The 118,950-nt window shown below is 36.3% G+C and overlaps 5 protein-coding genes and 3 long non-coding RNA genes across 8 annotated transcripts; 5 read left to right on the forward strand and 3 right to left on the reverse strand.

The window, feature by feature from the left end:
- The first annotated feature begins 3,126 nt into the window (after window positions 1-3,126).
- Window positions 3,127-8,867, forward strand: LOC126830594 (QRFP-like peptide receptor). Its single transcript, XM_056102799.1, has 3 exons — window positions 3,127-3,267; window positions 3,514-3,599; window positions 8,864-8,867. The coding sequence occupies exons 1-3, from the start codon at window positions 3,127-3,129 to the stop codon at window positions 8,865-8,867; spliced, it is 231 nt and encodes a 76-aa protein (XP_055958774.1).
- Window positions 8,868-12,802: 3,935 nt separating this feature from the next.
- Window positions 12,803-17,146, reverse strand: LOC126829473 (mucin-5AC-like). The gene is made up of 5 exons (XM_050559382.2): window positions 16,902-17,146; window positions 16,282-16,665; window positions 15,788-16,063; window positions 15,441-15,519; window positions 12,803-14,789 (listed from the first exon to the last, which is right to left on the reverse strand). Exons 1-5 carry the CDS (start codon window positions 17,101-17,103, stop codon window positions 14,456-14,458), a joined length of 1,275 nt encoding a protein of 424 aa, XP_050415339.1. The 5' UTR covers window positions 17,104-17,146; the 3' UTR covers window positions 12,803-14,455.
- A 6,908-nt stretch (window positions 17,147-24,054) lies between these two features.
- Window positions 24,055-61,605, forward strand: LOC126829478 (uncharacterized). Its single transcript, XR_008788945.1, has 3 exons — window positions 24,055-24,171; window positions 24,820-25,098; window positions 61,386-61,605. It is a non-coding gene; the product is annotated as an uncharacterized LOC126829478 (long non-coding RNA).
- LOC126829476 (uncharacterized) lies at window positions 32,519-38,050 on the forward strand. The gene is made up of 4 exons (XR_008788944.1): window positions 32,519-32,673; window positions 32,903-33,262; window positions 33,864-33,942; window positions 34,528-38,050. It is a non-coding gene; the product is annotated as an uncharacterized LOC126829476 (long non-coding RNA).
- LOC126829477 (uncharacterized) lies at window positions 42,386-50,422 on the reverse strand. The gene is made up of 4 exons (XR_007683418.2): window positions 50,273-50,422; window positions 46,453-46,531; window positions 43,065-45,366; window positions 42,386-42,536 (listed from the first exon to the last, which is right to left on the reverse strand). It is a non-coding gene; the product is annotated as an uncharacterized LOC126829477 (long non-coding RNA).
- A 14,054-nt stretch (window positions 61,606-75,659) lies between the features above and the next one.
- LOC126830593 (uncharacterized) lies at window positions 75,660-86,170 on the forward strand. Its single transcript, XM_056102640.1, has 6 exons — window positions 75,660-75,702; window positions 76,632-76,868; window positions 77,308-77,537; window positions 78,616-78,767; window positions 79,562-79,681; window positions 85,942-86,170. The coding sequence occupies exons 2-6, from the start codon at window positions 76,652-76,654 to the stop codon at window positions 86,168-86,170; spliced, it is 948 nt and encodes a 315-aa protein (XP_055958615.1). The 5' UTR covers window positions 75,660-75,702; window positions 76,632-76,651.
- A 4,024-nt stretch (window positions 86,171-90,194) lies between these two features.
- Window positions 90,195-98,562, forward strand: LOC126829472 (uncharacterized). Its single transcript, XM_050559381.1, has 6 exons — window positions 90,195-90,529; window positions 93,329-93,565; window positions 94,099-94,328; window positions 95,867-96,018; window positions 97,001-97,120; window positions 98,252-98,562. Exons 1-6 carry the CDS (start codon window positions 90,220-90,222, stop codon window positions 98,478-98,480), a joined length of 1,278 nt encoding a protein of 425 aa, XP_050415338.1. The 5' UTR covers window positions 90,195-90,219; the 3' UTR covers window positions 98,481-98,562.
- A 10,055-nt stretch (window positions 98,563-108,617) lies between these two features.
- On the reverse strand, window positions 108,618-115,962 carry LOC126830592 (integrator complex subunit 10). Its single transcript, XM_056102800.1, has 8 exons — window positions 115,813-115,962; window positions 114,517-114,584; window positions 113,549-113,658; window positions 112,133-112,272; window positions 111,059-111,140; window positions 110,474-110,620; window positions 109,126-109,294; window positions 108,618-108,696 (listed from the first exon to the last, which is right to left on the reverse strand). The coding sequence occupies exons 1-8, from the start codon at window positions 115,957-115,959 to the stop codon at window positions 108,618-108,620; spliced, it is 942 nt and encodes a 313-aa protein (XP_055958775.1). The 5' UTR covers window positions 115,960-115,962.
- Between the last annotated feature and the right edge of the window lie 2,988 nt (window positions 115,963-118,950).

Genomic DNA, 118,950 nt, shown 5'->3' on the forward strand with positions numbered 1-118,950 from the left:
TCAATGACAGACTTTATGATACAGCACGCACGTGCTAACCATTCGGCCATCCAACCTCCCTTGCGGTTCGGACTACTGTAAAACCGAAATTTCAATGTTGGAATTTGTCCACAGAAAACGACCTGGAAACCTATATATAGGACCTGGGAAATACAAATACAAATACAAATCTCTGTAGTCATCAAATAATAACATTTATGTAATTGACGTTCCGTGTCCTGATGTATATGTAGGAAATATTAAATCACAAATGAATGTTATTATTTGATGTCCACAGATATAACAACAGAATGCAAATTTCAAACACATAATTCACAATACTTAAATATATCAGATTCGTCGGTTCGCCAGAAGACTAAACAAGAAAATAACCTTGTTTTAGGTCACTTGACGAACCTATTTTTTTAAAACTCAAATTGCCAACACAAAACTATTTTCCCTGTATTTCCCAGATGCTATAACCCTAACTCTAACCCACAATCCACACATGACGTCATATGTACTAAAATGTGCGGGGGGTTGGATGGCCGAATGGTTAGCATGCGCGCGCGCTGTTTCATACGGTCTGTCATTGAGTCAACTGGCGGGGTTTCGATTCCCAGGTTCTACGTGACAAGGAGTAGGGTCGCCTGTCCAACCTCGTGGGAGTTTTCCGGGTCCTCCGGTTTCCTCCCACTGCTAAAGACCCCTACGTGAAGGCGAATTAATGAAATAAAATTAAACCATATGTTAGTTCCGAAATGACCTAGGTTGTGTCGAGTGGACGTTAAACCTCATCTATCTCTCTCTCTCCCTCTCTCTCTCTCACTCTCTCTCTCTCTAAAATGTGCGGGACCGTCCCCGATCTAGCGTTTTCCTACCTAGTCAAAATGCGGTGCTGGACAAATCTAGAAGTAAGCTTTTAATCAATGACCACTCAAATGTGTGTTCTAGCACGCCGACCACGCTAGAGCTGTGATTAATGGTTGACTGTCCATATATATTGAAATGTTGAAGAAGAACGGTGACACCATTAGGACGATATACCATTAATCATGTTCTCTGCAGCGAACAACTGAATATATTTTGAATTTTCTATTTTCAGAGTTGAAGCGGAATTAGAAACCACTGGAGGTGAAATAATATATACATAATTCGGTGGAGCTGAATGACGATAGAAATGGTGTCTTGTGGAAATTAACAACCTACCAAATTGAAATAAAAACGAGTTGAAAAGCTTTCTGAATAAACGACCTGCGTTTATAACGAGAAACGAAACTTACAGAAAGTCATGAGACGATGCGTATTATTTTTTTTTTAAAACGAATGTGAGTTAAATTAGATAAGAAATTTACAGAAGTTCACAAAAAGGCTTTATAAAGGAATGTGAGTTACTCGAGTTTAAATTATATTAAATTAGAAAATTACAGTAGGTCATAAAAAGGGATTTTGTAGAGGATTGTGAATTACTCGAGTTTCAATTACCGGTTTTCTCTCACTAATTTCACTATGTAACATTAATAAAAGAAGAGAAAAAAGATTGGAATGTTTTGATAGCAAACAAAAACTGATTTGTATGAACTCGCTGTTCATTAGATGTGAGATCTATTTCCTGTCTTTTATGTTGAAAATGAATTGGAGTGTTCCGTCCGCTGGTTAAAGTAATTTGTATCCGATTCATAAAAATATCATCTAACAAAGAAAAAACTGTGTTCTACCAAAAACAAACGTGTGATATATTAACTCAATTTACGATTTAAACTTATCCAGAAAATATAAACTAAAAGCTGAAGGGGTTTTTTTTACCAGAATAAAACGCAACAAGTAAACTAGGTTTATAGGCATACAGTCAAATGAAGTGAAATCAACAGTGAAAACGTCTGTAATTAGAATTGAAGATATATTATATATCCGGAAAACTTTTTTCCATCTCTGTAAAAGATGTGCGCAGTTGTTATTTATAATTGTGTTGGGAGATTCGTTATTGCTAACTAGGTTGTGGAGCGACTCCAGTAACAAGGTATTGCTGTCTTTTCATTTTTGTACATTCAAATATAATATTCGTTCCTTTTTTCTTTTTTTTTTTAACTTACTCTGAAAGCTGAACGAACACAATCTACTCAATGACTATTTATAAATCGTTTCTTTGTTTTGAAGAAAGTTAATTAAATTGTCAAGTCGTTTTGGGAATTTGTGACAAAGGAAAGGAAAAAAAACACAGATCAAGATTTCGATCATTTCTTTTTTCAAACGCCGTATGAAGTAATTGCGAATATAAAGCGCAAAGGGGAATTTCAAGCTGTTCTTTTTTCCTTGGTTTTTAATTTAGACCCATCTTGAAGCAAAACCGCCATTACTAGACAATGACGCAGATCGTTTTGCGATAGCTTCGCCGCTTGTATCAGGACGTGACTGCGCTCGTTTTGCGATAGCTTTGACATTCATATCAAACCTTTTATATCGAATCGTGACGCAGATCATACCAGGAAGTGAAAACGCTTAGAACAGATAGTGGCGACTTTTATATCAGGAGGTGACGTCATTCATTTCAGAAAGTGACGACGCTCATATCCGAAAGTGACGACTCTCATTTCGGAAAGTGACAACGCTCATTTCAGAAAGTGGCGACGCTCATATCAGAAAGTGACGACGCACATTTCAGGAAGTGACTACACTCGTATCAGGAAGTGACGACACTCATATCAGGAAGTGACATTGCCAACAAACATGGAGGTTAACGAAGACTTAATAAAGTTCCTGTGGAACATGTCTGATACGACCATAAACAAGGACCAATATAACGATTATCCCTTTAATCCGGACCTTCTGTTGGACGATCTACGTAGTAATTTATATCGCCACAAAGAGCCCTTTAACATTGTTTTAATGGTGGTATACGCCATCACCATGTTGGCGGGACTTGTGGGGAATGCCTTTGTTATATTGGTCGTAGTAAGACAACGTCACATGAGGACATTAACCAACGTGTTTTTTCTCAATCTAACAATTGGTGACCTGCTGGTGTTGGTCATCTGCATTCCAATAACATTGGGTAACTATTTATACCGAGACTGGGTCTATGGAGAGATTATGTGTAAAGTGACGCCATTTTTACAGGGAACGGCGGTCAGTGTAAGTGTTTTTAGTATGTTAGCTATCAGTATAAATCGTTATTTCGCTATTCATATTCCTCTCAGAGCTAAACTTATATTCTCGCGCCAGAACGTCGCCATTATTATCGTGCTAATCTGGATTGCATCATTTGGCGCCATTTCGCCATTGCTTTATGTGAATAACGTCACGACCTATGGCGTGCCGGGCATATTTGAAGCGAGGGCGTGTGAGGAGAAATGGGGTACACCACAATTGAAACAGATCTATAGCTTGGTGATGTTGGGTATTTTGTTTGTATCGCCTCTCTCTGGTATGGCCACCATGTATTCCATCATCTCAACAACGTTATGGAACGCAGACGGACAGCTTTACTCAAACGGAACAAAAACGGCCAAAGTTCAAACAGACAGAGTAATAAGACAGAGACGTAAAACTGTTCGTACTTTAATATCTTTAGTCATAATATTTGGCGTGTGTTGGCTGCCATATTATGTCGTTAATATTTGGTTAGACTTCAACATCCAGTCGCCGTCGGCTAATGACGTAATAAATTACTTGTATCCGCTCGTGCAGCTGTTGGCTTTATCAAACTCTACCGTCAACCCAATATGTTACTGTTTCTTAACCAACGGTTTCAGACGAGCGTTTATCAACATCTGTTGTCGTAAAAAGCGACGAACAAATCACGGTACCATTGTGACTGTACGTTACAAGTGTCCATTAAGCGATGATAGTGCTTTTGAGAGTGTCGAGACAGTGTTATCATAATTTTGAAGCCAGGCGGGGAGTGAGGCAGGGTCTCCTTTATGTTTTTTCCTGAGTAGGTCTTTGGAAGGGGGATAATCATTGAGCAGAGATATTAATATTTGTTATGACATTTGAAACTTTTTCTCTAGGCTTTAAGTGTTTGTTGGTTTGTTTTTGTTTTTGTTTTATTTAAGACATATGTTATAGATACATTATGTAAGATTTAGATACAGGGATAATTCAAAATGAATATATTGAAAATTTCATTTGAATTATTTTATTCTGAACAAAGATATTAGCCTTGGAATGTTTGAAAAGATGTGCGCACTGATTGTAACCACCGTACTGGTTGTTCGAGGCCTAGCCTCGCTTCGCCATTTTTACGGTAAATCATTAAATGGCTGAAACGTTCTAATCTGTTTAAAATCGAAGCCATCCGATGGCATCGAGAGTTGATTATGGTCATGTAATTAATAGTTTATATAATATTTCAGGTCTAAAGAAAGACCTGCAATAGGCAGATTTAGCTCTTGCATAATGTATGTTTAAGTAACTTCAAAATATATATTCTTAAGATGGATATTAAGTAAGGTATAAACATGAATATATCGATTGTTATATAGTTTATATCAATACTTGTCGATCAATTAGAATACTTGACAAAACCTTAGTATGTTATCGACTTGAGGCCCTGTTCACGAAATTAGATCAATTAGAATTCTTGACAAAGCCTTGGTATCTTATCGACTTGAGGCCCTGTTCATGAAAGTTCATTGACTGAACATTGACATCCTTACACAAATCTTGAGTTTTAACAATGCCGTCTTCCACAATTCTATGGAATACAATTACTGCCTATTAATGAGCGACGTTTCCACTAGGCGTCTGTTATTTTTATCAAGCAACGATAAGCCTAGTCGAAACGTCACGCATTAATAAACAGTGATTAAATTCCATAGAACTGTGACCTGTCTTTTCTAGTTCAATTACTAAATGCCAGTGGGGTTGGGGGCCGAATGGTTAGCACGTGCGTACTGTATCACAAGGCCTGTCATTGAGTCAACTGGCGTGGTTTCGAAGCCCCGGTTGTACGTGACAAGGAGTAGGGTCGCCTGTCCAACCTCGTGGGTTTTCTCCGGGTCCTCCGGTTTCCTCCCACTGCTAAAGACCCCTACGCGTAAGCGAATTATTGAAATAAAATTAAACCATATGTTAGTCCCGAAATGACCTAGTTTGTGTCGAGTGGACGTTAAACCCCATTTCTCTCTCTATCTCACTAAATGCCATTGAAGCAATTCATTAGCCCAGTCGGAGCAGAGCAGTAGGAGGTTAAACCCCATTTTAATTCCTTTCTTTTGCCAATGAACCGGCTGCATTCTTCATAGTGTTAGAAAGTTTTCCAGAATATGACACTGTCTTTAAGACGTTACAAATATTGTCTATGTATTTAGTTTATAGCTATTTAATAATTCTATATATTGTAACCCTTGTCTGTAGATCATTCCGCCATTCCGTCATTCCGTCCTTCTGGGTTCAGTTTTCCGGATTTTGTTTCCGCATAGCTTTGAAATATATGTGTTGTATTTTAAGATGATAGCGTTATCGCCCTTAATAAAAAAAAAGAGGTGTGCATTAATGATCAATCGACGACACAAACAAGGTCATTTGGGAACTAAAACTACCATTTCTCAAACATTTAGTATCAAAATGAACTATATTTAGCCGCTTGTTTAGATTAAACAGTCAACTGTGACTTACAGAGGTGGATATCAACATGTCTAGATTGCCTATTATTATTGTGTCGTTTATGGTTATTATTGAAATATCATAAATATTATATTATTGTTATGTTTTGCGTGGGTTATTTTTGGTTTTTTTAATATTATTAATTTTACATGCGAGCTGTGTTCTAAATACTGAAATATTCCACATGAATATCATCATGCTCACGCGAATATTATCATACTTACGTGAATATTATCATACTCACGTGAATATTATCATACTCACGTGAATATTATCATACTCACGTGAATATTATCATACTCACGTGAATATCACCATACTCACGTGAATATCATCATACTCACGTGAATATCATAATAAATATCATCATACCCGCGTGAATAAAATCATACTCGCGTGAATATCTCCATACTCGCGTGAATATCCCCATACTCGCGTGAATATCATCATACTCACATTGCATGGTGTATGCTAGTCTCCATCAGCCCAGTAGGTACACAATGAAACGACGTTAATTCCCATTTTATATGTTATTGAGCTATATGGGATTTACGTCCTTCATTGCCCCCCATGTTGTAAACTAATAAAATTCCTTGGTTAGGGTTAGATGTTGATCATTCTGCCAATCATAAGAATTCTAAAAATACACGAAAACGAAATATAAACGAATGCGGCAGTTTGGAGATAAGATTTAGCCTATCTAGCCTAATGTAATAATATGTTTTATTGAATCGAAAAATTGCTCAGTAATAATATAGATGACTTTTTATAATTGTATCAATGTTGATGAGAACCCTCGTAGAAACGTCTCCCAGTATTTCTCTGTATAATTAAACGTCAATCTGTGTTCAATCGGATTAAAACACAGATCCTATTTCGTTTCGTTTTTTTATAGTTCAAAATTTCGTTTTATTTGTCTTCCCAACACTAGGACCTGGAAGAGTTGGTATATAACCTGCGTTCTGATTGAAGTGAGGGCTCAGCCAATGAGACGGTCTGTTACGGCGAGTTCTTGGCGTGCGATGCACGGAACAGTAGGTTCAAAAACCACTCGTACGATCTTCCAACGCAACTGGTCAGATCTTCACGTATTGAAGACCATCGAAAGTATAAATTAACGAAACGAAATATAGATCTGGTCTGTGTTGTGGTGTAGATGTATAATCAATTTATACTTTCAAAATTAAAAATGTATTTATCCTCTTATACAATGTTTATAGCGGATGTTTCATAGATGCATTATGTAAGATTTGGATAAAGAACTGAAACCGAGTTTACAAAGCATTCTCTGACTTAAGTTAATAATTTACTCAACTTTCAGTCACTGTTTATGAGAAATATGTTTGATCCTGAAACACAAGAATATGCACATAGTTTCTTATTGATGTATTTGATACATTAAAACAACAAAAGTTTTATACAGGGCTATATTATTATTTTAGTTAAAATAATGCGAATAATTTTGAGTAAATGACAGATTTAGCTCTTACATAATGCATCTTTAAACGATTTAGAGTCATGTTTTATTATTTATAATAAATTTACCATATCAACCAGTTTATCATAATTGTTTTATTATTTATAATTATGTTACCATATCAACCAGTTTATCATAATTCTTTTATTATTTATAATTATGTTACCATATCAACCAGTTTATATTTATGTTACCACATCAACCAGTTTATCATACTTATTTTTATTATTTATAACTATGTTACCATATCAACCAATTTATCATAATTCTTTTATTATTTATAATTTTGTTACCATATCAACCAGTTTATCATAATTCTTTTATTATTTATATTTATGTTACCATATCAACCAGTTTATCATACTTCTTTTATTATCTATAATTAGGTTACCATGTAAACCATATTATCCCAATTCTTTTATTATTTATAATTATGTTACCATGTAAACCAGTTTATCATAATTCTTTTATTATCTATAATTATGTTACCATGTAAACCATATTATCACAATTCTTTTATTATTTATAATTATGTTACCATGTAAACCATATTATCATTAATTATTTAAAATTATGTTACCGTGTCAACCATAATTAATATTATTATTAAGATCACATTATCATGATTCTGTTATTATTTAAAATTATGTTGCCATGTCAATCATATGATCATAATTATGTTACCATGTAAACCATATTATTATAATGTTTGTATAATTTATAATTATGTTACCATGTAAACTATATTATCATAAGATTATGTTACAATGTCAGCCAGTTTATCATAGTTCTGTTATTATGTTACCATATCAACCATAGTATTATTATCGTAATTCTGTTATTATTTAAAATCATGTTACCATGTAAACCAGTTTATCATATTTCTGTTATTATTTAAGATTGTGTTACGATGTAATCCATAATATGATAATTGTGTTATTATTTAAGATGATGTTGCCATGTCAACCATATGATCATGGTTTTGTTATTATTTATTTTACCATGTAAGCCATATTTTTTTTATATTTCTGTTACGTGCTTGTTTTTTTATGTGACATCCATATTCAGTTGAATGTTTCAATAAATATTGTATTTTTAAAAACAAAACATCTTAGCTTGTATTATTGTTTAGCCCTCGGTCAGGGTTTTTAACAGTGACGAGAATCCGGGTTACTCAGATCATACACAGCAACCCTACGCTTAGGATCGAAATGAAATCAACGTCCTTCTATCTGCTCCGATTGGGCTAGTGAAGACGGGCATATGTCATACAGTGTGCTATGGGGAAAATTCTGCCCGGACAGTGGCACAACGACCTACTCTTATATCGAATTCCAACTATCAAGGGATCTTTTACGTGTACACTAATGTGTACACGGGACCTCGGTTTGTCGTCCAATCCGAACGACTAGACAGTTGTCCTTGTCAGGCTTCTCCATTCTCCACCACTGACAAGGGGAAACCACGTTGGAAAACCCCGGTGAACTTTCTCGGCCAACACCAGCTACCTCAAGGCTAGCGAGCCAGCGGCCTAGGAACGAAACCCTAACATTTAAAGGCATGTATATGAATGCGACTAAGACAGGTTAATTAGACCATCGTTTTAAACCTCGATGGAAAAGTGATTGTGTATTTCTTTGTTTTCAGGGGGGGGGGCTAGCGCGTGTGCGTTGTATCACAAGGTCTGTCATTGAGTCAACTGGTGTGGTTTCGATTTTGGTTTCATTTCAGAAATGGAGATAACAATTAATAATATTTAAATAAAAGAAATGCAATCCGTAACTCTGTTGGTTATTCCAGCTGATAGATATTAAGTTATCCGTGAGAATGTGACGTTCATGTGATTGATTCTATTTATAAGACCATTGATTGACAGGCTTTCATTCTTACATGACGTCACAATGCCGTTTTTATTCCTATAGCAAACCCATAAAGAAACATAATGTCTCTTTTATATGTATAGATGTAGGGATAGTCCAACTCCAACAAACATTTAAAAATAGATACATTTATGTAATATTAAGTCTTCCTGATCGCCACTGATTGGCGCCCACAATATACATAGTTGGAAAATTGATGATATCTTTGCTTCATGAATCCATATTAAATGGGACGTAATTACACGATTTCTGTTAAACATTAATACAATATGACTTTACTTCCGCTATTCTTGTACTCGGTACTATCATATGGTTTCAGTATTACTTTAATAGGAATACTAATACAACTGGAATAGAACTACAGCGTTTATCTATAAAATATCTATTTTCATAATATTCGCAAGGATGTATTATTCAAAAGCTAAATCTTAAATCTACCTATTACAGGTCTTTCTTTATAAACGAATTATTAAAAAGACATTAATTAACTTGCCAATACCACAATTAACTCTCGACGCCATCGGACGCTTTAGATTTTCAACAGATCTAAACACGATTTGTGGTTAATGATTTAATTTAAAAATGGATAATCGAGACTTTGTTTATTATCGTTACAACGGTAGTAATGACAATCATGACTACACCGTGATCCCCACGATGCCTTAAATGGATGCCTTAAATGGTGGGGAGCTTGTGCATCACGATTCTACTGCAATTGTTATAGGTTAAAATTTAATTTCGAAAATTTAGAAAATTAAAATTTAATTTAGAAAATTTAGAAAATTTAAATTTAATTTAGAAGATTAAAATTTAATTTAGAAGATTAAAATTTAATTTAGAAAATTAAAATTTAATTTAGAAAATTAGGCCAGTCGGAGCAGAACAGTAGGACGTTAAATCCCATTTTATTTCATCTCATAAATGTCGCCCGTTCATCCTGACTTTTTAACATACTATACCCCATTGTGTTAGCGAAAACAATGCAGCGTTATTCTAAGGATAAAAAAACCCTATTGAAATGGAAATATATAACGATTACTAAAATAACTATTGGATTCTAAGAATAATCCGCTTCATCAATCTTATTGTCTTTCTTTATTGAATTTGTTCTATTTACATATATATATATACACCCATCCCATCCGGTGCATTGTAGTGAACACGTCTTTACCGAGACACATGTGCGTGAAAAAGCTTAAGTGAACGTCCGGTTCCACCGAAGTGACATCCTCGACAGCTAGGGTTTATAGTAGGTCTGTGGTTGACGTCTGGTGGCATACTTCCGGTTACGAGACGTACGATCGACATTAGTGTAATCAACAGTATATCAACATTTCTTTTCGTTTCCACCATAAGATTTCGTTTCGTCTGGTTCTATTTTACGCCTGTTCGCTCCAATACATTTCGTTTCGTTTAGTTGATTTTATTAAAAGTAATGAATCATTTAATCGCACAGCAATGTTTTCACAGTCAATCACAATAAACTTAAATTCAATAAGTAGAAAATTATATCAACTCCATTTGCTTTATTATAAACGGTGTCCATGGTAATGTTGAAATGAAATGAATGGGGTTTAACGTCCTACTGTTCTGCTCCTATACTGGGCTAATGAAGACGGGCATACGTCATACAGTGTGCTATGAGGGAAATTTTTGCCCGGGCAGTGGCACTATCGCCTACTCTTATATCGAATTCCAACTGCCAAGGGATCTTTTACGTGCATTCCAATGTTTACACAGGACCTCGGTTTTTCGTCTCATCCGAAGGACTAGACAGCTGCCCTTGTCAGGCCCACCGTCCTGCATCACTGACAAGGGGAAACCACGTCGGAAAATCGGGATGAACTTTCTCGGCCAATGCCCATGGTAATGTTATATTACCCATTCCTAATCCATTCCAACATTCCCATATGCACAAGCGAATTATTGAAAAAATAATTATGTTAAACCATAAATGACGTAGTTTGGCGTATAACATTTCGCGGAATTATCTTTATTAGGGGTTTTGATTGGTCTTGTAAAAGTCAAGACGAAATCAATCTACCAATCAAAACCCCTAATAAAGATAATTCCGCGAAATGTTTTGAAGGGCTTTAATTATGAAGACATCTGATTGGCTATCTAATTAAGGTTGCCAGAACATGAGGAGACCGTCAGGATGAAATGAGAAGAAAATAATATCTGATTAATCTAATTAAGATGAATATCTAAAAATAATCTTTTCTTGGAAAGTTTGATTGACGAGCTGTGACCAATATATCTATATTTATACTTAATTTACATGAACAAGATGTCATTATTGACGTCATATCCGGTTCATGGTACTCGACGCATCTTTGGTCGTGTTCGATTGATTATAAGTTATTTTATTGATTTTCAAGAATTGATGAAGTAGAGTTTTGGTATTTTTCATGCCGTGTTTGGATTTCATGGGTTATAAACATGTAGTGGACAGTATAGATTTAGCAGACATTATATGAATATATATTTGTTTCACCATCCATTTTACTTCTGTGGTTACTTGTGTAATGCGATGGGGGTGGGTGGAGTGGGGGTGTCCGGACGCCGAAATATCTGCCTATTCTAACTGAACACCGTCTTTTCGTCTTATCCAGACGACACGGCACACTTTTATTGTCAGCCCTGAGGGCGCCACCACTCACGAGTGAATGCCGGAATTCGAACGGAGGTGCCCTCGGTTTAATTTGAGATAATATGGGGATTTAAGTAAGACCCGAAAAAACACGATCGATGTAATTTCTATTTTAAGAAAACATTCTCGCACCACTCCGCTCTTCATACCATTTATACATATAAACACGGCATGCATCAAATAAGTTGAATTGTGCTTTTATATATTATATTGAATATGCAGGTTTCGTACCTTTTAAAATCTTATAAAACTCAAAAAGACATAGTCAGTATAATATTCTTTATTATATGGGTCGGGGCGGGGGAAGCCGCGGTGACTCAGAGAGTAAGGCGCTGACTCGCTGTCCAGGAGGTTTTCCATCTTTTTTCAAACTTCTGTATCCGCCCTTGAAAATATCACGATTACCTCGGTCATTAACCGAGTAAGACTCATCAATATTGTTGACTCCTGATTCTAGCGTGGACTAATATTTATTAATTGATTAACTGTGGTAGGAGAGATTAGTATAATGATGATATATGGTTCTGTATAGCGTGTTGACGTGCAGATGGTGCCATGTAAAACTAAAATTAAGTGAGATCTGTTTATACCGAATGACGGGGGTAGATAAACTATTATTATTAATTAAGTTTATATACAGCTATATCTATATTAGGATAATAGAAAGCCAATTAGTATTATACTAATAAGATCATATTAAGATAATGACCAATATTTAATCCTCACACAATTAAATATTTGATGAGACACACGGCAGCAACTCGCAAACGCTTACACATATATCTCATTGAATAAAGTTTTAATATTAAAAGTGAGATACACATTAACCGCAGAAACCCTCAAACGCCTACACGCATATATCTCATTGAATAAAGTTTTAATACTAAAAGTGAGAGACGCATTAACCGCAGCAACTCTCAAACACCTACACGCATATATCTCATTGAATAAAGTTTTAATACTAAAAGTGAGAGACGCATTAACCGCAGCAACTCTCAAACGCCAAAACATGGGGAGTTGATTAACCACTCAACACCAACAGGTTATTTTGGGACTAACATATATTATAATTTAATGCCCCTAGTACAATATCGAGATTTTTTGCTTGAAGAAAGAGAGGGGGAGGGGGAGAGAGAGAGGGAGAGAGAGAGAGAGGAGGGGGGGGCACCCACCCACCCACATGTACAATATGTTAACTAGTTTCTTTTCGGATTTACATTTTATTTTAATACTTCGCTTGCTCACAGGGTGTTTAAGTATCTGGAAAACAAACGACGACCCGAGTCCTTGTCACACACAGGCGCTGGATCGACCCCATGACTTGTATAAATAGGTCATTTCGGGACTAACATACGGTTCAATTTTATTTTAATAATTCGCTTGGCGTAGGGGTCTGTAGTAGTGGAATGGTTTAACGCATGCGCTTTAGATCGTTAGGTCTGTCAATAAGTCAAGTGTATGTGACATGAAGTAGGGTTCGTCGGTCCAAGTCCAACCTAGGTTATTTCCTCCAAGCTCTTCGGTTTCCTCCCACTGGAACTGTTATAGCAACTCTCCCACTATATAAACCATACATAATGCATCTTTAATTAAACATATAATTATATTAGGTGACAAATTAAATGTTGGCATGGTAACACTTTAGATCACTCGGTACTAAGTCTGTCTTCCAAGCAATCAAAGATGAGATCAAAGTGTTGAAAAACGTAACAATTTCTTTCTTCTTTAAATTGTTCGTTTTTTAAAAATCAACTTTGGTTGTTTCCATTCTTAAATAACGACAAATAGTTACATCTTATTCGTATCATATAACAATAAATAGTTACATCTTATTCGTATTATATAACAATAAACAGTTACATCTTATTCGTATTATATAACAATAAACAGTTACATATTCGTATTATATAACAATAAACAGTTACATCGTATTCGTATCATATAACAATAAACAGTTACATCTTATTCGTATTATATAACAATAAACAGTTACATCTTATTAAATAACGATAAACAGTTATATCTTGTTAGTATAATGTTTATTTTAGTGAATGTATATATAAATGTATATATAAATTAGTACATGTATGATAATTATAGATTCAACCTACATTATGCAAGAGCTAAATCTGCCAATTGCAGGTCTTTCTTTGGGCATGAAATGTTATCTAAATTATTAATTAAACATTAAAAAAAATTATCCAGACCATAATAAACTCTCGATGTCATCGCTAGCCTGCGATATTTATTGGATTGGAATCCGATCTGCTGCTCAACGCTCATTGATGATTAAATCAGAAAATGGATAATTGAGACTATGTTTTATCGTACCGACTTTAGTAATGATGATCGCGGCTATGCCTAAAATTCAATCGCTAGATTCTTGGTTCAGAGTGGATCAATTTGACTGAAATTTTTAGCAAATTCCCTTTACATTATCTAGTTTTTAACTGCCAGCTCTTTATCTAATCTCCCATAATGTATCTTTACATTATCTAGTTTTTAACTGCCAGCTCTTTATCTAATCTCCCACAATGTATCTTTACATTATCTAGTTTTTAACTGCCAGCTCTTTATCTAATCTCCCACAATGTATCTTTACATTATCTAGTTTTTAACTGCCAGCTCTTTATCTAATCTCCCACAATGTATCTTTACATTATCTTGTTTTTAACTGCCAGCTCTTTATCTAATCTCCCCTAATGTATGTTTAATATATGTATGATGTTCACTAGTATATATATATGATAAATATTGATATATGTATGATATTCACTAGTATATATATATGATAAATATTGATTGGTATATGTATGATGATTCACTAGTATGTGGGGTGGGGGGGTATAAATGCGATAATTAATGATTATTATATGTATAGGGGAGATTGTTATAAGGTGACGAAGGAGTTCTTGTTTGTAATTCTAGGTAATTATTATTATCTGTACCACGCCTGTTACCATCAGATAGACTACTATAGTTACCACTTGGTTCTACCTCACTTCTACCAGAATATGGAAGATTATTATAAGGATAATTTGAATTCCTGGTTTGTAATTCCTGGTAATCACTATTATGTCTGCCTGTATTAGATAGATTACTGTAAGTAGTCCAAGGTTCTGACGGAGTTGTCGTTCTTGAATTCTCCGTTTCAGGATTACCTGGTTGATTTAGACAACTTAATTTACCTTTTCTGTAACAAGAAAAATACGAAAACGTATTATAACACTTGTAGTTGTAAACTGTGTTGAAGGACTACAGAAATGAAACGGAGCTTAGCGTCCTAATTTTCTAAACCAATCGTGCTAATAGAAGACTACCATAAGTCACACCGTGTGCCTAATCCTTTGCGATTTCTTTTAAAGCTACAATTTCATATTTTTAAGTTATATTTTTAAAATGTATTTAAATAAAGCCTTAAAATCGATGCTTTGTATAAACAGTCCTACCTTGATAAAGAATAATCCTATTAATTCTATAATTCACTATTGCCCGTTGAGAAATTGACAAAAATATCATTTTCAACTTCAAATTCAAAGGTTTGAAGATAGCTATTCCATGGTAGGGAATAGAAAAGCAAGGGAGGTTAGGAGGTAATTGTGTTATTATTTCCGGTGTGAAACATTTTTGAGTGTGAGAATGATAACTATGATCGTATAATAGTGAGTTGACAACCTATTGAGCAACAGACATAGAAATAATTATGTTTTGACTTTCTTAGAAAAAGAAATTCTCGCTTTAAGTACGCGCTAAAGTGTGTGTACACGGGATCCAGGTTTATCGTACCATCCGAACGACTAGAAGCTGTGAATATTAAACGAAAGCTAAACAATAATAATCTTACCTGTACATGAGATATAAAACTATGACCAGTATCAATGAAAAAGATAATATAGCCAAAACAATGATGGCGATATCTTTATCTGAAATAAATAGTAATACATTCAAACTTTGATAAAATTACAATAGTTTCCTTTAATTTACAAGGCGAGCGGCGCGAGGCACAAACACGTTGAAAACATTAGTTATCAGGGGCTATCTCACATTGTCCGTATATTGAAACATTATTAATTGCTGAATAAAATTAAATGTTACTGTTATTACCGTGTACTTTCTATCATTTGTAGAAAAGACACAGAAGCGATTTTAATCGTACTCTTATTTAGTTTTAGGATTTCCATTTAAACCTACCGTTGTCGGTGTGTTGTTCTTCACTGTCTGATGGATTGGTTCCTGTTTGTGGGATGTCTGATGTGTCAGTTGATGTTTCAGATGGAGTGCTGGAATAGGTTGCAGTGCCGGGGGAACGGTTATTTACTGTAGTGGGATGAGTAGCTGTACTGGTAGACATCTCAGTCTCTGTAGAAGATGAAACTGGAGTAGCCGTACTGTCTGGTCTTGGTGGGGTGGGTGTGGGTGAAATAGTTGTTGTGGATATATTATTACAGAACCATGCCAAAGCAATACCTGAAAACGTGGAGGAGAACAAACTTACAACAACACAAGGTATGGATCGTTCATCTACTTTTACTTTATCGTATATCTGTGGAGGACGATAGACGACATCATCCAACTTTTAATGTTTCTATCTGGTACGATACGTTACAGAACTGAGCCAAATAAAAAAGAAAGGACTGTCGATCAATCATAATTACTTGTTAGTAGTTGTTAGACACTGAATTTACCTTGTATCTCAATCCAGAGTTTTTGTCCAGTTATTTGTTGTTGGGTAAATGTGATATCAGCTGTTGATGTTGGTGTTGTTGGTTGTAGTCTGTAATTATAAATTTGTAGAGAGAATCCGTTGTTTTCTCTACTAGTTTTATTATACGTTATATCACCATATTGTATAAATACGTCAGATCGTACTCCATTACTATCTGTTTTTAATCTAAGATCTAATATAGTTATAGATGTTATACTTGTACCACGTATATCACATTCACAACTCATTTCATTTAGTTTAAAACTACCTGTAGCATTTGGATAATTTGGTGAAAATAGAAATATCCTGGCTGAATTATATAATGAAATTGTTTTGCTTTGACAAATATCTTGACCGTTGTCTCCTGTAATAGAAAAAACATAATATAGTGGCAACTCCAGTTTCAACATAATTTTCCACGCAAAAGTATCGAAAGACCCCATTGGAATAATAATGCTATTGTTTGATCCGATCGATATGCCAGCTATATTACGTCCTGAAAGATATTCAACCTTGAGCATATACACATTCAGGTGTTAATATACTTTATGTGTGTATTATATAACCGCATCAAGTCAGTATCTAAATATGTTTACTTACTTGGAATACATCTATAGTTAACAGTACTTCCTGTACAATTACTATAATTAGGTATATATTGTGAACATGGTGATGGTTGTCCAGTACAAGATGTTATTAAACCTGTATCACTATTAGTCAATGGTTGACCACATATCTCTGTAGAAATACCACAATCAGATCCTTGATTATAAAAATACACGATACTCTCTACATGTATCATATCATCATTGGTAGGACAATTCAGATTCACTGATGGGAAGTATCCACCTCCTTTACATACTGTAATATCTATACCTATATATAAGATAATATAAATATACATGTATATAAATATGATAAACAGGCGAGGTTAGCTATATTATTAAATATAACAAATAAAAACCATATGTAGATAAACAGACTGAGAGTAATCCCCGAACAACATATATAAAAATTATATTTAATTATATTCAAGGGTTTAACACTGGATTGGTTGCTGTTTGTGGTGTTGAGGTGTCAGTTAATGTTTCAGATGAAGTGCTAGGATCGGGTACATTGCTGGAAGCCATGTTATTTATTGTAGTGAGATGAGTAGCTGTACTGGTAGAAATCTCACCCTGTGTATTACTGTCTAGTCTTGGTGGGGAAGTAAATGGTGTGGTGGGTGTTGGTGAAACACTTGTTACAGGTTTATTACAGAATCCTGTCAAAAATACACCTGAAAAAAAAGAGAATAAACCGGCTTTCAAACAACATAAGGCATGGGTCTTTCATCTACTTTTACTTTATGGTAAACCTGTGAAGGGTGTTAGACAATATGTGGTTTAAATATTACAGTGGTGGATGATATAAGGTTTTAATATTTACCTTGTATTTCAATCCATACTTTTAGTCCATTTATTTGTTGATGAGTAAATATGATATCAGCTATTGTTGATGTTGATTGTAGTCTGTGATTATAAATTTGTAAAGTAGATTGGGGGTTGTCTCTACTGGTTTTATTATAAGTTATATCACCATATTGTATAAATAAATTAGATCTTGTTCCATCACTAGATGTTTGTAATCCAAGATCTAATATAGTTATAGATGTTATAAATGTACCACGTATAAAACATTCACAACTTGTTTCATTTAGTTTAAAATCACTCGTTGCTCTTGGATAATTTGGTGAAAACAGAGATATTCCGCCTGCATTCTCTGAAAAATTTATTTTGCTTTGACAAATTTTCTGACCATTTTCTCCTATAATAGAAAACATAATATGTGACCGGCCGCAGCTAAATGAGTCGGAATGCGCGCGAACCAATAATGAGATAAAGACAAAATAACTGAAAATATTGATTTTGATCGAAATTGAGATTTTCACAAAAAAGAGTCTATAAATATACTATCTAACGGCACAAAAGATCAAAATAGCAATAAAACATTTTAAAACACCTGTATTTGAACGTTTTGTAAGAGTACCGTATTCTTAAATCTGTCCTATTTCTTAAAATTCGCGGCGAAATTAGTTATTTTTCTTCGCTCGCAGCGGGACGACCGGTCATTCCTCTTGCATAATAATTGGCATCGTTGTAAAGCGGAGCATCTCTAGTTTACAAATATGATCAAGTTATTGTCGATGAATTGATTTTGAACGGATACAATCGAGTTTTAAAACGGCCCAAAAATATAAATGAACTCCGCCTGTTGCCATGCTGTCTACACAACTCGTTTGCTGATTGGCCCAGACACCGCGTGCAAGACATTATCGATACATATTTGGTTTTGGCGATAATGTTTTTGGGTAACTTCATGCGATTCACTCTGATAAGTGGCAGAAAAAAAAAATAATTCTGATCGTATATAGATTGCCGTTGAGTGTTAATCGAAACCACGTGGCTGATGATATAAATTAATCGACAAGCGGGTGTGTGTCATTGAGTAATACTATTACTAACCAACTGTCACGGGTCAATGATAAAGCCGTCGACAACTCATTATTTACTCCGAATAATTAATCCAAGTGGTGATTATTTGATATCTCATATCATCTTTAAAAAAATAATCTATAGGCCTTAACTGGAAATAAACAAAATGGCCAATAATTTTCTTTTCGACGAGAATTTTATTGATAGCTGAATTCCGTTTACTGTCGCTTCTTCATACGGCGTGCAAAGTAAGGAATGCATCTGGGATATTATTGTTTAAAATTCTCTTATCACTATGGGTCGAAAAAATGAGAACGACCAACGAGCCAAAATGCGACGATTCTCGAGTCTGCCATTGAGTATCCTCTGAATAATGTTGATATTTACATCAACGCCAAATGCACGAAAGTGAACGTAAGCATTTCTTGACTATTAAATTGACATTTCTATAGGGACTTATATTTTGAAAACGTCACGGTACCTTAAAAAAATAATAGACCTATCGTACACGCAAAATCTTATTTTAATTCACGTGTTAAATGAACACGCGTACAGCTGTGTCGGCCTCTTTGATGATTATCCAATCAACAATCTTTAATCTCCTGACCACTAGCTGGCACTAAGGCGCTAATTAATTGATGAGATTAACTGAGTTAATCTAATCTCACCAAAGTTATAATATACACAACAACTACTAATGTATAGATTGTTCTTCAGTATAACACTATCATGTGAATATTATGCCGTATGTGTTGTGGATGTTTCGTTACGAAAGAAGTGCATTTATTACGATTTTCGTCGTCAGCACCCTTGAAATCCTAAATAAAAAACACATTAAACGACAAAATAGCAAATAAATTGCGGAAATAGTCGGATCAAATTTTTACTACGATTTTCGTCTTCAGCACCCCTGAAAGCCCATGGAAAGATATATTCAACGACAAAACAGCAGATAAATGGCCTGGTTGCTATGGGATTTTGTTTTGGAACATACCAAATCTTTGATTTGCTTTTTCTCAAGACTAACTTTTGTGAGTTGGGTAGCTTCTAATGGATACAGCTCAGTCAATTTTTGCCTAATTCAAACAAAATATACATCAAATTGAAGGTAATGAGTTGGAGAATATGAAAATAACAATAACTCAATTTTCAAAATTTCCACATTGTGACTCAGTATGCTATGGGGGGGGGGGGGGTCACATATAGTGGCAACTCCAGTTTCAACATAATGTTCCATGTAAAATTATCGCAAGACCCTCATCTGAATAATAATGCTATTGTTTGATCGGGTATGCTAGCTGTGTTACGTTCTGGAAGATATTTAATCTTGATCACATACACATTCAGGTGTTGATATATTTTGTGTGTGTTTTATATAACTGCATAAAGTCAATATCTAAATATGTTTACTCACCTGGAATACATCTATAGTTCACAGTACTTCCTGTACAATTACTATAATTAGGTATATATTGTAAACATGGTGATGGTTGTCCAGTACAAGATGTTATTAAACCTGTATCACTATTAGTCAATGGTTGACCACATGGTACTGTTGAACCACCACAACTAGATCCTTCAGTATAAAAATACCTGATACTCTCTACATGTATCATATCATCATTGGTAGGACAAGTCAGATCTACAGGTTCAAAGGTTCCACCTCCTTTACACACTGTAATTTCTATACCTATAAATAAGAAAATGTGAATATTAATAAATACGATAAACAAGCTAGGTTAGCTATATTATTAAATATAACAAATAAGGAAGATTATCTGAAAACGTTTAGCAGTAGGTTTTGGACCACTGAAGAAGATGGAAATGAAATCAAGACTTTGTATTGTAATTTTCCTTCTTGATATTTGTCCACAATAAATGTGAAATTTATTTGACTTTTAGTTAATTGACTACACTAGGGATTATGTTATGTTAGATCCTCGTAGTAACACACTATAACATCATTGTTTTATGTTGACGCCCCAAAACCTGAATTCGCCAGATGGGAGTCGATATCGAGCTCCTTTTATCATTGAATAAACCATATTGAAGTGCGATATAGCACTATGCAGTTCGGCACCTAAATCAAAGATGTAGTATCATGAGTCGCTGGTTAGATGTGGAAAGGCACTCTACCAAAAAGCTCTCCACATCCAACCTGTGACGCATACTCTCTTCTCTACTACATATTATAATAGCCTTGTCTCTGGTTATTTTTGTAATTCTTTACTCCAGGACTACACTTTAAACATTGTGTATATATATATCTTTATCTCGGCCGTTAAAGCGTGTCTCTAAATGTCACTCGACAGCTCACGTTGTGAATTTGTATCTTGCTCCAATTATTCGGTTTACGCACAGCAATAACAATACCCCAATTCGTTTTTACATTCTATGGCAAGCACTGGATACATAGGTTGCAAACATCGAAGGTCATTTATAAAGAGGATACGTGCATGAGTCATGGACTGAACCCGGGAAATTGACCAGGTACTTCCTATATCTGATTGGTCAGCTACACAGAAGCTACCCTGAATTTCAGCACAGTGTACTTATATGGGCACCCAGGAGGACGGGTGTCCACGTTTCTAAAGCATGGGCTTGCCATATTTGGATTACCAGACTATGGTGTTATTGCCCGATTTTAAACTACCAGACATATCCTTGTTAGCCTAGATCTCGTTGTCGCTGGTACTATCTAACGACTTCAATACATTAACCAGAGCATCTTAAATAACATCTACAGTATATAGGCCCTATAGTATGGTACACTATGACAAGGTCGAAGTGGGGAATATAGGTACTAACAATAATAAGATCACGCATGATTTGTGCCCAATAGAGAGTGGCGGAAGTATTGACATTTTTTAAATTGTTGAAATAAAGACATATTAACTTCAACCATGTAATAATATTCAGAACAGTCGTCATCAAATAATTTTAAACAAATATTTCCCCCTTTATATATCCCCTGCTATATATACCATTATAAATATATACCAACCTGTCGTATATCCTACTATATATACCATATAAATATATAACATATGAGCTTTAGAAGCCGCCATCTTGTGAAATCGGTGTCTTTATTCGTGTATATAGCCAAGTTATACAACAAGGTAGTAATAATAAATAGGGTGAAAGTTTTTATTATAAACACGAGCAATAGATTATATTACAACGAATAAAGAGAGGTGAACCCAATAAAGCGAGAGAGTAGTATAGGGGAGGGGCAGGGTAAAGTCATTCAATAATGATTTGAATGGAATTAAACCGACAAACGGGAAACCATGCACAAAACACAATATGATATGCAAGGCCTTTATAAAATACAGTCGTTGTATTAAACATACGATTATATCAGGTGACTAACTGAACATCTGCATCGTTAAAACTTTAGACTACTTGGTACTAAGCATATCTTCCTTCGTACCAAAGTCATGTAACTCAACACTTTAGACCTGTCGGTACCAAGCCTTTGTATCAATGATGAGATCATAGTGGTGAAGATATGTAACGCAACACTTTAGACCATTCGATGCCAATACTTTTAACCTTTTACAAATCAACTAAATAACGATGAACATGTCTAGAGTGTAACTAACCAGGGATCACGTGGACGTAAAAATATACATCTTCACAGTGTCAAGGTTTCATTACATACGTCTAATACCTTGACATCCAGTCTTTTATTAAAAGTAAAAATACATGCTGACAATGTCATGGTTTTATTACATACGTCTAATACCGTGACATCCAGTCTTTTATTAAAAGTAAAAATATATGATTACAGTGTCATGGTTTTATTACATACATGTGATACAGTCAGTATTTTATTGTAAATTTATGAGTTGTCAGGATAAAGTTGAATTTGAAAACTCCCCTTATATTAAAGTAACAATAATAGTATTAAATTCATACAAATCAACAACGTCATGTATTTACATGGTGTTAAAACATACTATTGTATGGTCACTTATCAACCGACCCATATATTTCTCAAATACAGCCTATGAAAACTATAATTCTAAAATTAGTTTGCTACCACAATAACGCTGGTTTAAAGTAAATGAGCGAGAGAGAGAGAGAGAGAGAGAGGGAAAGAGAGAGGGGGGCGGGGTAACGTCCACTCGACACAGACTAGGTCATTTCGGGACTAACACATGGTTCAATTTTATTTCAATAATTCGCGTGCGCGTAGGGGTCTTTAGCATTGAGAGAAAACCGGTAAAGTAAATGGCATTATAGAGAGATAAACAATAGACATATAGTCCAGAATGTCTTACGTCTTGGAGTCTCAATTACTGTACAGCGCAGCAGGGCCGTCTAGCGCAGAGCAACGACGGGGGGGGGGGCGGGAAGTGTTCTCGGGGGTGCTGTAATATTGACGGACAATGTATATCTATTATTTTATGGTCACGGCTTACAAATGGTTCCACTACTGATGTCTTCCGTCTTGCTTCAGCCACAGCAGTGGACCGTCCTAAGGCCTTCATTTGAACAAGTTTTGTAGTTATTTGACTACAAAACAGTTACTGGCCTATAACTCTCTTAATTTCCAATAACACTCATGACCCCAAACTGTACTGTACATAGCTTAACATATAATGAACCAATTCCCATTGAAATAAAGGTGAAACCTTACCATATGATTATATGATTTGATTAAACACAACTGCTATGCGAAATTTCTATTCATTTTAAAATGGCCGCCGAACCAGAATCACGTGATTTCATGTCAGTCGAAAATACAGAACAACTGTTCGGTAAGATAAGATTATGATTTCAGTGTTCCACTCCTCACTATTTGTAACATAATTACTTATTTTCCTGCAAACTGTGATGATGTGTGTTGAACATTTTACAATTGAACCTTATATTTATAATTTTACTTGCTCAAAGCCTCGAATAATGTATCAATTGTAGTATGACTAAACCATGATAAATAACGACAGGTTATTGTATAGACGTATTGTAACTTTAGACATCAACGACTAAAAAAACTGTTGTTGATTTCAATATGCAATTCACTAGGGTTAACCCTAACTCAACGACTAAAAATACTGTTGTTCATTTTAATATCTGATTCACTATGTACTGATATGCGTCATATCACTTTGTATAGCTGAATATGTGTCATGAAAGAAAGGCAAAGGTTATGTAGACTGCGAAAGCTTGCTCCCCATACAATAACCTCAAACAACATTAAACTTCCTTGTTGATTTCAAGTGTTCAAATCTTTCTATCAAGCGATCATGTATATAGTGTATGATATATAACGTGAACTAAACAGTCATATATTTAGTATAAGTTATATTACGTGAAAGTGTGTAAATATATAATGAGGGTTTGGGTGATCCTGATCGTTTCCTGTCATTGTACGAAGGTTATAGATGGTGAGTTCATTTGTTTATTATACTGGATTCATAGCTTACTGTTATGAATATACACAAACTATTAATATGTTTATTATACTGGATACTTAGTGGGTGGATGTGGATGGCCGAATGGATAGCACGTGCACGCTGTATCATAAGGTCTGTCACTGAGTCAACTGGTGTGGTTTCGATTCCCTGGTTGTACGTGCAAAGGAGTAGGTTCACTGATCTAACTTCGTGGGTCTTCTCCGGGTCCTCGTTTTTTCGCACCATCCGAACGACTAGACAGCTGTCCTTGTCAGACCCTCCGTTCTGCACCACTGACAAGGGAGGAACCACATCGGAAAATCCCGATGAACTTTCTCGGCCAATGCAGGGATCGAACCCGTGACCTCCAGGCTTGCGAGCCAGGGCCTTACCCACTTAGCCACCGTGAATCCCCGGAACCCTATTCTAATTCATTTAATTTATAATTTCTATATGTTGTGCGGGGATTACTCTCAGTCTGTTTATCTAGATATGGTTTCTATTAGTTATATTTAATAATATAGCTAACGTAGCTTATTTATCGTATTTATATATATTTATATTTTCTTATATATAGGTATAGATATTATATATAGCTAACCCAGCTTGTTTAACGTATTTATATTATCTTATATATAGGTATAGATATTACAGTATGTAAAGAAGGTGGAAACTTCCCATCAGTGAATCTGACTTGTCCTACCAATGATGATATGATACATGTAGAGAGTATTGGGTATTTTTATAATCAAGGATCTGATTGTGGTGGTAGTTCTACAGAGATATGTGGTCAACCATTGACTAATAGTGATACAGGTTTAATAACATCTTGTATTGGACAACCATCACCATGTTTACAATATATACCTAATTATAGTAATTGTACAGGAAGTACTGTTAACTATAGATGTATTCCAAGTAAGTAAACATATATACACATTGACTTTATGTGGTTATTAGTATTCTGCCATTCGAACTAAATCACTACTCGAATAGTCGGTAAATATCAAGGAAATATTCGAAAAGTTCCTTCTTTGAGTGGCATTTAGCAATTGACATACGTAATACAAAACATAACATGGAACACAATTACTATTTTATTTAAAGCGACGTTTAGTTGAGGGTTCTCTCAACGTTTTCAAGCAAATGATAGTGAAAATATGTGTGAAATAGCTTTATTTAACGTTCGCTTCCACCGAAGTGATATCGCAGACAATTACATGTTATATATACATAGTGAAAATATTTACAATGTGATTATGGAAAAAATTAAAGGATAGTTAGGTTTTTATATATATGTACAGAAGACAATAGATAGGAGGACGAGACATGATATAACAAGAGCAAAGTAATGAGGTGCTAGTAGGGACAATCACAGACATTGACAAACATACATGAATATGGACGAACATTTAGACAGACAGACATAAACATTTATATACGGACATTTTGACAAAACAGACATGAAAGTGGACGAACATTTAAACATATTATGTACATAATATATATTTATATATCTTGGGTCGTTTTAGTCGGTCTGGTCGTTCTGTCCGGTTGAATGGCAGGGCGGTGCAACTCTTCCTTGGGGCTTGTTCGTGAGTGTAAGGCCTGGTCCATTCTTCCTTCCATTTGGGTTTGTTGTCCGGTATGGTGGTATTGTTTTCATCTTTATTTCTGTTGTTCATTCCTTTTGTTATTGGTTCCCTGAAGGAATAATCCAGTCCTTGAAAAGAAGGAGAGAGAAAAGAGAGTATCTGGTCTTACGGTGGTTTTGGGTTTTAAGGCTTCGGGGGGGGGGGGGAGTATTTATTAATAATAATAATAAGAGTAATAATAATATAAAAAAAAAAATATTTCATTTCATATAATAATAATAATAATAATAATAATAATAAAATATAAAAAAGTAAGAAAATCAATTTGCATTTATGACAAGTTAATATAATTTACATTCAATTCTTATTAAGAGTAAAAAAAAATACAATAGTGCATATATGATAGCTTAATATGATCTACAATCAATATTTATTTAGTCAAAAGGAGATAGTAAAATATATTTCAGGGTGTGTTGCGTTTCCCTCTATGGGGAGATTTTTACGCTAACACCGTGATTCATTAGATTAAAGTTTTATTAGTGGTGTACGACGGGTGACGCTTCCCTCTAGGGGACGTTTTTGCGTTCCGCCCTACTGGAGTATTTCAATTCATTAATTTTATCATAATTTTATTAGTGATGTAGGACGGGTGGCGCTTACCTCTAGGGAACGTTTTTGCGCTCCGCCCTACTTAGTGTATTTTAATTCATTAATTTCATAGTAGTTTTATTAGTAGTGTAGGGTGATTGGCGCTTCCCTCTAGGGGACGTTGTTGCGTTTCGCCCTACTGAGTGTGTTTTAATTGATTGGTTTTATTATTATATGTGTTTGGTCATGCCTATATTTTCAATGAAGTCCCAGACCAGCTGAGATGTCCAGTATCTATCTTCAGGCTGTGGAGAAAGGAGAGAGTTGAGACAGAGGGTTTTTCCCCTCTCTATCAGTTTGTCAATCATTGATTAACGTTCATTGTTTAATTGATTGCAGTTGATTAGCAGATGTGAGGTGCTTGCAATTTGTCCACACGGGCATTTAATTGGTGTATAGGTGTAGTCTTTGACTACGTTTATTGTTTTAAGCCTCGTGATGAGTTCGCATATTTTGATAGAAGGGTGATTGATGTAAACCTTGTCTACAAGATTGCAATCTATTTGATAGCGATGAGTATTTGTTTGTTTTAGACGGGCTTTCCATGCATTTCTAATCTTCTCTTTTGCTATACTTGCAAATTCCTGACTGCTATATTCTAAATTTTCTAGTTCGTTTAGTGACAACCCCTCCTTGGCTAGTTTGTCTGCTTGTTCGTTGCCGAAAATATTAACGTGGTAGGGGATCCATGCAAGGACTACCTCTCTCCCATTATTCTTGAATTTTTGATTTAAGTCCCTAACTTGACGGATTATGTCCTGCCGGCTTTTGGAGGAATTTGATTCTATGGATTTGATGCTACTCAAGGAGTGGGGCGATTGTTTTTCCTGAAGCCTATTCGTTTAAATTGTTTGAGGCACTTATATGTCGGACATCTTTCTTTTAGCATTTGTAGTTTACCCCAATACTTGAGTGACAGTTCCTCGCGCCTGAGATCAAGCGGAAGCTCTCCCATCTCGTGTAATATGGCAACTGTTTTGGTTCCTATAGCTGCTCTCGTTACTAGTCGTATTGCTTTACTTTGTATTGTGTTTAGTTTATTTAGTTGTATATCACTTGCATTTGCATAAGCCAGACATCCGTAGTCTATTACCGAGCGGAGGAGTGCTCGGTATATTAACATAAGAGTGCTCCTATTGGCGACCCATTGCGTCATTTCATCATGTTGAGTGTTTTCGATGTGCGACTTACTATGCCATCGATATGAGGCTTCCAAAATAGTTTAGAGTCGAATGGCATGCCAAGAAAAATGGCCTCTGTTTTAAATTCAATTTTCGTGCCGTTTAGATTTAAATCAATTTTCCTATTGCTATCGGTCGGATGGAACAGCATTGCTACTGTCTTTCCCTCTGATATTTTAAACCCCCACCCATTTGCCCACTTAGAAATTTGTTCTAAAATGTATTGCAGTGATTTTTTGATTTTGCCTATATCCTTTGATGCTTTCCAGAACGAGTTGTCATCTGCGAACAGCGCCGATTCTGTGTCCTTCCCCCCATAACTAGGAAGATCATTTATCATTATGTTGAAAAGTATTGGACTGATAACGGATCCTTGCGGTGTTCCGTTTTCCATTTTGAATTTTTCGCTCAGACAGTTCCCTACGCGTACTCTGATATGCCTATCATTGAGAAAGTCTTCTATCCACTTGTACATTCGGCCTTTGATTTTTGCGTTGTGGAGTTTATATAAAAGATCGTCCACCCATACAAGGTCAAAGGCCTTTGTTAAGTCGACGAAAATTGCACAAAGGTATTGTTTGGCTGTAAATGCTTTGGAGATGTCATGTTGCAATCTGATGATATGGTCTGCAGTAGACCTGTCGGAGCTGTGGCCACTTTGCCGATTTGTGAAGATATTATTGCTTTCACAGTGATACTTAAGTCTGTTTGTAATTATTGTTTCTAATGTTTTGCATAGAGTTGATGTGAGACTGATTGGACGATACGACGTTTAGTGAAAATAATGTACAGATGGTTTATATACAAAAACAAGTAACAACTTATTAATCTTAATCAATACGGAAACCATTTAATATATTAAGTCAATCTTCTATATAGGAATAAGAGATTATGAAACCATATACACAAAATATATAACAACTAATTATCGCCAATAAACCATATTGGGAAACCACTGATAATAGTAAAGTTACAGGTCAAAGGGAAACTTATAATAACATACAAAATAATTTACATCTGATTAGCCAATAATGGTTAGCTGAGACTTTATCATAACCTTAGTATAGTAACAGATCAGAAGGAAACTTATAAAAATATATAGAGGGTAATTATATAGTAGCACACAATTATATGGGGAACCACATATTAATTGTTTCGTAGATGAGAAAAACAAAAGATAGGAAAACACTTATTATATTCACTTATTATACTTCACTTATTATAAATTAATTTGTAATCACATAAACCAGTGTATATAGAAAACCAACGCACACAGCAAATTATGTCGCAGGCACTCCTCTCGGGGTGCCTGTTATGTACCAAGGCTTTCGATTTGGTTTGGTTAGACGGGCTGCCTTTTATGTTGGGACGTATCGGGATAACGGGCATAATGTTTCGGTGGATCAAAAGCTTTCTGGGCGATAGAAGGATACAGGTGAATGTTGGCAGATTCCTGAGTGCCGATGAAACATTAGAAAATGGCACGCCTCAGGGGTCGTCATCAGTCCCACCCTCTTCAATATCATGATCAATGACATACAAAAATCGTCCTACCTCGATGCCAGAACTGACAGTACCATATGGAGGAAAGGGAGGAGCTTTTGTGAACTTCAAAAGAACATGCAAAAGGCCTTAGACAAATTCATGACATGGGCAAACGCATGGGGATTTAAAGTCTCAGAGAAGAAAACGGTCGGTATGCTTGTGAGCAGGGATAGTGGGATAAGCAGAATGACTCTGTGTATGAACGGGAAAACCATCGAGTTTAAAGACCAAACCAAGTTCCTTGGCATAATCTTTGACCGAAGGCTGACCTGGAAACCGCACATCGACTTGACTGTAGATAGATGCTCCAAAGTCCTAAACTTAATGAGAACAATAACGGGTAGCACATGGGGTGCCAATAGAGTTACATTAATGATGGTGTATCGTGCTCTAATACGCTCTGTATTAGACTACGGCTCTTTGGCCTTCATGAACTGCGCGCCAAAACTCTTAAGTAAGCTTGACACCATCCAATACAAAGCTCTGTGTATTGCGACTGGCGTAGGGCTTGGGACTAGGAGAGAGGCATTACTACAGGAAGCCGGGGAGTTGCCCCTATCCCTAAGAAGAAAAAAACTAGCGACAAGGTATTGGGCCAAGATCTCGCAACTGGGCGAAAGATCCGCTACTTTTGTGAGTCTACAAAAGACAAGATATGTGAGAGATCCTAGAAAGAAAAGCTTCGGCCAGGGTATCAGGGAAACAATCAAGGAACTGCGACTGGGGGAGCTCGTGATAAATGAACACGACCCCTCCCCCCTCAGCAATCGCCCCTTGGACGCTCCCTATACCGCCGGTCAATCTAGATCTACTACAGAAAACCGACAAGAAAAACAACCCCACTGCTGCACGTGCTTTCTCTCTAGAATACCTGGAAGACAACTGGCCGTCTGATGACTGGGACCATGTGTACACGGATGGCTCACGCAACCCTGAAAGTGGCACAAGCTCGTTTGGAATATATCTGTCAAACGGGGAACATGGAATAAGCAGGAAACTGCCCAATAACTAGTAAGTTCGTCATTCCAAGCGACTCTCTGAGCAGTCTGATTTCAATCCAAAATGACAACTCGGACTCAAGACCAGAAGTCATTTTGGAAATCAGGCAGCTGTACCAGAGGGCCATAGAGAAGGGAGAAGGGAAGCAAATTAGAGCTCGTGTGGATTCCATCACATGTCAACATTAGAGGAAACGAGGGGGCAGATCGACTCGCCAACGAAGGTCTCATGGACACAGCGCCACTCCGCACCATAGACTACAGCACCACGGAAATCTACAGTATGGTTAAAAGACAGGTCAATTCATTCTGGGAATTAAAACTCGTTTAACTTGACACATACAGATTCCGACTTGATGACAAAATCTACACGAAGACAGCGATCAATCACCCTAGAAGAGATATATGCAGACTTATATCGAAACTAAGGGTGAAAGAGCGGCTGCAAGACTACAAACACCAAGTCATCGTCTGTGAGTACGGAGAAGAATGTACCACCAACCATGTCCTGGTAGACTGCGAGGTATACAAGGAGGAGAGAAGGGAACTAGTGAGAATGATGGAGACTAACAACATACCATTCAACACTAAGAACTTACTCTTCCCGAGACCAGATCTGAAACTGCAAATCTTCGAACAAATCCACGCCCTAATGGACACAGTTGGACTAAGTAGAATAGTGAAGTAAGAGAGGGCAACGGTTAGACGGGCTCGGCATCTTAACACTAAACTACATAGGGGATTTATACCAAACTGGCAGGATAGTGGAGTAAGGGAGAGTCACGATCAGACGGACTCGGCATCTAAACACTATTCCGGCAAAAAATAGACATCAAACCTACAGAGTGGGATAGGGGAGTAAGGGGATGTCACGATAAGACGGGCCTGACACCTAAACACAAATCCCACAAATATGACATCTACCAAACTAGCAGGATAGTGGAGTAAGGGGAGTTACGGTCAGACGGATTCGCGACCTAAACACTATTCGGCAAAAGAAACAGATACCAAACCCATAGAGTGAGATTGTGGAGTAAGGGGAGGTCACGATAAGGCGGGCCTGGCACCGAAACACTAATCCCACAACGAAGACATCTACCAATCCAGAAGCAGAAGAAAACATCTACCAACGATATGTTTTTTACTAAATAAAGGGAAGAACTTCCCACAAAACCCAATCCATTGCCTAAGGCCTAAAATGGAAAGATTGCAAAATCATATTCTAAAAACAGGGAGCAGTTTCGACTCTCCTATTTCTTGTCTGCGATATCACTTATGTGGAAGCAGACGTTAAACACCAAGATACTACTACCATTTTCACTATCATTTGCTTGAAAACGTTGAGAGAACCCTCGACGAAACGCCGCTTTAAATAAAATAGTAATTGTGTTCCATATTATGTTTTTGTATTCGAAAAGTTGCTATAAAAATACGATAAACCAGAACATATAATTAATACGTATTATTTCACAACCATCGATAATACCATCTTGAAGTATCTTATTTAAAAAGTGTAAAAAACGCATTGTCTCTGGTTTTAGATATCTGTTATAAGACCTTTCTTTTTGTCAAAAGCTGTGTCACAATCACTGACTAGAGCGGTTTGTTTTGTCAATAGAACCCATAGTATTGCAAAAGTGACCGTCAAGGATATATATGTAAATTATGGAAAGTATGTGAGTTGTACAAGTCTATGCACGTCTCCACCAGCCATTTTATTCTCACCTTTTCACTAATGAGATAAAATTATCCACATGAAACAATATTAGATATGGTACTATCATAGCCAGAAGATTAATAAAGATTAATGGAGATATTTCAAAATAAAGACTGCATGCATTATGAAATACATGTAGCCATGCTGATTCAGTCAAATTTCCACTATCTATAATTCTTCATAGATCTTATGCCTTGTAGCGGCTCGACATTAGATCTGAATTTGCATTATACTCAAAGACGAAACCTACTAAATTATGTGGTTATATAATAAAGTGTGAATCATTCCGTATATAAGTCAAACAGGTAAATATGTCCATGAAAAATGTTTCGTTGTTCTGTAAGTTATTTATAAGTACCTAGAGAGTTATGAATGATGATATTTGACTGATCATTATATTATGTCTTCTATTACAGAAGAAAATGGCCAGGATATGTGTCAAGACTGGTTAACTTTAATAAAAGAAAATGAAAACAAAACATATCTGCTTTCACATAATTATCCAAATACTACGAATGGTTTTAAATCAAATGAATCAAGTTGTAAATGTGATATACATGGTACAAGTATAACATCTATAACTATGTTAGATCTTAGATTAAAAACATCTAGTGATGGAGTAAGATCTAATTTATTTATACAATATGGTGATATAACTTATAATAGAACCAGTAGAGAAAACTCCCAATCCACTTTACAAATTTATAATCACAGACTACAATCAACAAGAACACCAACATCAACAACAGCTGATGTTATATTTACTCATCAACAAATAAATGGACTAAAACTATGGATTGAAATACAAGGTAAATATTGAAAACTCGATATGAATTCAATGTCGAACAAGTAATTCGGATTGGTTGTTAGTCCTTTCTTCTTTTTTTTTGCTCAGTTCTGTAACGTATCGTACCAGATAGAAACAGTAAAAGTTGAATCTGGTGTCGTCTAACACCCTTTACGGGTATACCATAAAGTAAAAGTAGATGAACGATCCATACCTTGTGTTGTAAGTGTGTTCTGCTCCACGTTTTACAGGTGTATCTTTGGCGGGTTCTTGTAATAATATAAATGAAACAACTGCTTCACCCACACCCACCACACCACAACCAGACAGTACTACAACTCCAGGTTCATCTTCTACACAGACTGAGATTTCTACCAGTACAACTACAGTAAATAACAGACCTTCCAGCATTGCAACCGACCCCAATACTTCATCAGAAACATCAACTGCCCATCCCACTACAGTAAATAACACAGATTCCAATACCACATCCAACTACAGCACTTCATCTCAAACATCAACTAACACCTCAGATTTGCGATCTGGTTCAACATCAAGAACATCGACCAATCCATCAGACAGTGCAGCACAACAAACAGGCAACAGTAAATGTAACTAGATATAATAATATTTAAGTAGGGGTACGAGCTAAACCGCATGTTTATCTTCTCTCCAAATGATAGAAAATACAGAGTTATTTTGTATCATCGATCAATAACAGTCAATCTTATTTAGTAACTAGATCGACAATGTGAAACTGGTCTTCCTAATACTCATCTTATTTAGTACCTATATCTACAAAGTATCGATGGTCTTCTTAATAGTCATCTAACGCCCCTCAAAATTAAGGCATCTTGCTTCGCTCGCCTTTCGTATAGTAAAACTGTGATATTTTACCCAGTAAAGTCAATTTAAATTTCCTATTGACAAACACTGTCCCTTCCAGTGATATTTACCCTGTAATGTTAACTGATACGACGCCCCAAGTAATTAATAGACAGTAAGATGACACCCAGAATATGTGACAATCGTTGATTACTTAGTGCTTGGAAAAACTCTTTAATAAATAAGGTTAAACTAGGGCTAGCTGCTATGTTTCAGAATTTGATAAAAATGCATATGGTAGTGTTAAATCCGGTGGATGAACTTCCCAATGATGTTTTCTTTTTATTTGGATGTATATGTGATAGGTGGAATTGTTCTTTTATTCAGATTTATTGTTGATAGTTGGTTGTGTTGTTGGTGGACTGGTGTTGATATTAATAGTAGTAATTGTATGTGTTTTATTCAGGTAAGATTGATTTTTATAATGTCCCCTAAAACAATTAATACTATCTAGACATAAAATATATGTCATGATATCTGATACTGTTTCCAGCAGACTGGATAGCTGGGAAGGGAAGTTGCTCAAATGTATCGCAACAAGCGGAGTTGTATATTGCCATCAATGTATGTTTGAGTTACGTTATTAATTGGGGATACACGGGCGATGGGGGTTAACCTAAAGTCGATAATAACCAGGTCATTTCGAGACTAACGTACAGTCGACACTAATCAGGTCATTTTGGTTGAACATATGGTAATCGTTTTGCAATAACTCTTGTGTATGTATATATACATGTATTTCAGTAATGAGCGCTATATTAAATGTAATAAACTTAAACTTAAACTTATGTATATATATTTAACAGTGGGATCGTAACCACAACACAGCCACGATATAATGATCTAATGACGCCATCTCCACCATCTTATGTTAGGTGATTATAATCTGTATAAACACATGTATATAGTAAATTATTGTGAAATACGTTCAGATGGATTAATATCGATATTTATATTATAAACCCAATCATTGTATGATTATCTTTTTCAGAGTACGAAAAAGGAGGGCTAATGTCTTACAACAGAATGTGCACGTGCATATTAACAACACTGTTAACAATAATACTGCTCCAAATTACTTCGTACTAGAAAGTTTGAATACCCAGGATGAGGATGTTAAACATGATAATATTAATACCAATCCATCGGGCTTGGCAACAGGTCATACACCAGAATATGCCGTTGTGAATAAGGCCGGAAGAAGGTTTAATGTGACTGATGGGAATCCACCGGAACAAGCAACAAAGAGCAATGCAACTGATATGGCAGATATGGAAATATTAGAGAACGAACTATACATACCCTACGAAGCACCTAACAATCTAGATAACACTGGTGCTGTAGCTTCTACAAGCAATAACATACCACAACATCAACAACCATCAGGAGATATGGAAATATTAGAAAATGAACTGTACATACCCTACGAGGCATCCAACAATCCAGATAACACTGGTGCTGTGGCTTCTACAGCCAATAATATACAACACCATCGACCATCAGGAGATATGGAAATACTAGAGAACGAACTGTACATACCCTACGAGGCATCCAGCAATCCAGATAACACTGGTGCTGTGGCTTCTACAACCAATAATATACCACAACATCGACCATCAGGAGATATGGAAATCATGGAGAATGATTTGTATGTTCCTTTTGAAAATTCTGCTGTTGAGGTGTCGAAACCTATGACAAGCAGTATATATGATAATGCTTCTAACAACGGGACAAAACAAAACGTTGCTACACCCGACATGGAAAGCAGGACAAAGCAAAACGTTGCTTCGTCTGAAATGGAAATCCTAGAAAATGATTTGTATGTTCCTTTTGAAGACACAGATAAAACAGAGAATAAGTCAAGCGACCAAGCACCAAATGTGTAGATTTTAGAAAATAATTTATAGGTTCCTTTCGAAAAAACACAAATATGATTTCAGTTCTTAATTACTCCAAAACGCCCACAGACAACTGTAATACAAATACGGGCAATGGGTTTTATGTGCTCATTCCATAATATGTAAAAACAAATAGTGGATAACATAATATTGAATTAGTTTTAGTCCACCAAAAATGTTTAATAGCCACCCATGTTGCTTATATATACTCTTCAAAAAAACGTAGGGGATATTCAGAAACAATACAAAACTGCGAAAATGCACTGCTGTTTTTATTAGAGGTAACCAGTGTATGTTAATAACAGGCCAATTGTCTATACATGAACATAAACAGTTCATATGGGCGGTTTATCTGACGGCCCCTTTTCACTCGCAAAGAGATACACTATAAAAAGTGAAAATGGACGTTTTTTGATTTGTGTCTTAATAATGAGTAATTGCTCCAACAATGATCAGACATTTAGCAATTATTCGTGGCATGCCCCTAATCAACCGTCCAATCACGATTTGGGGCAATTTGACCAACTCCTCTTGCAGTGCTACGTAACACACTAAAGGAAAGATACGCTAAACAGTAAATCTTATGTAAGAACCGATAGGAAAGCCAACGCGGATAGGATAAACCAGCAAGCGGCAGTTTTCATCAACCCTACCTTAAAGTGTCAAATATGACAATGAACCCCTCCCACGTGTATGGCGCTATTGGGTGTCGCACGTGCAGCTCAGTGGTTCTGTTGGGGCATAAGTTCTTCATCTGTGAACATACTCTGAACGCATGTCAAGTGTCCATGACTATTTATCATATCACAACTTGCATAGGTATTTGCATTTCAATATCCCCTACTTTTTTTTGAAGAGTATATATATTTCGTGCACTATCAACGCCCCCCCCCCCCCACCTCTCTTACAAGTAACGACCGTAGTATAGAGTATTTTCCTCAAATCTTTGTACATACGATTATATTATAGTGTAAAGGTGTAATGTGGGTTGGACAATTTAATTTTGAATTCATTTTAGTTGAAGAAACACAATAGAAGTACATGTCAACCGTCAACAGATCGTGAGCTCTATGTTATAATTCCGTGACTGGAGTAAATTGTTGCTCGATATGAACACCGGAAATGAGATATGAATTAACTATAGCATGTATCTGTTTTATTACGATAATGACGACCGATCAAGATGTTTTTCAGGGTCCTTTAATGTGTATTTTATAATTGTTTCTCTGTGAATAACTATTTAATACATCTCCGGGATTAATATCGGTTTTATTCATGTACATCTCCAGGGAGAACAGATAGAAAATGAAACATGTTGAGTTGAATGGTTTTCTTCCCAGTAGAAACCGTTTTATCTTTGTATTAAACGATATACACGACATAAGATTGGATATACAAAGTAAAAATTTATTAATAATTTTAAAAGTAAACAACACAGAATAAAACATCTTACGTAATAAAACTCCTACGGAGACTTGTTTTGTTAACGCCTATTTTAAGTGATTTCCTGTATCTATATATCTTTATAAATACATTTCTGTCTACGTAATCAAATTCTATATATACGTTAAGTATTTTTTATATACGTCAAGTACTTTTTATATATACATAAAGGACTTTTTATATACGTAAAGGACGTTTTATATACGTAAAGGACTTTTTATATACGTCAAGATACGCCAAGTATTTTTTATATACGTAAAGTATTTTTTATAATGTAAAGTATTTTTTATAATGTAAAGTATTTTTATAGTATTTTTTATATACGTAAAGTACTTTTTATAGTATTTTTTATATACGTAAAGATACGTCAAATATTTTTATATATGTAAATACATGTCTATCTAAGTCTGTATCTATGCAAATCCATTTCTATATTTGTAACATAAATAAATTTCTATATAAATTTCCATGTACTTCTATAAATTTCTACAAATTTCTATAACTTTCTATCCATCTGTACAAGATGGAAAGATTATTTTAGGGGTTTTATTAGTTGTTTTTTGTTTGTAAATTGTATGCTGTGTAAATCCAGCAGAAAGCCAGCCTTTAATCTATCTATTTAGTATGGTCGTCGTACTGTAGAATATTCCTGCTGTCCAAACTAGTACCATCTAACTGGGGGGTTAGCATGTGCGCGCTGTATCATAAGGTCTGTCATTGAGTCAACCGGTGTGGTTTCGAGTCCCCGATTGTACGTGGCGAGGAGTAGGGTCGCGTGTCCAACCTCGTGGGGGTTTTCCGGGTCCTCCGGTTTCCTCCCACTGCTAAATACCCCTATGCGCAAGCGAATTATTGAAAAAAATAAACCATGTTACTCCCAAAAATGACCAAGTTCGTGTCGAGTGGACGTTAAACTCTCTCTTTCTCTCCCATCTTACTACTCTTTGAAATTGAAGCTACCAGTTTAACTCAACACAGACCAATACAAACAATCTGATTGGTCAACCAATTCACGTGATCTTGTCACGCACAAGTGGGGAATCGAAACCATGCCACTTGACTCAATGGAAAACCATATGATTCACTGCGCACGCATTAATCACCCCCCCCCCCCCCCTGCCGTTAATGTTGTTCAAGTTGTTGACTCAGGGGAAAGGATCGTTCTACGATCATTGCAGGCCTTATATATCTTAAACCAAAGACTGAATTTAGAAAATAAAACTTTTGGATAATTAAAGAGCAATAATTTATTAAAAAATACTAAGGTTTTTCTGATATAACGCAAACACAGCTTTATATATAACAATCACTAGCAACTTTAATAGTGCAACGTTTCAACGGGTATCCTCTTGTGGTTATCAACGTTTACCTGGTGCTTGATAGCGACACGATGACACTTGTTGAAACGTTATATTATTCAAGTTGCTAGTAATTGTTGTAAATAAAGCTGTGATTGTGTTATTTCAAATATAATCTTAATATAATAAATAGTCTTCGAAGTTGGAATTCGATATAAGAGAAGGCGATAGTGCCGCTGCCCGGGCAAAATTTCTCTCATAGCACACTGTATGGCGTATGCCCGTCTTCATTAGCCCAGTATAGGAGCAGAACAGTAGGACGTTAAACCCCATTTCATTTCATTTCATTTTATATCTAAAAGTGGTTCTGATTGGTTTATTGATTTAAAGATTTGACGTCTCCTCCACTTCTCGCGATGATAACATGACCACAGCAGGCTTTAATACCGACTTCCCCCTATGTTGCTATTGGTAGTTTCCCAGTTCGACAAATTGCTCAAGGGAGAATTCTTTAATCAAAGCAGGATCTACTGCTGTCTACAAATGAACAAAGAAGAGAAATAATTCTAATAAAACATTTTAAAAACCATAAAGAATATATACGTCTGGCAGTAATATTTTTAATACAGCATTATTAAAGATTAAGAAATGCTTGTCTGGAATTCAGTCATAGAAATAATCATTTTGTGAAGCATATAGACATAAGGCTAAAACAAAATAAATACATGTATTTACTGTCACGCTATTTTTGTTCTCTCATTTTAAAGGCCCTATTACTCGGTCTTGGTGTGATTTTCTTTAGACAAATTTCAACACTGAAAACCCACACTCAGTAATTACGCCATCCCCGGTATCCGCAATGGGCTCATTTCGTTCCTCTCCACTAACCCTGGGTTCATCAATGAGGGGGGGGGGGGCACGCATTCAAATTATCTGCCCTTGACATGATGAATGTGCTATTTTTATCGACCAATTAAAGAAATCGTTAAATACAAAGGATGTTGGCGAAGGGAAGTAACACTCATATTGTTGCAACAAACAAGACGCCATATTGTGAACGTAAGCAATGCGGCTAAGACTGGTTTGTAAACTATTTGTGATTGGTCCCTGGAATCAGGGTACGACCAAGGCCAGGTAATTTGAATACATGCATAACCTATGGATGAGCCCCGGGTATAGTGGAGTAGAACGGAATGCGACCACTGGGGATACCAATGATGTAATTAAGCAAGAGATGTTAAGAAATATATAACACTATCCTTACGAGAAAAACAAATTAGTAAAATAAGTAACCTTAAACATTGGTATTTTATTTCTTGGCTTAAGGACGGGAGAATAATTAGAGTTTCTCTTACACAATAACATGTCAATATGACCAGAACAAAGATTAAATTTCACAGACGTCTACAGTCAAAAATACTTTAATGACATAAACCGGAAAGACATAAAAATAACATGGGGCTTAATGAATTACTGCTATTACTGAATTAAGTAAGGTGGGCATACGCCATGTAGTGAGTTTTGATGGACATTTTGCCCGGAAAGCGGTTTTAAAACCTACAATTAATTCGAAAAGTTATTTTACTTGCACTCTAATGAGTACACGGGATCTTGGTTTTACGTCCCATCCGTACAACTAGACCCTAAGTCCTGCACTACTGGCAAATAGGGGAAACCTTGTCGGTAAATCCCGAGGTTTGTTCTCGCCCAACACCGGCTGCGATACAGAGACCCATTGGTTAGCGAGCCAGCGGCTTACTGACTGAGTCACCACGGCTCCCTTGAAACTAGAAAAAATAAAGATTTACGATTAAAGGCTTTATTCTTATGTAATGTCATTTGAATATACTTCACAGATATATGTATAATCACTCTTTGATTAAAGACAGTCTATGCTCTGTAGGGTCATTTGAAAATACATGAAATAAACCATACTGTACACAGAGAACTATCTACTTCTAGAATATATCTCTGTCCTGAATGGCAGCCATATCTAAACAATTGATATACTATTTTGTAATGCGGTTTTACTCCGTGTTACATGCGTCATACATACAACGATTAAATAAACGTTTTTAATTGTGTTAAAGGAGCTAAAACACTAATATTTGGGACCTAGAAATTGACACAAATGGGTCGCAACGCATACAATAATGTAATATGAATGTATATACACTGATTTACATTCAATCGTTTCCGTTTTTACCCTAATTGCTAATCAGTTATGTTCGGCGAAATACGCCAGATGTCTCAATCGAATGGCAATCTCTAGCGTCTGGTTATTCCAGTCTATACAGATAAGAGTATGGCGTCACCGTTTGACATCAGTTGAGGAATGTGTCTTCGAGTCCCTGGTTACAAATGTCGCTGAAACCCATTATGGTTCAATGGTAAAGTGTTTATTTTGTACTATATATTGGATATCAGAAGCTCATCTTGATTTAAATTTACAAATTATTTGTGTTTTCAATGTCGACGACTTTGGAAGATACTGAGTTAGAGACTTAGCTACTTTAAATGGAAGTGGAATAAATACTTCTTAAATTTCTCGAAGTATACTTCACGTTGTCGGCTAAAATCGTCGATTCGACCCTCAAAATGTCGGGGAACTAGTTTAGTGTCTGTTGTCAAGCGGAGTTAACTGTAGACAGACAGCTTACGTTTAGTATGGAAATATACAAGACGGTAAAATTATGATTAAACTCAGTCTACTGGAAGCGTCTACACTTATGTAAAGTCATTTTAAAAAGCTGAACAGGAAATCATTAGCTACTTCTATGAGAATAGATTGTCGTGCGGAAAATCAATTTACTAAATAAAAGGCAGGAAAACTGGTGAAGCGCAATGACTCGAATAACCATTGTGTCTAGTTAGCTAAGATATGAACAAAACAAGATTTAAAAAAAGACAGATAGCCAATCTGTAAATATATTTTGTATAAAAGAACAGATAGCCAATCAATCTGTAAATACATTATATATAAAAGTCCAACTAAATTAAGAACTTCCCAAAATTGAATAGAATGAAATGGGTTTTACCTTCCTGCTTCTCTGCACCAACTTGACTGACGAAGACGGCAGAGAGAGAGAGAAAAGAGAGAGAGAGAGAGAGGGAGAGAGAGAGGTGAGGTTTAACGTCCACTAGACACATGGTTTAATTATATTTCAATAATGCGCTTGCGCGTAGGGGTCTTTAGCAGTGGGAGGAAACCGGAGGACCCGGAGAAAAACCCACGAGGATGGACAGGCGACCCTACTCCTTGTCACGTAAAACCGGGGAATCGAAACCCCGCCAGTTGACTCAATGACAGACCGTATGATACGTGCTAACCATTCGGCCATCCAACCCCCTGATGACGGCAGAGTGCTATGAGGGAAAGGGGGACACGGTGGCTCAGTGCTTAGTGAGCAAGACACAGACTCCCTATAGTCTGGAGACCCCGTGCTCTATTCCTGATTAAATCTCGCGACCTTGATGAATTCTGCAGTGGGCTTTAACTTTTAGACTTTGCGCTATATTAGTGATGTAGGACGGAGAGTCTGACAAGGGACAACGTATAGTCGTTCGCTCGGGTGTGACGAGATGCATCCGAGATCCTCCACCGTACACGTGTTGTCCGAACAACGAGATGTTTGTGAGATCATCCACCGTACACGTGTTGTGAGAACAACGAGATGCTTGCGAGATCATCCACCGTACACGAGTGGTCCGAATAAAGAGATGCTTCCGAGATCATCCACCGTACACGAGTAGTCCGAACAACGAGATGCTTGCGAAATTCTCCACGGTACACTTGTCGTCCGAACAAAGAGATGCTTGCGAGATCCGCCACCGTACACGAGTAACAAGAGGAAACTAAACAGGAACCATCTTAGATCTCTTCTGCGGTATCCTGGTTCGTCAACCAGAACTTTACTGTCATGGGGTCGTCTGTTTATCCAGTAACTCGACCATCGGCCATTGTAATTAACTAAATATTGTGAATAGATCGATCAATTATTGTATGATACACCCGACAAAATATCGCACTGTGTTATATGAATATTACAGTTTATTGTTGCATATGTTAACCCATACAACAGATGGATAATCGAGACTTTGTTTATTATCGTAACCACTGTAGCATTGACAATCGAGGCTACACATTTATTATAAGGACGATAACTCGACTCAGGGTGAAGTAATTTGACTGAAATTTTCCACATATTTTCATTAGCTACTTTTTAACTATAATAGTGAGAAATGTTAGCTCCTTATCTAATCTTACATGATGTCCCTTTAATTAATGTAATTATGAAAGTGATCAAGGTTGATAAAGGTAATACAAATAACAACATCCAGTATGACACAAAACATTTCACCTGAAAATAAAACAAATATGGATAACTTGTTGTGAAGTATTGACATTAATTTTTCAAGTTTAAATAATCATAACTCCTGAAAGAAAGATGGAATTTAATTGATTATCAGTGAAAAAATGTTAAATGTAGAGATCTTTGCAGGGCCGTAACTAGCTGAGAGCAACGAGGGGGTGGGAAATGTCCTCAGGGTTGCTGTAAAATTGACAGACAATGTATATCAATTGTTTTTATGGTCGATAATTTTTTCAAGGGGTGGGGGGGGTGTCGAAACTTTTTGCAGGGGGGGGGACGCATACCCCCCCCCCCCCCCCTGCTTCATATTTTAATAGCCGTGTGATCGTCCTTTTTTTCTAAACTTTACTTTTGGCCCTTATTTCCTTAGATTTTCCTAATTTAATTATTGTAACTTTTATCGTCCTTTTTAACCTATATTTTTTTTACAAATCCATAACCTTTAAAAAGCCATTAAATCTACCCCTTGGTCTTTTAGGCTTTCCATGATCTGTTTACTAGGAAATATGTACCTACCTAAAACGACTGGAAACTTCTTCTTGCATGGATTTCCCCCATGGTCGACATCCTTCAGTCAGCGGCACCAAAGAGAGATTAGCTGTAACACTATCCTATCCTGTGTCACGGTACCAAATAAAAACGACCGTGACACTACGGGGTAGCTGTGACATTATCGTCTAGGACATTCTTCCGAATTCACGTTGTGATAACTATTTTAATCATCTATTAACTGACTCTGGAACACCGTTTACGTTGTTACTAAGTTTATATAACAAATACAGCAAACTACAAAGTTGAATCCAGGAACACTATAACTTCAGGAGTTATCAAAATATCCACGGTCTGAGTTTAGCATCCTTTACAACTCAGACCTAACGGTTTAAATACTACATTCGTCTCTATCCCAGCCTCTCAGCCGAGGAGGCTACGATGTTCCCCTCACGGGCCGCTCTGTGATATCTTCCCTAGGGTCTCATCATGATATCTGAGCGTAAATCAAACAAGCTCTCTCCTATAGAGGAAGTACAATGCGTCATCTATTTGGGCGGGACAATTACCATTTTTGGGTAAGTGTTTCGTATAGGCACCGTTTTACGTCAACACTATTCTAGTTAATTGTAATCCATGCACGAGATGACTGGACTATAGTACCCTACTTCCAGCAATGGATACTGACATATAACTGTTGGTAAGTTAGTCTAAGATAGTAGTAAAATAATGCAAGCTACTTCATTACCCTAGTTTTCGTCACACATCATGTAGGTAAAGAATTTCTATATTATATACAGAACACCTTTCTTATAACTAAAATAAACCCTATGGTCAGGCTCACACTGTCGGTCGCCAAAGTCGCAATTTGCGATGAAAATATGAAAGTGGCGATTAAAATTTGATTTTGGCGATAATGTTTTGCGGTACTGGCGATTCTTTTTGAGAACTGGGGAAAAAAATCTTAAAATTCTAATCGTATTCATCCTTGATTAACAATTATTTGAGTGTCAATCACGTGGCGGAATACTATAAATCAATCAACTAGCTGATAATCCGGATTACGTCAATGATTAATACTAATCAGTTGTCTTAGATTAATGATTAGTTGATTGATAATTGCAAATGATGTATATAAAGCCTATCTCAAGTCATTATTAATCCAAGCGGTGATTATTTGACGTTCCGTTTCGTCTTAAAAAAAATGGTAATACATGTAATCAAAATGGTCGACAGTTCCTTTCGAAGAGAATTAAATATTTTGATAGTTGAATTCCGTTTACTCTGGCTTCATATGCGGCATGTAAGATATACAAGCATGCCGATCGGATATCATTATTTCAAATTATATCATCACCACTGGTCGAAAACGTAAGAACGAGTTGAATAGCGACGATTCTTGAGCGAGAAATCATTTCGCCATATGACGTATCGTATTACCGTCGCCAAAATGATCTAAAGGTGAACGACGGGTATAATTGTAAGCATCTCTTACAAATATAATTGAAATTTATATCATTCTACCAGGGATTCACATTCTGAAAATAACTGTAGGCCTATTGTACACGCAACACATAAATTTATAGAAAATTGGCAATCCTTGAATGAGATCTGACGTGTAGATACTAAAAATATATTGTGCGGTACGGTGTTCAAATAGACTAAAGTCACCCCACAAAAAAATCTGATCTTATTAAATCCAAACTGTGCTAATTTATTATACACAGACAGATTTTTAAAGTTGTTGTATATTGTATTGTTGTCTTTTTTATCACAAATGTTTGGAAGATAAATATTCTAGTTGGCGGAAAAAAATATGAACATTTTGTTATATAAAAATTATCATCCATTTTGGCGGAAAAAAATTGAAAGTCAGTGTGATGGTATAGGCTATGGTATTATTAATTACTATATGTATGTAGTTCATTACTATAGGGGAGATTGTTATAAATGTGTTAATTATTGATTACTATAGGGGAGATTGTTATAAGGTGATAATTATTGATTACTATAGGGGAGATTGTTATAAGGTGACGTGGAGGTTCTTGTGTGTAGCTCTTGGTAACTATTATTATCGGTATCATGTCTGTTACTATCAGATAGACTACTATAGTTAGTACCAGGTTGTATGTCTGTACCAGAATATGGAAGATTATTATAAGGTGAATTTACATTCCTGGTTTGTAATTCCTGGTAAGCACTATCTGTATTATGTCTGTCTGTATCCGATAGATTACTGTAAGTAGTCCAAGGTTCTGACGGAGTTATCGTTCTTGAATTCTCCATTCTCGGATTACCATGTCTCTTTAGACATCTTAGTTTACCTTTTCTGTAACAAGAAAAATACAAAAACACAGTATTAAATAGAAAATAAACTGAAACCCAAAATATAACACTTTTAGTATTAAAATGCGTTGAATGACTACAGAAATGAAACGTCCTGCCTTTCGAAACCGACGTGACGAGGTATAGGGTCGCCTGTCCAACATTGTGGGTTTTCTCCGGGTCCTCGGGTTTCCTCCCACTGCTAAAGACCCCTACACATAAGCGAATTATTGAAATAAAATGAAACCATATGTTAGTCCCGAAATGACCTAGTTTGTGTCGAGTGGACGTTAAACCCCATTTGTCTCTCTCTTTCTAAACCAATAGGGATAATAAATGAAGTTATACCCTACACAATGTACTATGGGGAACATTTACTTGGACATCGGCGTCTCCGCCTAATCCTTTTGTAAGTACAATGTACGTGCTAAAGTGTGTGTACATGGGATCCAGGTTGGTACAAAATGACATGTTTACAGAAGTTATGTTCGAGATTTGAGTAAAGAATTTTCGTTCAAGATTCAACGACGGTCAAATTTATCGATGCAAGTATTGATGTTCGCTCCCAATGCACCAAGCGTAATTAATTTATGTCAGCACAAAAAGCACCGAGATTTTATTATGTGGTCGCGTAATCGCTAAAATAGTTGGGGTGGGAAATACTCAAATTCACGGCATTTTGAAACGCTTTTAGACGCTATGATTCAGTATGATGAAAGTAAAAGAAATATTGGGGGGCCAGAGATCCAGTATTAATAAGCAAACATGTATACGCGACTACTTTGAATCCAAAACTAGTTAAAAAAAGTACATGTATTGTTATTGTTATACTAAAGGAATAAAAAAATATATTCAATCTATATCTTTATTTTTTGTGGTAGGGGTTGGGGCAATATTGGATAGCTCTAGTCAAAGAGCACCCCCATTAAGCAAGCATTTTTAAATTTCCCTTGGGTGCTTGCTTAATACAAGTTCTACTGTACGTGCTAAAGTGTGTGTACACGGGATCCAGGTTTATCGTCCCACCCGAACGACTAGAAGCTGTGAATATTAAATGGAAGGTAAATAATAATAATAATAATAATTTTACCTGTACATGAGATATAAAACTATGACCAGTATCAATGAAAACGATAATATAGCCAAAACAATGATGGCGATATCTTTATCTGAAATAAATAGTAATACTTTCAAACTTTGATAAAATTACAATAGTTTCCTTTAATTTACAAGGCGAGCGACGAGGGGTACAAAAATGTTAAATGACATTATATGAGTATCAGGGTCCATCTTCATATTGTCAGTATATTAAAACATTATTAGTTACTGAATAAAATTAAATATTGTTGTTATTAATGGTAAAAACATTAGATGAGTATCAGGGGCTATCTTCACATTGTCCGTATATTGGAACATTGGCGCTATTGCACTTTCGTACCTCTACCAGTTCCCGTGGTCGTAGGAACTTGAAATCATTAGAGGATGTTAAGGGTGACTAGCAATGACCACACACCAAATTTCAGCCGAATCGATCAATAACTTTTTATTTTACCGACCTTTTAATTTCTAACGAGAGAGAACTTCATCTGTTTGACGCCATTTGCTTTGTTTACTATTTAGACTCGAATAACAAGACACTAAGACGGAAACCGACACACTGCACTAGCTGCCTATCTCTGCAGTTCATAAAAATTAATAAAATATTCGTATACTTTAATTTTTGCGCGAAGCCAACATGTTCTATAAAATACTATTTGGTGTTGATCAGTGGATTGGCCTTTAGGTGTGAATATTGCCGTGACCTTGATTTTGACCTTGAGTCTTAACTTCCCATCCATATCAGGGCCTTTGCGTTTATGATTGCCGTGGCCTTATTTCTTACTGTATTTTTAAAGTTAATGTTCGAGGTGAAAGCAGAGACGACGTCCTTCAGAAAAGATAATTGGGTCAAAGTCGTAGGTCAAGGTCATGTTACAGAAAACTAAACTCAAACTTTTCAAAGTCATTTTTTGGACATTTGACCTTGACTTACAACCTTGACCCCGCAACCATTTTCGAAGGCTATTACCTTGGCTTGAATCATGGACGTTTACCTTGGTTCTGTCACACACTGCTCGGTCAGAAAAGGGTCAAACGGAGAGGGGCCCGTGTCGGAAAGGAAGTCAATGGGCGTGGTCAATGTGAACGGTCGTGGTGACCTCCACTAGTCACCGTTAACCATCCGTAACCTTGACCCAGACCTAGAGTCCGAACTTCCCATCCATCTCGGGCCCTTTGCGTTTATGCGTGCCGTGACCTTATTTCTTACTGTATTATCAAAGTTAATGTTCGAGGTGAAAGCCGAGACGGCGTCATTCAGAAAAGATAATTGGGTCAAAGTCGTAGGTCCCAAAACTGACCTTGAAAAGTTTGAGTTCAGTTTTCTATAACATGACCTTGACCTACGACTTTGACCCAATTATCTTTTCTGAGGGACGTTGTCTATGCTTTCACCTCAAGCATTAACTTTGATAATACAGTAAGAAATAGGGTCACAGCAAGCATAAACGAAAAGGGCCCGAGATTGATTGGAAGTTTGGACTCAAGGTCGAAGTCAAGGTCACGGATGGTTAAAGGTGACTAGTGGAGGTCACCACGAACTTTCACATTGACCACGCCCTTTGACTTCCTTTCGGACACGGGCCCCTCTGCGTTTGACCGTTTTCTGACCGACCAGTGTGCGACAGGGCCAGGGTAAACGTCGATGGTTCAAGCCAAGATTATGGGCTTTGAAAATGGTTATGGGATCAAGGTCGTAAGTCAAGGTCAAATGTCCCAAAACTGACTTTGAAAAGTTTGAGTTCAGTTTTCTGTAACATGACCTTGACCTACGACTTTGACCCAATTATCTTTTCTGAAGGACGTTGTCTCTGCTTTCACCTCAAGCATTAACTTTGATAATACAGTAAGAAATAGGGTCACGGCAAGCATAAACGAAAAGGGCCCGAGATGGATGGGAAGTTTGGACTCAAGGTCGAAGTCGAGGTCACGGATGGTTAAAGGTGACTAGTGGAGGTCACCACGAACTTTCACATTGACCACGCCCATTGACTTCCTTTCGGGCACGGGCCCCTCTGCGTTTGACCGTTTTCTGACCGAGCAGTGTGCGACAGGACCAAGGTACACACCCATGATTCAAGCCAAGTTGATAGCCTTCGAAAATGGTTACGGGGTCAAGGTCGTAAGTCAAGGTGAAATGTCCCAAAACTGACTTTGAAAAGTTTGAGTTTAGTTTTCTGTAACATGACCTTGACCTACGACTTTGACCTTTTTAACTTTTCTGAAGGACGTTGTCTCTGCTTTCACCTCAAGCATTAACTTTGATAATACAGTAAGCAATAGGGTTACGGCAAGCATAAACGAAAAGGGCCGGAGATGGATGGGAAGTTTGGACTCAAGGTCAAAGTCAAGGTCACGGATGGTTAAAGGTGACTAGTGGAGGTCACCGCGACCTTTCACATTGACCACGCCCATTGACTTCATTTCGGACACGGGCCCTTTGCGTTTGACCCTTTTCTGACCGAACAGTGTGCGACAGGACCAAAGTAAACGTCGATGGTTCAAGCCAAGGTGATAGCCTTCGAAAATGGTTACGAGGTCAAGGTCGTAAGTCAAGGTCAAATGTCCCAAAACTGACTTTGAAAAGTCCGAGTTTAGTTTTCTGTAAGATGACCTTGACCTACGACTTTGACCCAATTATCTTTTCTGGAGGACGTCGTCTCTGCTTTAACCTCGAACATTAACTTTGATAATACAGTTAGAAATAAGGCCACGGCAAGCATAAACGCAAAGGGCCCGAGATGGATGGGACGTTTGGACTCAAGGTCAGAGTCAAGGTTACGGATGGTTAACGGTGACTAGTGGAGGTCACCACGACCTTTCACATTGACCACGCCCATTGACTTCCTTTCGGACACGGATTCTCTGCGTTTGACCGTTTTCTGACCGAGCAGTGTGCGACAGGACCAAGGTAAACGTTCATGTTTCAAGCCAATGTGATAGCCTTTGAAAATGGTTACGGGGTCAAGGTCGTAAGTCAAGGTCAAATGTCCCAAAAATGACATTGAAAAGTTTGAGTTTAGTTTTCTGTAACATGACCTTGACCTACGACTTTGACCCAATTATCTTTTCTGAAAGACGTCATCTCTGCTTTCACCTCGAACATTAACTTTGATAATACAGTAAGAAATAAGGCCACGGCAAGCATAAACGCAAAGGCCCCGATATGGGTGGGAAGTTTGGCCTCAAGGTCAAAATCAAGGTCACGGCAATATTTACACCTAACGGCCAATCCACTGATCAACACCAAATAGTATTTTATAGAAAATGGTGGCTTCGCGCAAAAATTAAAGTATACGAAAATTATATTAATTTTTATGAACTGCAGTGTTAGGCAGCTGGTGCAGTGTGTCGGTTTCCGTCTAAGTGTCTTGTTATTCGAGTCGGTTTCCGTCTTAGTGTCTTGTTATTCAAGTCTAATTAGTAAACAAAGCAAATGACGTCAAACGGATGAAGTTCTCTCTCGTTAGAAATTAAAAGGTCGGTAAAATAAAAAATTATTTATCGATTCGGCTGAAATTTGGTGTGTGGTCATTGCTAGCCCCCCTTAACATCCTCTGAAAATTTCAAGTGCCTACGACCACGGGAACTGGTAGAGGTACGAAAGTGCAATAGCGCCGGAACATTATATGAGCACCAGGGTCCATCTTCATATTGTCCGTATATTGGAACATCATTAATTACTGAATAAAATTAAATGTTGTTGTTATTAATGGTGAATTACCGTTCATTTCCTATCATTTGGAGAAAGGAAAAAGATGCGATTTTACTCGTACTCTCATTTTAATATTACTATATCCAGTTAAATTTACCGTTGTCTGTTCGTTCCGCTTCACTGTCTGATGTATTGGTTGCTGTTCTTGATGTTGAATCAGATGATATTTCTGAGGTGTCAGTTGATGTTTGAGATGAAGTGCTAGGATCGGTTACAGTGTTGGAAGGTCTGTTATTTAATGTAGTTGTACTGGTAGAAATCTCACTCTGTGTAGAAGATGAACCTGGAGTTATATTATTACAAGAACCTACCAAAGATATACCTGAAAAAAGAGAATAAACCCGCTTTCAAACAACACAAGATATTATTAGTTTGTACTTTTACTTTATGATATAACCGTGGTAGATGTTAGACAATATAGGCTTTAAATAGTACAGTGGTAGATGATATCAGGTTTAAATATTACAGTGGAATGATATCAGGTTTAAATATTACAGTGGTAGATGATATCAGGTTTAAATAGTACAGTGGAATGATATCAGGGTTTAAATAGTACAGTGGGTAGATGATATCGGGTTTAAATAGTACAGTGGGTAGATGATGTCAGGTTTAAATAGTACAGTGGAATGATATCAGGGTTTAAATAGTACAGTGGGTAGATGATATCAGGTTTAAATAGTACAGTGATGGATGATATAAGGTTTAAATATTACAGTGGTGGATGATATCAGGTTTAAATAGTACAGTGATGGATGATATCAGGTTTAAATAGTACAGTGGTAGATGATATCAGATTTAAATAGTACAGTGGTAGATGATATCAGGTTTAAATAATACAGTGGTAGATGATATCAGGTTTAAATAATACAGTGGTAGATGATATCAGGTTTAAATACTACAGTGGGGGTGATACCAGGTTTAAATAGTACAGTGGTAGAAGATATCAGGTTTAAATACTACAGTGGTAGATGATATCAGGTTTAAATACTACAGTGGGGGTGATAGCAGGTTTAAATAGTACAGTGGTAGATGATATCAGGTTTAAATACTACAGTGGGAGTGATACCAGGTTTAAATAGTACAGTGGTAGATGATATCAGGTTTAAATAGTACAGTGGTAGAAGATATCAGGTTTAAATAGTACAGTGGTAGATGATATCAGGTTTAAATAGTACAGTGGGTGGATGGTACCAGGTTTAAATATTACAGTGGTGGATGATTAAGGGTTTTAATATTTACCTTGTATTTCAATCCATAGTTTTTGTCCATGTATTTGTTCATGAGTAAATATAATATCAGTTAATGCGGATGTTGTTGATTGTAGTCTGTGATTATAAATTTGTAGAGTGGGCTTAGGGTTTTCTCTACTTGTTTTATTATAAGTTATATCACCATATTTTATAAATAAATTAGATCTTGTTCCATCACTAGATGTTTTTAATGTAAGATCTAATATAGTTATAGATGTTATATTTGTACCACGTATATCACATTTACACCTTGGTTCATTTGGTTTAAAACCATTCGTAGTATTTGGATAATTTGATGAAAACAGAAATATTCTGGCAGCATTTTCTGTTAAATTTAATTTACTTTGACACATATCTTGACCATTTTCTCCTAAAATAGAAAGAATAATATGGTGGCAACATAATTGTCCAAGTTAATAAAGCTACTATTCTGTAAAGAGAAAATGTATGGCAAGACCCCATTTGAATAATAATGCTATTGTTTGATCAGATATACTAGCTATTTAACGTTCTGGAGGATATTCAATCTTGAGCACATTCAGGTGTTGCTATACTTTATGTGTGTATTATATAACTACATGAAGTCAATATCTAAATATGTTTACTTACTTGGAATACATCTATAGTTAACAGTACTTCCTGTACAATTACTATAAGTAGGTATATATTGTAAACATGGTGATGGTTGTCCAGTACAAGATGTTATTAAACCTGTATCACTATTAGTCAATGGTTGACCACATATCTCTGTTGAACCACCACAATCAGATCCTTGATTATAAAAATACCTGATACTCCCTACATGTATCATATCATCATTGGTAGAACAAATCAGATCTACAGATTCAAAGTTTCCAACTTCTTTACATACTGTAATATCTATACCTATATATAAGAAAATATAAATACGTTAAACAAGCTGGGTTGGTTATATATAATATCTATACCTATATATAAGAAAATATAAATATAAATAAATACGATAATTAAGCTTGGTTAACTCTATTATTAAAAATAACAAATAAGAAAGATTATCTGAAAACGTTTAGCAGTAGGTTTCTTTCCTAGAACTATGTATTGTTTTGGACGCCAGTTCACGGTGCTAAAAGGTATTACAGATTATTAACCTGAATTATGCTCACTGCGATTAATTGATATTTATTTAGAAGGAAACAATATATCAATGAAATCTAGAATTTGTATTGTAATTTTCCTTCTTGATATTTGTTAACAATATGTGTAATTTATTTGACTTTTAGTTAATTGGCTATACTAGGAATTATGTTATTTAGCTTCTTGTAGTAACACACTTGTAGCAATATTGCTAGAAGTTTTGCTCTTGAAATTAATGATGGCCTTATATTGTATTAATTAATGTCTTTGGCAAGTTGTGGGATTCAAACATATTGTCTAATATGTACTTAAATCATACTGAGTAAGTAACAGATTGTTATATAAAAAGAGTATAATTGGGTAAACATAAGCTGGTTGCGTGGTAAATAGAATATCATGTTTAACACGTGACCGGAAAAATACGATTGCATCATTTGGCTTAATTAACCAATATCTATAATTATTTACATTAGATAATTGAAGGTCCAAACCCAAAACTACAAAACTATCATATTTGTGAGCAATCGTGAGACAGCAGCTTGATTCTGGAAGGGAAAAGATGTAGCGATTTCTATCAGTAGACTCGCCCCAGCGAGTCTGGCTTGATGATGTTTGAGGGAATGACTTTACTATTATTTTACTATGATTGTATCTATGTATCCGGCTATGATATATAAAATGAACAAACGAACTGTTGCATTGTTATTCCTGATAAGACAACCGTCTTAACTAAATGAGAAACAGTAAGAAGTAAATACACAACGTGAAGGGGAGGCAAAGACGACAAGTGAAAATACTAGACGATTACACGACTACTAAGATATATAGTATGAAAAGATGCATGTGGCGACCGGTATTAGTACGTGGGCCGTTTTCCACGTCTGACAGAAAGACCCATGATGCTACAAATTTGATTTGATGCCGTAACCCAGTCTCGATATTTAGGGTTAGCACTAGCAGCAACTTTGGAAGAAGAAAACCCATACAAACCAGCAATAGGAAAAATTATGTTGGAAAAAAATTGGTTGAAAAAACAATGTGGCGGAAGAAAAGATTTTGGTGGAAATATTCGCAAAATTGGGTAAATATATTTGTTCTGGAAAATTGAACGTGTTAAGTTGTTTAACAGATCAAATAATATTAATGAAATATTAAAATCAGGTTACAAATTAAATGTGCTTAAAATCCAACTGTATAGAGAATAAAATATAGTCATTAATAAGTTTTGATAGACTGCAGCTTTATAAAACAATATATCATCATTAGATAGGTATGCGTATATTATCAGGTTAACATGGTCTGTAGTAAAAAATATTTATTTTAAATTAAAGTGGGTATAGGGGGTAGGTTAATTTTTTTTTTTTTTTTTTTTTTTTTGATATAACTGGAATAACAATACGGAAACGGAATAGGGAATAAAATCAGGAATTAATGTTGTCTCCGGATCAAAATAGGAGGATGGCAGAGCTAAGAATAGGATTGGCAGGTTTCTACTTTGATTCGTTAAAATGTGTGTTTTTGTGTCGTTCGTATATGTGTTTAGCTATGGAGAGCTAATATAATTTTGAGACCCTGGTCCCAGTTTCAAAATTATGGTAATTTAACTTTTGAATATAAAGTTAGGTTATGTTAAAATCCCATGTATTTAAATCTAGGGATGTAGGTATAGTTTTTCCTGAAAAAAACCTAAAATTAACGGCTCGTCGAAATTGTGAGATTATCGCAAAGTCATTATACGAGTTTAATAGGAAGTTAGAAAAGTGTGTAGGATATACGGTGAATTTTGTCCGTATATAATTTTATGTAATTAGTTTTGCTTTAGAAACGTAAATGCTATTTTGTGCCATAAATTAAATTTTGCTTGAAATTATCCATGCGAGGTGATTACGAATGCGTAATTTGACGTTTGTGAAAGTCACGTAACTTCAGTGATAAGGTGAATGAAACTATATGTGTAATTAAAAGCTAGGTAAATTCTGATTGTCTTGTTTATTTAATACAGAATATGGTCTGATGTGAATGGGTGCCGGGACATTTACCTGGAACATAGTTCTAGATAAATTAAATGAAATGGGATTTAACGTCCTACTGTAGGGTAAAATAGTATGTCATTGAAATAGTGGCCATATTTGCGCGGCATCCTTTATAATATAATAATAAGGTAAATGTTTATGTAATGTTGGATATGGGTAGTGTTTATATAAAATCAAAATACAAAATTGTAAATCATTAGGTCAATAAGGTCAAGTTACTGGTGATGAAATGTAAAATAATGATGTAATTGTTTTGGCGGAATTATAAAACAGAAACGGAAATTATAAAAATATAAAATTGTATATTAATGAGTTAAGGTCAAGAGGTCAAAGTTAGTTTAGAGATTTATAATTAAAGAGACACATTAAAGTTTATTAATAATTAAATGAAAGTTTAATTTTAATTAAGGGTAAGAGTTACTAATAAGTTTTAGGAATGATAATGTTAGACTATTATTAAGATAACGTTTTAAAAAATTAGGAATAGTTAGTTCTTAGTCTAATCACAATGACATGTTTGATTGAGGGATAAAATTGTATTTTGTCCAACAACAATCATCACAGAAGAGTGAAGGAAATTCACCAGAGGTCGGGATCTTGTGATTAACTTAGAGACTCCTTACTGATAAGAAAAAGCAATTTATTTCATTGTGAGACTATGTTAGCTGAAACAGACCAATAGAAACCCAGGAAGAAGAACTGATTTACCAATTTACCAAATTGAGATTTCCTGAGACAAAATTTAAAGTGATATGGATAGTGTTTATATAAAATCAAAATACAAAATTGTAAATGATTAGGCCAAAAAGGTCACGTGTTATAGTATTTTGGATTTAGGACACTTGAAGATTTAAATAAAATATTTCCAATTGTGTTTTCTGTGTTTAGGTTAAAGTCAATTTTCATAGAACTTTGAATTGCAGTGAGGAACTTGTGGAGAACTTTTGCATGCGATTTTTTATTTTTGTATATTTGTGTTGTCATTGATACTTATATTCTTGGAACAGATTGACGCAGATTGTACCTGTTCATTTCGATATTTGTGCTACATGTATGAATACTTATATAATTCTACAGATGTTGGTATGGTCGTTGTAAATGGTTCAAAAGATTTTTTACCCAATACAGACCAAAAAATCTTAAGATAGGGGCGAATGTAGCATTATTGCTAGAAGCTTTTGCTGCTGAAATTAATGATGGCATTATATTGTATTAATTAATGTCTTTGGTTAGTTGTGGGATTCAAACGTATTGTGTAATATGTACTTAAATCATACTGAGTGAATATGTAACAGATTGTTATATAAAAAAGAGTATAACTGAGTAAACATTAGCTGGTTCCATGGGAATGAAAATATCATGTTTAACACGTTATTGGAAATTTACGATTGCATCATTTGGCTTAATTAACCAATCTCTATAATTATTTACATCATATTTGACCAATTAGATAATTGAAGATCCAAAACCCAAGCTACAAAACTATCATATTTGTGAGCAATCGTGAAATAGCAGCTTGATTCTGGAAGGGAATAGATTTCTATCAGTAGACTCGCCCCAGCGAGTCTGGCTGGATGCGGTTTGAGAGAATGACATTACTGTTATTGTGCTATGCTTGTATCTATGATATATAAAATGTAAAAACGAACTGTTGCATTGTTATTCCTGATAAGACAAACGTCTTAACTAACTGAGAAAACAGTAAGAAGTAAATACACAACGTGAAGGGGAAGCAAAGACGACAAGTGAAAATACCAGACAGTCACAAGACTACTAAGATATGTAGTAAGAAAAGATGCATGGGTCATACGCCGGATGTGGCGACCTGTATTAGTACGTAGGCCGCTTTCCACGTTTGACAGAAAGACCCATGGTGCTATACACTATAACATCATTGTTTTATGTTGAATTCACCAGACGGGAGTCGATATCGAGCTCCTTTTATCATCGAATAAACAATATTGAAGTGCGATATATATACACACATATATATATACTACACGTGCTGCCACAAAATCGAGGTGGGGTATATAGGTACTAATATTGCTGCGAGAAAACCGAAGGGGCTTGCACATGTCGTGTTACATACCATGCGCCAATTAGTTTCTACATGATTTGAGATGCGTCGTACAACTCTTGTACCCAATAATAGAGTGTGGCGGAAGGATTGACATTTTTTAAACTGTTGAAATAAAGACTTATTAACTTTAACCATGTAATAATATTCAGAACAGCCGTCAAAAAATAATTTTATACAAATATTTATGGGTCGATTCTTACCCCTTTATATATCGCCTGCTATAGGCATCATAAAAAATATATATCAGATAGATATATATCGTATAAATATATACCATATAAATATATACCAACCTGTTGTGTATCCTACTGTATACACCATATAAATATATATCATATAAATGTAAGTTGTACAAGCAGCCATCTTGTGAAAATGATATCTTTTTTCATGTACATAACCAAGTTATACAACAAGGTAGTAGTAATAAATAGGGTGAAAGATTTTATTATAAACACGAGCAATAGATTATATTACAACGAATAAAGATAGGTGATTCTATAAAGCGAGAGAGTCGTATATGGGACGGACGGGGGTAAAGACATTCAATAATGATTATTTAAATGGAATTGAAAGGCAGCCAGGGAAACCATGCACACAACACAATATGATAGGCAAGTGTCTTTATAACATAAAGTCATTGTATTAAACACACGATTATACCAGGCGACAAACAACCTGAAAATCTACTTGGTACTAAGCATATCTTCCTTCGTACCAAAGATATGTAACGCAACACTTTAGACCGGTCGGTACCAAGCCTTTGTATCAATGATGAGATCATAGTGGTGAAGATATGTAACGCAACACTTTAGACCATTCGATGCTAATACTTTCAACCTTTACAAGTCAACTAAATAACGACGGACATGTCTAGCGTGTAACTAACCAGGGATGACTTGGAAGTTAAAAATACATCTTCACAATGTCAAGATTCATATGTCTGGTATGTTACAACACCTATTTTAATAACAACCCCTATTGTAACAGAGAGAGAGAAATGGGGTTTAACGTCCACTCTACACAAATTAGGTTATTTCGGGAGTAACACATGGTTCAATTTTATTTCAATAATTCGCTTGCGCGTAGGGGTCTTTAGCATTGGGAGGAAACCGGAGGACCCGGAGAAAACCCATGAGGTTGGACACAGAGAGATGGTTTAACGTCCACTCGACAAAGACTAGGTCATTTCGGGACTAACACATGGTTCAAGTTTATTTCAACAATTCGCTTGCGCGTATGAGTCTTTAGCATTGAGAGGAAACCGGTAAAGTAAATGACATTATAGAGAGATAAACAATAGACATATAGTCAAGAACATCTAAAAGTCTTGGAGTCTCAGGTGTACAGCGCAGTGGACGCTTACGGCCTAGAAATGGTTCCACTACTGATGTCTTCCGTCTTGCTTCAGCCACAGCAGTGGACCGTCCTAAGGCCTTCATTTGAGCAAGTTTTGTGAATAAGAATTATCACAGCTTTAAATATTGCAGCTAACTTACGGCTAACCACCGGATCCATTCACTTGATCTGATATATACGTTTGTTGTTTGTGGTGTCTGTATATTGTGTCATGTCCGTAGGTTTGTCTTGTATAATTGTTGGTGTGTTGTGTGGTCATCCTGTACATATTGGTAATATGTATATTCAACATTTGGTATGATTACAATCTGATAAATAACTACAAATAGTATGACTAAAGGCTAATACATGACTACAATTGGTATAACTAAAGCATGATAAATAACGACAAGTTATTGTATAGATGTATGGCGGCTTTAAATATCAACGACTAAAAATACTGTTGTTCATTTAAATATCTGATTCACTATGCACTGATATGTGTAATATGATATTGTATAGTTGAATATGTGTCATAAAAGAAAGGCAAAGGTTATGTAGACCGTGAAAGCTTGATCCCCTAGCAATAACCTCAAACAAAATTAAACTTCCTTGTTGATTTCAAGTGTTCAAATCTTTCTACTAAGCGATCATGTATTTAGTTTATGATATATAAGTGAACTCAGCAGTCATATATTTAGTAAAAGTTATATCACGTGAAAGTGTGTAAATATATAATGAGGGTTTTGGTGATCCTCATTGTTTCCTGTCATTGTACGCTGTTTATAAATGGTGAGTTACTATATATAATATACTGGATTTCTAGCTTACTGTTATGAATATACACAAACTATACTTTATGTTTATTATACTGGATACTTAGGTGGGCGGGGGGATGATGGCCGAATGGTTAGCACGTGCGCACTGTATCATAAGGTCTGTCACTGAGTCAACTGGCGTGGTTTTGGTTCCCCAGTAGTACGTGCCAAGGAGTAGAGTCGCCTGTCCAACCTCGTTGGTCTTCTCCGAGTCCTCCGGTTTCCTCCTACTGTTAAAAAAAAACCTACGCGTAAGCGAATTATTGAAATAAAATTGTACCATTTGTAAGTCCCGATGTGACCTATTTTGTGTCGAATGGATTATAAACCCCTCTCTCTCTCTCTCTCTCTCTCTCTCTCTCTCTCTCGATAGTTAGCTTAATTTTATAAATATACACACAGACTATACCTATACATATGTTTATTATATTGAATACTTAATGTTATAATTATACATAGATTACTAACATCCGAAGAATACATATTATAATGTGTCATTACACTGAAGTTAATGATGGATTAATCAGACAGGAGCTTGTTCATTAACCTGGAAGTCAAGGGTTCTATCGCGGTGTGGGTCTAGAAATTCCTAGGAATTTTCAAGAGTGGTTTATCTTGTCAATGGCGCAGGACGAGGGTCTGACAAAGAACAGAGTCGTTTGGAGGGTAAGAACAACCGAGGTTCCGTGTACACATTGGCGTACACGCAAAGGAATGAAATAAAATAGGTTTAACCTCCTACTGTTCTTCTCCGACAGGGCCAATGGAGACGGACATACTCCATACAGTTTGCTATGAGGTAAATTTCGCCCGGGCAGCGGTACTATGGCCTACTCTTATATCGAATTCCAAATGCCAAAGGATCTTTTACGTGCACGCCAATGTATTTATGGAATCTTGGTTTTTGGTCCCATCCGAACGACTAGACAACTGTCATTGTCACCTTGTCAGACCCTACTTCCTGCACCACTGACAAGTTGAAACCACGCCGGAAAATCCCTATGAACTTTCTCGACCAAAGCCGGGAATGACCATGCGACCTTCGGGCTTGCGAGCCAGGGCCTTACCCACTTAGCCACCGTGGCTCACCAAATGCAACTCTGTCCTAGCACAATAACACATTACATGGCCTATGCCCATCTGCGATAGCCCACTTGGTTGAGAAACATAGTGTTAAACCCTATTTAAATTTACATTGCCATATAATGTCTATATATGTTGTGCGGGGATACTCTCAGTCTGTTTATCTACAATAACACATTACATGGCCTATGCCCATCTGCGATAGCCCACTTGGTTGAGAAACATAGTGTTAAACCCTATTTAAATTTACATTGCCATATAATGTCTATATATGTTGTGCGGGGATACTCTCAGTCTGTTTATCTACATATGGTTTCTATTTGTTATATTTAATAATATAGCTAACTCAGCTTGTTAATCGTATTTATTATATTTATATTTTATAGGTATAGATATTACAGTATGTAAAAATGGTGGAAGCTTTCCATCCGTAGATCTGACTTGTTCTAACAATAATGATATGATACATGTAGAGAGTATCAGGTATTTTTATAATCAAGGGCCTGATTGTGGTGGTTCGACAGTACCATGTGGTCAACCATTGACTAATAGTGATACAGGTTTAATAACATCTTGTAATGGACAAACATCACCATGTTCACAAGATATAAATAAGTATAGTAATTGTACAGGAAGTACTGTTAACTATAGATGTATTTCAAGTAAGTAAACATATTTACACATTGACTTTATCTGATTATTAGTATTCTGCCATTCGAAGTAAATCACCACTCGAATGGTCGGCGAATATCAAGCAAAAATTCGAATAGTTGCTATAAAAATACGAAAAACCAGAACATATACTTAATACGTATTATTTCTCAACCAGCTATAATACCATCTTGAAGTATCTTGTTTAAAAAATGTAAAATACGTACTGTTTCTGGTTTTAGATAGCTGTCATAAGACATTTCTTTTTGTCAAACAAGGACAGCTGTCTAGTCGTTCGGAGGTCCCGTGTACACATTGGCGTGCATGTAAAAGATCCTTTGATAGTCGGAATTCTATATAATAGAGAGAGAGAGAGAGAGAGAGAGAGAGAGAGAGAGAGTTTAACGTCCACTCGACACAAATATGGTTCAATTTTATTTCAATAATTCGCATTAGCGGTTGGGTCATTAGCAATGGGAGGTTGGACAGGCAACCCTACTCCTAATTATGTGCAACTGGGGAATCGAAACCACGCAGGTTGAATCAATGACAGACCTTGTGATATAGCGCGCACGCGCTAACCATTCGGCCATCCAACCCCCAAAATACATGTAAATTAAGGGAAGTAAGAGTGGGATTGCATAATGAAATACATGTAGTCACTCTGATTCAGTCAAATTTCCAATATCCATAATTTTTCATTGATCTTATGCAGCTGCTCTGAATTTGCATTATACTCAAAGATATATGACTTCAATAGTTGTTTCACGGCCCTTTCTACTTTCCCCTTGAATTAATATGTTATGAATGATGATATTTGACTTATTATAATATGTTTCTATTACAGGAGAAAATGGTCAGGATATGTGTCAAAGCAAATTTACTTTAAAAGAAGATCCAGTCAGAATATTTCTATTTTCACCAAATTATCCAACAGCAACGAGTGGCTTTAAATCAAATGAACCAACTTGTAAATGTGATATACGTGGTACAAGTATAACATCTATAACTATATTAGATCTTAGATTAAAAACATCTAGTGATGGAACAAGATCTAATTTATTTATACAATATGGTGATATAACTTATAATAAAACAAGTAGAGAAAACCCTAAGCCCACTCTACAAATTGATAATCACAGAGTGCAAACAACAACATCAACAACAGCTGATATTATATTCACTCATCAACAAATACATGGACTAAAACTATGGATTGAAATACAAGGTAAATATTGATAACTAGATATAAATTCAATGTCGAACAAGTAATTCGGATTGATCGACAATCCTTTCTTCTTTTATTTGGTTCAGTTCTGTAATGCATCCTATCAGATAGAAACGTTAAAAGTTGAATCTGATGTCGTTTAACATCCTCCATAGGTATACCATAAAGTAAAAGTAGACAAACGATTCATACAAGTTTATTCTTTTCCACCTTTTACAGGTATATCTTTGACAGGGGTCTGTAATAATATATCTGCAACAAATGTTTCAACACCCATCACACCACGACCAAACAGTACTACAACTCCAGGTTCATCTTCTACACAGAGTGAGATTTCTACCAGTACACCTACCAATCCCATTACAGGAAATAACACAGATTCCAGCACTATAGCCGATCCCAGCACTTCTTCTCAAACATCAACTGCACATCCCACTACAGTAAATAACACAGATTCCAACACTACAAATGATCACAGCACTTCATCTGAAATATCAACCGTAACCTCAGAATTGCCATCTGGTTCAACATCAAGAACATCAACCAATTCACCAGAGATTCCAGCACGACAAACAGGCAACAGTTATTTTATATCATCAATAACAGTCAATCTTATTTAGTAACTAGAACGACAATGTGAAACTGGTTTCTTAATAGTAGACTGACGCCCTCAAAATTAAGGCATCTTGCTTCGCTCTCCTTTTAATTTCCTATTGACAAACTCTGTCCCTTCCATTGATATTTTACCCTGTAAAGTTAACTGATACAACGCCCCAAGTAATTTATAGAAAGTAAGATGACAACCAAAATATGTGACAATCGTTGATTACTTAGTGCTTGGAAAAACTCTTTAATAAATAAGGTTAAGCCAGGGCTAGCTGCTATCATATTGGCACAAGCTGGGACTAGGTATCATATTGACACAAGCTGGAGCTAGGTATCATATTGACACAAGCTGGGACTAGGTTTCATATTGGTACAAGCTGGGGCTAGGTATCATATTGACGCAAACTGGGACTAAGTATCATATCCATACTAGCGAGGTTGTCAAACTCAGGGAATATAACTCGTCTAAAAGCATTTCTTAATCAGTACAAACACTGAAGTGAATAATAAGTAACAAAGCTGGTACTCCCAACCCTCTTTATAAGAAATAATTTATGAACTTCCGAAACCATGGGTACAGTATAGTAAAAGAGGTTTTCTATTCTAATTTATTATTAATTTTTGTAGCTGTTATTTTCTGTTGTATATTGGCAGTTGATTTTGAGGGGTTTTCATTTTTCGAACCAATATCAGGTACCAGTTGTATATTTCAGAATGTATTGAAATGTATATGGCCGTGTTAAATCAGATAGATCAACTTCCCCATAATGTTTTTTTATTTGAAAGTATTTGTGATCGTTGGATGTTTTTCTTTTATTCAGATTTATTGTTGATAGTTGGTTGTGTTGTTGGTGGACTGGTGTTGATATTCATACTAGTAACTGTGTGTGTTTTGTTAAGGTGAGAAACAATTTTAAAATGTCCCCTAAAACAAATACTATCTAGATATAAAATATATGTCATGATATCTGACACGGTTTCCAGTAAACTGGATTGCTGGGAAGGAAAGTTGCTCAAATGTTTCGCAAAAAAGTGGAGTTGTATATTTGTGTTAAGTTATTAATCGGAGATACAGGGAGGGGGGGGGGTGCAACTTATCGTAAAGTTGATAATAACCAGGTCATTTCGAGACTAACATCTGGTAATCAGGAAGCGAGAGAGGGGGAGTGGGTAGGGGTAACATATAAGGGTTGACCTACAGTCGACAATCATCAGGAAGAGTAGGGGTAGGGCTGAACGTACAGTCGACACTAATCAGAAGGAGTTGGGGGTAGGGGGTTAACCTACAGTCGACACTAATCAGGTCATTTTGGTCTAACATGTGGTAATCGTTATTTAATAACTCTTGTGTATGTAGATATATTTAACAGTGGGATCGTAACCACAACACAGTCACGATATACTGATCTAATGACGCCATTTCCACCATCTTATGTTAGGTGATTATAATCTGTATAAACACATGTATATTGTAAATTATTGTGAGATACGTACAGACGGATTAATATCGATATTTATTTTCTAAACCCAAAATAGTATGATTATCTATTTCAGAGTACGAAAAAGGAGAGCTAATGTCTTACAACAGAATGTGCACGTGCATATTAACAATACTACTAATAATACTTCTCCAAATTACTTCGTTCTAGAAAGTTTGAATAGCCCGGATGAGGACGTTAAACACGATAATATTAATACCAATCCATCGGGCTTGGCAACAGGTCATACACCAGAATATGCCGTTGTGAATAAGACCGGAAGAAGGTTTAATGTGACTGATGGGAATCCACCGGAACAAGCAACAAAGAGCAATGCAACTGATGTGGCAGATATGGAAATATTAGAGAACGAACTGTACATACCCTACGAAGCACCTAACAACCTAGATAACACTGGTGCTGTAGCTTCTACAAGCAATAATATACCACAACATCAACAACCACCAGGAGATATGGAAATATTAGAAAATGAACTGTACATACCCTACGAGGCATCCAACAATCCAGATAACACTGGTGCTGTGGCTTCTACAGCCAATAATATACAACACCATCGACCATCAGGAGATATGGAAATATTAGAAAATGAACTGTACATACCCTACGAGGCATCCAACAATCCAGATAACACTGGTGCTGTGGCTTCTACAACCAATAATAAACCACAACATCGGCCTTCAGGAGATATGGAAATCATGGAGAATGATTTGTATGTTCCTTTTGAAAATTCTGCTGTTGAGGTGTCGAAACCTATGACAAGCAGTATATATGATAATGCTTCTAACAACGGGACAAAACAAAACGTTGCTACACCCGACATGGAAAGCAGGACAAAGCAAAACGTTGCTTCGTCTGAAATGGAAATCCTAGAAAATGATTTGTATGTTCCTTTTGAAGACACAGATAAAACAGAGAATAAGTCAAGCGACCAAGCACCAAATATGTAGATTTTAGAAAATAATTTATAGGTTCCTTTCGAAAAAACACAAATATGATTTCAGTTCTTAATTACTCCAAAACGCTCACAGACAACTGTAATACAAATACGGGCAATGGGTTTTATGTGCTCATTCCATAATATGTAAAAACAAATAGTGGATAACATAATATTGAATTAGTTTTAGTCCACCAAAAATGTTTAATAGCCACCCATGTTGCTTATATATACTCTTCAAAAAAACGTAGGGGATATTCAGAAACAATACAAAACTGCGAAAATGCACTGCTGTTTTTATTAGAGGTAACCAGTGTATGTTAATAACAGGCCAATTTTCTATACATGAACATAAACAGTTCATATGGGCGGTTTATCTGACGGCCCCTTTTCACTCGCAAAGAGATACACTATAAAAAGTGAAAATGGACGTTTTTTGATTTGTGTCTTAATAATGAGTAATTGCTCCAACAATGATCAGACATTTAGCAATTATTCGTGGCATGCCCCTAATCAACCGTCCAATCACGATTTGGGGCAATTTGACCAACTCCTCTTGCAGTGCTACGTAACACACTAAAGGAAAGATACGCTAAACAGTAAATCTTATGTAAGAACCGATAGGAAAGCCAACGCGGATAGGATAAACCAGCAAGCGGCAGTTTTCATCAACCCTACCTTAAAGTGTCAAATATGACAATGAACCCCTCCCACGTGTATGGCGCTATTGGGTGTCGCACGTGCAGCTCAGTGGTTCTGTTGGGGCATAAGTTCTTCATCTGTGAACATACTCTGAACGCATGTCAAGTGTCCATGACTATTTATCATATCACAACTTGCATACGCCATGTAGTGAGTTTTGATGGACATTTTGCCCGGAAAGCGGTTTTAAAACCTACAATTAATTCGAAAAGTTATTTTACTTGCACTCTAATGAGTACACGGGATCTTGGTTTTACGTCCCATCCGTACAACTAGACCCTAAGTCCTGCACTACTGGCAAATAGGGGAAACCTTGTCGGTAAATCCCGAGGTTTGTTCTCGCCCAACACCGGCTGCGATACAGAGACCCATTGGTTAGCGAGCCAGCGGCTTACTGACTGAGTCACCACGGCTCCCTTGAAACTAGAAAAAATAAAGATTTACGATTAAAGGCTTTATTCTTATGTAATGTCATTTGAATATACTTCACAGATATATGAAGACTAATCACTCTTTGATTAAAGACAGTCTATGCTCTGTAGGGTCATTTGAAAATACATGAAATAAACCATACTGTACACAGAGAACTATCTACTTCTAGAATAGATCTCTGTCCTGAATGGCAGCCATATCTAAACAATTGATATACTATTTTGTAATGCGGTTTTACATCTGTCATACACACAACGATTAAAGGAGCTAAATCACTAATTTTTGGGACCTAGAAATTGACACAAATGGTTGGCAATTTCAACTCAGTTATGTTCCGCGAAATACGCCAGAAGTGTCAATCGAATGGCAATCTCTAGCGTCTTGTTATTGCAGTCTACACCGATAGTATTTATTGCACTTGCTCTCCAAATAAGAATATGACGTCACCGTTTGACATGAGTTGTGGAATATGTCTACCCTCTTTCTTCGAGTAATGCGGTTTTACTCCGTTTTACATGCGTCATACACACAACGATTAAATAAACGTTTTTAATTGTGTTAAAGGAGCTAAAACACTAATATTTGGGACCTAGAAATTGACACAAATTGGTCGCAACGCATACAATAATGTAATATGAATGTATATACACTGATTTACATTCAATCGTTTCCGTTTTTACCCTAATTTCTAATCAGTTATGTTCGGCGAAATACGCCAGATGTCTCAATCGAATGGCAATCTCTAGCGTCTGGTTATTCCAGTCTATACAGATAAGAGTATGGCGTCACCGTTTGACATCAGTTGAGGAATGTGTCTTCGAGTCCCTGGTTACAAATGTCGCTGAAACCCATTATGGTTCAATGGTAAAATGTTTATTTTGTACTATATATTGGATATCAGAAGCTCATCTTGATATAAATTGACAAATAATTTGTGTTTTCAATGTCAACGACTTTGGAAGATACTGAGTTAGAGACTTAGCTACTTTAAATGGAAGTGGAATAAATACTTCTTAAATTTCTCGAAGTATACTTCACGTTGTCGGCTAAAATCGTCGATTTGAGCCTCAAAATGTCGGCGAACTAGTTTAGTGTCTGTTGTCAAGCGGAGTTAACTGTAGACAGACAGCTTACGTTTAGTATGGAAATATACAAGACGGTGAAATTATGATTAAACTCAGTCTACTGGAAGCGTCTACACTTATGTAAAGTCATTTTAAAAAGCTGAACAGGAAATCATTAGCTACTTCTATGAGAATAGATTGTCGTGCGGAAAATCAATTTACTAAATAAAAGGCAGGAAAACTGGTGAAGCGCAATGACTCGAATAACCATTGTGTCTAGTTAGCTGAGATATGAACAAAACAAGATTTAAAAAAAGACAGATAGCCAATCAATCTGTAAATATATTTTGTATAAAAGAACAGATAGCCAATTTGTAAATATATTTTGTATAAAAGTCCAACTAAATTAAGAACTTCACAAAATTGAATAGAATGAAATGGGTTTTACCTTCCTGCTTCTCTGCACCAACGTGACTGACGAAGACGGCAGAGAGAGAGAGAGAGAGAGAGAGAGATGGGGTTTAACGTCCACTAGACACAAACTAGGTCATTTCGGGACTAACACATGGTTCAATTTTATTTTAATAATGCACTTGCGCGTAGGGGTGTTTAGCAGTGGGAGGAAACCGGAGGACCCGAAGAAAAACCCACGAGGTTGGACAGGCGATCCTACTCCTTGTCACGTACAACCGGGGAATCGAAACCCCGCCAGTTGACTCAATGACAGACCGTATGATACGTGCTAACCATTCGGCCATCCAACCCCCTGATGACGGCAGAGTGCTATGAGGGAAGAGGGGGCACGGTGGGTCCGTGATGAGTAAGTAAAACACAGACTCCCTAGTCTGGAGGTCCCGTGCCCTATTCCTGATTACTACATCTCGCGACCTGGACGAATTCTGCAGTGGGCTTTAACTTTTAGACTTTGCCCTATGTTAGTTGTGCAGGACGGAGAGTCTGACAAGGGACAACGTATAGTCGTTCGGGTGTGACGAGATGCTTGCGAGACTCTCCACCGTACACGTGTTGTCCGAACAACGAGATGCTTGCGAGATCATCCACCGTACACGTGTTGTCAGAACAACGAGATGCTTGCGAGATCATCCACCGTACACGAGTGGTCCGAATAAAGAGATGCTTGCGAGATCATCCCCCGTACACGAGTAGTCCGATCAACGAGATGCTTGCGAAATTCTCCATGGTACACTTGTCGTCCGAACAAAGAGATGCTTGCGAGATCCGCCACCGTACACGAGTAACAAGAGGACACTAAACAGGAACCATCTTAGATCTCTTCTGCGGTATCCTGGTTCGTCAACCAGAACTTTACTGTCATGGGGTTGTCCGTTTATCCAATATCTCGACCTTCGACCATTGTAATTAACTAAATATTGTGAATAGATCGATTAATTATGGTTTAGTACACCCGACAAAATATCGCACTGTGGTATATGAATATCACAATTTATTGTTGCAGATGTCAACCCATATAACAGATTGTTTCAATGTCATTTAGTAATTGAACTGGAATATACAGGTCACATTTCTATGGAATACAAATACTGCTTATTAATAAGCGACGTTTCGACCAGGCTTCTCAAGTCATTATTAATCAGTGATAAGATATAATACTTGCTTAATGTTGGTCAACCAGAGACACACTTGTATGTACCTTGGAGGAAACATAACTTAAACATTCATTATGCAAGAGCTAAATCTGCCGTTGGCGGGTCTTTCTTTAGGCCTTAAATGTTATATAAACTATTAACTAGACATTTATTAACATGACAAGACCATAATCAACTCTCGATGGCATCGTATAGTCTAGATTTTCACAGATTTATATCCGATCGGGGGTTGGTGATTTAAAGATTACCATAAGTATAACACGATCCTGAATGTTATTGTTACCTGCCCAGGTAAATTTAAACCATTGCGATTTCCGCCGTTCTCCGTGAGTAGTCGTAACATTCCGCCAATAAACAAGCCTTGACGTAATTTTATTTATTCTGCTAATAGAAAAATAGCTTAAAATATGAGCAGGACAAAAATGGATAATCGAGACTTTGTTTATTATCGTAACAGCGGTAGCTATGACAATCAAGACTACACTGTTATTATAGGGATGATAACTCGACTCGGCGTGAAGTAATTTGACTGAAATTTTCAACATATTCCCTTTTCATTAGCTACTTTTTAACTAATATATCGAGAACTGTTAGCTCGCTATCTAATCTTACATAATTCCCCCTTTAATTAATTTAATTATAAAAGTGATCAAGGTTGATCAAGGTAATACTAATAACAACATCCAATATGACACATACCACTTTACCGGAATATAAAACAAATATGGACAACTTGTTGTGAAGTATTGACAATGGTCTGAAGTTAGGCAGCTGGGTAAGTTATAGTTAGGCAGCTGGGTAAGTTATAGTTAGGCAGCTTGGTAAGTTGAGGTTAGGCAGCTGGGTAAGTTATAGTTAGGCAGCTGGGTAAGTTATAGTTAGGCAGCTTGGTAAGTTGAGGTTAGGCAGCTCGGTAAGTTATAGTTAGGCAGCTGGGTAAGTTATAGTTAGGCAGCTGGGTAAGTTATAAAGTTATAGTTAGGCAGCTGGGTAAGTTATAGTTAGGCAGCTTGGTAAGTTGAGGTTAGGCAGCTCGGTAAGTTATAGTTAGGCAGCTGGGTAAGTTATAGTTAGGCAGCTCGGTAAGTTATAGTTAGGCAGCTGGGTAAGTTATACACTGTTAAAAAAACCCGTTTTTTTTACATGAATTTACTTCATTTTTTCTGTTGATATACGTAATTTTCTGTTGATATACGTAATTTTCTGTTGATATACGTAATTTTCTGTTGTTTTCTGTTGATATACGTAATTTTCTGTTGATTTACGTATTTTTGCCCTATGTCAACAGATTGCCCGTTCTATAACAGCGAAATATGTTATTTACCGGAAATTAAACTTGATCGCATGTAAAATTAACAGCAAATCTGTTATTTGTCTGTAAATTCACGAAAATTTTGTGTTATTATGATTCATGTCAATAACAATAGCGAACTTGTCTGTAGATGAGCGGATCCTGCGCATGCGTAAATATACTAGGTTTTGACAGAAACGTAATATGTTATCTTATGGAGAATTATAAGAGGATCGCTGTTAATTTACGGAAAATATCTGTAGATAGGCGGACCCTACGCATGCGTAAACATACTATGTTTTGACAAAAACGTAATATGTTATCTTATGGAAAATTATGACAGGATCGCTGTTAATTTACGGAAAATATCAATTTGATCTGTTGATACGACACAAATATAAACAAACTTGTCTGTAGATAAGCGGACTATGCGCATGCGTGAACATACTGTATTTTGAAAAAAACGTTATATGTTTTCTTACGGAAAATTATAACAGGATCACTGTTAATTTACGGAAATATGATTTTGATTTGTTGATGTACGACACAAATCAGACTTCTAAACGGAAAATGTAAATAACTGGATAATTCACATAGTCCTATATATAGAACAGCACCAACCCAATTTCGCTAAGACAGTGACAAATGGCATACCCTTACAACCAACGGATTTTTAACTGCCGACGTGTCTTTAATGTGCTCCGTCTAATGAATTGTTTCGTATTATAGAACGCTTTTCCATGTCAGCCCTCACCAGCCAAGGGGAGCCCAGTCGGAAAAATCCACAAGGTTGGCCTCGCGCTCTCCGGATGCGAATAACTGTCATAATATCTGTCAATAACGATTCATGAAAAGAGCATGACCGCTTGAAAATTTGTCCCGCGCTCTTTGGAAAATCCTTAATCCGCAAACAAATCTCAGAGGATGATGCAGTGTATATGGACAACGTTGTTACTCACTTTAAAGGTAAGACTATTTACTAATAACACAGATAATAGAATTGTCAGTATAATAGTAAACAACAATATTATTAATATTATTATTAGTCTATTAATGTTATAAACACCAAGTACAAACAATCCGAACCGTTGAACAAAATACATAAAATCGATTTATGCATTAGTCTAACGGATCGGATCGTTTGTAAATTTGTACTGGTAATTATCATGAATCGACACGACGATCTGAGAATAGCACGTGATTTGACAATCGTAATTACGTTACACTTACAGTAGCGGGAATAACCGAGTAGCTACGATTGGTGACTTGATAGAGGCTGGAAACGTCATACTCACTGATCTATTAAGAGATAGATCAGTGGTCATACTAGACTAGACTAGTCTTGATCATTCAGACTCTTTACTGTTTATGTTCTGTAAAGTAAAGAATCTGGGTGATCGAGACTAGGGTGCAGGCTGTTTCGTAACCTGGCTGTTTCGTACTTAGTTCTTTCGTACCTCAGATTGATTCGTAACCTTTTCCTACGTGTTGTTGAAATAAAGTTGAAACATGATTCGTACCTTTTTCTACGTGTTGTTGAAATAAAGTTTGAACATGATTCGTATCTCAGATTTATTCATATCTTTTCCTACGTGTTGTTGAAATAATGTTGAAACACGACGACTTAATAATATCCAACCACTACTACAAAAATTTTATAAAAATGGCTGCAACGCGAACTTTATAAAACAAAGATGGCTGCTTGTTGCGCGAATTTTATAAAAATTGCTGCTGAACCAGAATTAGAACCCCAAATAGCTTTGTACTTTTTTAAATATGTTGAAAGAAATTTAAAAATATAAGTTGGCAAAAAAAACCAATCATGGACCTTGTTGTATTATAAGGTCCATGACCCAACACACACTGCGATCTGCCTTTGTTGTTTATAATCTGGTGTTGATTACTGAACTCATTAAGCGAGTGAGTAGTGATTCTTATTCTTGACGATAATTGATTGGCGATTGTTAAAACGGTTAAAAAGAGATTGAAAAATATTTAATCTGGTGTTGATTATTGAGTCCATTCAGCTGGGTGACTTGTGATTATTGACTATGAGTTGTGATTTTTGTCAATATTGACCGGCGATTGTTAACTTCAAAGGGTCAGGCGGCGCAAGCAGTTATTGCCAATCCTCCATTTTACCTGCTCTATTGCTGCATAAAGAAGCATCGATATTGCCGTTACAGATAAAGCTTGTGTCAGAGGGGAAGTTAAAAAGATATCAACGTATTGACACTCTAGACCAGGATCGTATTTTTAGCCTGCGGGGGGGGGGGGGAATACGCACAGAACCAGATATCAGCCAGCTCCCTGTTAAGAAGATGCGCGTTTGTTTACGGCCCAACTGCCGCTAGTGTTGCACAATGGCGGTTCCAAGCCCGGGTGCAAAAGGAGGAGGGTTAAGCTTAAGTACATTGTAAAAGTTTAAATTAACGAAGGTACGAAACAGCTCATGTGAGGAAGCTTAAGTTTAAGTACGTGTAAAACTTGAAATTTCCGAAGGTACGAAATGTCATCTTTGGACACAAAATTACATTTTTCATCAACAATCATGATGTTGAATTGTGTTTCTGACTCTGCACCTCCATACTTATTTTGACTCATTTTTTTGGCCAAATACAGCATCTTGGAATTCTCCTCAGAATCATCATTAAAATCTCGAAGCTGGATAAACTTTTCTTATTGTCAATGATGTATTCTTGCAAACCACATTTGTTTATCCGATGTTACGTTATCAGGCGTTCAACACCAAACCTCGTAAGATAAGTCATTTTTAAAAAGTTTTATTTCATTATACTTTATCAAGGTATGATAATTTTTGAAGTTGTTTTTCTATTGAAATTGTTTTTCCATCAAATATCTGTATCTGAACATTAATTATATGTATATTTAAAACTTAAGTTCACATCATTTTCTGTAGTTCACATCATTTTCTGTAGTTGAATGCACAAATAAGATCCAATAAACAGATAAACTAAATCAGTTTTGTTATTTCACAGAAAAATGAGAATAATTTCTGGCAGTTATAAAAATTATGTTTTTCGACATAACTGGAAGAAAAAATTCCGGCAGCTGATTTACCAGAATTTCCATTTGTCGTAAAATATTTCTGTTATTCAAAGCAAATATTTTACGAGAAATTCTGTTATATAACTGAAGGCAACATTTTAATTCTGGTAAATCAGCTGCTGGAAATTTTCTGTTAATTAATGGAAATTTTTTTTAAAATTCCGGCAGCTGATTTACCAGAATTTCCATTCTATTTTCTGTTAATAGAAGGAAATATTGTTGAGTCATTCTGTAATTTAACAGATTTTGTCGTAAAATATTTCTGTTATTCAAAGCAAATATTTTACGAGAAATTCTGTTATATAACTGAAGGCAACATTTTAATTCTGGTAAATCAGCTGCCGGAAATTTTCTGTTAATTAATGGAAATTTTTTTTACAGTGTAGTTAGGCAGCTTGGTAAGTTGATGATAACAGACACTCGGTAAGTTGATATAAATGTTCTGGACAAAAGCAACATTTGTTTTTAAATGCTATCCAGTACCTTAGGTTTCCATTATTATTAGATACCTCTCCCTCCATATATATTATGATAGCACACTACAGGTGCAGAACAGTAAAACATTAAACCCCATTTCATTTCATCTAGCCTGTCGGGGGTTTTATTTAATCGTTTAGATTACAGCTTTTATTTTGTTGATGATCCATTGTTTAGAGTATATGGAAATAACAGATGGGTAGTGACCTAATTCTGTGAGTTAAAAGTTCAGATCATGTTTACCTTATATTGCTTATCATCGTATCATTATGTCAGCGTTTTACATTTAGATAAGAAATATCTTCAAAACTATAGGTACATAATAGACTGAATTAAATACTAATAAACAACACACGATAATTCTATATCTAAAAAGATTGGGGGTGGGGGAGTGGTTATATACTGAATTAAATACACAACACAGGGGTGTTACACATCTACTGAATTAAATACTAATACACAACACAGGAGTGTTACACATCTACTGAATTAAATACTAAATAAAAGATAAACGCATATTGTTTATTGCTCATTTGATACCGCTAAAATATTTCACAAGGGGTAGCTACTGTTATACTCATTCGAGGCCACTTTTTGATCAATCTGAATCCAAGAAATTTCTATTTTAGTCTACAATAAATAACAGGAATACTGTACCACATCTAAACATAAGCCCCGGTTACAAAATAAAACGGTGTTCATTTCAGAGCTTGAACTTTCCGCAATATTGTCAAAAGAGAAAATCATGGGAGTTTAAGGGCCTACTGTTCTGCTCCCACTGGACTCATGAAGACGGGCAAATGACATACAGTGTAATATGAGGGAAATTATGTCCGGGCAGCGGCGCTACGGGCTACTCTTATATCCAATTCCAACTGTCAAGGGATCTTTTACGTGCACGCCAATGTGTACACGGGACCTCGTTAACCATTCGCCCCCCCCCCCAACACACACACACACCGCTTACTTACCAAGGCACACTAGGAGGTCCACCCCTTAGCAGACAGTCCCCACCTCTCTCTCTCCTATTCTGCATCTGGGTCCGGTTGCGGGGGGGGGGGGTCTGTATCACCACGCTATAGGAGAAGCTTTAAATTCTGCGGTACTGCATTCATGTGAGACGATTAGGCGTTTGCAGGGATTTTCCGAGATGGGGAAGTGGGTGGTTAAGTCTGATGCTTTAAATTCTGTTTTCATGCTGATATGGCTCTGTATATCTCTAAATAAGTGTACAGCATGCCCTTGGACAACTGTTTTCATTTTTTAGGGACAAGGGCGGGATGACAATGTGTTAAAATGGTTGGAAATTTGATAATCATCTTATAGATTTGTAAAACATTAATTTACAGCAATGGGTGTTAGGTGCAAATAGACAAATGTTTTGATTTTCTAAGGTAAGGGGTTAGGGTTATGTGTGCGGGTATGCGTGAGCGTATCATAATGTCAATCCCGTAATGACCTGATTTCTATTAAAACATGACCAACACTGAAACAGGCATTGTATGACTATTCACAGGACATTGTTATTGGACAGAGGACCCTACTCGTTGTCACATACAAGCTGGGAATCGAAACCACGCTAGTTCATTCATTGACAGACCTTATAGTCTAAGCGCATGCGTTATCCTTATGGTCTAAGCGCATGCGTTAAAGTATCCTGCCAAGCAATAACCCAGATTTACCATTGAAGTCAATGGGGAGAGACTGGATTACTCCCGTGTCCTTCTGTGACCATTCGCCCCCGTATCTCGTCAAGATAAGGATTGTCCAGATAAAATAGGTCATGAACTTATTCCTCTCAAACTGGACCATGATAAAACTTGTGCGTGATAATTTTGTTCTATTATTTTACGGAGATAACATATATAAATATGAACCAGACATTGGTCAGATTGATAGTCGGTCGTCATCAAGACAAGACAACATGATTAGGTTCCTGGCTTTCGTGCTGGCGGTTGTCCGTTTGACCGGGATACAGGGAGCAAAGCTTACACAAATAGGACAGTTTGCAGTTCCTCATGCTGCGTTTGTAACAGTTGTAGAAGATCCACATGCGAGTTCCGTGAAGGATAAATATCATTTATTTATTTCAAGTTTTAACGGCGTCCCTTTCAGTACAGATTATGTGTATGAAGTGACCAAAATCGGGAGGAAACTGGGTAACATCGGAGCTACCAAAACCATCACAGCAACTTCATCTGTTACCTGGCCAAATGAAGTAGGCGTTGTACCACGTAAGTTCGATGTCACCCTACTCCGTTAAACTGGCTAATCGTATCAAACCAAGAGTCGGGATTGGAGAGAGGTTAAACTGGATAGTCGTATCAAGCCAAGAGTCGCGATCGAAGAGGTTAAACTGACTACATAGTGGGGACGGGGTCAAAGGGGTTAATCTGGCTACATAGTCGTATCAAACCAAGAAGTGGGATCGAAGAGATTACACACAACCCATATGTGTTCAGGGCAAAAATTAACCATTTCTGATCCCGATGTCGGTTGGGAAATCGCCTAAGGATTTTTTAACCCTGTTTCCCCTTGTCAGTGGTGCAGGGTGGAGCATCTAGGGCGTTAAACCCAATTTTATTTCTCCATTAGAACGTCAGCCAGCAATGAAGGAATAAATCAGTTGTGCAGGATGGAGGATCTAACATGTAGTGTCAGAGATCCCGCGTTCCGAGATAAAGATTGTACAATTTCAATATTTGTTTTGTAAATATACAATAAAACACATCCTCGTCTTCTTTATCTGCTTCTTCTATATTTGTTTATTATAGAAAGTGTATTTATTATTGTAGAAAGTGTATTTAGTATAATAGAAAGTGTATTTATTATTATTATAGAAAATGTACTTGTTATTATTATAAAAAGTGTATTTATTATTATTATTATTATTATTATTATTATTATTATTATAGAAAGTGTATTTTTTATTATAGAAAGTGTATTTTTTATTATAGAAAGTGTATTTTTTATTATAGAAAGTGTATTTATTATTATAGAACGTGCATTTATTATTATTATAGAAAATGTACTTGTTATTATTATAAAAAGTGTATTTATTATTATTATTATTATTATTATAGAAAGTGTATTTATTATTATAGAACGTGTATTCCTTTACGTGTATATATTGTTATAGAAAGTGTATTTATTATTATTATAGAAAGTGTATTTCACAAGAATATGGTTAGTGTCTCTGGTGGTTTTCTGGTGCCACTAAAGGCACATGGCGTCATAGATCTGTTCGATTATTCATCCGCTCCACCAAAAGGACCTTATAGAATCACCGATAACTCTGCCGATGCTGATTGGTTCTACCATAGGGTTCAGTGGAAGGATATGAACGGTGATGGTCGAGTTGATGCCGTGTCCTGTAGAGCTAAGAAACCCGTTTTATTTGGTAAGTAGACAGGTTCGAAAGCTATTTGGTAGGGTTAGTTTGGTATGTGAAGAGAGAGAGAGAGAGAGAGGGGGGGGGAGGGAGAGGGAGAGGGGGTGTAATGTCTACTCGACAAAACCTAGGTCATTTCGGGACTAAAATATATGATTCAATTTTAATTCAATAATTCGCTTGCGAGTAGGGGTCTTTAGCAGTGGGAGGAAACCAGAGGACCCGGAGAAAGCCCACGGGGTTTGACAGGCGACCCTACTGGTAATCGAAACCACGCCAATTGAATCAATGACAGACCTTATGATGCAGCGCGCACGCACTAACCATTCAGCCATCAACCCCCGTATTTGGTGAGAAACATGACCAATAGTAATAACGACATCAGACAAGGAGTTGTGGACATTGTCAGCTCCTAATATGTAGAATTTTATTGGAATATTTTTAACAGGACGTGAAGATGGTGAATTGGTCTGGTTTGAACAGCCAGCTTCCGGTGCTCTTTCATCCACGTGGAAAACCCACGTGTTAGCTCATGGTCCTGATGTGTTTTTTGAAATAACCAGTTTACCAACATCAAATGGTAAAATGGATTGTATTGTCACAGCTGGCTTCTTCTCTAAATCACTCAACATCTACTGGACAACAGATCCACATGGCAGATGGGATGATGCTTCTAAGGTAATGTCGTTTTAAGCATTCGTTCATTCTTAACTTCCGCTGCCACCTTGGGCCATATCGCAGACAAGTGTTTCCCGAGAAACTTGCCAGCGAGGTCAAATAGTAGGCGTGGTCTAGCGCGTGGAGGAGACACGAGATCTATTAGGAGGCCTATTCAATTCCGTTCCTTAAATACAGACACAGTGCTTTTTGAAGGGTTGCGTCAACTGCAAGATCATCTACAGGAGTTGCTCCTGGTGCAACCAATGTCATTTATATGATTATGTGTGGAATGCGATGAGTACATTTCCCGGGGAGGGGGCGGTTGGGCGGAGGAATGATCAGCGCGTGCGTGTTGTGTCATAAGGTCTATCATTGAGTCAACTGGCGTGATTTCGATTCCCCGGTTGTACGTGACAAGAAGTAGGGTCGTCTGTCCAACCTCGTGGGTTTTCTCCGGGTCCTCCGGTTTCCTCCCAATGCCAAAGACCCCTACGCGCAAGCGAATTATTGAAATGAAAAATTTAACCATGTGTTAGTCCAGAAATGACCTAGTTTGTGTAGAGTGGACGTTAAACCCCATTTCTCTCTCTTTTTATCTATTGTTTTTCAACCGGTACAGTTTAGCTTCCCATAAAACAGATGAATCTCTTGTAGCTTTACTCTAGTTTTATCTATTAAAGTAAAATGTTTAACGACGGCGATTTTTCATCTTAGTGGGTAAAACGTTGACTCGCTAACCTAGAAGTCGCATGTTTGATCCCTGTGCTGGCCGAGAAAATTCATTAGGGATTTTACAGCGTGGTTTCCCATTGTCAGGACGGAGGGCCTGGAAACTGACAACTTTTTGTCGTTTGGATGAGACGATAGACCAATGTCCCGTGTTTACATTGGTGTGCACGTAAACGATCCCTTGACGTTTGGAAACTGTAATAAGAGTAGGCCGTAGCGCCGCTGTCTGGGCAAACTGTAAGAAGGATATCGGTCTCCATTTTCCTAATCGGTGCAGAACAGTGGTGTGTTAAACCCCATTTATTTCGTACCACAGAACAAATCACGAAATAGAATTAAAATAAAATCGACCATTTTGTATCTTCAGATTAAAAGCCGTGTAATAAACAATCATATCAAGGCCGTGTTTGACGTCGATGTTGTTGATCTTGACAAAGATGGCAAACTTGATCTGCTGGTCACTAGCAATGATGCTAAAAGTGCTGCGATGTACGCGTTTGAAATACCTTCAGATTTCAGGTATAGTATATAATACATGATTACAACATCTATCTTAGGTTTAACGTCCACTCGACACTAATTAGGTCATTCTGGGACTAACATACGGTATATATTTATTACAATGGCTCACTTGCAGTGGTCGGTAACCAGAGAAACCCAGTGAAAAACATGGGGTTGGACAAATGGTTTGAGCAAGAAATGAAGTCGCGACGTTTTAATTCAATCTTCAGCATTAGACTACTCTAAGAGAAGGTCAGGTAACTTCTCTTGTCTCAGGTAGCTTGTGGGAGGTGTGTATCTGGGGGGTGGGGGTATGGAAGCGGTGTCTGGGCTCACTGTTCTTTGTGTCAATGTTTACATGCACCACCAGACTGTTTACCACGAGTAGAAATAATCAATGGTGTTTTATAATCAGAGGTTTGATAAACAATAGGGAAATTCGGGGTTTTAACAGACTTGAAGAGGAAATATCCGGGTTTATCAGGCTTTAGACAGATTAGGGTTTTAACAGACCTTAAAGGTGGAAAATCAGGGTTTTAACAGATCTTTAAAGTGGAAAATTAGGGTTTTAATAGATTTAAAGGTGGAAAATCAGGGTTTTAAAAGACCTTAAAGGTGGAAAATCAGGGTGTTAACACACATTAAAAGTGGAAAATCAGAATTTTAACGGACATTAATGGTGGTAAATCAGGGTTCTAACAGACCTTTGGGGTGAAAATATATTAGATGAAAAATATCAAGGTACCTTAAAAGATGGCAAAATATCAGGGGTTAACAGACTCCAAATATATAGAACTTGATTCATATTACAGAACTGGGACATTTAAAGAGCATGTCATTGCTACTGGTTTCGCTCCTCGTGCATCAGGACTGGGCAAGGGAGCCCCAGGATCACCGGAAGTAGTTTACGAGAACGAACATCATAAAAACGGGTGAGTACTAAAATTATATAAAACATAGTGAATGATCAAGTGTAGTCAAGTGAAATACAAAATTATATAGTAGATAGTCAAAGCTCAGTCAAGTCCAGGGCGGTCAAGTCAAATGCAAAACTATAATAACAGTTAGTCAAAATTCAAGCATAGTAAATCAAATGCAAAATTACATAGTATAGTACATAGTCAATGCTCAAGGGCAGTCAAGTCAAATACACAATTATATAGTACATAGTTAATGTTCAAGGGTAGTTAAGTCAAATACAAAATTATATAGTACAAAGTCAATGTTCAAGGATAGTCAAGTCAAATACAAAATTATATACTAAGCAGTCACTGCTCACGGATAGTCAAGTCAAATACAAAATTATATAGCACATAGTCAATGCTCAAGGGCGGTCAAGTCAAATACAAAATTATATAGTTAGCAGTCAGTGTTCAAAGGAACTCAAGTCAAATACAAAATCATATAGTGCATAGTCAAATGATACAGAATATGGTCAATGTTCAAGGGATATCCAGTCAAATAGAAAATGATATAATACATAGAAAATGCACAAGTCAAATACAAATTTGTGAGATAACAGTAGGCGGACATTCCAACCGGAACCTGTCAATTATGGTCACAACTCGTCCAACTAGTCCACCCACAAGTTCATTTGAAAGCATGCGGTATATCTAACAACCAGGAAATACAATTATAGAATTAAAAAAAATCCAATTACAATATTAAATTACTAATAAAGTATGTTGCCCATTTTAGCAAACGGATATCTAAATGATTTAAAATGAATCTTGAGATGTGGGTGGAGAGTTCAGTATTTTGAATTCGCTGAAACCAAACAAAAGTCGGTGATTCAATAAACCAAGATATGTACATATACGTACATAAATGGAAAGTGTTTTTTTTAATAAAGAAATACCAGAATGTATTTCATATTATAATGATCTAGGTTTATTGTTTTCTTCAAGATTTTGTTGGTGTAAATGTTCATTAATTTATCACTTAAACATACATTACGCAAGGGCTAAATCTGCCTATTGGAGGTCTTTCTTTAGGCCTGAAACGTTATCTAAATTACTAATTAGACATTAATTAACTTATCCAGACCATAATCAACTCTCGTTGTCGTCGCTAGCCTGCGATATTTACTGGATTAGGATCCGATTTGCTGCTCCACTTTCATTCATGATTAAATCATGAAATGGATAATCGAGACTATGTTTTTATCGTACCGAATTTAGTAATGTTGATCGAGGCTAGGCCGAAAATTCAATGGCTAAATTCTCGGTTCAGAGTGGATCAATTTGACTGAAATTTTCAGCAAATACCCTTTACATTATCAAGTTTTTAACTATTATAGTGAGAACTGCCAGCTCTTTATCTAATCTCCCATAATGTATCCTTAAAGCAGAAAAAGCTTTGATACCAATTAAGTCGTTATTTAGTAAATTTGGCCACCTATCATTAAATGTATTATGTAAAGTATTTAATAGTATAATAAAACCTATTCTTTTATGTCTCTCAAGTATGGGGCTATGATTATCGAGCGGTTATAGAGACGGTACACACCACCAGTTTCTGTAAATTTGTATTAGGTAAACTTTAACAAAGGCAGGGGCATTGGGTGACAAAATTTAAATGTATACTACATGTCAAACTGTATCAGATGTGCTTTTTTCATAAAATAAAATTAATTCAAGGCTTTTCTTTACAAAAATAGATAAACATTATCGAATACATCACGATGGTAGACAGTAATATCAATGTAGGTACAAAATGACACGTTTACATCAGAGATTTTAGTCAAAGAATTTTTGTTCAAAGCAAGTTTCAGCGACGCCAAATTTACCGATGAAAGTATTGATGTTTGCCCAAAATGCATCCAAGCGTGAAATTTACTTGACGTCAGCACTAACAGACTTTAATAAGAGGTCACTCCCGTTAAGCGGCCAGTCATGAAAATTCACGTCAGTGGGTGCTTAATACAGATTCTAGTGTATGCTGATCGAGAGGTACCCTAAATAGGTTTACCTTATGTTTACGAATTTAGATTTAGCAGGCCGTAAAACCTGGGCCCTTATTGACGAAAACTTAAACTAAGTTACAACCGAAATTATAAGAAATACTGCAACTTCATTGGATATATGCAAATTGATTTTACTGGTCAGCCAATCGAATTGCAGTATTTCTTAAAATTTCGATTGTATCTTAGTTTAAGTTTTCGTGGATAAGGGCCCTGGGTTTCAAACATTAGATTACTACTTTATTCTCTTGGTTTTGCTTATGTATTTAACGTTAAAATAATTGATGATACTAATAACTATATTGGAGTCTTTAAGCAGAGTTTACAGGATATTAACATACAAGAATGGTCGATACCTTTAAACAGTTCGGAGAGCTTAAGAGTATAGATATTTTAAAGGCACTATTCCGATTTGAACAGAGTCTCAAAAATAAAGTCAGAGTACGTATGAAATTTAAGCGCCAAAATATAGAGGAATGGTGTATTTACCTTGTCTCAAAATTCCAGCTCAAAATATTGAGTCGTTTGGACGTGAATGTCCAAACTGCTTATCCGCACACGTAACCCATTTAAGATTTCGGGTCTAGTTTTTCGTTGGGTTACCTGATAATCGATTCCCGTTCCTTGAGAGGTCTATACAGTGAATGACCCATGTGCTGTACTTGATAACGAAAGGTAAATTTCACCTACACATTATTTTTATAAAAAAAAAATGTCTGGTTTTATCCAGACACTGCATAATACAGCTTGGGACACCGGTCTCCATTTCCAGATGAAGACTGATGGGTTTAAATTGTTTGAAAACGTATCGTTTATATTGAGTTAGTTGCGCTGCCCTTGGGTTACGTTGGGTAGAGGATTTTAAGGGATTTTAACACAAAATTAAGCAGTTTTATTCTCCAAAAACTTATCGGGATTGGCCCTTTAAGCATGATTTATGTCAAGAATATTACCTGCCTTGTAACATAAGAACGGCATATAGGCGAAATATAACTCGCTTACGATTAAATCAGTTAACACTGGCAACCAATCATCATCGTTTACGTGTTAATTCATCACTTTGTCCCATGTGTAAGAATGGTTGACCAAGATATTTATCATTTTCTATTTGATTATGTACAGCTTATGAGTCATTAAGAAATAGGTATATGCCTGTTAAATTTGCTTAAACATACATTATGCAAGAGCTAAATCTGATTATTGCAAGTCTTTATTTAGGTTTCAGATGTCATAGAAATTATAAATTAGATCTTTATTTACACAACAAGCACAAAATCAACTCTGTAGACCCACGGATGGCTTGGATTCGCTTGGATTTAAACAGGATTTCATTGATTGATTAAATTTTTAAATGGCGTCGTAAGCTGAGATTAACCGTTACGTTGACGTCATACTCCGGGAAATTTTAGATCGAGGCTGAATGATAGAGTGTACGAAGCGAGGCCGCTGTTGAGCGAGGCCGCATATGTCGGTCAATTGATTGAAAGTTCGATATATACGGCCTTGATATTATGTTTATTTGTGGTTAAAATGAGAGTTTGGATGTCGGTATTATACGCTCTTTTGTCACTTGCGTTTACAGAAAAATTATGGAAATTGATAAACATCGCAGCTAACATCACCCCAGAGTTGAATTGCAGCCCATGCAGCCCCATTGGATCAATGTTTCCTATTTCAATTTGTCTGCTTCGGGAGTACACGCAGGCTAACAAGATTGAAGAAGTCGGCTATAATTATGCCTCATTGATTTGGTCCATTCCTTTAAAACTTTCGCTTCTTATCTATATAATAAAAGTCCTATTTTTAATTTGTAGTAAAAATAAATGTGATACGAATTGAAAACGTTACTTTATAATCGAGATTATGTAGGTGGAGTTAACGCCTGTCAATCAATTTCTAGTCAAAAATTACAACGGTGATAACTTTGTTCAGAATAAAGTAATTTGACTGAAATTTTCAATATATTCTTCTTTTATCATGTATTTTTGAACTGTTATAGCAAGAATGGCCAACTCTCTATTAAAATCCCCCATAATGTATCTTTAAGGGTATTGTGATCCAAATCGATTTTCCAAGTTGTGAACAACTAAGAATAGGGATTTCATTATTGTCATTGGTTCGTATATATAGAGAAGGTTTTATTGTTAAGACAATTGAGAATATCGCCACCATTGAAAAAAACTTGAGCATTATTAATGTATATATTATGTTCTTCGTATTGCAAATATATACAATTCATAATCTATCTCACTGTATTATCGGTCAATGACCTGATATACTGAATAATGATTATTATTATTATTTATATAAATAGGAAATAGAGAAAATTCAATAAACCAAGATCTGTATCATGAACATGAGATTAAAACAATAATATCTTATTGATAAACAAAATATTATACTTTACTTCATTATCATATTGTATTAGGTAGGTTGGGTGGAAGAATGGTTAGGGTCACCTGTCCAACCTCGTGGGTTTTATCCGGGTCCTCCGGTTTCCTCCCACTGCTAAAGACCTCTACGCGCAAGCAAATTATTGAAATAAATTAAAACCATATGTTAGTCCTGAAATGACCTGCTTTGTGTTGAGTGGACGTTAACTCTCTCTCTCTCTATCTCTCTCTTTCTCTCACTCTGGGGATCACGGTGGCTAAGTGGGTAAGGCGCTGGCTCGCTAGCCTGGAGGTCGGGTGTTCGATCCCTGCATTGGCCGAGAAAGTTCATCCAGATTTTCCGGCGTGGTTCCCCCTTGTCAGTGATGCAGGACGGAGGGCCTGACAAGGACAACTGTCTAGTCATTCGGATGAGACGAAAAACCGAGGTCCCGTGTACACATTGGCGTGCACGTAAAAGATCCCTTGACAGTTGGAATTCGATATAAGAGTAGGCCGTAGTGCCGCTGTCCGGGCAAAATTACCCTCATAGCACACTGTATGGCGTATGTCCGTCTTCATTAGCCCAGTTCGGAGCAAAACAGTAGGACGTTAAACCCCATTTCATTTCATTTCTCTCTCTCTCTCTCTCTCTCTCTTATATTGTATAATCATTCTTCCATGTCGTCACATGTTATTTTATGTCTTGAAATGCTGAGACAATAGTGAACAATGAAATGAAATGGGGTTTAATGTCCTACTGTTCTACTCCGAACTGGTCTAATGAAGACGGGATACGCCATACACAGTGCTGTGAGGGAAATTTTGCCCGGACAGCGGCACTGCGGCCTACTTATATATCGAATTCCAACTGTCAAGGTTACTTTACGTGAACGCCAATGTGTACATGGCACCTCGGATTTTCGTACCATCCGAACGACTAGGCAGCTTTTTGTGTCAGGCCCTCCTTTACGTACCACTGTCGTTGGGAAACCACTACAACTCGATAACTTTCTCGGCCAACACCGGGATCAAACCCGCGACTCCTCGGATAGCGAGAGAGCGTCTTACTTTATGGGCCACCGTGGTGGGTCCCATTCTTTATGCATTTTAACCCTTTTCTATATTAAAATTCCATTTTAGCTAGCTCTTTCTCTAAGATTATCAGGTATTGATAATTATTAAAAGTAAACATAGTTTTGATTGATATATTAGCTAAAATGGAATTTGTATTTTCTTTTCAAAACTTCATATCATGGGAGTAGAATTTTCTATTAACGTTTTCTATGCTCCAGTCCACCAAAAAATGATTTGATATTCGATGTTGTAACATGGATAGAAATGAAATGAAATGAAATGGGGTTTAACGTCCTACTGTTCTGCTCATTTCATTTCCTTGCTATTTGTAGAGAAGTTGTCAAACATCCATATTATACGACATGTTAAATGTACATGATATAGGTACAATACTTTTCAATCTGATTAGTTTCGTTTTTGGTTTTTTTTATAGTTCAAAATTTGGTTTTACTTGTCATTACTACGCTAGGATCTGAGGGATTAGCCAGTGAAACCATTTGTTTCGGCGACTTCTTGGCGTGCGATGCACGGAACTGTGGGTAAACCACTGGAAATGTCAACGCCTGGCGTCATCGAGTAGAAAGCCGCTCATATGACCTCTGAAGCGAACTTCTCCTATATCCGGTCAGATCTTTATGTAGGCCATCGAAAGTATAAAAAAAACCGAAACGAAATATGGATCTGTATTTTAATCAGATTGAATTATCCAACTTTAAATAGTTTACTTGTTTTTTTATTCGGGACACTAGATTTATTAATTATTGTTTTCCCTGTATTTTAGGAAACCGATGATAATATTATCAGGCGATGATGATGGTCGAGCTCATTTATTAAAACCAAGATCAACATCACATGGTGATTTTACATATTCTATGGAGACCATCTTGGATGTAGGATCTGGTACCGTGGGTAAAATAGCCCATAAAGATGTAGATGGGGATGGCTATCCAGAAGTATTTATACCAGCATATAATGCCGGCAAGGTGTATGTGTATACATTCAAACCATAATATTGTAATAAAATCATTCTAAAATATATTCCCAGTGATATTTTACATATTTAAAATGTCATCCTTGCTCGTATTTCTCAGTAATAGGCCATATACTTGAGAGGGGGTTGGATGGCGGAAGGGTTAACGCGTGCGCGTTGTATCATAAAGTCTGTCATTTAGTCAATTTCTTAGTTTCAATTCCTTGCTTTGACGTCACAAGTAGTATGGTCTTCTGTCCAACCTCATGGGTTTACTCCGGGTCCTCCGGTTTCCTCCCACTGCTAAATACCTCTACGCGCAAGCGAATTATTGAAATAAAACCATGTTTTAGTCCTGAAATAGCTAGTTTTTTTGTCTAGTGGACGTTAAACCCCATTTCTCTCCTTCTCACTATACTTGAGTCTTGGGGGCACATATACAATCAAGCAGTTGACCCAGGAAATCACCAAACCTCTGCGCTCCACTGCATTCACGGTCATATACAGTTTTAATAACGACAGGTGCATGCTTACTTATATTATTCTCGTCGCTAACACAGTTGTTGTTTAAAACGTCTGGAAATAACAGATGGGTGTTGACCTAATTCTGTGAGTTAAAAGTTCAGATCATGTTTACCTTATATTGCTTATCATCGTATCATTATGTCAGCGGTTTACACTCAGATAAGAAATATCTTTAAAACTACAGGTACATGTATATCTACTGAATTAAATACTAATACAGGTAAATATACTGTGTTATATACTAATACAGGTAGCGCTACTGAATTATATACTACTACAGGTATATCTACTGAATTATATACTATACTCTTTAAAAAAAATTAGGGGATATTCAGAAACAATACAAAACTGCGGAAATGCACTGCTGTTTTTATTATAGGTAACCAGTGTATGTTAATAACAGGCCAATTGCCTACACATGAACACAAACAGTTCACATGGGCGGCCTATCTGATGGCTCCATTTCACTCGCAAAGAGATACACTGTCAAAAGTGAAAATGGGCGTTTTTGACTTTTGTCTTAATAATATTTGCTCCACCAATCCTCAGACATTCAGCAATTCGTCATGGCATGCTCCTAATCAACCGTCCAATCACGATTTGGGACAGTCTGACCCACTCCTCTTGCAGTGCCACGGCCAATTCTTGCAGTGTTGTCGGTTGATGTTGACGTCGATTAACACGTCTCCCGATCATGTCCCAGCCATGCTATATAGGGGAAAGGTCGGGACTAATGGCTGGCCAAGGCATATGGACAATATGGTGACGCTGGAGGTAGTCATTCACGACACGAGCGCGATGTGCACGGGCATTATCATCTTGAAAGATGAAAAGTCGACCTGCACGTTGAGCAAAGGGCAGAACTATCGGTGCCAGGATGTGGTCAGGGTAGTACACACCAGTGACCCTTCCTTGAACAATATGCAAGTCCGTTCTGCCAGTCATGGTGATTCCTCCTCACACCATAACAGACCCACGCCCGAATCTGTCATGCTGTCTGACGTTAACGTTAGCATGACACTCATTTACACGCCTACACCATTAACGCCTGTTTGCCATGTGCTGGCGAGATAATGGTCGTGATGCATGCAATTGGGCTGCATATAGCCGATTTCTAATCGATTGTGGTGTAACGCGAATTCCTGTAACTTGGTACAAATTTACAGAAAGCTTATTGGCCGTTTGTCCTCGATTTCGCAGGACCTGTGTACAAATGTATCGATCCTGGGCTTGTGTAGTGGCTCTAGGACGACCTGATCGAGGTCTATCATCAACATTGTGTGTTTGTTAGTACCAGTTCCACAGTCTGCTGATCACAGACTGTGACACATACTCTCAAAGCATGTCAAGTGTCCATGACTATTTATCATATCACAACCTGCATAGATATTTGCATTTCAATATCCCCTACAGGTATATCTACTGTGGCCGAATGGTTAACGCATGCGCGCTGTATCATAAGGTCTGTCATTGGGTCAACTGGATTGCCTGTCCTATCTCGTGGGTTTTCTCCAGGTCCTCCAGTTTCGTCCCATTGCTAAAGACCCCTACGCGCAAGAGAATTATTGAAATAAAATTGAACCAGATGTTGGTTGGTGGCTTGGCTTCGATTCCTCGCTTATACGTGACAAGGAACAGGGTCGTCTGTCCAACCGCGTGGGTTTTTCTTCCGGTCCTTCGGTTTCGTCCTACCTCTAGACACCCTTACGCGCAAGTGAAATAAAACTGAACCATATGTTAGTCCCAAAATGCCCTAGTTTCTGGACGTTAAAACACCAACGCGAAATCAATTTCTTGAATTTTATCACAGCTGAATCGGGACCTGGTACGACACGTTTGTCAAGGCTTTATCTTTAGCTTCTAGATATCTACGACTTTCCTTGCTTAAAGGACAATATTGGTGTCAGTCATTATCACATATATGATAAACACGTTCCAAATATTATTTTAACTCACAGATCATTGCTACGATAGATGCGGCAAGATTTCAAAAACGGGAAGTGAGGAAAACACGAGTTATCCTTCTATATAACTGACTGAAGTGGCGAGTGATAACAGATACATGAGCGAATTTCTTGTCACTAAGTTCTATTATATGCGATAATGACTGATACCAGTATTTTCCTTTAACGTTCGCTACCATCTACACTCGACTTACTGCATTAAAGATGTATTATATACGAGCTAAAACTGCCTATTGCACGTCTTTATTTGTTTCTTGCTTTAAATGTTATATTTATTATTATTTATACATTTATTATATAATCCACTCTCTATAATCTTCGTTACTATGACAATACTTTTAACAATCTGGTTTTAGCGATAAGTACCAAGACGACCCCACGATTAATGTATACACTAGCGGTTGACCCGGAGTAGCCATCACCTGGATGTAGTGTAACTTCGAAACCGGAAGTGGTATGTTATGTTGCTCTCCAGTCCGCACTAACCCTATACACCAACTTTTAGCCTGGGGACGACAACCCCATTGTAGCTGCCAACCCTGAACAGACAGACAGACAAACAAACAAACACACGACCGCCACAGATATTAGTATAGACTATAATCTAAATTTAATAAAAGTCATGGAGCACTTTGTCACATTGTCAAAGAAGATCTAAGGATTCTCAGATCAGGTTAGGTGGAGATAAATCTACTGAAACAGCTTTAACCCATCGAGGTAATAAAAGATATGATGAGTAAGACTTTGGTCATTGATATCTAAATATTGAGGGCTACCAAAGTAAAGGAGAGTTCAATTAATAGTATTACCCTTGTCTTTAGCTATAACCCACAGCATCCAAACTTCTTTAAAACACAGCATGAGAGCAGAAAAATCAAAACATACAATATTTGAAAGACAGCCAGCTAATCTGAAACGTCTCCTAACCAAAGCAATTCATAACTGTGGCCATACAAGTAAGTTACAACAATATTTCAAAGTACTTTTTCGCTCATCTTGGGAGCCCATCAGAAAAGTTATATCTATCTTATAACATCCGAAGCAGTCCATTGAATGCAGACAACTTATGGTTTGATTTATATTTATTTTTATGCATATATTATGTAGTCAGTAATTAAATTCAAAGAACCGTAAACTGAGTTATAAATGACATGAAATGGGGTTTAACGTCCCACTGTTCTGCATCGAGTAATGAAGACGGGCATACACCGTACAGTGTGCTATCAGGCAAATTGTGACCGGACAGCGGCACCACGACCTACTCTTATATCGAATTCCAACTGTCAAGGTTATTCTTATGTGCACTTCAATGAATATACGCGGCCTAGGCTTATCGTCCCACCCGAACGACTATACGCTGTCCCATGCAAGGCCCTCTGTCCTGTACCACTGAGGATTAACTTTGTTACCTGTTAAGGTAGGGCCAGTCAATATAAGTCACGAACCCATTCATGCTAAGTGGGTTATGATAAAAATAGGCCATGATAGTTTGGGCTCTATCTATTATTTTTTTTTTGGAATGAAGGTGACATATAAATATGCACTAGAATTTTGTTAAATTGATAGTCTGTCGTCGTCCTCGGCTGGTTACAGATAGGACATGGTTGGGTTTCTGGCTTTCGTGCTAGCGTCTGTTCTTTCAGCCGGCATACAGGGAGCCTCGGTTAAAAAATTAGGAACGTTCTCAGCACCTCATGCTGCCTTTATAGAAGTTGTAGAAGACACGCATGCGAGTTCAGCGAAGGATAAATATCATTTATTTATATCAAGTTTCAACGCAGTTCCTCTTAGTAAAGATCATGTGTATGAAGTGACGAAGATCGGGTCTCACCTTCATAACGTCGCCGGCATCAAAGTCATCACAGCTACATCATCTGTTACCTGGCCGAATGAAGTTGGCGCGGTACCAGGTAAGAACGATTTCACCATACTCCATTATACTGGATACATATAGCCGTATTAAGGGGATTAGATGGCTGAATTGTTAGTGCTTGCACGTTGTATCATAAGGTCTGTCATTGAGTCAACTGCCGTGGTTTCGATTACCTGGTTGTACGTGACAAGGAGTAGGGTCGCCTTCGGTTTCCTCCCACTGTTAAAGACCCATACGCGCAAACGAACTATGAAATAAAATTGAATCATATGTTAGTTCTGAAATGATCTAGTCTCTCTCTCTCTCGCTCTCGCTCTCTCTCTCTCTCTCTCTCTCTCTCTGAAGAACCCTGCACGCAAGCGAATTATTGAAGTAAAAGTGAACCATGTTAGTCCCGAAATGACCGTATTAAGGTTAGGTATGTGTGTGTATAGAGGGGACAAAATGCGTAGATTAATGAAAAAAAAACAAAACAAATAATTCATTATGAAATTAAACGGCACGGGGGGGGGGGGAGACACGCATAGTCTAATGGGCTCTCTCCAAAAAGCCAGCTAAGTTATTTTCTGGCATTTCCTTGGTCCCCGGTCTGGTAGGCGGTGGGGTCTTTTTCACCGACACACAATGGGTCAACATATTTTTAACTCTATAGATTATTTTGGACCTGGCTAGGTTTAAATAAGATGTACAGGTTGTTGACAACGTTACTTCAGCTGTAATTATATGCTATTATCAAAATTATTCAGACAAAATAAACAAAGAAAAACATTGAATTTTTTATTTGAACCAAATCAAGTCGGGACAGGATTTAATTATTCTTATGAATGATGTGCAGACAAAAAAACATGTACTCGATTACACAATCCTGTGTCATGGTACCCTAAAAACAATGTGTCCTTTATGTCCTGCCCTGTTGTCCAGAAAAGGGTCTAAATTTATAATGTCTGTCTCATAATGGTACGTCTGCTGAGTTGTGACCCTGGCACTTCTTTTAAAAGACTTGCCCTTCGCGCTGGACCAGGCGTGTGTTTACTGGATTGGTCACTTGCAAACATGGAGTCTGACTGAGGGAAATGGCCTAATGGTTGGTGCTATATCAGTTTCACCCAAGATTCTGGCGTTACAGTGACCTTATTAACACAAATCTAGCTGTCCAGTCTAGACAGTACCTCAAAACGCACGAAATTATAGAATTTATTATTATAAAAAGTGTATTAGAAAGTGTATTTATTATTATTATTATTATTATTATTATTATTATTATTATTATTATAGAAAGTGTATTTATTATTATAGAAAGTGTATTTATTATTATTATTATTATAGAAAGTGTATTTATTATTATAGAAAGTGTATTTATTATTATAGAAAGTATATTTATTATTATAGAAAGTGTATTAGAAAGTGTATTTATTATTATAGAAAGTGTATTAGAAAGTGTATTTATTATTATTATCATAGAACGTGTATTTATTATTATAAAAAGTGTATTTATTATTATAGAAAGTGTATTTATTTATTATTATAGAAAGTGTATTTATTATTATAGAAAGTGTATTTATTATTATCATTATAGAACGTGTATTTATTATTATAGAAAGTGTATTTATTATTATTATTATTATTATTATTATTATTATAGAACGTGTATTTATTATTATAGAAAGTGTATTTATTATTATAGAAAGTGTATTTATTATTATCATAGAACGTGTATTTATTATTATAGAAAGTGTATTTATTATTATTATTATAGAACGTGTATTTATTATTATAGAAAGTGTATTTATTATTATAGAAAGTGTATTTATTATTATAGAAAGTATATTTATTATCATAGAACGTGTATTTATTATTATAGAAAGTGTATTTATTATTATAGAAAGTGTATTTATTATTATAGAAAGTATATTTATTATTATAGAAAGTATATTTATTATTATAGAAAGTGTATTTATTATTATCATAGAACGTGTATTTATTATTATAGAAAGTGTATTTATTATTATAGAAAGTATATTTATTATTATAGAAAGTGTATTTATTATTATCATAGAACGTGTATTCGGTATTTATTATTATAGAAAGGGTATTTATTATTGTTATAGAAAGAGAGAGAGCTAGGTCATTTCGGGACTAACATATGGCTTAATTTTATTTCAAAAATTCACTTGCGCGTAGGGTTCTTTAGCAGTGGGATGAAACCGGAGGACCCAGAGAAAACCCACAAGGCTGGACAGGCAACCCTACTCCTTGTCACGTACAACCGGGGATTCGAAACCACGCAAGTTGAGTCAATGACAGGCCTTATGATACAGCGCACGCGTGCTAACCATTCGGCCATCCAACCCCCCGTATTCATTATTATAGAAAGTGTATTTATTATTATAGAATATTATAGAAAGTGTATTTATTAGTATAGAAAGTGTATTTATTAGTATAGAAAGATTATTATAGAAAGTGTGTTTATTAGTATAGAAAGTGTATTTATTAGTATAGAAAGTGTATTTATTAGTATAGAAAGATTATTATAGAAAGTGTATTTATTATTATTATAGAAAGTGTATTTATTATTATTATAGAAAGCGTATTTATTAGTATAGAAAGATTATTATAGAAAGCGTATTTATTAGTATAGAAAGATTATTATAGAAAGTGTATTGATTATTATTATAGAAAGCGTATTTATTAGTATAGAAAGATTATTATAGAAAGCGTATTTATTAGTATAGAAAGTGTATTTATTAGTATAGAAAGATTATTATAGAAAGTGTATTGATTATTATTATTATTATTATTATTATTATTATAGAAAGTGTATTTATTATTATTATAGAAAGTGTATTTCACAAGAATATGATGAGTGTATCCGGTGGTTTTCTGGTGCCACTAAAGGCACATGGCGTCATAGATCTGTTCGATTATTCATCCGCTCCACCAAAAGGACCTTACAGAATCACCGATAACTCTGCCGATGCTGCTTGGTTCTACCACAGAGTTCAATGGAAGGATATGAACGGTGATGGCCGAGTTGATGCCGTGTCCTGTAGAGCTAAGAAACCCATTTTATTTGGTAAGTTGACATATTATATGAAAATACGCCAGCCTAAATTAATAAAGCAGTAACGGCTCTGTGATTTTCTAGCATGGGACGTGGAGGGATGGAAAAGAGGACTGTGGGCTGGGAAAGGCGGTGGGAAAAAGGGGCAGTGGGGGTGAGTGTTCCGCCAGTAAATTCTAAAAATTCTAGGCGAAATGTGCGATTTTGGGGTATGGCCTTTATAAGGAACACGGTTAAATAGCTGTATCTTTGGGTCGATCAGAAGGTAGGAGGTAATGTCCATCGTAGAGGTTGAGCAGGAGCGGATCCAGAGACCCCCTCCACACCCCCACACCCCACACACACACACCAACACACACTTGTTCAGCTACATAAAAACATTGTAAAACAACCCCCTCCTTCAAAAAATCCGGGACCCACCCGTGTTTAGGGTTGGGCATTGATAAATATTAAGATGGGACAACTTGGTGCATGAATGTCTAATTTTTGGAAGCTTGGAGGCTGAAGTTCTGTCAGTATTTAGAAGAGTATTTGCATATTAACAGGAAGCGAGGACGGTGAATTGGTTTGGTTTGAACAGCCATCTTCTGGTGCTCTTTCATCCACGTGGAAAACCCACGTGTTAGCTCATGGTCCTGATGTGTATTTTGAAATAACCAGTCTACCAACATCAAATGGTAAAATGGATTGTATTGTCACAGCTGGCTTCTTCTCTAAATCTCTCAACATCTACTGGACAACAGATCCACATGGCAGATGGAATGATGCTTCTAAGGTAATGGAATGGGGTTTAACGTCATTGCCAGACTGGCGTATGCTAATTTCGATTTCTGTGCGAGGAGCATTTCACCCAAACAGTGGTACGTTTGCATGTAGTTTTTAGAGGATCCGTTGCGTGCACGTTACCGATTTGTACGCTGGGTCTCTGTTTTTTGCCTCATCTGTGTCAACCTCCAGTGCGAACCTGGCTAGAAATTACTCGATTCCAAACTACACAACCACCGCGACCCCCATAACTTGGATAACTTTAACAAATACCAAATTGGGGCGAATCTGAATTATTACATCTATAATCTTAACAACTAGCACAGTATACAGGAACATATATTAAGTCAGCTCAGAAACAAAATTTCATTTTTGAGTCCACAGATGATATTGATGACACAGATCATCAATAGCGGGTAAACCCGCCACGTGTCCTGGTGACAGCTTTCAGCCATCGTCGCATCCCTCCAATAAGTCGTCTCATCTGCGTAATGGGCAACTGCTGCCATTCACGATCGAGAGCTGTCTCCAATTGTCCAGTTAAAATGTATTTCTGATTCAGTACCTCCATACTTATTGTGACTACCGTGTTGGCTTAAATAGAGAACCTTGGAATTCTTTTCAGAGAGAGAGAGAGAGAGGGGGAGAGAGAGAGGGGGGAGAGAGGGGGGAAATGGGGATTTAACATCCACTAGACACAAACTAGGTAATTTCGTGACTAACATATGGTTCAATTTTTTTTATTTCTATCATTCGCTTGCGCGTGGGGATCTTTAGCAGTGGGAGGAAACCGGAGGACCCGGAGAAAACCAACGAGGTTGAACAGTCGACCCTACTCCTTGTCACGTACAACCGGGGAATTGAATCCACGCCAGCTGACTCAATGACAGACCTAATGATACAACGTGAACGCGCTAACCAATCGGCCAATTCTTTTCAGAATCATGACTAAAATCTAAAAACAGGATAAACTCTTTATGTTTTGTGATTGTCAGTGATGTATTCCTGCAAACCACATTTGTTTTTTCTTGGTCTCGTCTTCATTAGCCCAGTCGGAACAGTAACACGTTAAACTCCATTTTATTTCATTTTATTAGGGTGTCCACTCCAAACCAAGAGCTAAATCAGCCTATTGCGGGTCTGTCTTTAGGCCTGAAATGTTACATAGACATTTATTAACACAAGACCATAATCAACTCTCGATGTCATCGGATATCTCCGATATTAAGTAGATTAGAACGGTTCGGCTATATTTTTATTTAATTCAAATATGGAGAGCTTCGAACAACAAGTACGGTGGTTACAATTAATGCACACATGTTGCCAAACCTTTAAAGGCTAGTATCTTCGCTCAGAATAGAGTAATATGAATGACATTTCCAATATATTCATTTTGCATTATCTATTTTTGAACTATTACGGCAAGAATGGCCAGCTTTGTATCTAAATCTTGCATAATGTATCTTTTAAGACAGGCCAATGTGAAAAACACAAAGTGTGCTTCACTTTGTTTCTTTGTGTATAATAGAATATAACCTGTCTCTTCAGATTAAAAGCCGTGTAATAGACAACCATATCAAGGCCGTGTTTGACGTAAAGGTTGTTGATCTTGACAAAGATGGCAAACTTGATCTACTGGTCACTAGTAATGATGCTAGAAATGCTGGGATGTACGCGTTTGAAATACCTTCAGATTTCAGGTAATGTATACTCAATAATGACAGATTGTGAGATCTTAGCGCACGAGTCAGATCCAGAGCCGGGTTATGCGCGTATGGGGCCCCTAGCAGAAAATATAATAAGGGCCTTTGCATCAACAGTGAAAGGGTGAGATATTCTGGTAATATAAAACATTATAACTAAGAGCCTAAAATCATAAATTATATGATTTATAGATAAACAAAATAATCGGTCTTAATAGTTTTTAGATAAATTAGGGACTTTAACAGGTTTTAAATGTATATAATCTGGGTCTTTAACAGGTTTTAGATGTAGATAATTGGGTTTAACAGGTTTTAGATGTAGATAATTGGGTTTAATAGGTTTTAGATGTAGATAATTGGGTTTAATAGGTTTTAGATGTAGATAATTGGGTTTAATAGGTTTTAGATGTAGATAATTGGGTTTAATAGGTTTTAGATGTAGATAATTCGGGGCATTAATAAGTTTTAGATGCAGATAATTCTGGGCATTAATGAGATGTAGATAATTCGGGCTTTAATAGGTTTTAAATGTAGATAATTCGGAGCTTTCATAGGTTTTAGATGTAGATAATTCGGGGCTTTAATAAGTTTTAGATGCAGATAATTCAGGGCTTTAATAGGTTTTAGATTCAGATAATTCAGGGCTTTAATAGGTTTTAGATGTAGATGGGGACTTACTTTCATCCAAGAAAGTTCCTTTGGGATTTTCTAGATTGCCCTTTCTTTGTCATGGTTACAGGGAATAGACTGTAGTTCTTCGGATAGTCTAAAATAATCTAGACACGGTGTAAACGTTGGCTCTCACATAATAGAACCCTTAGCAGTTGGAATTCGATGAAGAGTAGCCTGAATCACATCTGTCAGGGCAAAATGCCCATGTACACAGCATGGCGTATGCTCAACTTTATTAGCCTGGTTGGTGCAATAAACGTAGGACTTTAAACCTCATTTCATTTTATTTCGTGTTTTCATCTGACAGAACTGGAACATTTAAACAGCATGTCATTGCTACTGGTTTCGCTTCTCGTGCATCAGGAATGGGCAAGGGAGCACCAGGATCACCGGAAGTAGTTTACGAGAACGAACATCATAAAACCGGGTGAGTGTTAAAATTTTATAGTACAGTCAATGCTCAAGTCAAATACTGAATAGATAATGCTCAAGTCAAGTCAAAACCAACAGATAATGCTCAGGGGAAGTCAAGTCAAAACCAACAGATAATGCTCAGGGGAAGTCAAGTCAAAACCAACAGATAATACTCAGGGGAAGTCAAATACAAAAAAAAACGATATGTAAAGAGACATAATTGTGAGAGAACGGTATGGTATAATTAGGGACGTGCTTACCGATGATTTTATATGAGGAACAAGACTCGCCACTCTAGATCACGGATGGCCAATCTCCAGTGCATGCGCTAAACGGCGAATTGAATGATCAGTGGTGGCGCATGGCAATCATGTGATAATAATAAAATACGGCAGTAGGTCTACTCATTAAAGATACATTATGGGAGATTAGATAAAGAGCTGGCAGTTCTCACTATAATAGTTAAAAACTAGATAATGTAAAGGGTATTGGCTGAAAATTTCAGTCAAATTGATCCACTCTGAACCGAGAATTTAGGCCTAGCCTTGATCATCATTACTAAAATCGGTACGATAAAAAAAAGTCTCGATTTTGATAACATTTCAGGCCTAAAGAAAGACCTGCAATAGACAGATTTGGCTGTTGCATAATGTATGTTTAAGACTATCTGAGTACAGATTTGGCTCTTGCATAATGTATGTTTAAGACTATCTGAGTAAAAGGGACGATAATGGAGAGTGGAGACCCCCCCCCCCACACACACACCCGCCCTTTAAACAGATAATAATTATCTGTAAATATACGTTATGGTTTCGTTCCGACGGGCCTGATTGAATATACGAGTATGTGACTGCTTTGAATTAAGGCCTATCTGGAGAGTGGGCTGGATTGTGCGGAGAAGAGAAGATGACACAATTGTTATAATATTCGTTAAGAGAGATTAGACAGTGTGAAAATAGAAACACACCGTAAACTTTAAACGAAGATTTGTTTTCTGTATTTTAGGAGAGAGAGAGAGATAAATGAGGTTTAACGTCCACTCGACACAAACTAGGTCATTTCGGGACTAATGTATTTTAGGAAACCGATGAAAATAGAAACACAGTGTAAACTTTAAACCACGATTTTTTTTTCTGTATTTTAGGAAACCGATGATAATTTTATCAGGCGATGATGATGGTCGAGCTCATTTATTAAAACCAAGATCAACATCACATGGTGATTTTACATATTCTATGGAGACCATCTTGGATGTAGGATCTGGTACCGTGGGTAAAATAGCCCATAAAGATGTAGATGGCGATGGCTATCCAGAAGTATTTATACCAGCATATAATGCCGGCAAGGTGTATGTGTATACATTCAAACCATAATATTTATACCAGCATATAATTCCGGCAAGGTGTGTGTGTATACATTTAAACCATAATATTGTAATAAAATCATTCTAAAATATATTCCCAGTGAGGGAGGTATTAGTAGCAAGTAGTTTACTCGGTATTGCGGATATACCCCCCCCCCCTTTTAGAGTTATTTCCCTTTAACCCTTTGCATGATGGGCTATGTTGTGCGTGGTCACGACAGAATTTGAAGAGAGAGAGAGAGAGAGAGGGGGGGGGGTAACATCCACTCGACACAAACTAGGTCATTTCGGGACTAACACATGGTTCAATTTTAATGCAATAGTTTGCTTACGCGTAGGTGTCTCTAGCAGTGGGAGGAAACCGGAGGTCCCGGAGAAAACCCACGAGGTTGGACAGGCAACAGAATTTGTATTATATCAATCATGTGATGTGGCGGTTGTTGTTTGAAAGAGTAGGGTCATTTCGGTACTAAAACATGCGGTTCTGTTGGGGCGATAAGTTCTTCATCTGTGAACATACTCTCAAAGCATTTCAAGTGTCCATGACAATTTATCATATCGCAACCTGCATAGGTATTTGCATTTCAATATCCCCTACTTTTTTTTGAAGAGTATATATAACATTGCACTCAGAGCTCTGACGCCAAGGCATTTATAGTTTACATATTAGTGGCCCAATCTCATTAAAATAAATATATATATTTCCTGTCGTTTTTTAATTCTTTCGATGGCCTACATAACATGAAGATCTGACCAGTTGTACTGGAAAGTAGCGTCAGGGGCCGTCATTAATCAATGACATCAGACATTGATTAATCAATCAGCTTTGACGTTTCTAGTAGCTAATCCCTCACGCCATCCAGAACACCTGTTATAAAACAACTCTTCCAGGTCCTAGTGAAGTACAGACAAATAAAACGAAATTTTGAACTTGGCCAAAAGAGGGGCTGTAATGTATAATTGTGAGTAAGGACTTCTTATGCTTCATATTTTATAGAAAATATTTTATTGTTCTTATTTATAAGTTTTGTATGATTAATGCTCGTTCTTCTTGTAAAAACCTGTGGATAATCTGATGAATTGGTTCCCCTAAATTCTGCACTTGTTTCTCCAGAGTTGCTCTAAAATCTTCCTTTACGCCTTTATTTAAACCGCGTGTTACTGTTCTTTGTCTGATAAAAAAAGATAGAGTTATTTAAGCCACGTGTCACTGTTCTTTGTCTGGTAAAAATAAAGATATAGAGAGAGGTTATGAAATTAAAAGAGTAAAATTCAGTGGTTAAATTATTTCAACAGTTAGGATTCTGTGAGGGCCCTCCTTTATTCCTTTTATTCAATCCACGTGTTACTGCTCTTTGTCTGATAAAAAATAAGATAGGGAGAGGTTATGAAATTAAAAGATTAAAATTAAGTGGTTAGAGTATTTCTACAGTTAGGATTCTGCGAGGGCCCTATGATCCTGTAGCTAATTCAATATACATAAGCAAGCCTGGATGGACAGGATGCGTTAAAATTAGAGGGGATGAGAGATATACTAATTAGCAATACAGGTGGAGGAATGGAGCAGCTAGCAATACGGGTGAAGGAAAAGGACAGCTATTAATACAGGTGAAGGTATAGGACAGCTAACAATACAGGTGGAGGAATAGGGCAGCTAGCAATACGTGTGGATGAATAGGGCAGCTAGCAATACAGGTGTAGGAATTGGGCAGCTATTTCTAGTTGTGATAATGATAAAGGCAGTTATGTGGGTTTTAACGTCCACTCGACACAAACTAAGTCATCTCGAGACTAAGATATGGTTCCATTATATTTCAATAATTCGCTTCCCAGGGGTGTTTAGCAATGAGAGAACACCGGAGGACCCGGGGAAAACCCAAGAGGTTGGCAATGCGAACCTACGTACAAGTGGGGAATCGAGACAACGCCACAGACGTTATTATGATCTGAAACGCATGAATCAGATCATTCCACCACCCTCCCCCACCCCACCGGATTCCATATAAGGACTAGCACAGCTGAACCCGGAAGTAATATAACTACGCCACGGGAGGTGGTAGTACACTATCACTAGGCCTATGTCACTCCCCCGTACGAGCTATTCTTACACCCCAAAGTTCAGCCCACTGGTGGAGCCACCAGCCCACTGGTGGAGCCACCAGCCCAAACTGAGAGAGAGGATTGGGCTTTATCGACCACTTGACACAAACTAGGTCATTTAGGGACTAACACATGGTTAATTTTATTTCCATAATTCGCTTGCGCGTAGGGGTCTTTACCAGTGGGAGGAAACCGCAGACAGGCGAACATACTCCTTGTCATGTACAACCAGGGAATCGAAACCCTGCCAGTTGACTCAATGACAGACCTTATGATACAGCGCCCATGTGCTAACCATTCGGACACCCAACCCCGCTAAACCCAAACAGACAAAGGACACAGATATAGCTGATACTAACTGTGATATGACTTTAGTGCTGATTGACATAATATCTAGATTAACTCGACCTCCATCTGCTGTATCTAATAATGCAAACTCTTCTAATATATCGATACCTTATACTTAGTTAAAGATAAATACAGAAATATATAAATAAATATATACATACTTAGTTAAACATACATTATGGAAGATAGATAACGAGCTGATAGTTCTCACTATAATAGTTAAAAACTAGATAATGTACAGGGAATTTGCTGAAAATGTCAGTCAAATTGATCCAATCTGAACCGAGAATTTAGTGATTAAATTTTAGGAAAAGCCTCAATCATCATTACGATAAAAAACAGTCTCGATTTCGCAGAGAACGTTCAAATGTTGCAATCTGCAATGATAACACCAAATTGAAAACATTATGTCAAAAAAATATATGTTAAAAACCAACAGTTGACGGATGGATGGATGGAGAGCGGTGATGACTATATGCGATGTGCCCAAATTACGTTTGTAGGTATAAAAATTCACTGGTAAGATCTCTAACCAATCAATTTTACTGTTAGTCAGTCATGTCCGGCAGATATTACTGAAACCAGAGGCCTAAGCAACACTCTACTCCGTCCAAATAAAGTTGACCTTGAAATATAATAAAGGATACAGAATATATAATGAAAGAAGAGGTTGTAAGTAAATGTTCCCTGGGAGCGAATCTTTTTGATGATGTCATTAAACAGCTGATCTTGTCTTGGCCAATCAAACTGCAGTAAAACCAATAAATGGCCCAGTAACATATCACCCCCTAATGATGAAAATGCCTTCTCCTGTAAAATATAAATAATTCATATATAGTCATCGGTAATAGTATTATCCAAAAACAACATATCAATTACATTACAGGTACCAGAGGCTTGGGTGCTTTAAACAAGCCATAAGGAGCTGAATACGGTATGGTAATGGTGCTACCTACCTTTAAACAAGCTATAAGGAGCTGAATACGGTATGGTAATGGTGCCACCTACCTTTAAACAAGCTATAAGGAGCTGAATACAGTATGGTAGTATTTCCTGGTCTGTACACTGTAACAATAATAACTGACGACCTTCACCCCCTAATATCATACTGTCCTTCACCTCTATGGGTTCATCACCACCAACTCTGTCTAATAGGTCCACAGTATCCATGACAACATCACATGCTTTCTGTTAAGACAAATAAAGATATTTGGTTAAAGCTTGTCATGCAAGGTAAAGAAAAGCTCACCAGCAACATAATAAGCTTTTTAACCTCATATGTGTTTTTGGTCTTTAGTTTTAAAGTTTGTCAGGCAAGGTATAAAAAGCCAACACCAGCTCTGTGGCCTGTAACGCAGTAAGTTTCCTTATAACCTTCTGTGTTTTGGTCTGAGTTTTACTAAGATGTTCTGAACTAGACCTTAACCTGGCTACTGTTTCACCTAGCTACACTTTAACCAGGCTACAGTTTAACCTGGCTAGACATTAACCTGGCTATAGTTTAACATGGCTAGACTTTAACCAGGCTACAGTTTAACCTGACTGGAGTTTAACCTGCCTACAGTTTAACCTGCCTACAGTTTAACATGGCAAGACCTTAATTAACCTGGCTAGACTGTCACTTAAACGAAAAATAAACCTTGTAATTTATCTTACATGATAACCGCTTTGTTTTATTTAGATTTACAGATATCAGATGAGATTCAAATGTTGAAGAATGGTGTATATTTATTTACTTACAGAGAAGTTGCGTAGACAGTAAAAAGCACAGGCTAACTGTAGAGACATGCGTAACTGAAAGAAAAAACAATAGTTCATATATTATGTTTTATATTCATAGTGTTCATTGGAAGAGAAACAAGGTGTAGTGAGCTACATCTGTAAAAATACAACTGTATTTTAGATCTTCACTCAAGAAAAGGGGTTTTAGTACTACTTTTCTCCCCCGACTTGGTTAATGAAGATATGCTTCACTCAAGAAAATAAAATAAAATGAATTGAAATGGGGCATTCTGATTAAAATACAGATCTATATTTCATCTACTACATGAAGATTTGACCGGTTGTAGTAGAAGGTCGCATCAGAGGTCATACGAGCAGCTTTTGACCCTGTGACATCAGACTTTTGAATAGCCAAGCAGATTTGATGTTTCTAGTGGGTTATCCACAATTCTGTGCAGCTCACGCCAAACCTCGCCGTAAAAGACCATTTCATTGGCTAATCCCTCACATCAACCATAACGCTGGTTTTATAACAACTATTTTAGATCTTAGTGTGGTAAAGACGTGTAAATCGAAATTGGAACTATAAAAAACGAAACGAAATAGGATCTGTGTTTTAATCAGATTGGAAATGGGGTGTACCCGCCTACTTTTCTATGGCAACCCAGCTAATAAAGACATGCACACCATGCAGTGTGCTACCAGAGAAATTTTGCCTAGGCATCAGCATTTCTGCCTACACTTAAATGGAATTCCAAAAGTCAAGGGGTCATCTACGTTTTGTCTATAAAAAAACAACCAACAACAACAAAGTCATCCCTTCCTAAGTAGGCACAAAGAACCTTTGACATAAAAAGTCGACAGCCGTATACATTAGGACTTCCACTTCAATATTTTGAATCTGGGCCACTTTGTAAATTAAATTTATATTTCATAGAATCATAAATTCATGTGTCTATATTAACTTGTCATTATTGTGAACCTGAAATCTAATTAATGATTTATTTTAAGAAACATTGCAAAAAGTAGAATTATAAAGTAAATTGCAAAAAGAAATGTTTAAAATTGATTTCGTGTTTTGAAATATTTAAAGAGATTTACAATCATCATACCTTCATTTTATCTTTAGAACCAAGAATAAAACTCTGTATTTGGGCCACAGCTTCTTGAAATGCTCCCTAGAAATAATACAATATATACACATACGTTTTATTTATATTTTTATTTATATTTTTAAATGGGACATGGATGGCCAAATGGTTAGTGCGTCCGCATTGTATCATAAGGTCTGTCTTTGAGTCAACTGGCGTGGTTTCGTATCCCCGGTTGTATGTGACAAAGAGTAGTGTCGTCGGTCTAACCTTGTGGGTTTTTCTCAGGGTCCTCCAGTTTCCTCCCACTGCTAAAGACCCCTACGCACAACTGAATTATTTAAATAAAATTGAACCATATGTTAGTCCCGAAATGACCTAGTTTGTGTCAAGTGGACGTTAAAACCCATTTCTCTCTCTATACATATTTTTAAAGACTTTACAACAGCTGTATCACTATACAGAGAACTAATAAATTAGTAATTTAATCTGTACACTAGAAAAGAAAATAAATATAGTCAATCTGTTTACCTGATATAGGAACATGTCTGTTTGAAAATGTCCCATCCACGACCACGTCTCCATCTGCCAATTTTGACATAAACTGATAAATTCTACATCAATAAAAAAAATAGTACATGGTATAATCTACAGTATACTACTTTATATGCTGGTCACTTTTGTAACAGTCCCACCAAACTGTTTTAGTAATTGGTCAAATTGAATAAAATAGAAGACTTTTATGAAGAACAACCACTGAATATAAATATGAATTCAAAAGCTAAATCTGCCTATGGCAGGTCTTTCTTTATAGTAAGGACAAATTGCAGAATAACTTCCTAACAATTGTAAGAAAACGTTTTATTGCATTTTCCTATAGTATTTGGTCCATAGAACAACATAACAAAAGTTGGCCGAAATTGAGCCACCGCACCGTACATTTACTTTGGAACGTCGAAAAAGATCTTGCATAACAGAACCAAAACACTTTCAAACCTGTTTTAAAAATATGTAAAAACTGTCAAATCAAAATCTTTTTGATTAAGTTTCACAAGGATTGCTATGCATAATGAAACTAGGTGTCCGAAAAACAATTGAATAGTTTCATGGTTGGACTCCAGCCTGCAGGCCGCGTGGATTTCCGGGAATACCAATCTGGGAAAACCGACGATAATCTGTGACCAGAAAACATGTATCTGACGACGAGATTAAAAGTTTGCAAAGTTTTTATGAGTTTTCATGAATTTCGGCAGAACATGGACACAGATAAAACTGACAGATGCATTGTACATAGTAGCTCACGGGATATAAATGTTGTATTGGTAAATGTTACCAGGGAAAAGTTTGGCAGGCTTTGTGAAGCGGCCTGCAGACTGGAGTCTAGCCATGAAACTATTCAATTGTTTTTTCAGACAACTAGTATTTATAGAATTCATTGTAAAACTAAGTCGGAGAGAGTTTGATTCGACAGTTTTTACGTATTTTTGAAACATGTTTCAAAGTATTTTGGTTCTGTTATGCAAGATCTCTTTCGACGTTCCAAAGTAAAAGTTTAGTGCTAAGACCACCTAAAGATAAATTTTATTAAATATTAATTAGAACAGGTTTCGCTTTAGTTTTTATATTTTACGCTGACATTTATTACTTTAAATCTTCCTAGTGCTAAAACGGAAAATGTGACCTTTTGACACAAAGAACAAAGATGAATTTAGCAAGTTTACATTTTTATTGAAAGGGTGATTACTTTCGATCATTTTCAGCTTGTTTTCATGATACAGGAATGGCTGCACATTCAATTACATTGCTAATGAACTCATTTGACCTTTGACCCTGAATATTTCGAAAATGCCCCAAGGGCAGACTACTACACGGCATCGTATTCTACGCAAACTTTTACTATAGAAAAGTTGGGTCTGGTTTTGTGCCCATTTGATGGACACCCCTCCGTGCTGAGCCTCCAGAATAATATACTTGTACTAAGTTTTGGATATGATGTCTATTCAGGCTAGAGATTTATTCTCAAAGTATGAAGTAGATGGGTGTCTGTGTGCTAAATATCAATGTCGTTATCAACAATAATTAAATTCATTGTATTCCATAAAAGCTTTGTGTGTCACGGAAACATCAACAACAAATAATGTTGATTTAATGGATAAAACCACAGACAAATTCAATCAAGGAAGAATACTGCATCATAAATGTAGAATAGTTTAAAAGATTATACTGGATCTTACACTGAAATATAATTATCAATGACATCTCTGTTATAATCACATGTCTTATAGTTAATAAAACTTATATAATTTCCTGGATAATCATGTCTATATACAAGTGATCATGATGATTATCAAGTCATAGATTATACATGGCACTGCATGGTATTGATCGTATCCTATATATTGAAGGGGTAGGGTGTTGCTCAGGACTCGCATTTCAGTAATATTGGCCAGACTTGCCAAATTTTTAATTCAACCATTCTGTTAAGAAATTCAGCGTTCACAAGGGATTAATTAACAATCTCTTCGCTGACCACCAGGGCCTATTATAAGGAAATTTTCTTGGAGGACGTCCCTATGACAAAACTAGTACTCCTTTGATTGGCATTTCAGGACTAGGTCATTTAGCAACTAACATATGGTTCAATTTTATTTCAATAACTCGCTTGTGTGTAGGCATCTATAGGAAACCAGAGGACAGACAACCCTTTTCAGGTAGATGTGTGGAATCGAAACTATACAACTTGACAGACTACTTGAAATAAAGTGAATGCGTTAAAAAATAACCCTCCCCCAAGATCACCACCCCACTCAGCCAATGAACAATTTAGTTTTCTTAAAAGGTTTCAGTTTTTAAGTTTTCAGGAATAACGCTCCAGTTTAATAAAGAAAAAATAAAACATCAACCTACCTCTCCTTAGTTCATCAGAAGCATGGAGAAGTTCAAAACATTTTAAAGCAGTGAGAAAATTCAGAGTTATACTAGAAGCATTGTGAATGGATGAACTAGGTTGTATCTGAGGCAGTGATTGGTCAGATCTATGTCTCTTTAATCTCGGTCTGTAAATAACCAATAAAAGTCTTGTGTGGATATGGCGTTTCATGGTTGGAATAAAAAAAAAAGGTGTTTCACTTCAATAATTCTTATTTTTAAACTTTATTCAATCAAATGTTCAAACAAGCTGCCATGCATGATTAGGTTTTCTTTTAAGTCCCCCCCAAAATTTTAGGAGATCAGGTTGCAGACCACAATTAATTTTCCTATGGACTTCAATGTCAGTTCTGGTCTATTTGGCCAGCTCTAACGTTTCCTCAAATTTTCGTTTGGCTGAACTCTTTTTACTACTGACAGAGTAACAAATGGTCATGTCTTTACTCCAGGTTTTGTATGAGGTTGACCACTGATTTTTTGAAGTAGAATACACCATAACCAATCTCAAATAGACCAGCTACAAATTGTGGGTACTGTAACTGAGATATTGAAATTAAGTTGTGGTCTGTATCCATCAAAAAAGGGGTAGATAACTCTATGTGAAAACAGAGAAAATGAACTTGTAAACAATCCCTGTAAAGTGTTGACGTTGGTGTATAAAAACTTACTGTGATTGACTGTCATCATTATCAGATCGGAATCCTTCCACTAACACAACAGGGGCAGATAATCCAGTTGATGCAAAAACTAAATAAAAAAATATCATATACATCTTTTTATTATAAAAGAATAACATATTATTACGGCCCAAAATAGAATTTTCTTGCATTCTGATTGGTCGAATGAGGTGTGAAATGAGTACAGCAGTCAAGAGGCAAATCACTGTGAATTGAACATTTCCATGATTTAAACATACATTATTCAAATGCTAAATCTGCCTATTGCAGGTCTTTCTTTAGGCCTGAAATGTTTTCTAAATTATTAATTAGACATTAATTAACTTATCCAGACCATAATCAACTCTCGATGTCATCGCTAGCCTGCGTATTATAGTGGATTGGAATACATTTTGTGATGGATAATTAAACATAAAAATGGATAATCGAGACTATGTTTTTTATCATACCGACTTTAGAAAAGATGATCGAGGCTAGCCTAAAATTCAAAAACTAATATCTTGGTTAAGAGTGGAGCAATTTGACTGAAATATTCTAATTACGTTATCTATTATTTATAAAATCCTTTTTAAGCAGTAGGCCTATAAAATGAAATTTGGTTTAACATCCAACTTTTCTGCAGTATAAAATGAACAATAACTGTTGTCTATATTCAGCGTTTCCATGTCCTCTTCTCCAAATTATAAATACCAAGGAATCTTTTAATGGACATTACCAGTATCTATGTTAATGTTCCATCCGAATAACTAGCATACTTGCCTTGTCAAGTCTGCAGGAGTAATCCCTGACAAGTTCGAATGGGGCTTGAAAAATTGAGAAGAATCTTTTCAGCCCAAGCCAAGATTCAAATCTAGAACATTCTGGTTGTAAGTCGAGTGTTCTAACCACCTATCCATGCCCTCCTACATATAAAATGTGATTTGAGAAGTGATATAAGATGTTCAATACTCACCTCCAGCGAAGTTTTCGGCATCAACATGACTGACGTAGGAATATAAACATTGTAAAAATAGAATAGTACAGGTATATAAAATCTGTTTTCTTCCTTCATCCGTACAACTTGTTTTATTTCTATTATATAAGCTTAATAAATACTGCCACTGATAATCCCTGTAAATATACCACATTTATACTGATAATCCCTGTAAATATACCACAGTTATACTGATAATCCCTGTAGATATACCACATTTATAATCCCTGTAAATATACCACAGTTATATTGATAATCCCTGTAAATATACCACATTTATACTGATAATCCCTGTAAATATATCCCATTTATCCTGATAATCCCTGTAAATATATCCCATTTATCCTGATAATCCCTGTAAATATATCACATTTATCCTGATAATCCCTGTAAATATATCACATTTTTGCCTGCACTGTAGCGGGATTCTTCCAACCATATTACATGAAAGAAGACATCTGTTTAATTCATTGTGACTAATTGGTGTCTTGATAATATGGAATGTCAAATTAACAAAAATCTGTTGAATTCAACCTATTCATATGATAATCCACAAGTAAAATCAAAATAAAATGGGGTTTATTTTAACGTCCTATTTTTAAGCATCAACTGGGCTTATAAAGACAATTAAATTCATGATAATCTTTGAGAGACATTTAGTAACTGGATAGAGCAATAAACTATAACAAATACTTATGGGAAAACGTTGCCCAAACAAATAAGTAGCTGTTTTTCCATTTGTATTGTGTTATAGTTTAAATTCATGTTGATATAGTATTTGATAGATCCAAACTTAAATCTATATCAGATTCTCACCTTGTTTTTGTGAAAACATCTGCCTCCATTTCCCATCCAACATGGCTGCCAACGAGTTGTAACAGACGGAATAGATTACCCCAGGGATCGGTAATCTGACATTCTCGTTCTAATAAACCGGGAATACTCACAACTCTTTTAGCTAGGGCTTTTGTTGGTGACATCATATCTGATACCAATAAATAAATTAACAATTTTACAAGTTAGTGGTATGTATCTACCAAATTGCTTGAAAACTATCTTCAAAAAAATGATATGATTGGCAATAATCTATTTCCTTCTGCCATATTTAATTGCTTATTCAAGAAAAGTTAAATTAAAATATTTTAAGAAAGCAGCCTTTTCATTGGCCAAAAGGTAAAATTTGTGCTCTTATTTTAGTACTTAGCCACTGAACAATCAGTATACTTAAAATATTTTAGTTCAAGTTTTCTTGAATTAGGCCACAGATTGCTAAACTTCTGAGAATGGTTGTCCATTATTCTTTTTTCTGTTCTAACTAATTTTGAAAGCAGTATATACAAGTCAAACTCAGTCCTCAACACATATTCACAACACATATTCACAAATTTTCTCTAGCATACAGTAGTGATAGAGACAGACCTACAGCAAACACACCCCTGCCCAGTAAATCTTGCAAACTGACAAACACAGATAAATTTTATTGAATCATATGCGTTAATTTCACATGAAATATTCTTAGAAACTTTTAGGCTAATCTTGTACATATAACAGAAACTCTATGGTACAGAAATACCAACCTTCCATCTGTACAATTCAAAAGTGGACTTCCGCAAAATGAGCTCAATAACTTTATTGAGCAGATTTAGTGATCACTGCCAAATATATCAGTATTTTGAGGTAAAACTTGTAGAAATGAAAATGAAATGAAATGGGGTTTAACGTACTACTGTTCTGCTCCTAACCTGGGTTAATGAAGACGGGCATACATCATACAGTGTGCTATGAGGGAAATTTTGCCCAGACAGCGGCACTAAGGAGTACTCTTATATCGAATTCCAACTGTCAAGGGATCTCTTTTGTGCACGCCAATGTGTACATGGGACCTTGGTTTTTCATCCCATCCGAACGACTAAACAGCTGTCCTTGTCAGGCCCGCTGACAAGGGGGAACCACGCCGGAAAATCTGGATGGACTTTCTCGGCCAATGCAAGGATCGAACACCCAGCGTCTTACCCACTTAGCCTCCCGAACTGTTAGAGAAGCTTTTTGGGCTATTTCTTCGTGTTTCAGCATTTATTTTGTAAACTTTTATGAAACTTTGAAACCGTTGAATCTGGAACCAAGCCTTTAAATATCATTTGCAAACATTTATTTACAACGTTACCTGGAGAAAGTGGAGTGTCCATTATAGCTGGTTGCGTTATAAAACTGATATAAAACTCTACAGCTCTCTGTAACCATAAAAACATCTGACCAGGCGGAATATTTAAATGACGGTTTTTCTGTAGAACCAGGGGCAGTATATCACAAACTACAAAAAAATAGAATACATCAATAAATAAACTCGACACAAACCAGTTCATTTCGGGACTGACACATGGTTCAATTTTTATTTCAATAATTTGCTTGCCACCTATTATTATGTCACCCACTCTTATATGCCACCCACTCTTATATGCCACCTATTCTTATATGCCACCCACTCTTATATGCCACCTATTCTTATATGCCACCCACTCTTATATGCCACCCACTATTATATACCATTATTCTTATATGCCACCTATTCTTATATGCCACCCACTCTTGTTTGTCACCTATTCTTATATGCCACACACTGTTATACGTCACACACTCTTATACATCACATACTCTTTTATGACACCCACTCTTATATGCCGCCCATTGTTATATGCCACCGATTTCCAATTTCTTAGTTGTGTGATAATTTATATTTTTCCATACTTACCAAATAACTTTCTGTAACAATTAACAGGGGAGGTCATTCTGGTTCTACTTTCTTCAACACATAACATTTCTACCAACTTTAACTATAAAACAATGGTAAAACACATAACATTTCTACCAACTTTAACTATAAAACAACGGTTAAACTACTGTAAGATCACAACAGTTAAACTACTGTAAGATCACAACAGGTAAACTACTGTAAGATCACAACAGGTAAACTACTGTAAGATCACAACAGGTAAACTACTGTAAGATCACAACAGGTAAACTACTGTAAGATCACAACAGGTAAACTACTGTAAGGCCTACATCACTTAAAGAGGAACTGCATAAATTGTTTTTATTTTAGAAATGACAGGGTAATCATACATTCCTATAAACAAAATGAAATGGGGTTTAAAGTCCTACTGTTCTGTTGGCTAATGAAGGTGGGTGTATGCCATACAGTAAGGGAAAATTTACCTGGACAGCGGCACAGCGGCTTACTCTTAATTCGAATTCGAACTGCCAAGGGATCTTTTTACGTGCACACCAACCTGAACCCAGGACATCAGTTTTCGGACCATGTCCCTCACCATGTCCTCTGTCCTGCATCACTGACAAGGGTGATGCTAGATACATCAAAAAAATGAAATGAAATGGGGTTTAACATCCTACTGTTCTGCTCCTAACCTGGGCTAATGAAGACGGGCATACGCCAGACAGTGTGCTATGAGGGATATTTTGCCCGGGCAGCGGCACTATCACCTACTCTTATATCGAATTCCAACTGCCAAGGGATCTTTTACGTGCATTCCAGTGTTTACACGGGACCTCGGTTTTCTGTCTCATCCGAAGGACTAGACAGCTGTCCTTGTCAGGCCCTTCGTCCTGCAGGATGAACTTTCTCGGCCAATGCAGGGATCGAACGCCCGACCTCCAGGCTAGCGAGCCAGCGCCTTACCCACCTAGCCACCATGGCTCCCGCTAGATACACCAGATTAAATGATACCCACATTACAGTGTTACTTACCCCGTGCTTTGTAACAAGATTAGGGAAGTAGTGCAAGATACACCAGATTACAGTACTTACCCCATGTTCTGTAACAAGATTTGGGAATTTTTTCATGGCAAGTAAAAGTAATCTACATCTTTCCAATACATCATTCATTTTATCAGCTACAGATAATAACATCTGACATTGAACATGTGTTGGGGTAGCAGCAAATATTTCTACAAATACATCACAAAACTATACATGTTCTTTAAGTGGCTTTTAGTAACTGGGCAGTAGCTGTTTTCCATAAGTATGTTTATAGTTTATTCATAATATACATGTTCAACTATCACTAGGGACCGGGTATCATTCAGATTTGATGAAAAAAGGAAAGAAACTGAGCTTACCATCTATAATCTAATACACATATTCAGTTAATAGATTGCCATGCAGAAAGTATTAAATACCATCAAGATTCATCAAATATCGCCCAGTTTGTGCTACCGTTTAGTTTAAGAAACACCATTTAGTTTTGACATCGGTCATCTAGTTTATGACCATTTTGTTTAGTTTTGATATTGGTCATCCAGTTTATGACCATTTAGTTTCATAAACTAGACAACCGATGTCAAACTAAATGGTAGCACAAACTGGGCGTTTTTTGATGAATCTTGATGGTATTTAACACTTTCTGCATGGCAATCTATTAACTGAATCTGTGTATTAGATTATAGATGGTAAGCTCAGTTTCTTTCCTTTTTTCATCAAATCTGAATGATACCTGGTCCCTAGTGTATCTGAACAGTGAACATAAACATTTCTATAATCTTTTAAAGAGAGATAAATGGGGTTAAAAGTCCGCTTGACACAAACTAGGTCATTTCGGGACTAATATATGGTTCAATTTTATTTTAATAATTCGCATGCGCATAGAGGTCTTTTGTAGTGGGAGGAAACTCGAGGACCAAGAGAAAACCCACTAGGTCCTTCTGCATTTACCGTAGTCAGGAAGGAGTATGTTACAGTAATCGTTCTATATATAAGACCCAACTCTTTTTATTATCTCATATGATACTTTTATTGTTCTTCAAACATCTCAAGTACAAAACTTCTTATAGTTAAAGACTTCGTAATTAGCTTGTGTTGAGGGAGCCATGATGCTCTCTGGTATTAACTCCAAGACATCCTCGTCTTGAATGAATAATCTCCATTTGATTCCTGCTTATAATCACCCTTCTAGACAAAGGATGATCAAAGAGATTATGCAGCTGGCTATATTGCATCATAACTCAGACCAGGGGTAGTAACTAATGACTTCTACGTGGCCGTTGGTCATGTCAGACCAGTGCCAATGTCGCCCATCTGTGGGTCATAATATGATAAGGATGTTTTAATCAATTTCATGTATGGAAGGTTTAATTGACATTTCTACATAATCTCCAAATATGTAACAAGTAGCACTCATTTCAAATTCTGGAAGAAAGTTATTTTAAGTATATGATGTAATATTACCTGTAAGAAAGTTATTTTTAGAATCTTGACTACCAGTATCTGTCTGTAATGCTTCCAATATTGACTGTACTTCATTCCATAGATTACCTTCATGTTGGAAATTCTTCAACCTGCAATTATAGTTAGCTTTAATCAATGTGGAGGGCCTGACAAGGACAGCTGTCTAGTCATTCGGATGGCACAAAAAAAACGAGGTCCTGTGTACACATTGGCGTGCACGTAAAAGATCCCCTGACAGTTGGAATTTGATATAAGAGTAGACTGTAGTGCAGCTATTTTCATTTTAATCCATACGTAATCAAATTGAAATTTCTGTTTCCAGAGGAATTTTTCAAGCACCAGCATGAAGATCAGTTGTATATTTAGTAATGTCAATTAGACATTTCTCTCAACAATGATACTATACAAAGGTTGAAACTAGGTCATTTTGGGACTAACGTTTCATGTAGGTACAATTTTATATCAATGATTTGCTTGCACTTAGAGGTCTTTTAGCAGTGGGAGGACCCAGAGAAACCCCCACAAGGGTGGTTGAATGGTTTAACACCTGCTCATTTGGATCAAAAGGTCTGTCACTGAGTCAAGTGCATTCGATTCCCCACTTGTACCTGATAAGGAGTAGGGTCGCCTGTCCAACCTTGTGGGTTTTCTCTGAGTTCTCTGGTTTCCTCCCACAGCTAAAGACCCCTACACACAAGCAGATTACTGAAATAAAATTGAACCATGTGTTTACATGTAGTTCGTAAATTACCTAGTTTGTGTCCAGTGGACAACTGGAGGTTATAACTCCATTTCTCTCTCTCTCTCCCCTCTCTCTCTTTCTTAGCCCTTCTGTTACAGAGATCGGACAATAGTGTGTCAAAGATGTGATAAGATCACCGAGTCTTTTATAATATGTGGGCAAATAGACTTTAAGAGGCCATTGTACACAAACAGGACTTGAAGGAGTAAGTAGAGTAGAAACTTACATATCTTCAAGATGAACAGCGGCATCTTTAATATTCCTGGCTCCTTTTTCTAACTGGTATGACTCAAACTGTAATAAATATAAATTTATTGATCATATGATTCGTAAATACAAGTACCGGTACCAATCTGATAAAAACACAGTTCAAAATTTTGTTTTACATGTCTTTACTACACTAGGATCTCGAAGAGTTGTTATATAACCTGCGTTCTGGATGATGCAAGGGATTAACCAATGAAATGGTCTGTGTGTGAAACGGAGTAGAACAGCATTACAAAACAGTATACTAATATTGGATATGGCAGCTATTTGGGGCAGAGATCTATTCTTGAAGTATGAAGAGTAGATGGATTTCTGTGTGCAGAATGTCCTAGTATAGAGAGGACACGCATGTACATGTAGAGATGGTCAGCTGTGTGCAGAATGTCCCAGTATAGACAGGACACGCATGTAGAGATGGTCAGCTGTGTGCAGAATGTCCTAGTGTAGAGGACAAACAGGTAGAGTCGGCAGCTGTTATAGGGACAAACAGGACATGCTTGCTTTAATGAATAATGTGTCCCAGTTTTTCCAGTGTTATAATAGATTGACTTTTGGGATCATATTGCTGAAATACTGACTCAAGAAATCCCTCTCTAGCTGCACTTCGAGTTGGTAATTTGATGGAATGTGTCTCGATTTATTTTATGGGATGTGTTTTATAAAGATTTCTCACCGGCGGCTAAAGCAAACCCTAAACAGTCAATTATAATGTATTTGTAGCCAAGCTTGTCTGTAGGCTACTCTTCCACAGGAGCGTAACTGAAATTGTCACCCACAGACTGTTGATTAAAAAAAAATTCAGACCGGAACCGGATACACTGGGCGTCTAATCAATGATGTCAAATATTTTTGACGTCAATGAAAATAGTTTTCACACTTTTTTGTTCTTTTTTTAAAAACGAAATTAATGTATACAATTTAGATCTAGATAAAATTCAATTTGGAAAAACTAAATTATTTAACATTTTTTGTATCACTTCAGAAAATTAATTATGAAGGTTTTATATTTGACAATAATCAGCTTCGTTTTCCTCACTCAGGCAATGCCTGTTACATATTACCCTTGCCACCTCATTAATTTGTGAGGGCCATAGATTTTATATTCGGTGTGTCACATCGCTAACAGTTCTGCCATTGGATTCATTTTGACATTTATTGTTGACATTTCATTTATGATGATTTTCAATTTACAGGAATACAGATGTGTTTTGGGCACGATTTTGTGGTTTTCTTGCATTTTACATGTAATTTTCACCTGAATCAAAAAGGATCCTGGAAAAAGCGTTCGAGCAGTAATCAGCCAAGCTTTTGCTGCCCATGGATCGGATTTTGCGTATCCCCTTGCTCTCATAACAAGCCATTCTGCATCTGACAGCATGGGATTTTCGCAGGACGACGCCATACTTGAAATTCGGCAATATCAAATTTATGATATTAAAATTAAAAGAACGAAATTTTATAATTATTTATCTTTACTTGTTAAAAATGATTTGACAGAAATCAAGGGTAAGGTGAAAATATTATAGTGACCATGAATAGGAGCTAAATTTGTACAAAGAATAATGACAGAATTAAAATGTATATTTGTATTTCGTATAAGTTGACTAAGCATCTGAATTAATAATTTGTACAAAACCGAGCTATTACGGCCTCCAAAACAAGAGAGTTTAGACTCGTTTTACAGGAACAATGTATGAAATATCCGTATTAGAAAATGACTAGTTGACATTGCTACGGAATCGAGCAGGTGTCCCGTTTAATAAAACAAACGAACAGAAAGATAATTTTCAGCACGATTTGTTAATTTTAATAACAATAGGCACTTGCAATATCGATGAGATTTGGTTCTAGAAAGCTCTTTGTTCTCGCATCACAACATTCCAGATTTATCACGAGAAACTTGAAGAAAATGGTAAGGATGGTAGAAAACATAATATTTGATGACCTTTAACTAGCATTGCCAACGGGTTTTCAGATACAACCATTGACTCAAAAATGACAACGATACTGCAATTGTGAACTATCTAGAATGAATAATCTGAAAAAATTTCGAAAAAATATTGAAAATTAAAAAAGTTATAGCGTTTTAAAGAAGGCAAACCAGAGGCGCTAAAAAACGGCTTTTTTTAAAAACCGCAAAAAAGTGACCGAAGCCAATATCTCAGTAACTATACAAGATAGGTCTATGAAAATTGCACTAATTAAAGATCTAGATGTACTTGATAAAGCCAAATTGTCGCTATAATATTCTAGTATATACTTTTTATGTTACAGAGGTTCAAAGTTGGGATCCGTGCCGATTTCGCACAAATCACAGCAAAAAATTTTTCAAATTTGTGTGTACTTAAATTGTAGCGCTTTGACATTAATACAGAGGCTTATTTTTTAATGAATAAGCACACATAAAAGTGTTTTCAGTCTGTTCTGTTATTTATTTTTTGCATGACAACACCTTAAATCACAATTTTTGACTGTATGATGTCAATGTCGAAGAGAAACAAGTTTATGTATGTAATTGGGCACCTACTGGTTCCGAGGCCATTGACCACTGGCCATTCACAGTCATACAACAATTATAAACCGGTTATACTAACGTATACTGTGGATATTTTTAAAAATCATGAAAGTGTGTGGCAAAATGAGAAATAAACCTGTAAGCTTTTGGCAGATTTGCCTCTTTTGCCACGCCAACTGCTTTAGTTGTTTAGAAGCTGCCATGTACATCAATTTGAAATTGTTTGTTTCAGGAATGAAAATTAACAATTAAACTATGATTTATATAACAGCTATATTTTTGTGATCAACATCACTACAATTTCAAATAAAAACAGACATAATTAATAGACATAATTAAAACATTTGAATATCTTAAAAGAGTCCAAATTAAAAGGTAAGCTTATAAAAAGTAAGATATAATCTACATGAAAGAGTATTAAAAAAATTAATTTGTGATACATGTGCATTACGATATACTATATTATAATATCAGTGGTAGAAGTCTAGCTTTCTTGTTGAGACATTATCCCATGAAAATAAAAACAATATAAACATTCAGATGGTGATACATCTTGCCGAGACATTATCTATGTCATAAAAATATAAAAATATTAAAAACAAAATCACAATAAGATCAAAATTCATATCTGTTACTTTTTAATATGAAATTAAAAATGTTCACCCACCGGTTTAAAATAAATGATAAAAAAAAAGAAACCATTATCACATTTATCAACAAATATAAGATTTCTAATACATGTATCTTACAAAAACAAACAATAATAACAATATAAAATAATCACATTATTCATATGCGATATTTTTCAAAATAAACAAAAACATTTGACGCATCAGGCCACTTCTTTCAGGTAGAAAATGTTAAAAATAAAATAAATATTATCACAAATATTGAAATAACAAAAATAAGATTACTAACACTGATTTCAAACAATAAATTAAACTAACTTCTATGATTCATACCAAATTTATAATAATTATGGACTTTCTTGAGAATGCTGAGAAACAGTCAGTTTCAAGCCCCCCTTTTTATAGTCCTCATGCAAATTGTATGAGTAGGCCTATATATCATCATCATTTGTCTATTTTATGTTGTACCAAGTAATATCAGGGATCGCCTTTGGCTATGTTTGGATTTGGATGAGTATATATTATGTAGCTTACTTCTTCAGCTACAGTTCCTGAAAAAAAAATCCAAGGTGGTCAACAACATTCACAATTTTTATCCTTTGTTAGTGAAATGTCTGGCTAAAGTTTGGTTGGTAGCTTTAGTAACATTCAATATAATAAAAAAAACCTGTCCAAATCTAACATCATTTTTTTTACACTGAAGTCTGTGGGGGGGGGGGGGGTTAATTATGGTCTGAACCCTGATCAACCACGAGTTACCTCCCTTTAATTCCACATGGTTCAATTTCAGCCATTTTACGAATTCCTACGGGGGATACGGACTTAACAAATGGTCAAACTAAGTAGTTAATGAATTGGGCTTTCCAAATATACCAAAATCTTGAGCGTCGAGGGCCTTTTTCGAAAATTTCTCTCAACTTCAAATTTTCAATTCATGAAAAATATCAGAAAATCTTACCTCAGCTTCTCAAAATCCTACTCGACAGCAAGTTCATCTATTTTTCTCGATGGTAAACATCACGTGGTCAATGTTTGACACTTTGAATATTCATGACAAGGCGTAACACGACGTATACTTTTCTCGGTCAACTTTTTGTGATGTCTGTAAATAGTACAGCCAGCGCTCCTAGCGGCGTTTAGCATCGCTACTTTAACATTTGATTAAATAAATCATAGTCAATGAATTTGTTTTTGTGACATTTTAAGTATAGTAATAAACTATGACACATACTTATGGAAAACAGCTACA

The sequence above is a fragment of the Patella vulgata genome, chromosome 8 (assembly GCF_932274485.2).
Source record: "Patella vulgata chromosome 8, xgPatVulg1.2, whole genome shotgun sequence".
Taxonomy (NCBI): domain Eukaryota; kingdom Metazoa; phylum Mollusca; class Gastropoda; family Patellidae; genus Patella; species Patella vulgata.

Excerpts from the sequence above, each read along its gene's own strand:
- LOC126830594 (XM_056102799.1), top strand. The coding sequence starts at position 3,127 with ATGTTAGCTATCAGTATAAATCGTTATTTCGCTATTCATATTCCTCTC. Across the intron at positions 3,268-3,513 it reads CCATTTCGCCATTGCTTTAT|CAGAGACGTAAAACTGTTCG; the intron begins GTGAATAACGTC and ends AGAGTAATAAGA.
- LOC126829473 (XM_050559382.2), bottom strand. The coding sequence starts at position 17,103 with ATGATACATGTAGAGAGTATCGTGTATTTTTATAATCAAGGATCTGAT. Across the intron at positions 15,520-15,787 it reads AGAACAACACACCGACAACG|ATAAAGATATCGCCATCATT; the intron begins GTAGGTTTAAAT and ends TATTTATTTCAG. Across the intron at positions 14,790-15,440 it reads GTTTTATATCTCATGTACAG|AAAAGGTAAATTAAGTTGTC; the intron begins GTAAGATTATTA and ends TTCTTGTTACAG.
- LOC126830593 (XM_056102640.1), top strand. The coding sequence starts at position 76,652 with ATGGTTAGTGTCTCTGGTGGTTTTCTGGTGCCACTAAAGGCACATGGC. Across the intron at positions 77,538-78,615 it reads GATGGGATGATGCTTCTAAG|ATTAAAAGCCGTGTAATAAA; the intron begins GTAATGTCGTTT and ends TTGTATCTTCAG. Across the intron at positions 79,682-85,941 it reads AACGAACATCATAAAAACGG|GAAACCGATGATAATATTAT; the intron begins GTGAGTACTAAA and ends CCTGTATTTTAG.
- LOC126829472 (XM_050559381.1), top strand. The coding sequence starts at position 90,220 with ATGGTTGGGTTTCTGGCTTTCGTGCTAGCGTCTGTTCTTTCAGCCGGC. Across the intron at positions 90,530-93,328 it reads TGAAGTTGGCGCGGTACCAG|AAAGTGTATTTCACAAGAAT; the intron begins GTAAGAACGATT and ends TTATTATTATAG. Across the intron at positions 93,566-94,098 it reads TAAGAAACCCATTTTATTTG|GAAGCGAGGACGGTGAATTG; the intron begins GTAAGTTGACAT and ends GCATATTAACAG.
- LOC126830592 (XM_056102800.1), bottom strand. The coding sequence starts at position 115,959 with ATGGCGTCGTCCTGCGAAAATCCCATGCTGTCAGATGCAGAATGGCTT. Across the intron at positions 114,585-115,812 it reads CAGGATCCTTTTTGATTCAG|TTTGAGTCATACCAGTTAGA; the intron begins GTGAAAATTACA and ends TATTTATTACAG. Across the intron at positions 109,295-110,473 it reads GGACACTCCACTTTCTCCAG|ATATGATGTCACCAACAAAA; the intron begins GTAACGTTGTAA and ends TATTGGTATCAG.